Source organism: Aricia agestis, chromosome 16, assembly GCF_905147365.1.
Source record: "Aricia agestis chromosome 16, ilAriAges1.1, whole genome shotgun sequence".
NCBI classification, from domain to species: domain Eukaryota; kingdom Metazoa; phylum Arthropoda; class Insecta; order Lepidoptera; family Lycaenidae; genus Aricia; species Aricia agestis.
The window spans coordinates 1,067,723-1,211,901 of record NC_056421.1 but is presented as its reverse complement, the minus strand read 5'-3'; the positions used below and the strand labels follow the sequence as shown (position 1 = coordinate 1,211,901).

Here is a 144,179-nt window from a genome sequence, read left to right as displayed (position 1 = left end):
CATCAATGAAGCGGCACCCGGCTGTCGCATAACTATTATATTATAAATCTATTGTGTCTGCGATTCCCATGATCGAGGTAATAATAATTATTATTTACGTGGACTCTCCGGGCGAGCACACCCGCGCGGCGCGCCTTGACGACGCCCAATTCGCAACGTGCAGCAGAAATCGTAATATTTTAATTTCGCCATAACATTAAAACCAAACGTCCAATTTTAATCACTCAAAGACCAAATATTATCTACATTAACTGTACTTAGTAATGAAATAATTTATTTTGATAAGAAGTAATGCCATGAGTAAAATAAAGGCATTTAAATGTAGTCCAAAAACATTTCAAGATTTTGTAATAAAAAAATGGTTATTGTGCCTCACTCAACATAGATAGGTATAGTGTGTCGCGGACTTTTTTGTAGATATTTAAAAGATCTACAATTACTTAGAACATTTTATGGTTCTATCTTTTATAGTTTAGGCAGCGTACGCGAAAAAAGTAACATTTCTGGTTGATTTTTTACACCTTGCGTCCGAAAATCCCAAATATCTTACGGAACTCTATTTTTTTCCAAAATAAAATTTAGCCTATGTTCAGCAGAATTAATGTACCTACCTGATTCCAATGGTAAAAGAATCTTTCAAATCGGTTCAGTAGTTTCGGAGCCTATTCAAGACAAACAAACAATCAAATCTTTCCTCTTTATAATAGTAGTGTAGATTACATAGATTATAATATTAGAAAACTTTTTATCAAAGGACATGCGTACAAACAATAGTTCATTGTTTGTATGAAATAGGAATATTCTCAATATCATGAATTCCCTCCCACTTTCAATAGGTGATTCTTCTCTTATTTAATACCGATCTATTGATCTCTTCAAATTCAAATGGGCCCGAATATAGGCCGACTTCACTGCTCTTTGTACGGTCGGTAAAATCGACAACATAATAAAACGCCTGTTAAAATTTATCAGCAAAGTTCGGAAATTGAAATGCTAATAGAAATAGTTAAACTTTCTAATATTATAAGTACCAACAAAAAAATATTAAAAAAAAATGTTTTTTTTTATAATGAAATAAGGGGGCAAACGAGCAAACGGGTCACCTGATGGAAAGCAACTTCCGTCGCCCATGGACACTCGCAGCATCAGAAGAGCTGTAGGTGCGTTGCCGGCCTTTTAAGAGGGAATAGGGTAATAGGGCAGGGTAGCGAAGGAAAGGGAATAGGGGAGGGTAGGGAAGGGGATTGGGCCTCCGGTAAACTCACTCGGCGAAACACAGCGCAAGCGCTGTTTCACCCCGGTTTTCTGTGAGAACGTGGTATTTCTCCGGTCGAGCCGGCCCATTCATGCCGAAGCATGGCTCTCCCACGTATTTATATATTGATTCATAGGAGGTTGACGAATCTACGTCATTTAGTAGAATTATGTCAATTCAATGTTAAAGTGCGACAAGGCTTTAAATGAGCGTAGGTGGGGGCGCTGCTGGTAAAGGAGAACTGTCAAAAATGGCGTTTTGTATGATGGCAGCGTTACTTCCTTTTCGTCACGTTCATTCGCCACGTTCATTTAAAGCCTAAGAGCTCTTATCGTTTACATAACGCAACCAAATTACATTGGTCCGCCATCTGCCTTTCAACTTCTCGGATATTACAACAAAGTGTATTTGTTTTTCTGTCTGTAATGTTTTCACATTTAATCTGCCAAACTGATTTTAGTGAAATTTGGCATGGGATGCTTTTTATGCCGGAAAAAGTACGATTCGAGCGCAACAAACTAATTTCTGCACAAACGCAGTTGCGGGCTTCATTAGTACTATTCATTTTTTCTTGTAAGTCAATATGTGCCTATCTATATCTAATATTTCTATCTTCTATCTAATGTTTTTGCAAATAAATGGTCCTTACTCTTCTGCTGTCGCTACAACAGGTTATAATCGCGTCTATTGTTCACGAGACAATATATTTATCATTTCGGCGCCATACCGAGACGTTCCCGTATTAACACCTCTTGAATCCCAATCCGTCAACAATTACTTACTACTTAAGATTGTACGAAGTGAATAACTTAAGTTACAAGTTATAACCTAGGACGAATTTCTAGCAGATGTACTATTAGAGAAGTTGATTAATAGGCAGATGGGGGACCTAGTAGTAGAGGAGGGGAGAGTGCTATTTTTGTAGTCACTCTAGCGTCATGAAGACTTAGTAGGTTCTGTACATTAGATAAAACTGATTAAAAAATAATAAGTGTTTTTTTATTTTAGTGGTGGGTTCAGAAACTGCAGCCATTTTAAAGTTTTGAAAAAGAAAATATATTCAGAAAATTGCTAATTTAAGTCAGTTATAAAATATATATTTTAGACAGCAAGGACTAAATCATTTAGTTTAGTGCAAAATAAAATATCTGCGTAAGCTTCGCAGACGTTATAGAAAATATGAAGCTTTACTTTTTTATATTTTAAACAAAATTTAAAATGTACCTACAGGCTTACCAAACCTTGGAATCGTCAGTGCTTTATATGGAAGCTTCTTTGGGGTATACTAAACATCTATTATCTTAATCTGGCAGATCCAATTACATTTCAATGTAAAAAAAAACCCACCCCACCACATGAGAAATCTGATTTCTATACCAAAATAACTAGACACATGTCGGAAGCCTATACAAGCTTAATCTGACACGCTGGAGCTACTCCCGAAATCCCCTCTTCCCCTCCCCAACTATACGAAGTTTGGTCACGTATGTTAACCTAGCCGACGGATCACAAACATTGAATTGACATGATCCGACCAAATGACGTTGGTCTGTCAACTGCCTAGGAATCAATTGTACCTAGGTTTAAAAATTTTAATGTATGGAAATCGGGCTCATTCGAACATGGAAAGAAGAATCATTTTGCATTGCAAAAAATATTACAGTACCCGGTACAGTACCCCCAGTTTTTTTGTCCTGAAGTCAGGTCATTGTAGCCCTGACGACACTTGAGGATCTATTGCGAATAAATTGAACGATGTGGTTGGGGTTGTTGCCACGAATTGCCTCTGTGGATGAGTATTCGTAGCGACCAAGGTGCTTGCTCTGAAGTAGAGCAGGACAGTCGAGACGAAGATGAATAGGTATCTCGTCCTCCTCACAGAATCCGAAAGTCGTTATGCTACTAACACCTATTCTGAAGGTGCCTGTTGAGCTTGCAGTTCCCCGTAAAACATGTAAAAATTAGTTTACAGTAGGGGTTGTAACATTTCAAAATCGATCATAAATATTGTTCACTCTCTATATTTTATGAGTAAACACATAATATTATACCCTAAAGTATTATTAATTTGTTTTGTTGTATACCAGCACCTTCCGAAAAAGTGCGAGAAGTAAAATATTATATTGGCTGAATAAATAGTACATGTCATGACTTATGAGTTATAAATAATAGTTTTATACGTGGGAGAGCCATGCTTCGGCACGAATGGGCCGGCTCGACCGGAGAAATACCACGTTCTCACAGAAAACCGGCGTGAAACAGCGCTTGCGCTGTGTTTCGCCGAGTGAGTGAGTTTACCGGAGGCCCAATCCCCTACCCCATTCCCTTCCCTACCCTCCCCTATTCCCTTCCCTTCCCATCCCTACCCTCCCTATTACCCTATTCCCTCTTAAAAGGCCGGCAACGCACCTGCAGCTCTTCTGATGCTGCGAGTGTCCATGGGCGACGGAAGTTGCTTTCCATCAGGTGACCCGTTTGCTCGTTTGCCCCCTTATTTCATTAAAAAAAATAATATATAACATAATGATGATTAAACTTTCGACGCATTTAATTGCAATGACAATTAAAAAAGTTGTGGATTCAAATAAGACTTGTATACTCTTTGCTCGTACTTAAAATATTATAGTAGAGGCATATTATTATAATGATATATCTCTATGTACATCGACTTTACAACGACAGAGTAAAATATAAAACCACATTCGAAAACATCGTCTTTAAGAGAAATTCCCGAGATAGAATGTATAAATTGTATGTTTGTTTGTACATTATTCCGTAAACCACTTGTACAATGTAACCCTTTTAGCTTCCATATTTCTTGGTTTAAAATCTTTTTACTTGAAGATGGATAGAAATGATTAGTTCCTTTCAGTCGGTTCTGGAGAGAAATGAAGATTCCAGCGAGTCGTTGATCGACGAGTGTACTTATAGAATGAATCGCCTTTTAAAAGCTGGCTTTTCAATTTTTGTCGGTTTTAAACGAAGTAGAAGTATCTATAGTTTAATAGAAGTATATAATATAGACATGGCTGGCTTCCATCCAAACGGACCTACACACCTTTTTTGGAGTGTCAACCGGCCAATTAGTTGGAAGTTTGGAACTTGGATGGACATAATATATTATGTTCATTTTAGGGTTCCGTACCCAAAGGGTAAAAACGGGACCCTATTACTAAGACTTCGATTTCTGTCCGTCTGTCTGTCTGTCGGTCTGTCTATCTGTCTGTCTTTTTTTTTTTATGAAATCAGGGGGCAAACGAGCAAACGGGTCACCTGATGGAAAGCAACTTCCGTCGCCCATGGACACTCGCAGCATTAGAAGAGCGCCAAGTGCGTTGCCGGCCTTTAAAGAATAGGGTAATAGGGGAGCGTAGGGATGGGAAGGGAAGGGAAGGAATAGGGGAGGGTAGGGAAGGGAATAGGGTAGGGGATTGGGCCTCCGGTAAACTCACTCACTCGGCGAAACACAGCGCAAGTGCTGTTTCACGCCGGTTTTCTGTGAGAACGTGGTATTTCTCCGGTCGAGCCGGCCCATTCTTGCCGAAGCATGGCTCTCCCACGTTCAATACCTCGCGTACATTACGTAACGTAGCTAAGACAAAATGTGTGTCCAGATAAGAGTGAAGTGACTAATACACAAAATATATTTAAATAAACACGAATGAATGATTCGGCTAATTTTGGTCTTGTTTAGGTCTTCGTTGAAGTCCAGGGAAGGTTTAACCCATCAATCCCCTGAAAGACATACTATCTGTATGTCTTCAGGCCGTAACTCTAGAACGGTAATAGCTAGAGAGTTGAAATTTTCACAGATTATGTATTTCTGTTGCCGCTATAATAACAAATACTAAAAACGAAATAAATTAAATAATTAAGAGGGGCTGCCATACAACAAACGAGATTTTTCTAACATTTTTTGCTCGGTATCAATGACGACAACAGCTTGCCACTTGCAATGGTCATCATGGCATTGATTGTATTTATATTTCAATAATAATAAAATTTAAATAAAATTAATAATTAGGGGGGCTCCTGTACAAAAATCACATTTTTTTTTACTATTTTTGCTCTATATCGGTACGGAATCCTTCGTGCGCGAGTCCGACTCGCAGTTGGCCGATTTTACGCGATTAGCGTCCAGATTCGAAGTGACTGACGGACACAGTTCGTTCAGAAGTACAAGTATGGTAATTGGTACCAATTACCATACTTATACACATAGGCGCTCGGTTTCACATTTCATTTCATCACTATGAAATTAAATGTGAAACCGAGCGCCTTATGTGGAGACTTATATAGACCCGCTAAACTTCGTATCACTTCCCTAATGTTGCACTTCCATCGTGGCTATCGCAGACACAATGGATTTTAATTGTTATGCGGCAGCCGCTTGGGGATTGATGGGTTAAATCTTCCCTGGACTTCAACGAAGACCTAAACAAGACCAAAATTAGCCGAATCATTCATTCGTGTTTATTTAAATATATTTTGTGTATTAGTCACTTCACTCTAATCTGGACACACATTTTGTCTTAGCTACGTTACCTGTGTGTACGCGAGGCGTACTTTATCAAGCTCTGAGACTCTACTTTTTTACCGGTCTCTTAATTAACGTATCGTGTGTGTGTGTGTGTGTGTGTGTGTGTGTGTGTGTGTGTGTGTGTGTGTGTGTGTGTGTGTGTGTGTGTGTGTGTGTGTGTGTGTGTGTGTGTGTGTGTGTGTGTGTGTGTGTGTGTGTGTGTGTGTGTGTGTGTGTGTGTGTGTGTGTGTGTGTGTGTGTGTGTGTGTGTGTGTGTGTGTGTGTGTGTGTGTGTGTGTGTGTGTGTGTGTGTGTGTGTGTGTGTGTGTGTGTGTGTGTGTGTGTGTGTGTGTGTGTGTGTGTGTGTGTGTGTGTGTGTGTGTGTGTGTGTGTGTGTGTGTGTGTGTGTGTGTGTGTGTGTGTGTGTGTGTGTGTGTGTGTGTGTGTGTGTGTGTGTGTGTGTGTGTGTGTGTGTGTGTGTGTGTGTGTGTGTGTGTGTGCGTGCGTGCGTGCGTGCGTGCGTGCGTGCGTGCGTGCGTGCGTGCGTGTGTGTGTGTGTGTGTGTGTGTGTGTGTGTGTGTGTGTGTGTGTGTGTGTGTGTGTGTGTGTGTGTGTGTGTGTGTGTGTGTGTGTGTGTGTGTGTGTGCTTACACAAGGCGTACTTACCAAGCTCTTTGTCTCCACTTTTTGACCGGTCTCTGTACATGCAGCACAAAGGAAGCCTGCATCAGCGTCTGATTTCCCGGTGGGCCGGCTTAATGAAATATCGCTTAACGACCACCGCTCCCGATAATACGTCTGTTTAAAGCCTTTTAAACCCTGGACGCCATTATTTCTGTTGTTTTCAGAATTGCACGTCGCAGCGCATCCAGTGTCATCAAATTCATTTTTAAAATACGTTGTTTTACATTGCTAAGTATGTATCAATACTTTACGAGAAAGTCTATCTGTTTAACTCATAAAGTTAATATACCTAGCGGGATAGAGAAACAAAGGCCTGAGCAAGAGAGATGTCACTATAACACTGCGTGGTAAAAAGAGACGTGTGATACAAGACAGCAGCACTCTTTTTCCGACGTCCAGTCGGCACGTGTCGCACGTTGACAATTTAATCTCATAGAATTCATGTTCAATCATGCTTGTGTAAGTGTATACGTACACATAATATTTTTCACACAGATGAAAACCAATTTCGGTTTCGTTTGACAGCTCGAGATTGTTGCTCTATTCCTCTAGGTATATTAACTGTATGGTTTAACTCTACACTAAATGATGAATCGATTTTGATGTATCTAAATTGTAAGTTTTGTTTCCGAAGCAGAGAGCAAAGGATATCTAAGGATTATTTTTATCAGGACAAAAATAACAGTCGCGGCAATATCGGTTTGCGCTAAATTAAGTATATACAATAATTATTATTTATGAATTTGGGAAAACTCGGGGAACTGGGGAAAATTATGAATTTCGTCTATTTATATTACAAGAGGTTTTTGTTATCTTCGGGATTTCAGGTATTTCTGTATTGAGTGGAGCGGAAACAACATAGAATAAACAATGAAAGCAATAAAACAAAGCAATAAGATTTTCCAAAGCTGATATTCTTTGCTGGGAAAACTAATTTAAAATTGGAACGTGTCAGAACGAACCAATGAGGATACAGATGCTGAAACTTGTATTGCAAATTGCAATCTACTACATTTTTTACCCGACTAGTACAACAAAGCTAATAGAAATGTGTGTTTTGTTTGAGCCGAGTGAGATTATTTGAAAAATATGTACAAAACTTTACCGTTCATGCAGTTAGATTATGGAATTCCCTTCCCCACACCATTCGTGATAGTCCCACAATCACTGTCTTTAAAAGACGCTTGAAGGAACACTATCTCAATACTGAATCCAGTTAAGATTATTATTAAATATACATATAGTATACAGTACCCATATTGTTAGCGCCATCTGTATTCCGCTATTATGTCTTATACATTTTAATTCAAATTGAGCGATATTCCCCATCCTTTTCCACTGACGCCGTATGCACGCTACTGATTGGTCAAGACAAGTGGCGTGATCTGCAAGCTCCTGCGCTGACGAATCAACCCCCGAGGAGAATGCATTATGCATTGACTCTTGAAAATCGTCGCTAGCCGCGTCCGCTCGCTCCTCGGGCGATATATCCGCTAATAACTTTAATCCTGTGCTTTTATCCGCATCGAGCGCGCTCGCTAATAACTATAAACTATAGATGAGTGATAGTGATTTGTGAAGTGCAGCAAAACCACATCCGAAGACAATTGAAGAAGAGACGAGGTCGGCGTCATCAACTCTCAGGTAGCGTGCTTTCTCCTTTTCCTTCTTCCAGCAATATCGCTCATATTAAGGGCTGGCGATTACCAGTTCTCCTTCGAAATACAGTCCACCTAAACCCTAAATTAATTATTTGCTTAATAAAGTAAAGACATTTCCGCAAATCGCCAGACACGGCCATATTAAAATCGGCCATCTTATCCCGACCGCACCATTTGGTAACGTCATTCTCACACATAATTTTGGTCCATTACGAGCCGGACATCCATAATATTAATTCAACATTATAGTGTCGCTAGCAAATTCCGTATTTCAAGCGCTTCATTTAAACCGCCTAAAGTGTTGCCTTTTATAATTAATAAATTACAATTACCGCATACCGCATACCTATCGCATTACGCATTACCGCAATTTACTTTAAATATTTCCCCGCATCTATTATTTTTCCGCATTATCTTTTCCCGCATTTAAAGTCACAGGATTATATTATACCCCGCACCGCATCGCGTACCTTACTTCCATACAAGTAGGTACTTAATATTTTACCGCCAAATTGCTCGCTGTAATTTGTACGTATTTACAAACCGCATAATATTTGTTTATACTCCCGCAATCTCAAGTATTTAATCTTTTCGCACATTTAAATAAATACTTAGGTACTTAAATACTTAGATTTTGTTTCACAAGGTCGTTAATAGAATATTAACATTTAAAAATGTCGAAAGTGTCGAAACAAGACAAACAGTCTGTTTTGAATAACAAAGAGTTAGCGATGTTATTAGCTAAGCGTAACGTTTTATTTGAGCGCATTCAAAACATTTACGATCGCTCGAAAACCGCTGAGTCATGCGAAGCTGATAAGGAATTATTTCTCAGTTCTTGCATGACGATAGAGGAAATTAGAACTAATTTTCATAAATTGTTGGACGACTATAACGCCGAATTACTTTCTTTAAATCCTGATTCCCAACTAGACTATCAAGCATACATGTCATTTGAAGAACTGTATTGCGTTATTAAACGCGTACAATCACGTTTGGAATGTAACTACGCTAAGCCCAGCGACGCGGCACGCATCGATACAGTACGTATGCAGCCGAGGCTGCCTGCGATCGAGCTCGTGTCATTCGACGGTGATATATGCAATTGGCCGCTTTTTTATGCAAGTTTTAAATCTACTGTGCACGATAATGGCTCTCTGACCGACGCTGACAGATTGTACTATTTATTAGGTAAACTGTCGCCGAAGGCGCGGACCGTGTTCGCAGGAGTTACACCAAATGCTGAGAATTATCAAATAATATTCCAATCGCTTCTTGATAGGTATCAGGATACTCGCATCCTCGCATCTACGTACTTAGATCAAGCTTTAAATCTTAAATTGTCTGGACCCGCGTCAGTTTCTGGTTTCCAATTATTTATGAATAACTTTGTCACTGCAGTAAACTCTTTAAAAAACTTAAAATTAGACGACCTTTCAGATTTCATATTGCTACAACTCGCTTTGAAAAAGTTCGACCGAGACACTATACGTGCGTTCGAAATGACGGAGCGTAATAACAAAATACCTACACTCGATAGTTTCATTTCTTTTATAAGAGATCAGTCTCGAATATTTCTTAATACACAAAATATTTCATATAATATTTCATCTCGTAATATCGGTAAACATAGTTCGAATAAACTACGAGGCGGTAATTCCGCTCCAAATCCGCAGTCGTACGTAACATGTTCAGAATCTATCAATAATAATAATAGTTTACTTAAATGTATGTGCAACAACATTGTGCACGATCACTTTTTTAAATGTCCCGCTTTTAATAACTTGACTCCGACCGCTCGATTTAAATATGTTAAGGATAATGAAGCTTGTGTTAATTGTTTAAGTTTAAAACATAAGATAAGCAATTGTTCAAGCACATCCAAGTGTCGTGTGTGTAACCAGCGTCACCATACGTTACTGCATTTTAATAAAAATTCGCCGCGCAACATAAATAACAATCCAGTTTCTAGCGGTCAAGGTCATCGCGATAACGCTGCACCCGGTCGCACTGCGCCTAGTGATAGAAATTCCCAGCCGGAAGTATCTTTGTGTAGCACATTCGTCGCGCTGCCGGCGCGCACGCACGTGACCGCGCGGCAGACCACAAACAGTACTATACTTCTAGCCACCGCGCAAGCTATTGTTTACGATACGAGTGGATCACCGATAATCGTGCGTTGTTTACTAGATAGCGCGTCGCAAAGTAGTTTTATTACTTCCCATTGTTTCCGACGTCTCGGACTATGGAATAAAATGAAAAATTGTAATTTAATAGTTACAGGAATCGGTGGCTCGGAAAAACCGTGTAAGGGTTCCGTAGATATTAGAATATATTCGCGCCTTAACAATAATATTAATTTTAATGTTTCCTCGCTTATAGTGGATAGTATTACGGACATGTTGCCGAACGCTCATGTGGACGTATCCGCACTTACTCATCTCGAGAAATTGCCTCTCGCAGATTTAGATTTTGCGCTTCCGGGTAATATCGATATTTTGATCGGAGCTGCAGTATTCCCGCACTTACTGCTACCTAACATAGTACGCAGTGAGCAAGATAATTTACCTCCCGCTATTGAGACGGTTTTCGGTTATGTGATTATGGGCGCCGTGCCTACGTCACATAGTTCTCGTTATACTACGTCTTGCTGTTCTGTTCTTCAAGAAAATAACATTAATTCTCTCGTAAAGCGATTTTGGGAGCTTGAAGAGATTTCCGCGCCGCCCTCGATGAGTCATAAGGACCTCGAGTGTGAAGAACATTTCCGCGCTACTACTGTTCGCGATAACAGTGGTAGGTATATAGTCGCGTTACCATTTTGTGGTGACCCTTATTCGCTAGGCGATTCGTACGCCGTCGCTCTCAGACGTTTTCATTGTTTAGAACGAAAACTGAATTCGTCACCTAACTTACGCCGCGCTTATAATGACGTTATTCGTGACTACATCGATAAATATTTTTTGAGCCCAGTTGTGAGTGATAACGCTGACTGCGTTCCCGCATATTATATTCCGCATCACGGTGTAGTTCGCGAAGATAAAATTTCCACTAAACTCCGCGTAGTTTTAGACGCTAGCTGTCGGACTACATCGGGCCAGTCTATCAATGATATTTTGCATACTGGACCGAATCTACAGGGTGATTTATTTAACATAATAATAAATTTTCGTCTTTTCAAAATTGCTTTGTCAGCTGATTGTCGACAAATGTTTCTTAATATAGGCGTTCACGAATCTGACCGTAGATTCCAGCGTATATTTTACCGCTTTAGTAATGATGAACCTATAACGGTTTACCAATTTAACCGCGTTTGTTTCGGACTTAGGTCCAGTCCATATCACGCCTTACGAGTTGTGCGTCAACTGATTGCTGATGAAGGCGATGATTTTCCCGCTGCTGCGTTAGCAGCTTCTAAGTCTTTATTTATGGACGATATCGTTTGTAGCGTTATAGACACTCCGCGCGCAATTTCGCTTTGTGAAGAGCTTATTCAGCTTTTCAAGCGAGGCCAATTTGATCTTGTCAAATGGACGAGTAATTCAAAGGAGGTTCTCGCACACTTATCTGATTCTCATAAGGCTTCACCGGACCTTGAGTTCGATAAGTCCATTCCGCATAAGGTCCTCGGCTTGCGCTGGGACAGATCGCAAGATAGTTTTCGCTTTGACGTCGCACTGCCTGATGCGAAGTGTACCAAACGCATAATGCTGTCCACAATAGCTCGACTTTGGGACATAATGGGTTTTGTGGCTCCCACCATTTTGTACGCCAAGCTCTTGATAAAAGAGCTTTGGTTGGCAAAGTGTGAGTGGGATGACGCACCTCCTAAACATATAGTCGCAGCCTGGAAGCAGTTTTGCAGCGAGCTTCCCAAGCTCAATCAAATTACTATACCGCGTCACTTAGGATTAGTGGATGGATGCAGTGTTAATTTAATAGGTTTCGCTGACGCTAGCGAAAGCGCTTACGGCGGAGTAGTGTATATGCAAGTCCGCAATGGCTGTAACTATTCTGTGCAATTAGTTTGTGCCAAGTCTAAAGTCTCGCCAGTCAAAACCATTTCGATTGCAAGACTTGAATTGTGTGCAGCCCTTCTGCTGTCACAATTGCTTCGCAAGGTCAAGGACACAGTTTCGGCCCACTACCCCATTAATAATATTTTCGCTTTCACTGACTCCAAGATAGTACTTGCTTGGATTTATTCTTCTCCGCATCGCTGGCAGACTTTTGTCGCCAATCGCATTACCAAACTTATAGAGTTTGTTCCCCCCACTTGTTTTAATCACGTCCCGGGTATTGAAAACCCCGCTGACTGCCTGTCTCGAGGAATCCCTCCAATGGCCCTTCTCGATCATCCCTTATGGAAACGTGGTCCACCCTGGATTAGCCATGATCCGTCAGAGTGGCCCATTGAACCCTATAGAGAGAATACAGAAGTTGAGGACGTACCCGAGCAAAAAATTGTCTCTCATCCCGTGGTCGTTGATGTTGCGCATTCCCCGTTTTATACACTCGCACAGCGCATATCATCTTGGTCTAAGTTGTTACGCGTCATCGTTTATGTCTGCAGGTTTCTTAGGAAACTACCTAAAGGAACTTTTGTTTCAATATCCGATCTGGAATACGCAGAACGCAAATTATTATTATCCGTACAGGCTGTTCATTTTAATAATGATATTCAAAGTTTAAAAAATAACTTACATGTTTCCCCCGCTCTTCTTAAACTTAAACCGTTTCTCGATGAGAACGGTATAATACGCGTCGGTGGTCGTTTGTCAAATTCAGACGAGCCTTATAACTATAAGCATCCGTGCATTCTTCCGCGTCATGATCATGTAGTCGATCTTCTTGTAGAATTTTATCACAAAAGGCATCTTCATGCCGGTCCAGAGCTACTTATGTCCTTACTCAGGCAAAAGTACTGGATTTTAGCTGCTCGGCGAACCATTCGCCAGATAATACATAAATGTAACACGTGTTTTAGATTTCGTCCGCGTCCAACTTATCCTCTTATGGCAGACCTTCCTAGCCAACGCGTGAACCAGGTAGATAAGGCGTTCACATTTACCGGTTGCGATTATGCTGGACCTCTACAGTACACTCCGATACGTGGTCGAGGTGTTAAAGGTCGTAAGGCTTGGTTATGCATATTCACATGCCTAACAACGCGCGCTACGCATATTGAGATTGCGACGGATTTGAGCACGGTGTCTTTTCTAGCCGCACTAAAACGTTTTCTTTCGCGCCGCGGCCCTATACAGTGCTTGTACTCTGATAACGGCACTTGTTTCGTGGGCGCTAATTCGTACTTACGCGATTTATATAAATTTCTAAATGAAGAATACCGCACACGTCTTCAAGACGAACTTTTGACCAATCACATTGATTGGAAATTTATTCCGCCTGCCTCTCCACATTTCGGGGGATGCTGGGAGAGCATGGTTAAGGTAATAAAAACGCACCTCTTTAAGGTTATAGGTCAACAAATTCTTTCTTACGAGGAACTTTTAACTGTCCTCGCTCAAGTCGAGGCATTGATAAACTCGCGTCCGCTTACTACGTTGAGCAGCGATCCCGCTGAGCCTTCTGCTTTGACTCCTGCGCACTTCCTAAACACAGTGCCATTGTCGTCACTACCCGCTCCTGAAGCACATTCATCTAACATGCTTCAAAGACATACACTGCTCGACAAGCTCGTGCAGTCATTTTGGCGGCGCTGGCGTTTAGAGTACTTACATAAGCTGCAGACTAGATACAAGTGGAGTAGTCCTGCTTCGCCTATACGGGAAGGAACGTTAGTTATTATCATTAATGACAATTCACCACCGCTTTCGTGGCCACTAGGTGTCATCGAAAGGTTACATACCGCTAAAGATGGTACAACTCGCGTTGTGACTGTTAAGACCGCGAAGGGAAGCTACGTGCGCCCTGTTGTACGTCTCTGTCCATTACCTACCCAGTGAGATCTAGTTGTAACCTAGATCTCCTTCCTTTAGTTTGTAGGTTAGTTATAATTCAGTAAATTGACGGTAATGCGATAGTTTACTTACTTAAGAAATATACTACTATTTTTCAGTCTTTTTTAAAGGTAACCCTTTAAGGCCGGGGGAATGTTAGCGCCATCTGTATTCCGCTATTATGTCTTATACATTTTAATTCAAATTGAGCGATATTCCCCATCCTTTTCCACTGACGCCGTATGCACGCTACTGATTGGTCAAGACAAGTGGCGTGATCTGCAAGCTCCTGCGCTGACGAATCAACCCCCGAGGAGAATGCATTATGCATTGACTCTTGAAAATCGTCGCTAGCCGCGTCCGCTCGCTCCTCGGGCGATATATCCGCTAATAACTTTAATCCTGTGCTTTTATCCGCATCGAGCGCGCTCGCTAATAACTATAAACTATAGATGAGTGATAGTGATTTGTGAAGTGCAGCAAAACCACATCCGAAGACAATTGAAGAAGAGACGAGGTCGGCGTCATCAACTCTCAGGTAGCGTGCTTTCTCCTTTTCCTTCTTCCAGCAATATCGCTCATATTAAGGGCTGGCGATTACCAGTTCTCCTTCGAAATACAGTCCACCTAAACCCTAAATTAATTATTTGCTTAATAAAGTAAAGACATTTCCGCAAATCGCCAGACACGGCCATATTAAAATCGGCCATCTTATCCCGACCGCACCATTTGGTAACGTCATTCTCACACACATATAATGTTTAAATATTTATAATTGGTATATAATATTATGTCGATATAGTATGTAATAAATTATAGAATAGTATTATTAGTATCTAAGTATTGTAGTATAATAGTATAGTATAATTATTGTATTTTAAAATGTTACATTAATTTAACTTGTTCATCAATATTAATTATTATCTGTGCACGCCCTATCTGATGTTTCTGTTCAAATTTCTCTAGTTAGGACTGCTGGAAGAAATTTCTTTTAGAGATAAGCAGTACCTGTTGTGTCGTCTTTCTAATATTATGTTACTTTTTAATGGTTTTGTGTGCAATAAAGTGTAAATAAATAAAATAAAAAATAAAACTTCAAAATAGAGCATAATATTTTATATTATAACTAGCTATTTGACCGAGCTTTGCTCGGTATTCGATAAAACACGAATAAAATGACATTTTCTAAAAATGATCCCTAGCTAGATCGATTTATCGCCCCCGAAACCCCCTATATACTAATTTTCTTAAAAATCGTTGGGCCGATTCCGAGATTCCAATTATATATTACTAGCTGTTGCCCGCGACTTCGTCCGCGTGGACTTCAGTTTATAGCGCGCGATGTCAACAAAATTGGTGTCAAAAGCTTTTATAAAAAAAACCCTGGTACCCCTTAAATCAAAACAGCTGTGCAGTGTGCACATAATATTTCATTTTTTTAAATTAAACTTTATATTTTACGCCAAATTTTAAAGCTTATTTAGCCCCCCATTTACACAACTTTACCCATAAACTATTTATCATTGATAGTTTTAAGTTTACGCAATGTATATAATATAAAGTGCTACCTTATTAACTAACAAAAAAAAGAAATAACAATTGAAAAAGTCGTATTCATACGAACGATGATACCACCTCTTATAGAAAGATGATGGGCAAGCATTAGCGCGATGTAAGAGACGCACGGCGCCATCTAGTATGAATTTTTGGAACTACACCCCCTTACAACCCTTTTTTCCAGTAAAAAAGTAGCCTATGTCCTTTCTCAGGCTTTAGACTATCTGTATACAAAATTTCATTACAATCGGTTCGGTAGTTTTGGCGTGAAAGCGAGACAGACAGACAGACAGAGATACTTTCGCATTTATAATATTAGTATAGATATACAAGAATTGCTCGTTTAAAGATATAAGATATTACTTATGTATCAGACGCCTCCGTGGTCTAGTGGTATAGAGCGCGGCTCTTGACTCGGAGGTCGATTCCCGCGTTGGAAACATGTTATTTCCAAGTTTGGTTAGGACAATGCAGGCTGATCACCAGATTGTCTGACAAGTAAGATGATCCATGCGTCGGATGGGCATGTAAAAAGTCGGTCCTGCGCCTGATCTCTCGCCAGTCGTGTCGGTCTTCCGTCCCACTGGGTTATGAGAGTAAAGGAATAGAGAGTGCTCTTGTGTACTGCGCACACACTTGGGCACTATAAAATTGCTCCTGCGTAGCTGGCCTGGTTTCAATGAAACCGGCCACCGTCACCGAAACCGGTGTGGGAGCTATTATTATTACTTATGTATGTAGAATTAGAGTTAAGTAGTTCTAGCTTGACTATTTTCGTACATCCATACTAATATTATAAATGCGAAAGTGTGTCTGTCTGTATGTCACCTCTCACAAGCCGCGCCGCGCCGAGCCAGCTAAATACGAGCGAGCACGAGCCACCCCTTCTCACGGCGCGTGATATCACAAGCCGCGCCACGCCGACAAACATTCAAGTAAAATTAAACTTTATTAACACGATAATAGATATCATTTTGCTCTAAGTCACTACGTTAAATAAGTAAATTTTAATGAAATGCAACTTTATTCACTAGGCAACTAGGTTGCATTACAATCTATGGCGCTAATTTTAACATGCTAATACCCCTTTCGATCCACAAATTTGCAGAAACAAGCGTCGTATACCAAATATACTCCCCACAGTTAATTTTCGCACAACACTTGCAAGGCGACAACGAGCATATCTTTCAACTTTTCTCTACAATAAAATTAACAAAAAATTAAACTTCTATCCCCTTTCTCTTCGCGAATGTAAATCAATTATCAAGACCTGGCTCTTGACATTAAACTATTGTGAGACAGAAGATCTTTTTAACTAATGTAATAATTAATATACTCGTAAATATTGGCTGTGTGTAGGTAGTAGGTACTTGTGAACTTAATAGTATTATTTATTTTTTGAACATCTATATTTATTTATTTATTTATTAATGTATTATAATATATAAATCCTATATTTACTTACTTATTTTAGTGATATGTTTTTAACTTCTTTATTTTTTGTTTAAAAATTGGGAGAAGCCGCTGACTCCTGAGATACGGGCGTTAGCCTAGTTTAGGTGTCAGAGTCTTCATAGGATTGTTGTAGCGATTAAGTCAATAAAGAATTTATTATTATTATTATTATTATTATATTAAGTTTAATTCTTTTATTTTGATAACAGATGCCGCTGCTTGGCGGCTACATCGCGCTATAGCTAGCACGAAGATATTAATTTGTTATAGGTATACCGTATAAGGTGATTCACTAGTGTGAAACTAGTTCCATTCACACTCACTCTTGGTGTTGTAGAATTATCATGCCAGAGCGATTTAAGTCCCAGGGTAGCCGTACAGTCTACAGACAGACGGATTTCGTGATGTTGTGCTCGAACAGAAGCGTCATTCTTCCACCACTACGAGTGGAAACATAATAATTATTATTATTGTGAATTATAAAATCTGGGATCTGGGAAGGTTTTGAGCAATTAAGTATTATTGTTCGGAATCGTACATCCTGCAAGCTTTCGTCATCATTCCACGCGAAAACATACCATCATCAATCCTCATCACCTTGGTGAGTGGCAGTCTTCCACAATCCACCGTGCATTTTTTGAGTAACATCCTGCCATGCACTGTAAAACTCAGGAATGAACTGCCACCAGTATTTGAGGACCAATACATGCCGTAGGAATTTAGTCCCAGCCCCCAGGGTATCCCACCCTGGGACTTAAATCCCTCTGGCGTGATAATTCTACAACACCAACAATGAGTGTAAGTGAAAAGAGTTTCAAATTAGTTAATCACCTTAAAAATCTTCGTGCTAGCTATAGCGCGATGCAGCCGCCAAGCAGCGGCATCTGTTATCAAACAAATAAATTACACTTAACTTAATAAAATTAGCGGCATAGATTGAAATGCAACCTAGTTGCCTAGTGAATAAAGTTGCATTTCATTAAAATTTACTTATTTAACGAAGTGACTTAGAGCAAAATGATATCTATGCTCGTGTTAATAAAGTTTCATTTTACTTGAATTTTTGTCGGCGTGGCGCGGCTTGTGATATCACGCGCCGTGAGAAGGGGTGGCTCGTGCTCGCCTGTTTGCTCAAGCCGCGCCTTTGAAGTTACCGACTTTAATCGGATCGGGACGCGCCTGCACGACGTTCACACGGCGCGTGGCTCGAGCGGGCGCGGCGCGGCTCGTGGTAGCACGCGCCGTGAGAACGCAACCACGCCACCACTTCCTTAGGGCGCGTGGCTCGAGCTGGCGCGTGATATTAAACGCGCCTGCTCGAGCCAGCCCGAGCCACCCCTTCACACGGCGCGTGGCTCGAGCGGGCGCGGCGTGGCTTGCGATAATACGCGCCGTGAGAAGGCACCATAAGCAGATCGATCGTCAGAAGTGATCCGTTTTTGCTGTTTGATACGGAGATTCTTCGAATCCCGAGAAAGGACATAGAATATTTTTTATTTCCAAAAAATGTACGGTTCCCACGCGATTAAATTTTTTAATCGCAACGGAGTTGGAAAAAACTGTCACCAGCAGTATTTACGGACCTGTATGACCTGCAAACCTTCAAGAAAAGAGCGTATTCCCTCTTAAAAGGCCGGCAACGCACCTGCAGCTCTTCTGATGTTGCGAGTTTCCATGGGCGACGATAGTTGCTTTCCATCAGGCGACCCGTTTGCTCGTTTGCCCCCTTATTTCATAAAAAAAAAGTTGCGGGCGTCATCTAGTAATATTATATTATTATGTATTATTGAATTTATTTTATTTTGTTCTTAATTTTTAGCAGGAATGCATCTACAGTATATTTACACTTCCATCATAACCAAACCATCTAAACCATCTGGAAGCATCTTTATCAGTACAAAGAACTCAACAAATTCATCAAGAGAGTTTCGGGAACAATTTAATTTACAAAACACATTTATCATACCGAGGTAGAGAATTACGAATATTGTGTGCTTCACACTGATCTAATTTAATTATCTCGATACGAAACGAAGTTTTGAAGCAGAATTCTTGTTTTGAAAGTAAGGATAAACACCTATAGTCTATCATATAAGGGCCCTAGCACACATCTATACATATTATAAAACAAAGTCGCTTTTTTCCCTCATGTCCCTTTGTTCCCTTTAACCTGTAAAACTACGCAACGGATGCTGATGATTCTTTCAGTGTTAGATAGCCCATTTATCGAGGAAGGCTATTATTACGCTAAGACTAATAGGAGCGAAGAAATAGAGGAAAATGTGGAAAAAACGGGGAAAATTATTTGAAAGGGCTAACTTGAACTCACTAATCTCAGGAACTACTGGTCCGATTTGAATAATTCTTTCAGTGTTAGACAGCCCATTTATTGAGGAAGGCTATAGGCTATATTTTATGACGCTAAGACTAATAGAAGAATGTAGAAAAAACGGGTGAAATTATTTGAAAGGGCTTATCTCGCGAACTACTGGAATAATTTTCATATTTGGCACAGATAAGAAGTAGACAACGTGAAGGATCATAGGCTATCGATTTAAATCATTTATTCAGTGGCTATACAGTGTGTAACAAAAACTAGTGATAATACTTTAGGGTGTGTACATGTTCCTTGTAGAAAGTTCACTGTGAAAGTAGCAGCTCTGAAAGACGAACATTTTTTCCACTTTTGTATGGGCAAGGGCCCGAGCGTCACGAGTTTCCCCATACAAAAGTGAAAAAAAATGTTGGTCTTTCAGCGCTGCTACTTTCACAGTGAACTCTCTACAAGGAACACGTACACACCCAAAAGTATTATCACTTGTTATTGTTACTCCCTGTATATTTTATACCCGTGCGACGCCGAGGAGGGTCGCTAGTATTATTATAAATGCGAAAAGTGTGTCTGTCTGTCGCCTCTTCACACCCGATCCGATTTGTAAAAATTTGGTACGCAGATACTTTGAGTCCCCGGAACGGGCAATGGACTTAATATAAGGATACTGTTAATTGCAGAAAAATGTTGCAGAAAAAAGCAACTGAGTTGCGAGCGTTATCTAGCAACATTATTATGTCCTTTGAGGTGATATTCAAAATGAAAAAATATTTTGTTATTGTTTATGACATAAGACATTTTTTTTAGCTTTCAGTTTTGTAATCTGCCACTTATCTGCCATTATTCTTTTAGGAATGTCATAAATCATAACAATGAGACTGCTTCACATCTATTTTATAAGTCTTTATTTTTGTTACAATATTATATTTTCATATCAGCACGTGAACGAAAAACATGAACATTCGAACAGAATTGATGCTGAAAGGTTTCAAAGCAAGAAACATAGGCGACTTAGATCATATAGAAAAGATGAGCCTCGGGTTCAGATAGATTTAGCGAGTTTCGTCCAGACTCCTGATAATGATGATATTAATCGGCTAGATTATGATCAGACTTCGCAGGAGAAAAGGTGAGACAAGGAGTAGATACAACTAAAACAAGCATTTTGAGTAAGACCCATAAAGTTAATATACCTAGTGGAATATATTAACTTTATGGTAAGACCTAAAAGAGGCTTAAATTGTACAAAATAATAAATTACAACAATTGTGGAGAAAAAGGTTTATGTGAGCTATAAATTTAAAGAGAGAGTAGGTAGGAGAGTAGTACTTAGTTGCTTACGAAATTATATTTATTTAATAAAGTAAGTGATGTATTTATGTTTGACTTTAGTGATTTCAATGAAAACAATGAAATAATGAAGTTAATAGATACATTTTTAAAGAAAAACTCGGACATACAAGATGAGGCTACGAATGTAGATGCAGAAAATAGTGTTGCAAATGTTGATAACGCGAATAAAAACTACAAAATTGAAGACGAAATGAAAAGAAAAACCGTAGATAACAATTATTTCAATAAATTAAAAATGAGACAGGTACCTGAGAGTAAAATGTGAGTAGCAAAGTTACAAAATATAATAATAATGTAACATGTAATGAAACTTACCCTAAACCTTTACAGGGAAATGAAATTCCCATTCTCTGCTTTCAAAAACAAGTATCATTCGAAGAAGAGTAGGAACAAGAGATTATTCGGATTTAACTTTAACAGGAAACCAGATTGTGGGACCACAAAGACGTATACGACAAATAGTATTGCATCCACAAGAAATCCTTGCATAGCTACAGGAATTCCCTATAACAGTTTTGTTACTAGTAAAGCAACAAAAATGCCTAAAATGGTATGCAAATTCAAAAGATCTTATATTGAACGATTGTGTCCATCGTGTGGAAGAAAGTTTCTAGTAGCAAATTTTAAAAATAACATAGAAAATGAACAGCATTATGGCTCTTAATCTAAAGCTGTCAAGAATAATAATATTGGTAATATTAAAAGTAATAAATAGTGTACAAAACTGGAAACTATAAATGCAATAATTAAAACGTTTACTATAAAGTGCAGCAATAAAAATTTCAATACTCACAAAATATTATGGTAAGTAGTTCGATTTAACTATAAGTCCATAAAATACATTTTAAAATAAAATTCGTTATTTATAGGTCTCTTAGTAAATATTAAAATATTGGTTTTATTAATCTTTGTATTTAATATTGTTATTTAAATGACTAGAGAATTTTGTTACGATTTATACTATAGAGCTTGAAATTGATGGAAGGCAAGGTAGAATTATTGTGTTTTTAAGAAAACTACTTATTTTTACGTGTTATTTTATAATATTAAAGTAATTCAATGTTTTTTTCGTTTGACTATAGTAGCTTTTGCAATCTATCCATGCACTTACGGCCATTCCCAATATTCAATCTATCTCTGGTTTGACATACGACCGATCGCAGCTAACATTGAATTGACATAAAATATAAGTCTCTAATGTCTAATGTGAGCTATTCCTATCTCTAGTAGGGCAAAACCAGAGATAGATCAAATATTGGGAACGGCCGTTAGAGAAGTTGACTCAATAGGCAGATAGCGATAAGTTATTTGGTTGTGTGATGTCAAACCGACAGAAACAACATAGTCTTGACGTAATCCTACCAAATAATGTGGGTCCGCCATATCCCTATGAACCGATTTCCCTGATAGTATTGATCATCGAAGATATTCATAGGCAGATGGCGGACTTACGCACGACCTACGTTATTTGTTCGGGCAATAGCCCGAACTGATAACGTAGCCCCAGCTGATAGATCAAGAATCATTGAATTGACAATAGTCAATTCAATGATTCTTGATCTATCAGCTGGACGGTGGACCGACTATTACTCAAGCAAATCTATGAATTTCTCTGGTAATCTCTCCCTCTCTCATCTGAGGGTTTACGACAAAACACTAGATAAATTATGCAGCCCGCTGCGTTGGCACTTCGCTCCGTAATCAGTAAAATTTAAAATCCTCCGGCCTGGTTTCGCACGCCAAGCCTATTTTCTCCACGGTGTAGGGCCCATCTGAAATATTATAGCTGTTTTATGTAAGATGTCAACGTTTTCGTTGTATCGGAATATTTACGACCTCGAGTGAAGAAAAAAGAAAAAAAAATATGAATTGATAAATATAATATAATAAATAAGTCTGTCTGAATTATTAAGACATCTTGCTTCAATATATCAATTGCTGTAATAATATGCCTGCAACTTTGTTCATGTCATTTTACCGTGATAAAAACTATCTTAGGTCTACGTAAGAAGTATAAGCCGCTCCACGACAGCCAATTTGGATGTTTAGTAATACCTAGATCGCAAAATCTTTATTGCAGCAAAATAGCATAACGAAGTTTCGGACAACATCTAGTAATGGGCATTTAAATGAGAGAAGAGCCAACCATATTGTAAAAACTTTACCTATTTGGAACCATTTTGTGGATGACAATCCAGACTCAGATCTAGCTGATACCATGGCTTCTCTCATCGCTAATGGCACCACGACCGCCATGCAGGTAGCAGGTTCAGCGGTAGCTGAAATAAATGTATTTATTGTAGGGATTAAGCTTCTTAAAATTAATAGGTCACGATTTTTTTTCTCTTCCGTCTCGGCCCGTTCAGAATTTAAAAGCATTTAGGTACTTTTAAATTGTGAAAATTCCCTTGATCCATTTGACTTACCTTTTGAACCCAAAATAATATCTTGACTGAAAGATCCTTTTCGGAAATAGACTCGAAAGTCTTGAGGTATGTCTCTGGCTTGTGGCACCCAGTAGGTCCATGTGCTATCTGTTACTATTTCTCCTGATTCCTTGTATACTATGTTTTCAGTCGTCCAATATCCGAGACCCTGAATGAAAGCTCCTTCGATCTAAAAGAGTTTAGTATTTAGTCCTGAGGATTTGAAAATGCGTACTTAAACAACAAATGAAGTTAAAATTAAAAGAGATTTATATGCGAAGCGTAAAAATATTAACAAGAAAAGTCCAGATTAAAAAAAAATGTTTTCCTATATTAAAAGACACTTACTTGTCCAATATCTATTTCAGGACTGACGCTGAGTCCTACGTCTTCCAATAAGTCTAGGCGTAGAATTTCCCACTGTCCTGTCAGTACATCTATCTCCACCTCTGCCAATGTAACTCCATATACCTTGTAGTCAAATATTTCATTCGGACTTACATAAGAAGTCACTTGTAAGCTCATGCCCGATTTGAAGGCACTGTAGATTAATTCTTCCCAAGTAGGATTATTCATTTTTAGCCGTAACGGCGCTAATTCTGCTAACAGCTTCTCGCAACATCTCTGCACACCTAAAGCCACATTCTGAGATGTAACACTAGCGGCAGTGTGTAAATTGTTTGGTGAAGTATGCGTGTTGTTAGGAATAATTTTTATTTTGCTAGTTGGGATGCCGAGAAAATAAGCGCATACTTGTATCGCTTTCGTGTTTATTCCTTGTCCTAATTCTATTCCACCGTGCGATATGGTGACTGTACCATCGGTGTAGTAGACAGATAGTATTATATTTAAATTAGACGGTCCTTGGCCACTCCATGTCATTATTGTGAATCTTAAGCCCCGTTTCTTCCATCTATTCTCTTTGTTATATTTACTAACTTCTTGTTTTCTTGTATCGTAGTTAGCTCTCGTTTTTACCGTGTTAACCATTCCCTTAATCACACTAGCGTGTTCAGGATCTAGGTTAGCTAACCGAACGTCTAAATGGTCTAAATCTAGTTCGTAGGCTATTCTTTCCATTATCATTTCATCTGTTGTGATTGTTTCCAACGTACCTAAATTGGAAAAAAAAGATTTGAAATTAAATATTTCAAAAGCTTTTTATTGGAGAATCTAGAAAATGATCAAAGTGTTATAATTTGCTGAAAGAAATTCACAAAACGAGCATACTTTCAGGTTTAATTTTTTAAGAGCGAAAATAAATTGGGTTCCAGCCAAACATTTACAACTCACATGTCGCATTTCATTTATGTCTTTATGAAGAAAATTGAAACGAGACCAGTCGTCGCAGTAATGCGCCATTATATTCGCCTCAGAGAGCGTGTGATTCTTAATTTTCTGCTCCATATTCATATATTAAGCTGAATAAACTTTATGACTACGTATAATCGTTATTAAATATTTACAAATTGGGTTACTTATATTATAACAACATTTTGATGGTTTAAATCTATTTTCCTGCTTTGCCAGGTCTATACTTTGAATATCAGTCAAGCTTATACCGCTTAATCGATTTTAATGAAAGTGGAGGTACTTTGAGTTTCGGAAAAGGACATCATGTACGGTTTCCGTGTGATAACCTAATTTTAGCGTTATTTGGGTTCTAGGAAAAGCCATACAGAAGGTTTAGTTTAGTTTGTATAACAAAAAAATCGGTTCCCAAACTATGATACCAATTTTGGCATAAAGAACTACTGCTGCTTTTAGAAGTATAATAGTTACCAGGTGCTCTGAACCAAGTATTTGAAGGAGTGTCGGTGATGGCATTATACGAAGTGTAGTTCCATCTCCTTTTGTCGTAGCAGTTGTAGTAGGTATCCGTCGCCAAGTTGATGAGCAGCTCGTTAACAATACACCCGTTGTCTTCGAAAATGTCATAGTTTATGTATTGTATCATTCCGTCCTGGTTAACGCCTACCTGGAAAAGTGAGTACGATAGAGAAAGAACTATCGACATTCTATCTAAAAATTAATTTTCTATTGAATCTGGGTAAGTAGGATAAACATGTTAATAAAGTAAGGCGAAAACAAACAAGGCTTACTTGATTATCTGTCTAGGCTGGTGTCATTCGTATGTTATTTATTTATTTAAATCAGGCTACGTAGGCCCATACAATATATACTAATATGACTAACATACATAAAAATTATATAAAATTAACAACTACACATTATCACGAATTAACGACGACGTGACGCGCGCTTCATTCCGGAGTCTCCCCCGGAACCTTCGGTAAACCACATCAGTCGGCCAGAATTCCTCCGCTTCAAAGGTCGGGAGAAGATGCGTCGGTACTCTCACCACAAAGGAACTGAAGTTGACCTTGCGGCGAGACTGCAGACGCTCGACCTTCAAGTGGAGGGATGTCTTCTTACTGATGTAGTCCACGACGTCTTCGACCTCCATGGACCAGTGTTAGTTATTGTATATGTGTGTGAGCTAGTGGCATGTGGACCAATTTTGATCTAGTTTATTTAACAAAGATCACCTCATAATTAGTAGAGGACTGCATACGTTTCCCTATGGCTCTCATCTGAACCTGTATGGGGGTGATGAACCGACAGGGCCTGTTGAGCTTGTGGGCCACCAGGTTTGACATCGTCGACAGCATGCCCGTCCTCGATAGCTTGTAGCCGTACGCGCCACCCGCTCGTCGCGTCTTGCAGAAAAATCTGAAGTATTATAAAGATGCATATTAATATTATAACAAAATAAATTAATCCAAACAAAAGTGTGTTTGTATGTCTATTTTCATTTCGGGTACGGAAGCCCTAGAATATTTTTTTTTATTACTATCAAGCTAATTTTTTTGTGAGTAGCTTCATTTTGATAAGGCGAACAACATTTTTATTTGCGAAAAATCTAGAAAGTGGTAGCTAACATATAGAAAGGATTGCATACTTTGAATTGATGGTCCTAAAATATGGACTGTTTTATTTGTAGGAGTTAGGGTTCCGTTATAGGAGTCTGTAATCAACAAAACTTGGTTAACTACTGAACCCTAAAGTTTATAATTATCTAAAAGTTATAGATTAACATTGTCCAACAAATAAAACAATCCATATTTTAGGGCCATCAAGTTTTGACTTGATGGTCCTAAAATATAGATATCTTGAAATCCTTTCTATTTCTGTTAGCTACCACTTTCAAGATTTTTCGCAGATAAAAATGTTGTTCGTGTTATTAAAATGAAGCTACTTACAAAAATATTTTGCTTGATAGTAATAAAAAAAAATTGTTCTAGGGCTCCCGTCCTATACTGCTTCAATAATTTTGAGAGCGAAGTTAGGAATCGAAAGTTTTTGCTTTCAAAGGTAACGAACGCAGCGGTAGAAACTTACGTGTTTTGAGGTAGCGCCAGAACTTTTGAAGCAGTATACTGAATGTTCGATAGAAATTGTGTCGTCGCGCTGGTTATTAACACTTGATCACTCGGCCAAGATATGGCTGCCAAGTTTTCCAAGCAGAAGTGGTATTGGTTGAAAATCGACTGTGATCCCTTTATTATTTTAGAAACATCGTTCAAAGTTTCTGTCGGTTTGATATTTAGGTAGAAGTTATACATGCTAGGAATCGTTTTAGCGACTCTTACGTCGGTAATCGGTTGTCTGACGTTGGAATAAGTGACGTCCACCATTAGAGCAGCTTTGTTTGCGATGTAGGTTGTCTCAGCCACAATAACACCTAGAGGTTGGTTAAAGTAAGCGACTTTCCCATCGCAAAGTACTTTTTCATCGGCCGAAGCATTGACTATATCTGGAACAGTGAAAGTGTTCAATCCAGGAATGTCTTTAGCTGAGTAGAATGCGATCACTCCCGGTTCTCGCTGTAACATAAAATGTAATTATTATTATAGAGAGACTGCGACAACTAGGCGTAAACTTGTCAAGATCAATTTTTGGGTCGCTGAGCAATTCTAGTAAGCAAGTAAGTAAGAATTAAGGTTAGCTAAATACCCGTGAAATTATTCGATTGAAATATATACCATGTCGTAGAAATAGTCTTTAATTTTTTTTTTTTTTTTATGAAATAAGGGGGGCAAACGAGCAAACGGGTCACCTGATGGAAAGCAACTTCCGTCGCCCATGGACACTCGCAGCATCTGAAGAGCTGCAGGTGCGTTGCCGGCATTTTTAGGGGTAATAGGGGAGGGTAGGGAAGGGAATAGCCAATAGGGGAGGCTACAGAAGGAAATATGGGAGGGTACGGAAGGGAATAGGGGAGGGTAGGGAAGGGAAGAGGGTAGGGGATTGGGCCTCCGGTAAACTCACTCACTCGGCGAAACACAGCGGAAGCGCTGTTTCACGCCGGTTTCCTGTGGGGACGTGGTATTTCTCCGGTCGAGCCGGCCCATTCGTGCCGAAGCATGGCTCTCCCACGTCCATTATCAAAATATTATGTAAGGAAATGAAGGTAAGCTACTGTTTCGGGTACCTTAGCGGACTGTACCTCCTCATCAGCCTATCTCACAGACAATTAGGTATTAACACAATATACTTAATTACTTACTGTATAGACAACATATTACAACATGGTATAATATATTTTTATGTTTAAACCATGAGAGTACTTCGCATGTCTGGCGCTAGCCAGGGATCTCACCCTAATATTTTTTTCTCAATTCTGTTGATGTCAGCCCTACAGCCTACGCTTACCTATACTTTGGAATATTGATTTTCTTATTATATTTTTATAGTTAATTAAGCCGAACCCATAAAATTTTATCTCCCATCCGCTCTCCAAGATAAATGACAGCTATTACCCCTCGAGTATCAAAATTAACATTGTACGCGTAAGAAAACCGTCACAAAGTACACACAACCAGATATTAAATTATTTTGTTAATAAATTACAGAGAAGTCCAATTTAAAGTTTGTTCTGAAGCAAGATCACCCATCAAGTTCAGCTATAAATTTTTAATGGCCATACTTATGTGCCCGCGATGAAAGTAGTAAAAACTTCTAACTTCATTTATCTTCGTTTTTTTTTTTTTTTTTTTTTTTTTTTATGAAATATGGGGGCAAACGAGCAAACGGGTCACCTGATGGAAAGCAACTTCCGTCGCCCATGGACACTTGCAGCATCAGAAGAGCTGCAAGTGCGTTGCCGACCTTTTAAGAGGGAATAGGGTAATAGGGGAGGGTAGGGAAGGGAAGGGAAGGGAATAGTTGAGGGTAGGGAAGGGAATAGGGTAGGGGTTAGAGGATTGGGCCTCCGGTAAACTCTATTGGCCTCCGGTATATTCTATTAAGATTCGAAAAGTTTATGTCACATTTCACAGGCTGCGCCAAAATTGGGTAGGAAAAAGGTAGCGTCAGTGGTGCATAGAGTTCGGGAGAGCCGGAATGGGGTCCTGAAGATGATAGCGGAGAGAATAATTGACTCTCCACTCCTTCGCAGACTCACTGAGCTACATGTCAGGGTAGCAAGATGAGCTGCATCTTTATTATTTATTACTTTATAATTTCTTATAAATTTATTTTAAATACTTAATATGAACTTTGTTGTCTGATTATTTTTTTTAATTACTTGGACAGAAGTGGTCCTGTCCAGGACATTAACCGTTTTAGATGAACATAATATACTAAATGACCATGGGAACTTCGTATCACTTTCCTCCTAAGATACCTTCCGTGGGATTCCACGAATGTTTCAAGACTCAACTCAGATAAATCAGTTCAGCCATTCTCGGGTTTTAGCGAGAGTGAAAATCATTTTTATTAAATAGATTTATAGAAGTTTTGGGAAAACTAGGAATTGTGTAAATCTTACCAGTGCCCTTGAAGGGTCTATGTGCCCTATGTTTCCTGATCCCACTGTCGTGAGCACAAAGGCTGCGAAGACCTCATATGGTATTTTAGACATGTCCTCCGTGTACATAGCCTCTCCTGAACATTGAATCTGAAATTGAGATGATCTAAAATCAAAGAAATCCAGCAGCGGATAGAGACCTACGTAATTTGATCGGGTTATGTTACGTTGACAAAGTATCATGACATTGACTTGTTTAATGCAACTTTTAGAGAGTGAATCTAAAGATATGTGGCTTCGTTTTTAAAGGTGAAAGTGATTACCATCTCATTTATCAAATTAAATTTTTAATTTAATTTTAATGTAACGTAATTTTAAACGTGTAAAACAAACTTACCAATCCCTCAACCTTTGGTATTGGTTGGTTCAACGGCCATATCTTTGGGTTCGTTTCAAATATCTGCAGACCCTCCGAGACTGGCCTCGTTTGGTGTATTTTTATGGCTCCAGACTGATATCTGGGTGCTAAAATATTTTTAGGGCACAGAGCCAATAAGCCCTAAAACAGTTAATAATATTATTATTCTAATAAAATATGACCTTAGGCATTAACCTCTGAAACTATGAGAATTTTAACGATTAATTATTATTCTAGCAATAAATAAGTTGGTATTTTGGTTTTATCTGCAGTAAGCTAATTATAACATTGATATAATTCTAAATTTAGATTTAAATATCATCATCATAATATTATAATGTTATATTTAAATAATGTTAAACGTTAATTGGTCGCTGTTAAGCATTAGTGTCCTAACCCACAATTTTTTTTGTTGATAAATTTTGAATGCAGTCTTGTTCTAAATCATTTATAGAACATAACTGCATTCATAACTCAATACGTAATTTTTATGTGGGTTGGTACACGAATGCTTAACAGCCTCCATTATTATATCCTTAAATAACAAATAATTTTGCTATTGAACTTTACCTTATAAAGTAAATTGAGTGCCACTCTACGTTTGTATTCCACATTAAATTCCTCTGGTTCTCTGGTCACTATTATTTCATTTGCCAAAATTTTTACTGCTCCTTGCAAGGTTGCGTTGTTAAAAAGCTCTTTATTAATTAAGTGGCTTTCAGTTTTAAAAGCTCTTATGAATACAGACGACAGTCCACCGTACACAATTCTACATTCTTTGACTCGTGCATGCGCATCAAGTTTGTAAAGAAAACCTGCGTTAACTATCGCATGGGCATTCTGTGCTCTAGGAGCTACCTGAAAAATATAATAAGAGTAAATCAGAATATTGTCAGTACGTTTTTAATACAATTAAGGTGTCTTATTTAAGTTTTATGAATTTTAGCCTGAGAGGTGTCGTTAGATTGCCACTGTATATCTGAAAGCAGTTTTAGTTTTGAAAATAACAATTTTTTAAAATCCCTATTGGTGTTTTAAGAAACTCATAAAAAAGCGACACGTTTAAAAGTGAGATTAGATAACTATTGGGTGACCGAATCAAATGTGCTCTTGTTTTTTTCTCCTTTCACTACAACATGCAACAAGTAAGAGGCTGCCGTTACCTTCTCCGTGTAGATCCTATAACTGTAGTTTCGAGGTGGCAACATCACGCTAACTATAACTGTACCTTTCATGTCTTCGTTGAGAAATTGTTGCAGTGAAATTATTTTTGGAGCAGCTGCCATATAATTCTCTGAAACGCAAAGTAAGAAGCTGTTAGTAGAAACATTTCATGTATTACTGCATCATACAATATGATTTTCGGATCTTACGTATTTTTAGTTTAGCTCCAACAGTTTCAAATAGAAGAAACACATCAGATGCGAAATCACGATGCATGTGTTTTATCATCAAATTGCCAGCAATTGTGCCAATCTGAAACAAAATGTTTACTTTCTTTTAGTGTCCTTCAAAAAGCACCATAAGTTGTTTCATAGATTCTCCAAGGCTTCAATAACCATAAATGGCATGGGGTTCCAGTAATTCTAATGACTTCCCTTCTTCTTTCATTTTAAAGATTGACAACGAAAGATTTACTAGAACTAACCTCTGACACTGCTATACATTACTAGTCATCTACCATTTAATTAAATCCACCTCCATACTTACATTTCTCACAGGTATGTGAGCAACCTCTCTCAAATGCCCGATCAATACAAGCAGGTATTTGAAGTCGTCATCATTCGAAACATCCTGGAATATACTGATCAGTTCAGTCAGAGTCGTCGCAGCTCCGACCACCAGATTCTGGTCAATCATGTAACTTTTTAGTATTGGCACACCTGTTATGTCTATTAGTATTCTGGGATATTCAATTATGGGGTAAGCTCCTGTAAATTAAATTATTTCTATGAGATAAAAAAAAATATATATTTTTGGCTTATATGCCAATGTTATCGTGCTTTATGTTTTGTGTCCTTTACCGTAATGTACTGCAGCAGTCTCACCACGAAGGAGTACGCTACTACTAGCTACTAATGGTACTCAAGCTAATTATCCAACATTACTATTTTTTATACCTATCCATTACCTTTTGCAGTATTACCACCAACTAACATGTAGTTATCAACACCGTATGTTCTAAAAATGTTGAATATTTCGCACAATTCTTGTACTCTAAACCAGATTCTTCCATCGTTCAAATAAATAGTTATAGTAGCCATCACATCGTCTTGGGACACCATGCACCATTCTGATTCTTCACAATTCTTCTTTATACACATTTCGCCAGTCTTCTTACACATTACATCTAGGTCTTCAATATCTACAATTTTAGTAGGTTTTGGAGAGTCGCTGCCAAATGTTTTGAAGGCATCCAATATTGGTCTGTAGCCGGTACATCTGCAAATGTTGCTTGCTAGGGAGTTCTCTATTTCTAGCATTGTTACGTTTGGCTTTGCTTTCAGGAGGCTGAAAATTAAATGTACTTATTTTTTATATTAGACTTTTTTTTGTATACTGAATCTAAAGTAAGTACCTACATAACCTATTTCTGAGACGTCTCATAATTTCTATCCATAGGAATATTGTAAACGTGAAAGTGTATCTGTCCGTTCTTTATCTCTATCAAAACGTGTCAAACTTGAGAGAAAAAAAGAAAGCCATATGAGCTCAATAAGTAATCCCTTGTACGTACCTATACATAGCCATGACCCATCCTGGGCTACAGTAGCCGCACTGCGAGCCGTTGTAATCCGCCAGGGTGGTCTGCAAAGGATGGTAGCCTTGCACCCTGTTCCCCACGCGCTCTATCGTGGTAATGTCCCAGTTGTGACATGACGTTATTGATACTAGACACTGAAAACAAAGTAATCCTCAATTAAATAATACTTAGAAGATGTCACAAACTTTCAAAGTAATCTTAAACTATCGTTGTATTATCAGTATTACTGTAAAGAAACCTAACCTTTCGAAAATATTAGCTGCCAGACAGATGCATTCTTGGGCATATTTATACTAAGGAGCTCAACTTAATTTTGCTGGTTAAAAGGCGGTATACCAAATATAGAACGTACATCATAGAGTAAGCATTGGTCTCGCTTCGCTTCTACTAGCGGTAGACGAACCATTAAAATCTATGACGTAAATCTTATAATAATTGTTACGCCTTGCTTACTACATTCACTTTACTTTCTGATTCACTTTGTTGCTGGTCTCAAGACTGATTTAAAATATGTCGCGGGAATATACAAGATTTAGAGTTTTTGCGAGTAATCACTATTGTCGATCCTGCCTCGCTGAGTTGCATTTGGGGAAAGTGCAGTTGACCAACGTTTGTAGAATATTATCCCTTTGCTATTGCCATAACAAAGGAAACAGCAGAAGGGACCGCGTTTTCCTCACACCTACATCCACATTACAGACTAACCGAGTTGACAGACAGCGACATTGACGATCCAGCCTATTGCAATGATAAGAATACGTGGTGGACGAATGTTCGTCAGATAATGCCTTTGTTACTGCTACATGCAAACTACATACGGCAGAGGCCTTTTCATCAGATACTCACCGAATTAACAGACATCGTGATGCCGTCCCTGACCACGGTGACGATGCAGGCGCCGCAGCCACCCTGCCGGCACATGTACTTGGTGCCGCGCAGCTCCAGCCGCTGCCGGATGTAGTCCAGCAGACTCGTAGTGGAAGCCACATCCTCACCGACTGTATGGGAAATATTTGGTGAGTCTGGACCCACATATATGGGGAAACTGATCGTTCTAGTCGGACTGATCTTAGAATAATAGCAGATAAAAAAGAAGAAGACCGAAACGATCGACGTTTTGGCATTGAAGGTTTTAGAAATTTTACCGCTGGTCCGCCTATCTTTGTTTCCGATTTTTTCATTTCACACCATAACTACCACAGAAATAATAACGATTACTTTATAATTGATACCGGTTCAGTGAATTTTGGGGCTCTGCTAATTAAGACACTAAAAACATACCTGAACATTGTTTTCCGTTCACATGAAAAGGTATGCTCATGTCGGGCCACTACTTGGAACTGCCAATTTTCGTTATAAATATTGCATTCACAAGACTGCAGTAGCAACAAGAAATAAAGTGATAATGTGGTGATAATATTATGCTAATTAGTTTTTATGGCCCATTTGTAAATGTCTTCAATTTTAAATTAGGTTTTACGTAAAATTCTAAATATAGTAACACTTAACTGCTACTAGACGCTGCCCGCTACCTCGCTGAAATTATTTGGTCGCTCGAGATTTGTACATAAAAAGTATCCTAATTTTTTAGGATACTTTTAGGTTAAAAAGTATCCTAATTTTTTTATGAGATAAGGGGGCAAACGAGCAAACGGGCCACCTGATGGAAAGCAACTTCCGACGCCCATAGACACTCGCAGTATCAGAAGAGCTGCAAGTGCGTTGCCGGCCTTTTAAGAGGGAATAGGGTAATAGGGGAGGGTAGGGAAGGGAATAGGGTAGGGGATTGGGCCTCCGGTAAACTCACTCACTCGGCGAAACACAGCGCAAACGCTGTTTCACGCCGGACTTCTGTGAGAACGTGGTATTTATATATGGATAAGTATCGTATGTCCTTTCCTGGGACATAAACTACCTCTCATCAAAATTGGTCAACGGTTTTAGCTTGAAGAGGTAATAGACAGACTGAAACTTTCGTATATTTTATAACATTAGTATGTACCTATATTAGTATAATTTTATTAGGTACTTACCTCATAGTGCCATTTTCAAATAATTTAATTCTATTGTACGATAAATTAAACAGTTTTCCTGTATTCGTTGCATTTTAATATCACTAATTGTTATTACATCCAATTTAGATTTAAAACACAGCAATTTTAGTACAGACGGGAATGTGTGGATAAAATCTAGGCCTGTTGCTGAGTTTACTAGTTTTTAAACGGTCTATTAATCTCTCACATAGCAATTAACATTGCAATTATTTTTTAAACCATCAGTCATGTCATCATCATCATCATCATTATCATCCTCATCATCATTATCATCCTCATCATTTATATCATCTGTATCATGATCAACATTATCACTACCAACAAGTTCTAAAAATACTATCTTGGTATCCCATAAGTGTAATTACACTATATTCATTAGAAAGTTGTCTTAAATACCTGGTCAGTCACAAAATTTCATAAGCGATTTAATATATGCATACAAAATAATAATATACTACTGTCCATCTGTCTGTCACCTTTTCGCTTGAACAAATCTTCGCAACAAGGTTGCAGGCAACATCTAGTTAAATTTAAAGTTCTGTGACTCGCTACGTGGTTTTAAGCTTGGTTTTACATTTTAAAACTTACACAATATACGGAGTCTTTTTTTAATTAAAACCCTCTTATTATAATCATCATTATTAAACCTTCATCCACCAATGCGCCGAAGGTCTCAGTTTCATGGGCAACCTACATTTTACATGTTTTATGTCGTTACTACGATCTCGTTAAATTTCAACCACCATCATCATTATCATCACCAACCACCAACAATAAAGAGATATCCCGGTTTTGCGTACTAAATCTAGATCTTAAAGTTATACTTAGATCTCAAAGTTTAAGTGCTTACCACGATATAAGTTGTCGTTAATTTTAAAGGTGACTGACATGACTGACAATCACACTCGTCCACCACTCACTGCGATACGTTGGTTGGTGAAGTTGCCAATCACACTTCCTAGCTGCTACGTGCTAGTGCCACAGAATATAGAGAGTGCAGACGATAAGATTCTCACATTCCGTTTCAAACATTTATACGTGTATACTTAACGTTTTTCAATAATTTATCTGGCTGAAATTATAATGATATCTAAGTTATTCGGGTTAATATTACAAAAAAATAACTCTCATATTTTTATTGACCTTTTCGTTAACTATATATGCATTGTATTTTTAATCAGTTAGTTTTAAAATTGTGGTTATTTTAATAAAATAAATAAATAGATTAAGCATTGGTCTCGCTTCGCTTCGATGGAGTGTCAGTGAATAGTGATAGACTTATAAACTTGCGGCTTCATACTTAATTAAAATCAATTTTGTTTTAGGAGTTGCAGTGGAATACAGCTGCAGTAATAATAAATACACTGTCATTAGCTTCACCAAATATACGCTCTATCACCTACGAAAAGGCGTAGTTTCGTTACATAATTATTATGTACTAGAGATCGCCCAATGGTCGAAACTCGACCTTAGTTTCAACGACATTAGGACTACTACCTATATTTTGTAAAAAATATTGACTTTACCATTTTTTTTCTCCTCTTGTATCTGGGACTTAGCTGATCTCAGACTGGCCGTGCCGTGTAAGCATTGTCTAATAGTATTAGATTCAATAAAAAAACTATAATCCATTTTCAATTTGTCAACTTGTTGTCAACAGACTTCAACCATAAATAAAAGAGTATAATTCGTATGTATAGGCTTGTCACTCAAAAATCTGTCATTTCTCATGTGTGTGTGTAATGTTTTATTTGTTAAAAAAACGTATGTTAAAGCATAATTTTAAAATAATATTAGTTCGATGCACTCCTTCACCATAATATAAACTATAACTGTGCACTTACGTTTCCCCATTTTTCGTAAAAAGGGTTACAAAGTTTTTCGTTCGCGTACCTATTAATATTATGATGATGCGTGGACTATGTGTGATTTAATTTTAAGGTGTATTTTTCTGGTATTATTTTGTCACTAGCGGTGCCGTTTCACACTATTTCTTACTCTTGTATTTGGTGTGAATGCTGCCAAACTCTAATATGTCGAGCAACGTATTGTAACAACGTAACTTGCTTTCTATATCTCTTTATTCTGTGATAAGCGCAGTTATCCATTTTACTAATTAGACTGTCTATCAACAATGTTTTATGCCGAATAGGAAATATATTATATCGCAGTTCGCACGCATGCGAATCTTACGAATAAATTGTACGACAGGAAAAAAGGTGCTGCCCCCAATAATAATTTGATTCCAGCACTGATAATCCTGAATATGAAACGCTGGAAATAATTTAGATTACTCAAAATAGAATCCTAGGTGCTCTCACAGACACAGTATAGCAATGTGACATATGCTATACTGTGTCACAGACGTGCGGCACTTGTCGGAGGCACGCAGCCGTCGACAAGTTGACAAGTGCCTTTTTTGCGTAGCAAGTTCCTCTGTAAGAAGCCTAAGATAGTACAATAAAGCTAAAAATCGAACACTTAAAAAGGGAAAAATGAGGAATTGCCCATATTACGTTATAAAATGTTATCAGACTTAGCAAAATAAGTAAATCTTTTAAAGGTCAATGTATACGCCTTTACAATAAAATCCCGGAAAACGTTCAAAATCTATCAATTAATAAATTTAAAAAAGTAATTAAAGAACGTTTGTGTGCCAAAGCCTACTATACGGTCAAAGATTTCCTAAACGATAGCACATCTTGGGAGTAGGATATCTGCTTGCAAGGCTGCTTCTACATTTATTATATGTGACTTACAATTGTGTATTCATATTGTATAGATTAAGTTATTTACATTGTAAATTTTATTTTTTTAAAAGACAAATTTTCCACTTTTTTACTAAAAAGTGGCCCCGTGCGAGTTTCTTACGCCGGTTCTTCTCGCCGGGTTAGTTCCCGAACCGATGGTAGGCAACATGTAGTTCAACATTCTGAAAATATTTGATTCAAATTTATTCAGAAATAAAACATTTTTTTTTTTTATTTATCCACTTTATTCACTTACGTCTTTAATTTATATGCTGCTTAACTCATTCCTCGTGTAGACAACGAGTGCAGTGTATGTAAATTAAACGACTTAATTAATAATTACACGGCAATTAATTTTAGGAGCGCGTGTTTAGCTGTTGGATATTTACATACAACATTGATGATAGTTGTTAAGTCATTTACCGCACTTAAGTTAGTACTTAATAATAATAAGTTTATTTCTCCCAAAAATTAAATTAAGTTGCTATTGAGTAGTTATTATTTGACTGCATAAAATGTAAAATTATGTGAAGATAATAGATCTGTACAGCTGTAAGGGTGGATTGCACCAGAGGCGTAATTATAGATAAGGTTAAGGTTATAGTCAAATATGGCATCCATTATGGACTTTTACTGGGGATTTGACTTGAAAGTTAAGTATAGTTAAAGTAAGTTGGTGCACCCTTATATTTTGCAACATTAATATACGTCATACTTGCCTCAGGCTGGCTTTACAGAACCGACATTGTCATTCATTCTTACAGATCGATCTTAGAAAATCATAATTAGAAAAAAATCGATTGCGTAGTGTGATGCATCCTGGTGTTTTATGGTCTTCCGGACATTCGGAACGCGCGGAATTCGTCCTGTTCGGAAAAAAGCGAACGGGTGCGCCAGTTAATGTATCTTTTGATGACGAAAGCGGGGGAAAATTGCAGCCAAAGTCCTCACAACTGTGTCTCTCCCCCGATGTATTTACCATATTTAAGCCGCAAGTCTTGTTACTTATCCTAACCGAATCTTGTGATTGGCTCTGTGTGCCGTTTTCACTTCCGACACGTGACGAGAATAAAATAAGCTATTTAGCCGAATTTTGAGAGCACGAAAAGTGACGCTAATTTTGAGGCTTTTCTTCGTTTGTATAAAATCAATATAAAATCAATTATACGTGGGAGAGCCATGCTTTAGCACGAATGGGCCGGCTCGACCGGAGAAATACCACGTTCTCACAGAAAACCGACGTGAAACAGCGCTTGCGCTGTGTTTCGCCGAGTGAGTGAGTTTACCAAAGGCCCAATCCCCTACCCTTTTCCCTTCCCTTTCCATCCCTATCCTCCCCTATTACCCTATTCCCTCTCAAAAGGCCGGCAACGCACCTGCAGCTCTTCTGATGCTGCGAGTGTACATGGGCGACGGAAGTTGTTTGCCATCAGGTGACCCGTTTGATCGTTTGTCTCTTATTTCATTAAAAAATTATTTCCCTGGTATAAGTTAAACAGTTTCCATAATCAATTCTTCTTATGATCGATCAGCACACTTTAAACTGAACTCTTGTTGTCCTAATCATTGAGATTGTTAGTTTAATGGCTCATTAACAATGTAATAAACAACTGAGTAATATATTTATTTTTGTATCATAAACATATTGTTCAAATTAATTTGAAATCTTCCTTTCTTGTCCCCGCAGCCATGCAAATTTTTTCAACGGTGTATGGGCCATCTGAAAATTAGATAAATAAATTGGTTTTCGTTTGGAGGTAATGCAGCTAAAATTAAGATTTTAGGCTACCACCTACCACATAATAGTTTTATTTTACGTCACAAAAATAAAATGTATTTATGGAATCAAAAGATCCTAATTTGGTTTCATCAAATTTTATAAGATTGCTGATAAAATGAAGTAGAACCAACGAGAGTATTCACGTATTTAAAGGTATTTGACAACTTTCATATTAAACCGCTAGAGGCACAATGAGCAAATGACAAATACTGTACTGTACCTAGTTCAAACCACTGATTTCTAGGTAGACCGACTTCTGATCTGGCTGCAACTATCGCCTCTCTCAGAGCGAATGCCACGGCGACCCCCATGCACGTGGCTGGCTCACCCGTCGCTGAAAAAGATCATCGTTTAGGCCGAGGGTAAAAAAATCTTAAAGTAAAGGCGTGATAGCCAAAATTACCGTAAATATAGGTCTTAATCATTGCTGTCTTTAGGGTAAAATATTGGCGTATTTAAATTAAAAAAGTCGAGTAAAAGATGTATTTTAATTTCTTTGTCCTCTTAGCGTTTGTATCTACCTCACTATATCTGCATCAACCTAAGGTTTGGCTGGAAGATAAAGCCACGAGGCATTAAGCCCACCTTTGTACAACAACGTGCAAAAAGTTTTAAATATTTTTTTTATTTGCCCCAGGGTGCCCCCTGGTTACCTAGCTACGCCACTGGTTGTAGGTCTGCTGGCAGAGATCTCTTCTAGAGATAAGCACACCTATGTTCATACTCTATTAATGTATAGTGTATATTAAGCTAGTTTTAAAAATTGTACATAAAGAATAAATAAATAAAAATAAATAAATAAATAAATAAAAGAAGCTACGCTATTTTCTTAATACGGCAGAAATAAAGAGCAAAAATTTTAACGCAAAAAACCTGTAACTCTTCAACATCGTCCCTAAAATTCTAAACACATCCAACCCAAATTCGTACCTCAAACGCGCGAAATCAGTCGAACATTATTCAAATAATTCGCAATATAAATTAAATTATTTTTCTAGTTCAGCACAAAAGGAGAGGAGCATGCGTGGCTGCCTTCGCGGATCTTCGCCAGACCACTGGGCCGTGAAAAAAGATTCACAAAGACTTTGTGAAGTACGGTGATTCGAGAACACGTCGTGGATTGGATAATGATAAATTATATTCATCCGGCAACCAATTTTTTAATATCTCTCTTTCTTGGATCGTAAATTTTATTTATGAACGGGTAAGGAGCTTATGTTTTTGCGGTTTAACTTATCTCGAGTTGTTTTTACTCGAGATTGAGATGCAGCTTAAAACTAGGGGGGTGTTACAAGGAAATGCCGGTTGTTTGCTTAAGTAATACATTAATTGTATATTTTTGCGATCTTTACTTAAATAGCTTTTAATCGCATTTTATGCTGGCGCTGGCGCGAACCATACATTTTTCCGGGATAAAAAGTAACCTATGTCCTTTCCTGGGACTCAAAGTATCTCTCTACCCAGCAAAATCGGTTTAGCGGTTTGGTGCTTTTAGAGGGTTACCTCTTCACGCCCAAACCGCTGACTGACAGACGCACTTTGGCATTTAATATAATATTATTAGTTCGGATATAGATATATAACTAACTCTTATCACATTTACCTTTAGCTCCAAATAGGATGTCATTGGTGAACGACCGTTTCCTAAAGTACACCCTGAAGTCCTGGGGGATGTCTCTCGCCTGCGGAACCCAGTACTCCCATGTGCGGTTGGTCAGCAGCTCACCAGTGGTAGGGTCATACACCAGATTCTCCGACGTCCAATACCCTGCGCCCATGATGAATGCTCCTTCCACCTGATTGTGAAAATTGAACCGATCAAACTGAGTTGCTAACGAGCTTTTACTAAATCATTAAAAAAGCAAATTTGTTTAGCACTCAGTGGGCTGATGATGATGAAAATATTAAAATGCATGTTGCACAAAAAACTAGATAAATATCAGTCCCCCCGTTTGGATGCTACGTTGCCACGAACAGACATATAGACAGACAGACCGATAGACAAGTCAAACTAATAATACCCCGCCCATTTTCGTCGGGAGTTAAAAACTAAGTACCACATAATATGACGATATATGCCTATAACAAGTTGATATTTAACCCACACCATTTTCCAATCATCTTTTTACGATAAAAGTTTCGTTATCCAATCCAATCTTTAAACTATCCACATGCACCCAAGCGAGCGAGATCACGTCCACATAATAAAGCTTTCATCAAGAAACATTTAATCCAGCAATTACCTGTCCAATATCGATTTCGGGATTAACACTGCGTCCCACATCCTCTAGGAGATCGACCCTGATAATCTCCGATTCGCCCGTTAGCACGTCTATTTCCACCTCAACCGACGTCACTCCGTAAATATGATAGTTCTGTACATCGTTCATGTTGATGAAGCCGTGAGTTTGCAGGTCTATGTCTCGCGAGTGAGCAGTTTTGATCAGGACTTCCCAAGTTGGATTGTTGAGCTCCGTGCGTAGAGACGCAAGTCTACTCAGTAGCTGTTCGCAGCATTTTTGAACGCCAATGGCCACGTTTTGAGATGTCAAGCTGCCTCCTGATGCGAAATTGTTCGGTGATATAGTCGTGTCGTTGGGTTTGATTTGAATTTTTTCTACAGGTATGTTCAATAGATACGCACAAACTTGTATAGCTCTGGTGTTTACACCCTGTCCCATTTCAATACCTCCGTGGGTAATAGCTACTGTTCCATCGTCGTGGTAAACGCTCATGGTTATATCCAAATACAAACTACCGGCTGGTGTCCATCTCAGGAACGAAAATCTTAAGCCGCGTTTTCTCCATCTGTTTTCTGAATTGAATTTATTAACTGCTTTTCTTCTATTATCGTAATCGGAGTTCATCTTTAAAGTTTGGACCATCTCCCTAAGGTCCCCGTGAGTAGCATTATCCAAGTTATTTAGTCTGACGTCGACTGGATCAAGACCCAATTCATACGATATTCTTTCCATGAAAAATTCTGCCATTGCAATGTTTTCTAATGTTCCTAAAAATGTGAAATTATAAACAAGCATGAGAAAATTTTTAGTCTAAATCAATAATAACAAGTTGTGGGGACTAATATTTTATTCTAAGAAATATAGTCATAAATTAAAAGAGACAATTCATAAAGGTAGTACCTGGAGACCGACACCAAGTATTAGAAGCAGTGTCTGTCAAAGTGTTGAAGGCCTTGTAGTTCCACCTGGTCTTGTCATAGCAGTTGTTGTAGACGTCTAACCCGAGGTTTATGAGAGGTTCGTTAACGATATAGCCGTTGTCACTGTATGAACTAAAATTATTGTATTGGATTACACCCTTTGCATCTACCGCCATCTGGAAAATGTTGATTTATGTTAAAAATACACCCACACTAAATGTTCCGCGCGGCTTCGCCCGCGTAAATATATTTTATATTTTCACAGAAAAATTAGTCTACAAAAAAAGCCTATGATCCTTCACGTGGTCTACTTATTTTCTGATCCAATTAACAGAAAAAATGCTCTAGTAGTTCGTGAGAATAATGTCCCTCGTTTTTTACACATTTTCCTCTATTTCTTCGCTCCTATTAGTCTTAGCGTGATAAAATATAGCCTATAGCCTTTCTCGATAACTAGGCTATCTGAAACCGAAAGAAATTTTCAAATCAGACCAGTATTTCCTGACAGTAGCGCGTTAAAATAAGCCTTTTCAAATATTTTTCCTCGTTTTTTCCACATTTTCCTCTATTTCTTCGCCCCTATAAGTCTTAATGTGATAAAATATAGCCTTTAGCCTTTCTCAATAACAGGGCTTACACTAAAAGAATTTTTCAAATCGGATCAGTAGTTCCTGAGATTAGCGAGTTCAAATAAGCCCTTTCAAATAATTTCCCCCCGTTTTTTCCACATTTTCCTCTATTTCTTCGCTCCTATTAGTCTTAGCGTAATAAAATATAGCCTTCCTCGATAAATGGACTATCTCACACTGAAATAATTTTTCAAATCGGTCTAGTAGTTCCTGAGATTAGCGCGTTCAAACAAACAAACAAACTAACAAACTCTTCCGGTTTATAATATTAAGTATAGATAATATATATTTGTAGAACAGACTGGGGTAAGAGGTCAAATGCAAAGGCATCACAGTGGTTGACGCAACTAATGATCAAAAGGAACGTTAAACTAAAAACTAATCAATAGGTATTCTTTTAATTTGACCAGCTGATGCTTTGTATAAGAACCATAAAACATTATATTTTACCTCGAAGTTGACAGAACAGGGGAGTCGTTTGCCGATTGCCCGCATATTGTTGGTCAGCGACTGTATGAATCGGCAGGGTCTGTTTAGCTTATAGGCCACTAAATTGCAAGCTACAGCTATCTGTGTCGCGCGAGAGATCTTGTAGCCGTAACCTCCGCCTAAGCGACGAACTTGCACATCAATTCTGAAATGAAAGCGGCTCTTAGTGTGAGGCAAGCTTTGTGCATTACCTACAATTTGGCTTATTGTCACTGTCTACATCACAGTATAGCAATATGACATATAGCAATATGACATATAGCAATATGACATATCCCTACAGTAGTGAAACGAATGTACTTGCGCAGAGCAACGGAGGGGTACCCGCGGGGAAGCGGGCGGCGAGGGCCCGCGTACACTAACTCGCGGAGTTTGTATACCTGCGCCCACAGGGGTGACGTTGGCGCGTTGTCTACGGATTTTTTTTGTTGTAAAACGATAACTTATCTTATAAACAATGGGATATTATAATAAATGTTCATTGTACGCATGTAAATCTGATTCAAAAAACAAAAAGGATTTAAATTTTCATAAATATCGGCTCACAGTTTACACTAATATTGTGTTGGCCTTATCGGCATGTATTTGCATCTCTGTTTTATTGTTTACGTTGTAAGAAGTGTAACAAGGAGAGAAACAATATAGAATAAATTAAAAATCTGTCAAATACCCTGTTACATACTAATTAGTACCTACCTACCCAGGTACACATATCAAGTGTAACATACCGCGCCCTTACCGCGCACGTAATAAGAGTTTTGAAGTGCATCTGTTACACCTGACGTGTGATAATTATTGGATATTTTATATATTCGAAATTTCGAATGCGTCTTCATTATTTTAATCCTTCGATCGTGATTCGTGGATCCTTGGAAATCTATTGTTATTCTATTGTGTCTCGCTCACCGGTGAGCTTATGGGGCTTGATAACTCATCAAGCTCCATAAGCTCACCGGTTTATTATTAATTTTTTAAATAGAGAACTAAAATCATCTAAAAATAAAGTTTCACGTAAATATCTGGCAGTACGACATAATATGTACGATTCATCTACCGGCTCAAAAATTTCCTAATTCCTTTCCACTCCGGTCAAGACCTTGCTGGTCCATTCCCTTATCTTTCCTATAATTAACTATGGTGACCTGTGCTGTTCAGATCTTAATGCCGACAAACTCGATAAACTCGATCGATTGTTTAATAATTGCCTCCGATTCATATTCAACCTTCGAAAATACGACTATGTTTTTTTTTTTTTTTTTTTAACTAAATAAGGGGCAAACGAGCAAACGGGTCACCTGATGGTAAGCAACTACCGTCGCCCATGGACACTCGCAGCATCAGAAGAGCTGCAGGTGCGTTGCCGGCCTTTGAGGAGGGAATACGCTCTTTTCTTGAAGGTTTGCAGGTCGTATCGGTCTGGAAATACTGCTGGTGACAGTTCATTCCAGAGTTTTACAGTGCGCGGCAGAAAATTGTTTCATCGTATCGCTCCAAGTACACTGGTTACCAGTACGTCAGCGCCGCTCTGTGCAGGCACTCTGTGTGCTAAATTCACAGCTGCATCATCCCCATACTCCCGAATATCACGCCCCTTACTTTCAATACCGTTGCAGCAGGCACGATAAAAACCTCCGATCCACTTCAAATCAGCTTTTAAGTTGCCCTTCTTACAAGTCAAGTTCCGTCCACTCTTCTTTTAATATCCAGGGTATTCTCCTCTGGAACGCTCTTCCTCCGGAAATCAGGATCTCAAAAGCCAGAGACACTTTTAAGCGCAGGGTACGTGAGTTTTACTTGAAACAGTTGGCAGACTCTTAGTTTTCATAATTTATGGCATAAATTAATATTTATAATATTTTTAGCATCATCATTGATCAACTATATATTATTATAATATAGTTATTATTTAATAATATATTACGTATGGTTATTGGTTTTATTTATATATAATTTTATGTGTGATAATATGTATAATATAAGTATAGTATAATATTATACAATATATATTTTATAAGTATAATATATATTTATTATTTTTTTCTGTCTTTTTCTTTTTCAACTCGACTGGCACCTATACAACATTGTCCTTGTATCGCCCAAAGGTTCTCTGGTAGATAATGTCATACGGCATTAAGTCCACCTTTGTACCTATATGTGCATAAAGTTTTTAAAATAAATAAATATGTAAATATAACACGCTGATTAAACAGATTAAATAATAACATTTGCATTGCAAGCACAATATTTTATTTCCCGTTCCGTGGCAACCCTGGCATATCTGCTCGGTACCTGTCATCGGTGGCGGCATCGTGCGACGTCAAAGGCGTTTCGTTACTGTAGGGACTAATATTGCTAATATTGCTATACTGTGGTCTACATAGTTAACATAAAAATGTTAATTATTGTTTTAAGAATTGATAGATTTTCTAAGATCTAGCATCTTGGATGGGTAATTGTATCTACCTGTTTTGTTCAATTTGCAATGTCCTTGACGTCATCTGCTGTACTATATCTGTCCATTGAGTTGCAGCATACACTTTCAATCCTTCTTCAATTGGATGGCTTACAGTCACGAGAGTTTCCATACAGAAATGATACTGGCCATAAATAGTATTTTCTCCTGTGATCACTTTTGTGACATCGTTACCTCTGCCAGTCGCATCGATTGAAGTTACCATAGAATTTTTGGTTGGATCATTTTTGGCAATTTTTATATCCACCACGGGTTTTCTTACGTTACTGTAGGTGACTGACACTAATTTTGCAGCCCTATTGGCTATGGCGTAGGATTTTCCAACTATAATACCTATGGGCTGATTGTAAAACTTTACTTCCCCATTACATAATAATTCTTCGTTGGTTAAATTGAATGTTCTTCCTGCTGGTGTATAGCTGTTTGGTCCGGGAATATCTGATGCTGTGTAGAATGCAATCACACCGGGATATTTCTAAAATTATCATAATTAATCATTATTATCATCTTGAGCGGTGCTTCAATAGCAACAGATAAGTTAGCAAATGATTGATCAAAGCATTTTTATCATGGTAAATTGTGTTTCATCACAATTTTTATTTTTAGTCTTACCAAAGCTCTACTGGCATCGACCCTTTCAATCTTCGCCAATGACACTGTGCTTAAAACAAAGGCAGCAAACACTTCTCGTGGAAGAGTCGGTACATCCTCTGTATATTGTGCTTCTCCTGCACATTGAATCTAAAACAGAAAATATAATACAGAAAACATATGAGTGATACTATTTAACCCCCGACAAAAAAGAGGGGTGTTATAAGTTTGACGTGTCTGTCTGTCGGTCTGTCCGTCGGTCTGTCTGTCTGTCTGTCTGTCTGTCTGTCTGTCTGTGGCATCGTAGCATCCAAACGGATGGACCGATTTTGATCTAGTTTTTTTTTTGTTTGAAAGCTGACTTAATTGAGAGTGTTCTTAGCTATAGTTCATCATCATCAGCCTGCTCCGTGCTGAAAAATCGCGGATCATCTGGTTCGTGAAGGACCGATTAGCAACTTGCAGTCGTTTGATGGGCTTTATTGCATTCTAGTTCATAAATGTCACGCATTTATGAATATTTACATATTAATGGAAAGTTGACCTGGTGCTGCAGCATCACCTGGTAATCAATAGGATACCCAAATCCTCACCAACTTAGAGCAATGGTTTCGTGTTTAGGCCAATTTAATTGCGACAACTAGTAAGACGTAGATAACCAATAAATTTTTGCATGCTGCTGCTGCAACATCACCTGGATTCTATAGGAGCCGAGCTCCATATGAACCTAAAGTGGAGGTTTCATGTTTGGACTCATATTGACGGCCTCATCCAAAAAGATATTCCTAGACGGTGTTCATTGGGATATAATATTATGATCCTGTTCTATCAACAGAACATAATTATTCTGCACTATAACCAACATAAGTTAAAAAAAGCATGAAATAAAATTAAATTAAGAAATTTAAAAAAAGCCCCGCCAAACTACTTTAAAAAGTAATGAAATAATATTATATTTTACTGACTTTAAGTTTAAATAATTCCTAAGTGTAAAGTGATATTTTAGTCCATAATTGTTGTCAAGGTGTGTCGGGGGACCGCTAATGTAGATGTTTGATTTCACATAACATTATAGTTTAGGGGTCAGTTTTCAGCGAACCAAATCGAGACAATCAGTGACATGGCGATACAAAATGCAAAAGACACTGTTGGCGGTCCCCCGACACACCGTGACAACAATTATGGACTAAAATATCACTTTACACTTAGGAATTATTCAAACTTAAAGTCAGTAAAATATAATATTATTTCATTACTTTTTAAAGTTGTTTGGCGGGGTTTTTTTTAAATTTCTTAATTTAATTTTATTTACAAGTAGTTGTTGCAGAGTTGTTATCAATCTATACAATATTACTAATTTACTAGCTAAAACCCGAGCTTTGTGAGGGCTCGCGTCGTCACACCTTGTCTGACTGATGATAACACAACTACATACAATTAAAAATTACTATGTTAAAGCACAAATCAACGGGCCTGATCGTTTTTCCGTAAAGTGTACGGAAAGTGTGTGTTGTGAGATATACTAGATCCCGCTTCGGTTGCACTGAGTATGACGTATAAAATTTTAAAGGATGTTTTGTAGCTATCAAGGCTGTCAAGCTACTTTTATAACTTATGGGATGAAGACAAAACACTGTGTTTGTGTTAAGACTTGACGTGTCACAGTCCTCTACTATATCGCTAGTTTGTGTCATCGTGCCACGTTGTTTTTATTGTTTTGGAAAAATTTTGTTTGAATGTTAAAATGTAATAAATAAAACTTCTGTTTATTACAGTGTTAACATTTTCAGCTCAAGGGCTTAAAATCTACTTGTTACTGCAGTTGGCATGTTACATTTGCGTCGAGTAAATTGAATTGTAGATAAAGAGAGCCAATAAGCCTGTTAAAACGGGACTCGGCTGGCGTAAATCAAACTGTGTAGTGAAAATATATTTTACTTTCATAAAATCCGAAGTCATTTGTAAAATTAAAATAAACAGTAGGAGCGAACAAAGCGGCCGAAGTTTTGTAAGCGATCATGCATTTAACGTAAATCAAATAATTGGGAACATTACTCGTGGCCAGAATATAACTGGCGTTATTTGCTTTGGGACCAAACATATTATAGACTTTTATTTGGTTAATAAATGCTTACATACTTTTGACGAAATTGGCCTTAATTTCATAAAGGGCAAATCACCGTATCGTTAGCGGTCATCGTATTTTTCTTAGGTTTTTATTAGAAAATACTAGGAATGACGTGCGTATTTTTCGTGGGAGAGCCATGCTTCGGCACGAATGGGCCGGCTCGACTAGAGAAATACCACGTTCTCACAGAAAACCGGCGTGAAACAGCGCTTGCGCTGTGTTTCGCCGTGTGAGTGAGTGTACCGGAGGCCCAATCCCTACCCTATTCCTTTCCCTACCCTCCCCTATTCCCTTCCCTTCCCATCCTTACCCTCCCCTATTACCCTGATCCGTTTTAAAAGGCCGGCAACGCACTTGCAGCTCTTCTGATGCTGCGAGTGTCCATGGGCGACGGAAGTTGCTTTCCATCAGGTGACCCGTTTGCTCGTTTGGCCCCTTATTTCATAAAAAAAATGACAATAATTATTATTAGGACTTTCTGTAGTAAGGACTCATAGAGTGCCAATAATAATAATTATGTGTTTAACTTGAATTACGGTAGTGTTATTTTCTTATACCACCTTCTATGTTTTCAGATGCTTTAGTTATATATTTCGCCTTTCAAGCGCCTTTAATACAAAAGTAAATACAAAACATTGTTTAACTACTATTCTGTATGAACAGCGTGTCCTTTTATCATAATATTTTTAGTTTACATAATTACATGTTTGGCGAAGAATAAAAAATAATTAAGTTGCCCGCAAATATTCGGTAAGCTGCAAGCAGATAACGAGATAGCATAAAAAGATAATATGATTGTTTGCGAAGCTGCTTAAGAGGCGTCCACACCGCCCTTTTTTCCATACAAACGTTGTCCCCTGTTTCCTCCCTGGATAATGCTAGTAGAGCTATAATTTTTTTCCTGGATATCTACGGCCACTAATACAATGTCCCTATGTTTTCTTTTATTTCATAATTTAATTATTAAATAAGATATGAACGTTCAAAAAACCAAAAATATGGCCAGATTTTCCGCTGTGTTCAAACATCCAGAAACCCGATTTGGCTAGATTATACAAAAACAATAAAACATAGAATCACAGCTGAAGCCTTTTTTTTTAATTTTTAATGAAAAAAGTACTTAAATCGGTTAAGTTTAGGAAAAGGAATCAGGAGGCAACGAATCGTTGATTTTCTGCAGTTGTCTCTATCGCGTTCTGCGGTATAGGCTTGAGGTTAAAGGGAGACAGCTATAGATATTACACGTACTTTTTTTCATCATTAATATTATAATTTTGTTTTATAATATTTGTAGTTTTGGATAATGATGGAGGATCGACTCACGGCGCCCCTCTTACCTTGCCGCGGCGCACACTCTGGAAACCTCTGCCCTATTCCTCTTATGAGGTTCAGTAATATTTTGTAACCAGTAACAGGTTTTATGAACCTACCAGACCATCAATCTTCGGCATCGGTTTGTTCAAAGGCCACAACGTTGGATTCGTGTCAAAGATCTGCCTTCCGTCAGACAGTGGGCGAGCTTCGTGGATCTTGCCCGCACCGCTCCGAGCTCGCGAGTTGGTGGTCGCGGACTTTGGACTTAGTGACAGCAGACCCTGAAAATTGATAGAGTGATTGATGATTTAAATCTGAACAGTTTCACAGAAAATGTAAGGAGTCTTTGTCAAAGTCTTCATTAAATTAAAGTTATATTTTAATAATTACTAGAGATCGCCCAATGGTCGAAATTCGACCTTAATTAACTTCTTCTTTTAGCTCCCCGTTTAAAGTATTGACTATTTCAGATTTAATAAAAAAACAAAAATCCATTTTTATTTTGACAATATAGACTCTGACCATACAGTATAATTCGTATGTATTGGCTTGTCATTAAAAAAGATGGTAGTGTGCACATTGTAGTGTGTGCAATGTTTTATTTGTTAAAAAAATGTATGACAAAAGCATAATTTCAAAATAATATTAGCTCGATGCACTCCTTCACCATATAAACTATAAGTGTGCAAAACGCCTACGTTTCCGCATTTTTCTGCTTAAACATATTATAAATTATAGTGATATCTCTCTGGGTGTCATGGCTATTCTTCTTTATATAATATTATCACTAGCATAACCACAGTACATTTGCGAGAGCATAGAGAAACTGACTGAATTTAAAGGCCAAAAATATTTTTTTGTCGTATTGCCTTTTCTTCCGTGGTAAAAACCCTTTCGGCTTTCTATGACGATTCTGTAGGACAGCGCTACATATTTAGCTGACATCTGATATACCACTACCACGCGCCACGCTAAAACAAAGCAAGTCGCTTTGATAAATTGCTGAATATCAAAACTTGTACGTCATGTCGCGCGTCGTCTTGAAACATTTTGTTAAATGTAACATTACCGCAACGTCGCTGCAATTACAAACATAATTCTCAAGATGATCCATAGCGTCAGTTCACACCCAGACAAGACGCAACGCTGCATTTTTAAGATAGCGATTTCAAACATTTCATGTACTACACAAGTTTTTGGGAGAAGGGGAGAAGAAGAATAACCTCCTCGTTTTTGAAAGTCGGTTAATAATTTTGGGATATAATATAGAGTTACGCAACGTGGTTACTGCTTGTAAAAATGCAGTAGGGCGGGGGCTGATTTTGAAGCTACAAAGATTCTAATATTTTGGATACAATAAAAAACTAAATGTTTAAGCACACTAAATATTTTTACATCGAAATTAGGTAAGGCAATAGTTACTCAGTTTTGTCACAACAACTACAAACTGGCACTCCATAATTCAAGATGTTTCGCTTACAATCACTTACATTAGATAAAATCGCAAACGCGTGTCTAAGTGTGTTACAACCCCAACACAAAATTGAATCTGTACTCACTTTGTAGAACAACGCTAACGCGAGTTGACGTCGATACTCCACGCTCGGACTCGGCGGGTTGGGAACGACCACTAGATCTCTCTCCAACACCGTCAACGCGCCTTGCAAAGTTTCATCGGAAAATAGCTGCTTTCCCGTCAGATAATTCTCCGTGGCTTTAGCTCTTATGAAACTATCTGATAGGCCGGAGTAGACCAGCCTGCAGGATACCACTCGGTTGTTCGGGTTGAGAGTGTAGTGGAAACCGGAGTTGACGATCGCGTGAGCGTTTTGTGCTCGGGGCATTATCTGAGAAGATAATAGGTTTAATCAGAAAGCAATACCTAGTGAAAGATTAGTGGTTACAAAAGCTAAGAGTAAACTTAACGATTAGGAAAATTACAGAAGATAATATTATAGCAAGTAAAATACAGTGTAACATTATTATGATCAAAATTGTAAATTTTATTCTGTTTTTGCTTTACGAGGAATATTCTCCGAAACTATTGAACCGATTTTAATTAAAAATTTGTCATAGATAAAGAGTAGACAACGAGAAAGAACATGCTGAACATTTATCAAGCTTTAACATAATATTACCAGCCCTAGTAGACAAGTGGAAAGCGATTATCGTAAACGCTAACAAAATGTATGCGATTTGAAATTATTAAGCCATCGCTTCGCTAGCGAATACTAATGTTAAATCCCATAAATCCTATATACATTTTTGTGGCATTGGCGTTGGCGTTTACAATAATTACTTGCCGCTTGTCTAGGCGAGTCATTACCTTGAATGTAACGATTTTATGATTGTCACTCAACGGCGGAATGAGCACGCTACATACTACTTTTCCTCTCATATCTTCTTTTAGGAAATCTTTCATCTTTAAGATTTTCTTCGTTAAAGAAGTCGCTAAAAATATAAATCTGTTATCATCTGATATCATTTTTAAATTAAGAAATGGACTATTATAATAATTAACGACAAGATTAAAGGAATCTATAAATCCACATTTGATGTGGATTTTTTTGACGACCTCTGTGGCTCAGTGGTGAGCGCGTTGGTAGCTCAAGCCGGGGGTCGCGGGTTCGAATCCCGCGGACGGAACAAAAAGTTTTCAATGTTCCCGGGTCTGGATGTGTACCTATTAAATATGTGTATGATATAATAAAAATCTTAAATATATATATGGTATAAAAGTATTAAATATATTTCCGTTGTCTGGTACCTGTAACACAAGTCCTTTAGGTACTTAGCACGGGGCCAGACTGAGGTGGTGTGAAGCGTCCATAGATATTATAATTATATTATTATTTATAGATTCCTTTAATCTTAGACAATTTCTCGAATTCGGTAATGAACGTTTATAATTATGTTTTGGTTACATTGATACGCTTTTAGTCAACATAACTGTGGTATTACTAGTTAGTTATTACTCTATGGTGTAATGCTGCATGCAAATTTTCAGATTTACAGATGCGACGCGATCGCTGGTCAGTGGTCACTGTACAGGACTACAGGTGCAGTGCAAATTTCTCCAAAATAAATTGAAAAAAATCTGTTTTTATACCTACACGATATAATTATTGTTGCTAGTTAATTTTCATATAGTACCTAAAATAGCAATAGTTTGACTAACCTACAGTTATCTGAGCACCGATAGTCTCTAGCAGCAGGAACACGTCGGAGGGAAATGAAGGATAGTGGTGTTTTATCATCAGGTTGCCAGCAATTGTACCTAGCTGCAACAAAAAATTTGGATAAAAATCAAATACTAGATTCCTGCGTAGGCAAAATGAATAGTGTTAATTTTTTTATGAAATAAGGGGGCAAACGAGCAAACGGGTCACCTGATGGAAAGCAACTTCAGTCACCCATGGACACTCGCAGCATCATAAGAGCTGCAGGTGCGTTGCCAGCCTTTTAAGAGGGTAATAGGGAAGGGTAGGGAAGGTAATAAAGGTTTTTTGTGAGCTCGTGGTGTTTCTCCGGTCGAGCCGGCCCATTCGTGCCGAAGCATGACTCCCCCACGTATTAGGCCATTACAATAATTTATTGACGCCTCATTTGTTTGATCAGTAGCTTAGGCGCTAAGGTGGGACAAACATACATAACATACAAACAATTTATACCGTACGATATGGTCGTGTAGTAGTGTAGATGCACTTTTTTACCCAACTATTGTTTAAAAGTGTTTTCAAAGCCACTATATTTTGAGCTATATAATTTCATAGTCAGTCGCAAGAGGAACACCGGGTGCGTTGAAGCAGCAGCAAAGTTATAGTTTCTTTAATATAAGTATTAAAGATACTACAATTTTATAGTAATAGTTTCTTTAATGAACAACTGAGATAAGTTCGTAAACGTGATATTAAAACATCAACTTACGTTCCTCACAGGAATATGCGCGACCAACTTCAGATGGTCAAGGAGCACCTTCAGATACTGAAAGTATTGCACTTTGGACACCGTCTCCAGTATCGTCATGAACTCCGTGAGGGTGTTCAGAGCTCCCACCACCAGGTTCTGGTCGAAGAGGTAGTTCTTCAGCTCTGATACTTCAGACACATCGATCAGTAGTCTTGGATACTCCTCGATTGGGTAGACTCCTGGAAGAATAATAGTTTAGTTGAAGGACGTAGGTTACGGTATGACTAAAGCTATAAAATACACTGTATTTAAAATTATTATATTATCTTATATCTATAATTAGGTAACGGTTTTTTTACGACAGTTAGGGCCTGTTTCACCACTTCCTGATAAGTGAAGAATAGGCTATCCACCAATTAACTTGACAGATCAAGTATCAGGAGAATCTGTCAAAAAAGTTGTGAATAGCCTATTCGACACTTTATCAGAAAGTGGTGAAACAGGCCCTTAAACTCCCGTGAAGAAACTCATAAATCGGGTTTCACTAACATAGAGGTAATAACAATAATTGAGGGATATAATATGGGTAATTTATGGCAAGAACCGAAGTATTTTCACAAAGGGTTTTCTGTTACTTAATTCAACCCAAAAGATAAATATTACTTATGCACTAACAACCCGATTATTTTAAAATTTAAATTATTAAGTTCCTGTTCTAAACCCGGGTTCCACTGTCGAATGAAATAAATAAAAATACCCGAAAACTAGAAGCTAAAAATTCAGACAGAAAGCAATAATTTAAGTCATATTTGATGGATTCTACAAAGAAACAAAGTACAGAGATAACATCCAGTTGAAAGTGGATTGATGATTTTAAAAGCTTTGATTCAGGTGGTCTACTCCGAAGTGCACAATTTTTAGCCCAATGATCGGGCCGTTTTCTACTCCGAAACACTTTCGTGTGAATGTTCGGGGCTCGTTAGGCTCGATTGATATGCGTCCTCGTGAACGACCAATTTACCGTTATATCACGAAATCACAAGCAATAATTATATGCAACGATTTAGATAAATAGCGGCGCAACTATTTACATACAATTGTTTGTGATTTGCTGATAATTCTAAGCTTTGATCGACTTTCGGTCGGATCCGAAGATTTAAATGCACGGTTTTGGAGTACGCCTCCAGGTCATGCAATAAACCGGTTCTTCAAATTGAAAAGGTTATTGTGTGAATGCACAGGCTCCACATTCACAAAACATCTTTTATCGTTTTATCTGAAATAGACGTGAAAGCCGAAATGAAACGGACAAAAAACGTTGGAAGTTAGAAACAGGCTCTTAATATACAGGCTGTAACAAAACTAAATGATAATACGCGCACAGTAGCTTGTAGTTTTTGAGTACCTTGTACAGAGTTCACTGTAAAAGTAATAGCACTGAAAGAGTAACTTTTTTATGGGAAAATTCATGCCACTGAGGTGCTTGCCCATACAAAGGACAAAAAAAATGTTCTTTCAGCGCTGATATTTTCAGTGAACTCGATAGAATAAGACACATACAAACCCTGTTTACTGGGAAATCGAATATTTTCCGAGATAAAACTACCAATGCTTTAAATGTCTATGATAAACGCCATCTTTTCCAAAATTCTTTCACTGGATTTTGATGCCACCTGCGCAAAGTTCATATTTGCGTGTAAAATCAAGGTGGGCAATGTTGGCTACAAGTCCAGGTAACTTTACCCGGCATGAAAATCAATCATAAATTGAATTAAATGAACAGAAGTAATGTTTTTGACATTCCTACACCTGCATATGTACGAGTAGCCTTCTAGTTGCAGAGGGCAAAAAAAACTTACACTTCTATACATATATATACACGTGGGAGAGCCATGCTTCGGCACGAATGGGCCGGCTTGACCGGATAAATACCACGTCCTCACAGAAAACCGTCGTGAAACAGCGCTTGCGCTGTGTTTCGCTGAGTGAGTGAGTTTACCGGAGGCCCAATTCCCTTTCCTATCCTCCCCTATTCCTTTCCCTTCCCATCCCTGCCCTCCCCTATTACCCTATTCCCTCTTAAAAGGCCGGCAACGCACCTGCAGCTCTTCTGATGCTGCGAGTGTCCATAGGCGACGGAAGTTGCTTTCCATCAGGTGACCCGTTTGCTCGTTTGCCCCCTTATTTCATAAAAAAAAAAATTTACAAGAATTAAAATTATTCGATAAAAGCTGGCAAAGTTGGCATGTTTCGCTTATATTGTGTCCTCAATCGGGACTAAAGTCTCTATGATAAAATTTTATTTAAAGCTAGGTCAAACTGACAACATTAAAATATTATAGATATCGTAATAAAACATTTTGTGGAGTCTTAAGACTGATTAAAAGTAATTGCTGCCAAAAAGAGGAATTTGAAGAGAATTTTGCCCCTGTCATCCACTTATTCAAGTGAAAAGTTAGTTATTCTGAACAGCGTAGACGTTATTTAACGCCAGATACAATGAGACCTTGGCATCGATGCATTTAGTGAGTAGGCCCAAAGGCATATAACTTTCCACTGGTTAAACATTTGGGTGATTGTCTGCCCACAAGGAAACAAGTTTTAAATTCACTCGTGGCTTGTCAGCGCGGGGAAATCCCAATTTTAATGGCTACGGTTTTTATAAAACAAAAAGGCCATCAGAAATAAAACGTATTTTAAATATCATTTCGTAGAATCTACGAAACATTTATATGAGAATATCGAGCGAATAAATACGAGGTAATTAAAAATCAACAACACACACAAGTCAACACCCAATTATTAATTATTCTAATAGTCAAAATAAGAATTAAGTTTTTATAGCATATTAAGTCATACTAGAGATGGTCGAAATTCGACCTTATTTTCAACGACACTACGACTAAAAATATTGACTTCACTATAATATTTTTTTCAACTCTTGTCTCTGGGACTCAGCTGATCTCAGACTGGCTGTGAAAGCATTGTCTAATACTGCTAATAGTATCTAAGATTCAAAACTATAATATAATTCAATTTGTCACCTTGTTGTCAACAGACTTCAGCAATAAATAAAAGAGTATAATTCGTATCGTATGTATAGGCTTGTCACTCAAAAATCTGTCATTTTTCCTAGTGTGTGTGTTGTTGTGTGTGTAATGTTTTATTTGTTAAATTTTTTTATGATAAAAGCATAATTTCAAAATAATATTAGCTCGATGCACTCCTTCACCATATAAACTATAACTGTGCAAAATTTCATTCATCTACGTTTCCCCATTTTTCGTCAAAAGGGATACAAAGTTTTTGTCTCACGTATTAATATATAGATTATTATACCGTCTATTTCATAATTGAGGGCTTGATAGAACTAGAATAATGAAAAAATGACTAAACATCCTTAGTTAATTGTAAGTTCAGATCATATTGTAAAATCACGAGGCCTTTCAAATTTGGCAGCTATAGACACTTCTTGTGTTGTAAATAAAGTTCAGTTTTACATTCATCAACTAAAAATATCGCACCGCTGCGTCATGTCACGATGTGAACTGACCCTAAATGATGCACCAGTAACTGAAACTAATATTAACCTCCTTTTAGAAAGTCGGTTAAAAAGGTACTAACCTTTGGCAGTATTCCCCGCAACGAGCATATAAGAATCCGTGCCGCGTTCCGCCCAAATTCTGAATATATCGAAAACGGTTTCCACTCTATACCAGTCTCTATTATCTTGCAGTCGAATATACTTCAATATATTGCCAACCTCCTCCTTATCTATGAAGCACCATTCGTCTCTGTCGGAACACGAATTGCAATCTTCCTTTTTGCATATTTTCAAGTCTTCGATGTCTAATATTTTGTCGGGCGAGTCTTTGCCGAATTTCTTGAACGCTTCCAAAATTGGGCGATATCCTGTGCATCTACAGACGTTGCTACCGAGTGACTGTTCTATTTCCATCATAGTTGGGCTCTTGTTCTTGAGGAGACTGAAAATTATGATTAAGTATGTTAAAATTACTCTTAGTGCCCAATTTAGTGCCCATTTCACCAACACGTGTATGTGATAGCGTAAAACAAATATTATTTACCTTATTCTACATATGAATGACTCAGAAGGCAAGATGTTTGAACCAATGGCTAACTCTATTGAAAATTGAATAAGCATAGGTGGTCGTGAAATTGGCATTTATATGCACGAAAAGATCATCATCATCTTGAACATTTTCTCTTTCATCATTCCTACAATTACCGCCCTCGCCGTCACAACCACTACCATCATCATTATCAATACCTCTATCACCATAATCATCATCATCACTATCATTATTATCGCCACTATCACCATCCTCACCTGTACATAGACATGACCCATCCCGGGCTGCAGTACCCGCACTGGGACCCGTTGTGCTCAGCCAGCGTTTTCTGAATAGGGTGGTAGCCCTTCAGTCGGTTCCCAATGCCTTCTATGGTGGTGATCTCCCAGTTTTTGCATGATGTAATCGATACTAGGCACTGGGTAGAAAATTTTGTTTTAAATAAAAAAATATTTACTTCTGAATCAATTCAAAATAAATGTAATCGCCCTACTCGTTAAACTGTTTCGGGAATCGTATGGGTCCTGTTTTTACTGAAAACTGGAAAATTGATCTTTAATTTTAATATAGAATTTTACATTCTAAACTAACTAGCTGTGCTGCGGTGTTACCCGTGGTTTATTAGGAAAAGTTGTGCTAATATTTTCCAGTAACAAAAAAGTAGCATATAATATATTATTACTTAATGCAGGGTAACTCCATACCAAATAATTAAAATTGCTCCAGCTGTTTAGACGTGAAGAAGTAACAAACATACAAACTCACAAACATTCGCCTTAATAATATTAATGTAGCAAGCAAAAATAAAAACAATTTATTTCAGGTATTTGTTTGTTAACGTGTACGTAAACTGTAGGTAAAGCACTCAAGTTAGGTAGTTAATGTCACGAAAAGACATTATTTAAATTAATATCGCAGATATGTGCAAGTAATGTTAATTTACAAAATCTTCGCATAACATTATAGAAGTGTGGAAGTCTGGAGAATGCATATTTTTAAGTAATTGCAGTCGGTGGCATATTTCTTTTATGCGAACTCGGACATTGTGCGAACTTTAATAAGCAACAAAAATTTTCATATAAATTTTCCTAACATTCCATTGTCTTCGGCATCTTTCGTTGAAAAACTAAAAGTTTCAGCTTATAATACGCTTTTGTGTGGGACTATGAGGGTGCACAATGGTTAATCTTTATTTGATTTTAAGGTTTTAGATGTATTAAATATATTCGGATATTGATATTTAATTTGTTGGGGATCCGTACCCAAAGGGTAAAAACGGGCCCCTATTACTAAGACTTCGATGTCTGTCTGTCCGTCGCGTCTGTCTGTCCGACTTTCCGTCCGTCCGTCTGTCTCCAGGCTGTATCTCAATAACCGCTTTAGCTACACTTATGATTTTTTCACAGATTGTGTATATCTGTTGCCGCTATAACAAATAAAATTAATATTTAAGGGGGGCTCCCATACAAAAAACAATTTTTGGTCTATTTTTGCTCTATAACGGTACGGAACCCTTCGTGAGCGAGTCCGATTGGCACTTGGCTGATTATTTTTTACTATCTGAGAAAATATTGACTCAAGTCAAATCAAAAGTTAAGTAAACAGCCAAGATCAGCCAGACAAGACAATATTCTAAATATTGGATGGGCACTAAAGAGTCGGTCCTGCGCGGGCTGCGCCTAATTTTTGAGTCGATTGTTTCCTCGTCGATTGTTCTACTAGGTTTTGACTTATGAGTTACTAGCTGTTGCCCGCGACTTCGTCCGCGTGTTCTTCAGTTTATAGCGCGCGATGTCAATAAAATTGGTGTCAAAAGCTTTTATAAAAAAACCCTGGTACCCCTTAAATCAAAACAGCTGTGCAGTGTGCACATAATATAAACTTTATATTTTATGCCAAATTTTAAAGCTTATTTAGCCCCCCAATTCCACAACTTTACCCATAAACTATTTATCATTGATAGGTTTAAGGTTACGTCACTGTATATAATAATATAAAGTACTGACTTATTAAATAACGTAAAGAAGAAATAACAATCGAAAAAATCGAGAGTCGGATGTAAGATGATACCACCTCTTATAGAAAGATGTTGGGCAAGCGTTAGCGCGATGTAAGAGACGCACGGCGCCACCTAGTATGAATTTTTGGAACTAACTTAATTTGAACAAATTTTCGTATTTTCACCCCCTTACAACCCTTTTTTCCAGTAAAAAAGTAGCCTATGTCCTTTCTCAGGCTTTAGACTATCTGTATATAAAATTTAATTACAATCGGTTCGGTAGTTTTGGCGTGAAAGCGAGACAGACAGATATACTTTCGCATTTATAATATTATTATAGATATTATAGATGACTTAAGAGAGCAAGGAAAGGGAAAGTGTTGTGTACTGCACATATTTGGGTATTTTAAAAATACTCCTACGTAGCTGGCCTGGTTTCATAAACCGGAGTCATTACGTATCCTGCAACCTACGCCAGCAGTGCAACACGAGTTTGACAGCAGAATGGTGTACAATGCGTGTTGTATTGCTGTCGCAAGATACGTAATCATTAATCACCCTGTCAATTTCTATGAAACCAGATTAGATTCACAATGCGCAATTCGACTCCAATTCTGAAAAGTTATCGCGCGACATCGAATAAACTAGGCAACGACCATACGGTAAAATTTCCGAATCCGAGGTGTTTCGTTCCGACATGACTCCCGCATTTGAACTAGCTAAAAGCCGAGCTTTGTGAGGGCTCGCGTCGTTTTTCTGCGTGTTATCTTAAAGGCAGTTTTTTATTATTTTGACAGTAACCAGACCTGACCGATGCTAAATCATCTATAAAATAACTAAACAAAATTTACTATGTTAGAGCGCAAGTCAAATAGGCGTGATAGCTTTTTTTTAAAGTGTACCACAATTAAATAGTGCTAAGGTTGTGGGATATACTAGGGCTCGCTTCGCTCCTCCTGATCATGTTTTCTCTCTCACCGCGTTGACGCTCTGCGGCGTGTCCCCTGGACATTTAGCGGCGCTGACTATGCAGGCACCGCAGCCGCCCTCTCGGCACATGTACTTGGTGCCGCGCAGCTCGAGATTCTGGCGAAGGTAGTCTAGCAGCGTCACCGTGGAGTCCACCTCGCAGCCCACTGGAATTGGAGACTGGGGTGAGATATGATTAGCAGTGACGTAACACACTGTATTACATGTCTCGCTAGAATTTTAGTTTAAAGCTTGTGACGGGGCACGCATTTTTCATGCAAGTTTTACGACCAAGTATACAGGGTGTAACAAAAATAAGTGACAATACTTAAAGTAGCAGCGCTGAAAGACCAAAATTTTTTTTCACTTTTGTATGGGGAATCTCGTGACGCTCGGGCGCTTGCCCATACAAAAGTGAAAAATTTTTTTCGTCTTTCAGCGCTGCTACTTTCACAGTGAACTCTCTACAAGGAATACGTACACACCCTAAAGTATTATCACTTATTTTTGTTACACCCTGTATATTATATAAAAACAGTACATTTATACGGCATAAAAATATCATTCTCCAGAACACAGAGTAAGTATACTTAATCGATTAAGCTGAAATTTGGTATGGTGTGAAATAAAAATGAAATAGAAATTGTTTTATTTCTGAATAAATTTGAAACAAAATATGTTCTCAGAAAGTCTACATGGTGCCTACCACCGATAGATACGGTTCAGCAGTTTTGGCAGAAAGAGATAACAGACCGACCTAAGACACACTTCGCATTCTTATTATTATTATATTCAAATTATTATGTAGTCTGACGTGTGATGTCGTCACACTTAGCTTAAAAAGATTCAACACAAACATTTTTCAACAGGATAGTTGATGTGCCTATTAATTTTCGATGAAGAAGTTTGTCTAGACACTGCAGGCTACAGAATCACTAAAATTAATTTCTTGAAGAAATTATTCTTAAACAAGTTACTCTCAATCTTTATGTTTAAAGTCACATTATAAAACGTGATCACAATCTTGTACAAGATGGAGTTTTAATGTGCACAATTATTTTTTAAATTAAGTGTGTGTTAAGAAATAATCCATTTGAAATGTCTGATATTATCAGCACCAATTCATACAGATTGACACATTATTATTTTGCTCTATTATTTTGCAACTTATTTCATGCAAAAATTTGTCTATCGCGCTGGTACATCTCGCTGTCACAATACTAAATGCCGCACTCAGAGTGGAACATTATTAATTAATTACTTAAATGTAATTATTTCAAAATTTTGACATAAGCCTTTGTCAAACTCTTCATTAAATCGAAGGTTAATCATAATTAAATGTCTCTGAGTGACATCTCTTTTCCATTTAGGGTGTGTTGTACCAGAGGCGTAGTTATAGTTAAGGTTATGGTTATAGTTAAATATGGTGTCCATTATGGACTTTTACTAGGGATTTGACAGTTCATTTGACATTTTGTTATGGTTAAAGTTAAAGTAAGTTGATGCAACCCACCCTTAGATTGTTTCAGGGGTTTATCGTCATTGTCTGTTACCTCTTCATGCCCAAACCGCTGAACCGATTTTGCTGAAATTTGGTATGGAGACACTAATTGGAGTCCGGAGAAAGGTGATAGGAGACTTTAAAAAGTCTCCTATCACCTATTATCCCGGAAGAATGTACGGTTCCTGCGTTATAAACGAATTTTGGCGCAATAAAGTTGCGGGCGTCATCTAGTCTAGTATAAAATCTGTATATATAAAAATGGATTTTCAATTGTGTTAGTAACGCTGAAACTCGAAAACGGCTGAACGGATTGGGCTAATTTAAGTCTTAAAATATTCGTAGAAGTCCAGGGAAGGTTTTAAAGTGACACGAAGTTCACCGGGACAGCTAGTAACAATATATTAATATATTCTATTAACGTGTCCATGTCTGATACGATACGATAGTCGCTTGAGAATCCCGAGCTAAGAGTAACATTCAATGCTTTTTCATTCAAATTACTTTTTATAGAGGCCTAATGAGATTTTTTAAAACTAGCTGTCCCGGAAAATATTGTTTTGCCATAAAATGATTTTCCCTGTTTTCCTGCTTTTCTCTTGAAGTTTTTTCTGATTTTTTTTTCTATAGACCTCACGGAGCCCGAGAACTTTCCAACGAATGCAAAACGGTAAAAATCGGTTCATGCGTTCTGGAGTTATAGCGTCAGGAAGGAAAACCCGACTTATTTTTACATATTAGATTTCTGAGCAAGTTGCTCAGATATCTAATTGAATGAAAAACGGCCTGTTTTAACTCAATCGTAAAAATTAATATGATTGCAACTTCTTCTTTAATATTTTACTTTTTAATTAATATCTGAAAGCCATTAAGTATTCTCCAAAATGTATAAAAGCGACTTACCCATATATGGACAAAACTCGCTCTCACATTTTATAAAAAAAGTTTTTTTTTTTAAATAACAAACCTGAGCACTGCTCTCCATTCACCGTGAAATCCACTCTATCCATGTCCGCGGGTGTGTCACTACTGAGACATAATATCAAATCTTAGCGAACTGGTTTTGTATGCTGTGCCACAGCACAGTGGAAGCGATGATATAGTCTGATTTCATATGCGTCCGCGCAAACAAGCGGCTTGACTGCTGCATTGCAAGCAACATTTTTAATTTTCATGATTTCCAAAGGAGTGAAAGAAATGGCGATAATTTGCATAAAAATAGGGCGAGATAGTTGTATACCTACTTATATCTCCCTCTCAGCTTCTGTTCGCTTCGCCACTTTGCAGAGTTCACTTTAAAAACATTAATCTGCCGCATTCAGAGGCGTATGTTAATTAGTCAGTGACATAATAATAGTTGGGGAGGGGAAGAGGGGATTTCGGGAGAAGCTCGAGCGTGTCAGATTAAGCTTGCATAGGCTTCCGACATGTGTCTAGTTATCATGGTATAGAAATCAGATTTCTCCGGTGGTAATTAATTTTTTTTTTTTAATTTTGAAATGTCGTCTGATTTGTCAGATTAAGATAGGGGATGTTTAGTATACCCCAAAGAAGCTTCCATATAAAGCACTGACGATTCAAAGGTTAGGTAAGCCTGTAGGGACATTTTAAAATATTAAAAAAATAAAGCTTCACATTTTCTTAACTAAGCTTTGCAGATATTTTTAACCGACTTCCAAAAAACGAGGAGATTATATATTCGGCTGTGGATATATATTTTTTTGTTATTTTGCTCTACACTAAATGATTTAGTCGTAAAATATTTTTATAATTTACCTAGATAAGCAATTTTCTGAATATATTTTCTATTTCGAAACTTTAAAATGGCTGCAGTTTCTGAATCCACCGCTAAAATAAAAAACGCTCTTGTTAATTTTTTATCAGCTTTACCCAATGTACAAAACCCTAGGCCTCCATAACGCTCGAGTGACTACAAAAATAGCACCCTCCCCTCCTCTACTATACTGTATGTTTATTATAACATTTTAAACTTTCGCGTTGCATTATAATTAAACTTTTTAATCGGGACTTAACGCGACTTATTTAAGTAGTAATGCTACTACGAGTACATACTTTTTCTCGACGTTTCGGCCGTGTTGCAACGGCCGTGGTCACGAGGGGACTGCAGGAGCGCGACGTCTTCGTCTGCACCGGGAGGTCTGTTCTACGACTACCCTCGAGTTGTCCAATATTTGTGTTCCAATACACTGAAAGTCAGTAGGTTCACAGTGTTGTGTGTCGCAGTGAACCTACTGACTTTCAGTGTATTTCAGACTTGCAGCGCTCCTGCAGTCCCCTCGTGACCACGGCCGTTGCAACACGGCCGAAACATCGAGAAAAAGTATGTACTCGTAGTAGCATTACTACTTAAATAAGTCGCGTTAAGTCCCGATTAAAAAGTTTAATGTATGTTTATTATCTGTCAAACTCTTCATTAAATAGAAATTAATTCATGATTAAAATATTATGTCTCTACTCTCTGAGTGTGACAGAAAGTATAGCATATATTATTATCGCTGTATCAGTAGCCGCTGGCTCTGCCTTAACAAACGACACCTTTTTACTCAGTGAGTGTAACGGTTTTTAATACTTTTCAGTATTATTATATAATATAACGTGTAGCGTGTGTTATGTACAATAATAAATGTCTTTATATAGCACAAACGAAATCGCTTTCGCTGGTTACTGGTACTTATAGTTTCGTTGTTTTTGTTTTTCAGGTATTTTTGAACGATTTCGGGATGCTACGCAGTCGTCTAAGCGATAAGTTGAGAATGGCGAAATATAGAGATAAGGGTCATAAAAATACGTGCGATAGCTCATTAGATTCGAGAAGACGTCTAGAAAAATGTATCGGAAGCGTGTATTAGCACACAAAAAATTGCAAAAGTTATAAGAAAATTAGGTTGCCAAAAAAAGGTATTACGTTTTTGTTAAAAACTCCGAAACTATTAACATTTAATAAGTTTAAAAAAAATATTCTTAAAAAGGAGGAAATTTCCATAAGAAAACTCTAACTCCCGGAATTCTATCTCTATTATTTATAATTATAAATTAACGCTGAAAGTAAGCCTCCGCGCGGCATTTTTAGTTAGCGCGCGCGGCTTCAAAACCGAGCACGTCACACTGATTATTTTTTTAAAGGTATTAAATATTAATTTAAAAATTTCAAAAACTTATGGTGTATACCGAACACTTCAAAGAATTTGCTCCCGTTGGAAATTTAACTTCAAGTTAATTTTTCTACAAATTAGACAAATGTTAACTAACGAAATGTTTTCGAACTTCCGTCCTCATTATACTTTAAATAAAATCTTAAATAATTTTCGTAAAAATGTTTCACTTCGTGGAGCCCTTGATATAAACATACTTAACAAGATCACGCCATAAAAGTTAAAAAAAATAATACTTTGTTTATCATATTTTATTAACTTGAAAAAAAAACTAGAAATCCAAGAATATTGTCAAAAAAAATTTTGTTTCATTTATTATCACGTAATTGTTTTCATATCAATGAAGGACATGTATTAACTAAAAAAATTTTTTTCTCCGCCATTTGCTAATAAAAAATTTATAAACCAATGGACTATTTCGATGCTTTTAAAAAAAATTTTTTCTTACCTTTATTCTCTTGAAAATATTATGATTTTTAGTTACAATTTTTTTTCTTAATAACAATATTTTATTGTTTATAATCGTTTTTTTAATATTTCAATTGTTTAAATTATTAGCTTAGAAAAAAATTTCCTCTTAAAAATTATGATTGATCGTCCTCAATATGGTTATTGTTTTTTTAAAAATTTTTTTTGATTGAATGTATTCAATCAATCAAATCAGCCTATACAGGTTGTTAGGGTGAACACCGTAATCCTTAAAACCATCAAATGAGCCCGTCAAAATGAACAACTTTTTCTATGATACGACGTTCCCAGCATTTTTCTCATAGAAAAAGTTGTTCATTTTGACGGGCTCATTTGATGGTTTTAAGGATTACGGTGTTCACCCGCACAACCTCTATATATTTGTCCACTGCTGGACATAGACCAGCGTTGCCAGACTTCCCGATTTTGGCGGGACGTCCCGATTTTTTCATCAAAATTAAATGTCCCGCGCGGGACAGGGTCAGTCCCGCTTTTCGGGGACAGCCCGAACGTACGTGCAGCGTGCTGAGATAGAAAGGTGCGTAATGAAGATAAGAGTGTGGGAGGTAGAGGGGTGGATTTTCTTTGGCTACTTTTGCTATCTATTGTCACGTAAACTTTATTTTAACGCAATTAAAAAGATAAAAATTGAAAAAACTTTTGACTTTAGGTATACTTTGTTTTACTTTGCCCCGCTTTTGACTGCAGAATCCCGCTTTTTCACTCAAAAGCGGGATTCTTCATCGGGATTTTTTTATGTGCCATGTCGTGACATTGGAATTTTTCACTCAAAAAGTTCCAATGTCCCGACTGGGCACATAAAAAATCTGGCAACGCTGACATAGACCTCTCTCAATGAACGCCAAGATGGCCGATGTCCCGCTACTCGCATCCAACATTGGCCCGCAACTAAACGGAGATCGTCGTCTCACCTAGTTGAAGGTCGACCTTACACCCCGTTTACCCAGCCTCGTATTCAGGCGGGTCCGTGGACGTTGTTAAGCATATTTGTGTATCATCCCACAAAAAATTACGTATCGAGACTGCATTCAATACTCAACAAAAACATTTTTTGTGGTTTATAGACAGCTTAACAGCGACCATGTAATATCATGTTTCCATCACTTTATTTGTTTTCAGTTATTATCTTATCTCAGTCATACTCAAAAAATTTCTTTAGCGCGATGCAACCCTGCAGGGTTCGACTTTTGACGCTAAACAGAGGCATATAACAGAGGCTTCGCAAATGACATGTCACTAATGTCCCCTATCAAATTTTTGATTAGATTGAACTTCAACAGCGAAATTAAACAAAACATCCAGATTAAGCGCCCAGAGTCCGGGCAGGTGAGACAAGTGATTCAAGAGAAAGTTTAAATATGTCCTAGTTTGCAAATAAATTAGTGTACACAAAATGGAAGCAATAATTTATTTCATTGACTTCTTTACAACAATAATAATTTTGTAATGTAGAGTTTGTCCAAACTCTTTTCGTAACTTAAAATTTCAATCAAACAATATTGTGTCATTCCCAAAATTCTAACCGCCGTACCTACTCAGAGACATTTAATTATGAGTTTGACCTTCAATTTAATTAAGAGTTTGACAGATAATTTATGTGGCTTATGTCAACATTTTAAATTAAATTAATTACATTTTAGTAATAAATGTTCCACTCTGAGTGCGGCAGTAAGACATTTAACTCCTAAACAGCTCCCATGCACCTATTAGCCATTAATGGGCATTGTCCAAAAAAATCACATGTAAAGTACATGTGATTTTTTTGGTTTTGATTTTTTTTTATATATTTTTTTCGTTAAAATAGGGTACTTTAAGAATTTAAATTAAATAATTTTGAAAATCATTGGCTAGTTTTTTCTCAATAAATTTTTAAAGTTTCGCTCTGACGTCATCATCGGCGGCTAATTGACCTCTGCAGTATGTTTTAAACCTTTCAATCTTATTTATAATGGCTGGTTCGTCAAATGCAAGTTCTCATTATGTGAAAGTTGATACGAGAAGCGAAAAGTTCGAAACGTAATGTTGGTCGAATTTATTGCTAATTTAACGCCATTGAAGGTCAAACAAAGGTTAAACATATTTGTTCAAAAATATAAGTGACTAATGGGTATTTTTTTCGTTTAAGTATATACAAAAAAACGATCACTGACCTTATTCCTCGAAATGTTTTTGTAAAGAGCAAAATTAAAAAATAATGGACATTCCTATTTATTTTATCGTTATTTTGTATTGTTACTAGGTTTATACCTTGAAGCTAATAATTTGTTTTAGCTTCGTGGTCTATACCTACAACAAATCTAACAATGGACAATATCCTCCCTTAGCAGTCGGATAAAAATATCAAAAGATTCTCTGTTTCGGTTAACTTTAGCTTGTTCGATACTTCGAGCGATAAACTTTAACAAGTGTCCGATTAGATCACAACAACTGAACAACTTTTTTAAACTTTATTCCTTTCTGATTTCGTTTCCGCTTCTATTTTATATCTCCCTGTTGGTACTTCCGTTAAGTGTTGAAATTACGGAAGTTGCAGTTAAAAACTCTTCAAAATTAGAACAGGTTATAATGAAATGTTTGTACGGTTTCCTTTGCATTTTCACAAAATATCAGCTTTCACAAATAATCAGCTAATGTCCAGAAAAATGAGTAATGACAAAAAAACGACCTACGCTGTGTAACAAAATTACAGTCCGTGCAATCCATGAAGACGCGCCCCACCAATTTTTGGGTGAGCATCTTTCTCTTCTCTATTTATTGTAGTGTGCGCGTGCACTCATAGGTAATTAGTGTGTACCGATATCACTCAAACATTGGCGAAAGCTTGCACACATAATATTATACTGAGACACACAATAGATAATAGAGAGTTTTACCAGAAAATAAAACTTACCTATTATCTTTTCATCAATATCCGGAATCCATCTTGAGTGATTTATTTGTTATCACCCTGGTGCTGTATGCTGTAAGCTACAGACGCTATAATGTGTTAGGAATTAGGATAGAAATGAATAATTTAGGATTATAGAGAAACCCCAGAAATATCACGAAATATTAATTTTATTACTATTACACAAGTAAATAATACAATATAACAATTATATTATATTAATCAATTTAATTTACAGGATCAAAATAATTAGATAATGAAACTGACTGATTTGCATTATTACAATCAATTATTTCCTTTTGGTAATAATTTTTAAAAGTGTGAGCACATCTCCAATTACCAGTTTTAAGAATTTGATCTATAGGGAATTGTTCCACAAAATTAAGGGAAGCCACAGCCGACCTTACAGAGCCAGGGGTGGCCTGAATTCCAGCTTCAGACAGCAGAGACTTAACCCAATTCCCTATAACTGTCCTGGAGACAGGTTTAACATCACCTCTGGTGGTAATAAATAGTTTTGTTAAATCCTATGTAGGAATACACTGGTCAGCCATGCGTAAGTTTCTTGGATGTTTTCCGTAAAAGCCTTGTTGAAAAACGCCATCATCTGTGATGAAACCTGCGCCCTCTTGAGTGCGGCCGAGAGGTTTAGCCACAAGGTTACGGAGGCTATATTATGAAGTCTTCATCCCTGAGGAAAATACTCTTTTATGTTCCTTCACGTTTTGCAAAGATATCTATTATTTTTGTGCGCTATAATCGCAATGCAAATGGTGACAGAGAGTAGAGACAATATTGTCGTATTGCTTCATTGCAGCTGTAAACTACGTGGTAGAGCCACGCTTCAGCACGGGCCGGAGAAATACTACGGGCTCACAGAAAACCGGCGTGAAACAGCGCTTGTGAGTTTACCGGAGGCCCAATTCCCTACCCTTCCCTTCTCCATTCCCTTCCTTACCTCCCCTGTAATCCAATTCCCTCTTAAAAGGCCGGCAACGCACCTGCAGCTCTTCTGATGTTGCGTGTGTCCATGGGCGACGGAAGTTGCTTTCCATCAGGTGACCCGTTTGCTCGTTTGCCATGTTTTGTTTTTTCATTTAAAAAAAAACTTCAGGAAAATTGTGAATTAGGTAAACCACAAAATTGTTTACCACCTTATCTTCTATTTACTGAGAGATCAAACGACTTGTGAACTAATTGCTTTGACCTTCACATACCTAAGGGCCGGGACACAAAAACACGTGACGTCGTACGACATCGTATCGTGTTTTTGTGTCCCGGCCCTAAGGCTCTGCGCAGATGAGACTTCGTAAGGATTTGTGCAGAGTTCTGGGGCCATACCATACGCTGTTATAGCAACATGTACATGCATACCTACTTAATGCATGTATTCGGTACACAATTTTGTGTAAATATTGAAGTGACAATTAATATCAACGGCTCTATTTTGTAAATTTGAGTGTTAGTGTTTCCTTGCTATTGCCATATTTATGGGAGTATGGGAGTTACGTTTCCTTAGTTTTTATTATTCGTAAGTGAAGAATATGACCATAAATATAAAACACAAAATTATGATCGTAATCGCTTGTATTGATTCATCAAAAGCCACTCTAGACAGAAAAAAAATCACCTCTTTTTTTATGATATAAGGGGGCAAACGAGCAAACGGGTCACCTGATGGAAAGCAACTTCCGTCGCCCATAGACACTCGCAGCATCAGAAGAGCTGCAGGTGCGTTTCCGGCCTTTTAATAGGGAATAGGGAAATATGAGAGGGTAGGGAAGGGAAGGGAATAGGGGAGGGTATGGAAGGGAATAGGGTAGGGGATTGGGCCTCCGGTAAACTCACTCACTCGGCGAAACACAGCGCAAGCGCTGTTTCATGCCAGTTTTCTGTGAGGACGTGGTATTTCTCCGGTCGAGCCGGCCCATTCGTGCCGAAGCATGGCTCTCCCACGTACAAAATCCTCATCGTTACTATAGCGTGTCTGTCTGTCTGTAACTTCTTCACGCTATAACGGCTGAAGCGAATTTGTTGAAGTTTGGTAAGGAGATACATCAAGAGACGGAAAATTGCGATAGTTTTTGTTGCCGAATAAAGTACGGTTCCCGCGCGATATACGAGTTTTGGCTCAAAGGAGTTGCGGGCGATATCTGGTTATATTATATAAATACGGCCAAGTGCGAGTCGGACTCGCGCACGAAGGATTCCGTACCGTTATAGAGCAAAAATAGAGCAAAAATTGTATTTTTTGTATAGGAGCCCCCCTTAAAATTTTATTTTATTTAAATATTATTATTAATTATTAAAGTACACATTATATTTAAGGCCTTTGTGATAATTTGAAGTGCCCACCTGTTGCCATTATTGTTACCGAGTAAAAAGGCCAAAAACGTGATTTGTTGTACGTTTTTACCCTTTGGGTACGAAACCCTAAAAACTGACACAACACCTCCTCCTTTTTTAAAGTCGGTTAAAATTGTAGCTGTGTTATTCTGATGTATAAGCTATATTATTGTAAATTTTCATTAAAATACATTTAGTAGTTTTTGCGTGAAAGAGTAACAAACATCCATACATCCAGACATCCATATACAAACTTTCGCCTTTATAATATTATGGGATTATGGGGTAGGATATATGTAAATATTGAACTCATCACACAGTACAGTTTTTAATATATTTTTAGTTGCTGCTGAGTATTTCAAATACAAATCTCTAGAGTCTGCGTCGAGATAATGAGAAACACCCTAAAGAGTAAGACAGCATCAGCATTAAAAACAATGTTCTTACAAGATTATTTCGTTGCTATTTTCGTATTGTTATAAAAGTTTATTACTCATTTTCTTATTATTACAATGTACTAACACTGTAATAAGAATTTTATTAAACATTTTACATATAATAAGATTTTACCCAAAGTAATAATATAGTAAATATAGTCATAATAACCTGTTCGGTCCGCAAGATGTAAATAGGTGTGCAAAAAATTGGGTAAAAAAGTAAACTGGTTTTGTTCTAGGTGTAATTAAGGTGACTTTGAAGATTTGATTTTTTTAAAGCTTTCTTTTATAGAGGGGGGTTAATATTAACATAATAATTTTGTTATCTACCGTAATTAACCAGTGCCGTAAATAGCCTTTCTTGCGCCCTGTGCGAGCTTATATAACTGCACCTTTGTATTTTAACCGACTTCCAAAAAGGAGAAGGTTGTATGTTCGGCTGTGGATTTTTTTTTACTACATTGGGAAACATTTCTGGGGCGCAGCGGGAAGTACTTTATCGGGAGCAATTCAAAAAAATAAGAGTTGCCTGTTATGGCCATTCTTGCGCCCCCCAGAGTCTACGCCCTTTGCCCGGGCACCGGTGGCACCGCCCTATTTACGGCACTGTAACGACTGGTAGCGGCTGCCCTTGGCAATTGGGACCCTTGCGTGAAATAGTATTCCTATTTCAGGCATACTTTTCATCCAATTTTGAACGTCACGGTAAAATTTTCAGTATAGTTGTTAAGCGGTTTTCTCCCAGGATAAAAATATACTATGTCCTTTCCCCTATTTATTGGGCCTAGCTAGGTAGATTTTGATTGGTGAAATAATTAATTTAAATATCGATTCAATAGATTCAGAGATTACCCCCTAAAATTATCTAGAATTTATTTATTAAGTATAGAAAAAAATAATATCTGATGATTCACTCGAATGAATGCTTCACTTATATTATGTCTTCTGTTTTTTTAAATGGTGACGAAGTACTTTTCTCTGCTAGTAATAATTAAAATATACTTAATTATACACATGTTCGTAAGAGGAAGCAGGTTTTTAAGACAGATCGTTTTCCTCAAAGTTTTTAGTTACGTTTAGTTTTGTTCTTTGTTTTAGTACGTAACTTGATTCACTACAACTTACGAGTACATTAGTAGCCCGATGATAGTCTAAGCGTAATATTCTTAGATTACATACATATTACAAACGCCGTATAGCAATATCGCTGCGGCAATCTACCGCAACGCAAGCAACGTGGCCTCTCTCTTATGTTTACCAAAATGCCTAAGGTTTACGTTTTAAATAAATTCCGCCCCGAGGCAAATTACGGAGGTGCGATAGGATGTAACTCTTGTTTGCTTTCCCGAAAGGGAAACAGGATTAAAATGACAGATAAGGAAATGTAAAGCTCGCTTACACGTTTATGTACAGGGGCTCACACACGCTAGAACAACTAATATTATGTATTCTGCGGCTAGACAACCTCGGCAAGACAGATTGGTGAGTAAGAGACTCGTAGGAAAAATTAAACCGGCTAGCTATCACGATTCTTGAAATAGTAAATACCGTACAGCTTGGTGACAGACAGACGAGCAGACGGACTTACTATCAGTCAGATAGCGACCTCCGTTTTGTAGTAATAGTAGTAGTAGTAACAGGGTCTCGTTTTTACCCTTTGGATAATGAAACCAAAAATCATTCGCTTGGCTTACTGTTTGCCTGCCATAACAATAAAACACTTTTGATAATGAGCAGAGTTTATTTTTTATGCAGGCGTTGCAAAGAAAAATGTCTGTAGAAAGTAACATTTATTAACCAACAAGCTTAATTATTATTGCTTTAAATGCATTTTTTCTCATATTATAACAAAACAAGTAACAACGTCCAAGTATTAAGCTCGTCACAGACAGAGCAGGTAATGTATATTAATGTACATTACATCCCGGTATGTATATCTTTTCATTATATTAATGTATCACACACACAACAGGTAATGTAATGTATCCTTCCCTACATTTCAAAGCTAAACGCCCCGCTTGACGCACATTTCAGCTGCTAAAGTGTTATACAGGTTGTTCTTATTTTTAATGTTGTAATACTATGACCTTTCGAGTTACTAGCACTAGATAGATAGATTAGATTCACTAGATAGTTCATCAGAAGATGATTCGGATTGTAATTTTGTTTGTGCCAAAAACAGAACGATGTGGATTGAAGATATTTGATTGAAAATATAGGCTCTGGGGAACAGACTGCCTGCAGTACCCTGCTGTGAAGTGCTGTGCCAAGGTGGCAAGTGGCAACACTGTGTGTATCTGTCTATCATACACATATAATCACAGACATTTTTGAACACCCTATGAAGAGAAGAGATGTATCGTAAAATACAGAAATATATTGAGATGTAATAATAAATTTAATAATAAATTTATTTATTCACAAAAAATACAGCTTTACAAAAACATTGGTGGAGATTTCTATTAAGTAGAGACTTGTGCCAGAAATCTCCGCGAATTATCAAAATATAAATGTATATTTTCATATAGCTCGGTATCTTAAGATACGAAGATGTAAAAATATACATTATAGCTGCTGTTCGTGGTCTCCTGACGATTTCTATAGAAAGATGTATTGAGATGTATCGTGCTATAATATACATCTTTACATTACCTGCTCTGTGTGTGACAAGCTTAATAATATTATATCAGTATTAAAATAATTTTAATATAATAATATTCAGGTTAGTAACACAGTACATTACCTTAATATAATGAAAACATTATTTACAAGCCCAATAACACCTTGGTTAAGTTTAGTAAGGTACACCATATTTTGTAAATTTTTAGTAAAATTTGAAATCTTCTTTCTTGGTTCCACAGTTGCACATCACTTTTTCGACAGTGTACGGACCATCTAAAAAGATAAAAGAAGAGTCAATTTTCTTATTAGACTAATTTATAAAACACATTTGTTACTTTCTTTGTGTTTCGATTCCCACGTTGGCAAATTGTAACTTTGGGCAATTTGACCTTCATGCGTCGAATGAGCATGTAAAAAGTTGCTGATAAACTTGCCTGATATCTAGCCAGTTGTGTAAGTCATCGTTTGCCTCGTCGTGAGCCAGACGTTAAAAACGTACTGGCTTATGCCCGGTTATTTTTTAACTAGCGCTTTCGATTGGTTAACGTTAAAGTATTAACCAATCACTGGTGAATACATAAACTCATATAAAAACACTACAGAAACTAAGGACCGGCAGAAAGGGTAATTTACCTATATTGAACCAGACGTTGGAGGGAATCCCTGACTCCGCTCGGGCGGCCACCATGGCCGCTCTCAACGCGAGGGGTATTCCCACCCCGAGGCACGTAGCGGGCTCACCGGTTGCTGAGAAAGCAGTCATTGTAATACCGAAATGTGTTAACGATATAATTCAAATTGTTTATACCTAGGTATTCAGAAATGAGTACTCGGGGCGGTGATGTGGGGACACCGCCGCCCATTGCACCGAGTCCTACAGAGAGCCGTGATGAGCAAGGTGTTCCTGCGCATCACGGCCCCCTGAGTAGCGGGGTGGTGTCGGGTCTGCAAAATGTGGATGATCGCTGGTAGAGTTACGGTAGGTTCTATGGTACCCGCAACTCTGCCGTGGAGCACCATGGGGTTTTAGTGGGTAGACCACGCAGGAGTTCCACATACCCCGGCCGATGTCCCCAATTTGCCGGGGATGCGTAAAGCATTACCCCATGTTAAAAAAAAGTTATTCAGAAATGAAATTTCGGCTAATATCCAGATTTTATTCTGCACTAGATGACTAACTTCATCGCGCCAAAATTCTATTTTTACCATACATGAATTTGAACCGTACATATTTCTGGGGTAAAAAGTATCCTATGTCCTTTCCCGGGACTCAAATGATCTCCATACCCATGTCTATTGACGCAACGGAGTTGCAGACGTCATCTAGGTTAGTATAAAACATACCTTTAGCCCCAAGAATCAACTCAGTGCTGTAGGATCTTTTCCTAAAGTATACCCTGAAGTCCTGGGGTATATCCTTGGCCTGCGGCACCCAGTACTCCCAGCTCCTGTCGGAGAGTAGTTCTCCGGAGTCCTTGTCGTATATCAGCTCCTCGCTCGTCCAGTATCCCACACCCATTATGTAGGCACCTTCCACCTATAATGCCAAATTGGTGAACAATTAACCTTTTATTTTGGCGTTGTTCCAACCAGATAAAAGATAGACACATATTTAATAAATGGATATAATATAAAAATTAAGTTTATGAGTTTGTATACTTGTTATTTCTTCACGTCTAAACGGCTGGAGCAATTTTAATAAAATTTGCTATGGAATAAGTTGATACCTTGGATTAACATATAGGCTACTTTTCACTGTGATAAAATATCACAATTAATTTTCCCTAATAAACCGCGGGAAACATACCATTTATGCAACATGAATTTAGATGTAAGCAGATGCAAGTAGAAAAAAATTGCTAATCCATTAATTTATTATAATTGATTTTAAGCTGACGTTGACATGCAGCTGCAACCTGTTTGAGCCGTAGTTGCCTAATATTTCCTTTCTCTCGTCCAGAGCATGTAATTAGATTTATGCAAGATAAAAGTAACTGTAGTCTGTCGATATGATTTTCGAAAGATATTATGATGTTAACTCACCTGACCAATGTCAATAGCTGGATTGATACTTTTACCACAATCTTCTATTAGGTCCACTCTTATGATTTCGTATTCACCAGTCAAAACGTCTATCTCCACTTCATTCAAACCTATACCGTAGATGTGGTATGCTTGGACATCTGCTATGTTTACAAAACCATGCGCTTGTAGATCTATATCCATTGAGTGTGCTTTCTTGACTAATTCGGGCCATGTAGGATTGTCCATCTCCTTTCGTATAGGCTCCAGTCTTTTCAACATTTCCTCGCAGCATCTTCTTACACCAATACCGACATTTTGCGATGCTGTAGCTCCACCGGAGACGAAGCTATTGGGCGTTGTAGTCGTATCGTTGGCTTTAATTTGGATTTTGTCTACAGGTATTTTGAGATAATACGCACAAATTTGAATGGCCTTAGTATTCATACCCTGACCCATTTCTACTCCTCCATGGGTAATAACGACAGTTCCATCTTCGTGGTATACATTTAGATTCACGTCAAAGTATTGGAAAGCTGCTGGAGTCCATCGTATAAATGAAAATCTTAGCCCGCGTTTCTTCCATCTATTTTTACTGTTAAATTCATCAACCAGTGCTTTTCTGTTCGCGTAATCTCCATTAGTTTTGAGAGTTTCGAACATTTCTACCAATTCACCGAACTGTTCCCTGTCTAGATTTGCTAGACGTACATCAACTGGATCTAAATTCATTTCGTAAGCTATATGCTCCATCATAAGTTCACACATGGCTATATTTTCAACAGTTACTGAAATTAAAATGAAACATAATAACATTGTCGCTGCTATTTTAATGTAACCTATTTTCATTTCGTATAAATAAAACATAATAATGATATTTATTTTTATTATGTTTTATTTAAATTACAGCTACATTTAGAAGGTCATACATAAAATTTAAAAAATAATGCCCTAAGATTTTATCACAAAATGTATTAACACAAAATTTAATACTCTATAGAGGCTTTTATTTAGGACAAAGGATGTCGACGAAAGAAAGTCGTTGCACGTTCATTATGAAAATTAAAGTAAAAATTCACGATGTACATTTTAGACTTTTACCTCACTGTCGGCTACTTGTTTCGTTATTAATATAACGTTTTAAGCATAAGACTAGGTGTTAAGATATTTTTTTCCAACAACTTCTTTCATTTTCCTACATACGGAATCTGTGCATTTTTTGTGGAATTATCCACGAAAAATTTTAACTCTTTTTATTAAAAAAGGGGTTTTAACGCGTTTTATTAAAAAAGCGTTAAAACTTTTGTCCCGAATATAAAGTTATCATTTAATAAACAAAATTGTTTACAGCGGATAACTCATACAAGATTTCCTTCCAAAGAAAGGATTCCTTTCAAAAGAAGAAGGCAAACCTGATTCTTGGAAAAAAAGACAATAATAATTATAGACACTGTTTAAATATATACAACTAGCTGTTGCCCGCGACTTCATCCGCGTGGACTTCAGTTTATAGCGCGCGATGTCAACAAAATTGGTGTCAAAAGCTTTGATAAAAAAACCTGGTACCCCTTAACTCAAAACAGCTGTGCAGTGTGCACATAATATTTAATTTTTAAAATTAAACTTTATATTTTATGCCAAATTTTAAAGCTCATTTAGCCCCCCAATTACACAACTTTACCCTTAATTTATTTATTTTGATATGTTTAAGGTTACGTCACTGTATTTAATATAAACTTTATATTATATACACGTTATTTAATAAGTCAGTAATAAAGAAATTACAATCGAAAAAATCAAAACTTGATTGTATGATGATACCACGTCTTATAGAAAGATGTTGGGCAAGCGTTAGCGCGATGTAAAAGACGCACGGCGCCATCTAGTATAAATTTTTGGAACTAACTTAATTTGAACAAATTTTTGTATTTTCACCCCCTTACAACCCTTTTTCCAGTAAAAAAGTAGCCTATGTCCTTTCTCAGGCTTTAGACTATCTGTATACAAAATTTCATTAGAATCGGTTCGGTAGTTTTGGCGTGAAAGCGAGACAGACAGACAGACAGAGATACCTTCGCATTTATAATATTAGTATAGATACATTAACTAGGTTACTCACTGGGAGATCTACACCAGGTGTTAGAAGGCGTATCGGTGAGCGTGTTATACGAGGTGTACTTCCAAGGCTCTTTCTTGTAGCAGTTGTGATACTCTCCCAGCCCAATCGGTTGGAGATCCTCCGCTCGCACATAGCCATTGTCTGAGTACATCTCGCATTTGGCGTATTGTATCACTCCTTTTTCATTTACACCCATCTGAAATAATATCAACATTACTTTATAGGTAAAGGGCTACTGTAAACGCTCAAACCGAAAATAATAGAAAATAATACTTAATAGTATATTAAAAAGATAAAACCAACATCAAGTTATACGTAATTAAGAATTAAAATTCCCGATGTCAAAAACTACTGAACCCATTTTAATAAGACTTGCAGTATTCCCTAAGTTGAATAAAAGTATTGTTCAGCAACAACAATTCAATATATTAAGTACTTACAACAAAAAAATAATCACTTAAATCGGACTTGTAGTTCCATACATTCACTTTTAATTTGGCACATTTGTTCAGAAGCTGCTATAGATTAACATAATAAACAAAAACTGGACAGTTCAGGAAATATTACATACATACGCGTCGAATTGATAACCTCCTTTTTTTGAAGTCGGTTAAAAAAATATAGACAGATGAACATAATATTATAACCTTTTTGGAAGTCGGTTTAAAACTACTTGGAATTTGAGTAGGAATTAAATTGCTTAAACACTGGGACATAGAAAAGCGCAGACACCAGATAGAGGCTAGGGTCCGTAGTGGGCAGGATATTAAAATAACTTAAATAATTGGGAATTTCGTGAAAACTTATTTTTCTTACTTCCCTCGGCCTGGGCTGGTTTTCAAATTATTGTACGAATTTTTAATGTATTTTAAGAAATTTGCTTAAGCCCTACACTAGAATTATACTTACCTCGAAGCCGAGGTAAGCCGGTAGTCTTTTCCCCACAGCTTTCATGTTTGTTTTCAAGGGCTGTATGAATCTGCAGGGTCGATTCAACTTATATACGACCAGGTTACATGCAATAGCGACTTGAGTGGATCGGGAAATTTTATACCCATAAGCACCTCCGACGCGACGACAAGACACATCGATCCTAAAAATAAATGAAATAAGACTAGTTGCGTATAGCGTTCCATTTCAACGTGGTAGAGCCATGTTTCGGCACGAATGGGCTGGCTCGACCGGAGAAATACCACGGGCTCACAGAAAACCGGCGTGAAACAGCGCTTGCGCTGTGTTTCCCTACCCTTCCCTATTCCCTTCCTTACCCTCCCCTATTTCCTCTTAAAAGGCCGGCAACGCACCTGCAGTTCTTCTGATGTTGCGAGTGTCCATGGGCGACGGAAGTTGCTTTCCTTCAGGTCCCCTTATTTCATAAAAAAAGCGTAACGTAATACTATAATTCCTTGAATCATATTTTTCTTTCATAGATCCAGAAATGTTTTAGTAAAACTACTCACCTATTAACATCCATTTTTAGAGCTTTAGCAGTCATTTGCTGAACAACATCCACCCACTGCGTAGCTGTATAGACTTGTATACCTTCTTCAGTTGGATGAGATACACATACCAACGTTTCCATGCAAAAATGATATTGTCCATATATCGTGTTATCTCCTTTTATTACTTTCTTCACGTCATTCCCTATTTTGGTTGGTTCCATACTTATGAATTGGGTATTTCTAGACGATTCTTTTATTGCATCTTTAACATCTATCACAGGTTTTTTGACGTTACTGTAAGTGACTGATACGAGTTTAGTCGCTCTTTCTGCTAAAGACTGAGTTTCAGCGACCACTACTGCAACAGGTTGATTGTAATATTTTACGTCTCCACTACAAAGAACCTCTTCGTTATCTACGTGCAATATTCTTCCTTTTGGTATGAAACTGTTCACGCCAGGTATATCTGATGCTGTATAGACAGCGATGACACCCGGACATGCCTGAGAAAAGTAAAAACTGTTCTATTCGATTTTTCAACACTATCATTTGAGGTAAAATTTATATAGCTGTCGATTATTATGAAATGAGCCACAAAAACTTAAAAAATTGATTATTTAATTTTAAATTATTTAAAAATAAATAACGTTATACAATGCAATAACTACCTATGGCTAGATCTTATAATATTTTTGTTTCCCAATGTTCCTCATGTTACTGAAGCATCATTTTCTCTTAATTTACCAAATTTTCCTTCTCCCTAGAAAGATGCATGTTCTTCGGTCGGCTTTGTTATTATGTATGTTCTAAATTTTTCGTTTCTTGCCAACCGGTGGTCGGATCTGGACTATGGGGTCTTACTAGACTCGCGGAAGCGTGTTCCAGTTGAAAGAGCTGGCTAATGTTACAGGAACCATTTGGCAGCACTTTCGACGAAATTATGTTTTTGTTCAGCTATTTATTATATTGAAAGATTTTTTTTCTTACCAAAGCGCTGGTCGGATCGATTCTAGCGATCTTGCCGAGCCCGACGGTGCTCAGCACGAAGGCGGCGTACACCTCGTTCTGCAGCGTCGGCACGTCCTCCGCGTATTTCGCCTCGCCCGAGCACTGCAGCTGAAGTGGGATTCAACATTTAATCTGCATGTAAATTATATAAGCGTTGGGTGTAATATCGTTGGATGTATTTGAGTTCCTTTCGGGTGCAAGCATGAAGATAAAATCAGGCCAAATTTTTTTTTTCAATTGGCGGTTTTCGGAATTGATTGAGGTTTTATTGGAAAAGCCTTGCTTTAGTTTTCCAGTTCAGGATTGAGGATACTCAGGGTCCATTACAGATAGAGAGTCATAATATATTAAATTGGAACTAAAATGATATTAAAACATTGCTTACAATTTTGTAAGTTGCAAAATCAATTATTACCGAAGTTTTTACAAAGTAATTTCCTAACTTAAAAGAAATGCAATAATTTCATTCGTGCACTATTATAAAGCCTTCTATTGTGATTATTTTCAGTAGCAGTTTGGCACGTTTGGACAAGTGTGTTGTAAGTGTAATAATATTATGAACATACTAATCCATCCAATTTGGGTATAGCCTGGTTGACGGGCCAGTCCTTGGTGTCAGTGTCGAATGTTTGCCGGCCACTCGACACCGGCCGCGCTTTGTGCACCTTGATGGCGCCTGAAGCGTACTTCGGCCGGAGAATGTTCGCAGGGCATATCGTTAGCAGGCCCTGAAAACATTATCAGTTTTCTAGTCAAAAATTGCTGTAATGAATAAGTCGCTTAGGCCTGTCGCCGCTTTTTTTTATGAAATAAGGGGGCAAACGAGCAAACGGGTCGCCTGATGGAAAGCAACTACCGTTGCCCATGGACACTCGCAACATCAGAAGAGCTGCAGCTGCGTTGCCGGCCTTTCAAGAGGGAATACGCTCTTTTCTTGAAGGTTACGTCTACCCCATTCAGAGACCTTCTCGCTTTAGGTGACATAGCCTAATTGACAATTTTTTATCATGATTGCAAAGCAGTCTATAGCGCACCCAAGTGATGTCTGTAATGGAGTTTCATAAACAAATAAGCCGGTCTACATGATAGGAACCTCCTATCATGGCCCTATGTGCAAAGGCCGTATGAGAGTAATTATGTCATAATGTGCATTGAATAAGATCCCTAAGCATTACCTAACTGAAATTAAGTCCAAGACCTCATGACAACAAGAAAGTATCAGACATCTTATGAGATATTAAGGCTGGCCTCACACAGCCGGAATTTCATAATCGGAAATTCATATTCTTACAGATCGATCTATGAAATTCATAATCTGAAAAAATCAGAATGTATGGTGAGCGTACTGATATTGTATGGTATTCCGGTCTTTCTGAATTAAGAATATGAATTTCCGATTATGAAATTCCATCTGTGTGAGGCCAGCCTAATATTATTGTTACAAAAACTCCGTCACACCAGATCTGTAACGTCACGCTGTGAGTAATGGAGTCGGCGTGACGCCGGAGTGATGAGTGACAGTATTTATCTGGAACACGCAGACTCATCTCACTATAGCCAGAAGCAGGTTATATACGTATTGAGCAATAAGCATGCAGCGTGCAACAATGATAAGTATAGGTACTATCAGAGAAGTTGATTCCTAGGCAGATGGCGGCGTAATTTGGTCGCGTTTTAGACAAACCCACCCGACCATCATCCGATCAGCTACATTGAATGACACAAGCCGACCACATGACGTAGGTTCGTCAACATCCTAGAAATCAATTTACTCGATGGTACAATGTTAAATTGCACCTTCCATCTTAATGGCACAATATTTAAAAAATAATAAATTAAAGGGCGGATGAGCGGAAGTAAACGATGTGAAAGGTATATTATTGTATGAAAAAGGGAGATCGCAGACGACAGACTTTTTGTGCGATCGAGTCTGCGGCGCCCATACATTCGGCATGGCCGCGCCATGCCTATTGTATGGGCGCCGCAGACTCGATCGCACAAAAGTCTGTCGTCTGCGATCTCCTAAAAAACATTTCCATAAGGCGCATCTCAGACGAAAGACTATCCATGACGCACTTTTTAGTTCGTGGAGAACGTATGCAATTATTATATGCAGTAACACACACGTCTGCGCTGTGCGTCGTGTGCGTTACTGCATATACGTTTTATTTCCACGAACTTAAAAGTGCGTCACGGATAGTCTGTCGTCTGCGCTGCGCCTAACAAAGTCAGGACTCAGGATAACTATGCCTATGGGCGTTTATGCAGTTGAGGATTACCGCTAGTGATGCGTCGCGTTGTATAAATTTCATTTTTCATTATGATTTATGGATAGTTTGATGTTTAGGCTCATAAAACATTGTTGCAGAAAATTCAATATTATGGTAAATCCAGTTAATTCTTTTAATTTCGAAAAATATTTTATTCAAGCAGCAAAAATATATTCCGCATTTTTATAATGTAATATTTACGCTAGGTGCCTGGTAGCGCCACTTTTAATTAAGGCTTGCACTTTTTACGAGGGTTCATTACAGACTGTAATTAGATCAAAGCGGAGACTTAACATTCACTAGCTCCTACACTTTTTATATCCTGAAAATTAATGTGTCCTTTCACAGTTTCCGTTATATTTTAAGCTGTTGCATAGCTTTTACCGCGGACTCACGAAATTCCGTAACGAAAAAACCTAACACCCCCACTCCGACCGGTACAGTGTTGGTCGGTGCGGCGTTGTTAGGCACGGTGTTTGTGTGCGTGCGACTATATATGCAAATTTAATTGCATAAATTAATAAAAAAATGCTATGCAATAGCTTTATCGCGGCAGTCTCCGAGTGCCACACGAATTTTTTATATATTTTTTGTTTTTAAATCTTAAGACTCATCAAACGACCGGAGATAATATAATAATATAGATACGGATCTAAACTTTCTTTGGCTTACACTGAAAAAAAAATCGAACTTTCTATGAAAATTCATTTAAAGTTATGATGTTAAATTTTGTTGTCAGTTGTTAATAGTCTAATGGTTTGTATCTACAGATGCGGCTTGCTAAGTTTTATAGCGTACTTTCGGCGTTAATAATTATTATTTGGGCGTTAAGCCTCAAATATTTTTGTATAATATAATAAGTAATATTATATTTTATGCATATTTATTCCTTATTTATTTGCAAGTCTATAATATATTAAAGAAATATTGTATTAGTTTTAATTATTATGTTAATTTCTAATGTTAACCGTACCATAAACCTAAACAACTAAATCAGTATACAGTGTGTAACAAAAATAATTGATAATACTTTAGGGTGTGAACGTGTTGCTTGTAGAGAGTTCACTGTGAAAGTAGCAGCGCTGAAAGACGATTTTTTTTTTTACTTTTGTATGGGCAAGGGCCCGAGCATCTCGAGTTTCCCCTAAAATTTTGGTCTTTCAGCGCTGCTACTTTCACAGTGAACTCCCTACAAGGAACGCGTACACACCCTAAAGTATTATCACTTATTTTTGTTACATATTTATTACATATAATGTACATATTTTAAGAAGTCCATTTTTGACTTATATTATTTTTATCCTGCTATCTATTTGTGAACTCTCCTGTCTCGCAGGGTTGCTTAGAAGAGATCGCTTATAGCGATAAGGCCGCTCTTGCTATCTTAGTTTTTAAATTCCATGGGAGAGCCATGCTTCGGCACGAATGGGCTGGCTCGACCGGAGAAATACCACGGGCTCACAGAAAACCGGCGTGAAACAGCGCTTACGCTGTGATTCGCCGAGTGAGTGAGTTTACCGAAGGCCCAATCCGCTACCCTCTCCTATTCCTTCCCCACCCTCCCCTATTCCCTACCTCCCGTATTACCCTATTCCCTCTTAAAATTGGGGCACGATGGGCGATGGAAGTTGCGTTCCATCAGGTGGCCCGATTGCTTGTTTGCCCCCTTATTTCATTAAAAAAAAAGTATTTAAAGTCTGTTTGTATACCCATTTATATGTGAGCAATAAAGTGTTTATCTATCTATCTATTTACCTTATAAAACAGAGACAACGCCTCCTGCCTCCGATACTCCACTGAGGGTTCTGGAAGCTTCAGGGTCACCACCATCTCAGCATCAAGCACCTTCAACGCGCCCTGGAGGGTCTCGTTCGTGAATAAAGGCTTGCCTATCAGGAATTTCTCCGTTTTGAACGCCCTGAGGAAGTTCTCCGAGAGACCGCTATAGATGATCCTGCATCGTCTGACGATGTTTTGCTGGTCCAGCTGGTAAAGGTAGCCGCTGTGTAGCATAGCGTGAGCGTTCTGTGATCTAGGCATAATCTAGAACATGAAAAAATACTTATAGTGAGCAGAAACAGTATGTCAAATTCAAAGTAACATTAAACACTGAGGTATAATTTTTACATTATTTTTTAAGTCTTTCGCTCTGTTATTCCTTTACGTTTAAACCCAAATAAAGTAATTTTTTAGTGCCCAAAAATATATTTGCAGCTAAGCAAAAAAAAAAATTACATCTAGTAAGTAATAAGTATTGGACAAATACCTTGAAAGTTACGACTCTATTTTCGTAACTATTCAGTGGAGGCAGCATCACGTTCAATATAATTTTTCCTTTCATATCCTCCTTCAAGAATGATCTCATTGACATTGATTTCTTCACTCCGGGGCCAGTTACTGAAATATTGTGAAAAATATATTAAAAAAAATATTACCTACACCCAAAAAAATATGCAGACATCTTAGGTCTTTGATGAACTAGTTTTTATATGGTATTACGGTTAAAAGTCCTTTTTTGTTATATTTTTTTAGCTTGCTGTTTTATCTTAACTTACCAATTGTTATTTGTGCTCCGACAGTTGCTAGCATAACGAATATATCCGACTTAAATGTTTTGTTTTGGCTTTTCAACATCAGATTACCAGCTATTGTACCAATCTGAAAAATAAAGTTCCTTTGAAGTTTAATTTCAAATTCCTCACAGATTTTTCAGTTCTTATTGGGAAGCAAGTCTATGTTGTTATCTTTTCATTTCTTTTTATGCTTATATAAATGGCTGCTAGTCAAGTTATTTTACTAGCTAATGATTGCTGCTTACGTTTTTCACTGGAATGTGTGCGACCAGACTGAGATGATCATTCAACACTTGCAAGTATTTAAAATTATTATCGTTAGCACTCAACTGCTGAAAAATCTGTGCGAGCTCCGATAAGGTGGTTCCGCCTCCAATCACTAAGTTCTGATCAAAATAGTAACCTCTCAGTTCGGGAATATCTGCTATATCTATTAGTATTCTTGGGTATTCTTCAATTGGGTATACACCTAGAAGAATTGCAAAATGCGAATGATTAACGGAAACGTTAACTATACTTTACTCTTGTCTCTATTGATTAGAAGGTCGTTGGATTGATCTTATACCCATTAGGGTTTTTAACTACACAAGTAATGAAGCAATATACCAGCGTTCATATTCACACTTAGATCGAGTAATGTTCGGTCCGGACGCACGAAAGTTTAGTTTCTCACAACAATTAATGTGATAAGAACTTACAGTTGTTCCACTTTACCTTTGCCAGTATTTCCTGCAACAAGCATGTAGGAGTCTATTCCTCTTTCTTGGAACACGCTGAATATGTCGTTAATAGTGTCAATTTTGTACCAGAATCTTCCATCCTGTAGCTTTATGTTAATCAGTCTATTACCAACATCTTCTTTGTTTATTAGACACCAGTCGAACTCTTCACAGTTTGATTTCGAGCATGCCTCTCCTGTTTTTTTGCAAATTTTCAGATCCTCTATGTCCATTATGTCGATAGAATCATAGGAATCAGACGCGAATTTCTTGAATGCTTCCAAAATCGGTCTGTAGCCAGTACATCTGCAGACGTTGCTACCCAGAGATTGTTCGATTTCTAGTCTTGTCATTCTTTTGTTTTTCAGTAAACTGAAATTATTATAATAACAATAAGTTACTTGTGCACATGTTTTTATATATGGAGTTATTTTGGTCTTTTAGGCTTTTTTTCTACTAAAGTGTAGCTCTAAGTGGAGGTTTCAATATCTTTGATTTTGTAAAGTCTACAAGTCATTGTTAAATCAGTGTAATTTATTTATTTATTCAGTCAATCTTGTCTACACTTAAAATGTTCTAAGTAATTGTAGAACTTATAAATATGTATATTTATTAGTTTGGGGAAAAGTTTCTTCGCATTTTATATGAAAATTCAAAAAGTTTTTGTATAAAGTTTATTTACAATTAACTAAATCATTTTCAAATTAAATCATTTAAATTCAGAAGGGGTGTGGTTCACCATTATGGTGAATTCTTCTGTTGATTAATTCCGGCCGCTCTCTCTCAACTTATTGCTTTAATCTCATCAGTTTCAGGCAAATTAGTTTAACAGGCAAGGCAGGCAGTTCATTCTGAACTGTACTGCGAACGCAGTACAGTTCAGAATCGATGGTCCTGCCTGGCGGTAACAGCTCAAAATGAATAATGCCCTTCCAATACCACCACACACACAGCATCACCTTGTTGCGAGTTAACCCGGGTTTCGCCACAGTCTATGAAGCCTGACCGGCCTTTGACCACGATCTTTTTCGCCCGCTCTTGTCGTTCGTTTTTCCTATTTTTCCTCTATAGTGGTACGGAACCCTTAGTGCGCGAGTCCAACTCGCACCTGCCCGATTTTTTAATCGAGTTCTCTCTAAAACCACATTAATGTAATTTTCTTTTTTCCTTTATGCAGTACTTAATAAAACACTCCAATAAAACCCATTATGATCAGAACTGATTGGAGTTTTTACGACTGTCGACTTTTAATTTTATTCATTTTGTATTCAAATTAGACGATTGAGAAAATATTTGACCATTACTATTTGCTCAATTTGTTCATTACCATTAATTTACAATTCAAACTCCACAATAATAGTACACTGTACATCTGATAAATCAGCTGGGGGGTATTTTGGATAAATTCGCAATAGGCTACAGGGCTACAGGGCTCCGAAAGTAATCGGTAATTTTAGCGTCAGTCTTGAGCCTTGACATAAGGCATCGTCAATGACATAGTGATGCCTGTTAAACTAATTTGGAAATTAGACCAATTTTACTAAGAGAATCTGCCCCAACCAATCAATCCCAAGCGACAGCCGGCTGCCGCATAACAATTGAAAATCTTTTGTGTCTGCGATACCCACGATGGAGGTGTAGTTACGACATAGATCCAAGCCAAATCCAAGTGAAAAACATCATCATTATTAGCAATTTACCGCCAGTTATAGTTTTGATAATTTACTAAAATTATAATAATCATTACTTATCCGATATTTCGGATATCAATCAGTAGAAGAGGAAATGGAAAGATAAACAATAGAAATCGTGTAATACAAAACCGCGCGAGATGGCTTCAGAACACAATGGGAAATAAAATGTCGGAAATTCAGAACAGGTCTGAAATCTGATAGATATTAAAAGGTTGGATTTCTCCGGCTTTACTGAGAGTCGCCCAAATTAATTTATTATCTAAGGGTGGGTTGCACCAGAGGCGTAGTTATCGTTAAGGTTAAGGTTATCGTCAAATATGGCGTCCATTATGGACTTTAACTAGGGATATGACAGTTCATTTGACATTTTGTTACGGTTAAAGTTAAAGTTATAGTTCAAGTAAGTTGGTGCAACCCACCCTAAGAGGCAATCATAATAATTTGTAAATTGTGAACTTGGCTTTACAATATTTCATTGGTTTATTTGCTTGCTTCAAAACTACTTGTTGTGTTTAGTGAGATTGATTATTATTCTTTATTAAACGTTTAAAACATGTTATTACTTTAATAAGTATTAACACGTTGACAACTGTAATAAGAAAACAAAAATGTTGGTTTATAGTCTTATGGTCAATATATTATTTTAATTTGGAAAATTTGATTTATAATTTAAAACATAATATAATTACATATAATATTAAATCATCTCTTCTCTTATAAATATGATTACTTGCACAAAGTTTACCCTATTGCTAGTAAGCTTATGAATATTCCACGTTTGATAACGTCTTTTTGCGACTGTTATTAAGCAATTTGCGGCTATTACATTGCAATCTTTTTGTGGAGATAATATTATAAAGTGTTGTGTAATATAATAATATGAATGTGTGAAATCGGCATAAAAAAGTCAAGACAGTAAGTAACCATAATTTGTACAAGTTTGTTACTACTTATAATTTTTAACCGACTTCCAAAAGGAAGGAGGTTATATTATGTTCGTCTGTGGGTATATTTTTTTATTATAAACCCCCCCCCCAATACTATAACATTTATATTATAGTTTATATAAATGTTACTGAAGAACTGCAACCAGTTTTCCGATGATCAAAAAGGTGGTACCTTCTATTCTACTTCTTATCTAGTAGACAGAAGACGAATAAGGAAGCAAAAAGAAAATTTAAAGAAAGAAAATGTGATGGTCCATGTAAACCGTCTTTATTTCTAGATATCGGCCAACTTAGCGCAATTTTTAATAAACTCTACACATATAATTTGACAAAACTATGAACACATGCTATACAATATACATGCATCACCTCTTTTATCATCATCCTCAGCACCCTCACCTGTACATAGCCATCACCCATCCCGGGCTGCAGTACCCACACTGGGTCCCGTTGTTCTCAGCCAGCACCGTCTGCACCGGGTGGTAGCCAATCAGCTTGTTCCCGATGCCCTCCACGGTGGTCACATCCCAGTTGTGACAAGAGGTCACTGATACTAGACACTGGAAGAGATGGTTAATATTACCTGACTATATTAAGAGGATTATTGTAATGCATGGATTGTATATTGTAAATGCAAAAATGTGTATCTCTGTTTGTCTGTTACCTTCACGCCCAAACCGCTAAAACCGATTTTGCTGTTTAGTATGGAGATACGTTGAGTCCCGGAAAAGGACATAGGATAAATTTTATTCCGTCAAAATGATCTATAATTTAAATTAGAGATATACATTTGTCTTGGTTGAACAAGCACCTCGTAAAGAGGGGTCATGAATTCATGATGGAAAACTATGATTGCCACCATGATATAAAGCTGTCTTGATGCGCAATCGACGACGATTACGAAAAAGCTTAGAAGATTCGTTTCTCTACGTTCGTCATCGGTTGTCGTCGTTGAGACCTCCTTACTCCATAGTCAATCGAGATACCACATTATAAAACCTTCGGTACTAAAATAGATTTTAACAAATAAAATATTTTACTTAGTACTCACGTGATTTGAAGTTGGGGCTATCATCAACATACAAAAACTATCAATTTATTACAATAATATATTCCAACCATGAGATTTCTCAATGACCTATGGCTTTTATCATAATATTGGTCACGATTTTAACACGCCTTTTTATTGATATGATACAAAAACTATTCTCATAAACATTGTTATTCTGATTATAATAATATGACGATTTGTTTAGAAACTCCTCTGAAGTCAGAGGTCTAAATGTCAGAGGTTCCTGTGGACAATATTTTGTCACTTTCATTTGTATTTTTACCGTTGCCTAACACTGTAATATAATCAGCTGATCAGAGTTTTATTGGTGCTATAGTCTAAGTCAAAAGTAACTTCTTTATCGCTGCTATTTCCACAGCAAAATGGTACACACGTACTACCTTTTTATTATCACTTGGTTTGTTACACCCCTTAGAAATTTGTTGATTGCAAGTTCTTTCCATATTAATTATTACTATATCAATTAGTAGTATAAAAATAACGATGAAAAGCTAAAAGTAAACCACTACTTCGTAAATTATAACGAAAATCACCAAAAATATAATTTCACAGAAACAGAAAAATTCACAAATTTTAACGAAAAACGACAGGAGTATTAAGTACATAGCTACGATGCAACAAAATGCACATAACCTCTGCCATTATCTTCATTCCTAACCCACTAACTTAATCGGATATAAGCCTTGCCCATTCTTCTCCCAAACAATATAACTTTAAACCTGTCGCCCCGAGGCAGCTTGTCTCCTAATTCGGGCGATTCTAAAAGCACAATAATTTATCCGTTATCCGGCCGTATATACGGGGGCTGGCGGATTGAACTACGTGCTAAAGTCCGGCAATAAAACCGGACCGGAGAATTCGATATTTAAAGGGAGTTTAACCGAAGTTAAACGTTATTAGGTTAATGATTTCGTATTTCGCTAACTCGGTATGAAGTGGATATTCGTTGTAAGTATCGAGCGAACGTAGATTCGAGGGATTTTATGAAGTAATAAATAAGTTTTTGTGACTGCAAAAGGAAATACCGGGTCCGTACATTTTGAGATGATTGAAATTAAATGATGTGCTGTGTGATGACGTAGACTCGACTTTGAGCATTACATAGCAAGTTGAGTTCACTGTCACATAGCGTTGATGTTACAAGTTGTATCAAGATATTACACATCGTATTACTGCTCGGTTCTCCTCCCTCACTGATGTAATGCTCGACTCTGTAAAGTTACATTACAAGACGACCTCTGTGGCTCAGTGGTGAGCGCGTTGGTAGCTCAAGCCGGGGGTCGCGGGTTCGAATCCCGCCGACGGAACAAAAAGTTTTCAATGTTCCCAGGTCTGGATGTATATTAAATATGTGTATGATATAATAAAAATCTTAAATATATGTATAGTATAAAAGTATTAAATATATTTCCGTTGTCTGGTACCTGTAACACAAGTCCTTTAGGTACTTAGCACGGGGCCAGACTGACGTGGTGTGAAGCGTCCATAGATAAAAAAAAGCGAATGCTCCCGGTGAGGGAGCACCTTAATAAGTTTCTTAATTAATTAAAACTTCTCCAGTATTAATGTCCATGGGCAGCGACAATCGCTTGCTCACGATTTGTTTGCTCATATCTCTTCTCTCATGACACTTCTTACTTCTCACTTCCCGCTAAACTCTTAACTCTTACTCTTCCTATACTCACCGAATTGACACTCTCAGGTTTCCCATCTCGGCCCTTAGTGATGGTGACGACGCAGGCGCCGCAGCCACCCTCCCTGCACATGTACTTGGTACCGCGCAGACCCAGGGTCTTCCGGAGGTAGTCCAGGAGGGTCACCGTGGAGTCCACCTCGCTGCCCACTGAAGGGAAATACAGGACAGTGAGACCAACCGACCGTAAGATTGAGTAAAAATGGTTATCGCTTTTCCATGAAAATTTACATGTCACGATGTTTGAGAGAGTCAATGCCACGAAATGTTTACCATCGAGGAAATTGATTCCTAGGCTGCAGTTGACAGACCAACGTCATTTGGTCGGATCATGTCAATTCAATGTTAATTGTGATCGGTTCCGTGTCGGCTGGGTTGACGTAACTCGACTCGACGGTCCCTCATCTGCTTAGGAATCAACTTCTCTGATAGTACCAGCTGTTACTAAAAACAATGACATGTCGTACAGAATACAATATTCAGTCCCCTATTATTATATTTAAAGAGTTGCATGACTGACAATAGCTATAATTATAAAGTTTTCTTCCCTGAATCTTTACAAGTAGTGCGGTTAAGTACCGAAGTAAAACTGTAAAGACAGATAATGTTAGCTTTTTATAAATTAAAAATTCTCCTAGATGTATTAACGTTATCATCACTAACGATTAAGTCTTTTTAACTGTGAAAATTCATTCCATTTTCTAGAAACTCCATTTCATACATTAATCTTATTCGTCTCTACTAAACTCCGGCAAATCGAAGCAAGTCATAAGAAAAAGAAAATCGGAAACCGAGCCTCAGATTATGGGATAAAACTATTTCCTCCACCGAATGAGCTCTGTACGAGCGATTGCATTTGATCGTTACAATTTTGTTCGCTATTACTTAAGCTTTATACCAGTTATATACTATGACGTCGCCTTAGGAAAAATTAAAGTTGGAATCGTCTATTTTCGATGAAGAGTGAATTCTGAAAAATATTTTCTCTGTCTTTTACTAGTATTTTGGCACGTTTGAGGGTATCCAAATGGAATAGAATTGGAAGAATATCGTGAGCGTTGTACTTTCACAGAAATTTATTCATAGAAGGATGACAGACCTGTTTTTAATACAATTTTGACTCGTCTTTTGCCGACAAACTATCAAGCTTGGCAATGTTTTAAAAACTATTTAATTTATTAAAAAAATTATGTTCTGAAGAGACCCATCTAAATAGAACAAGTGTATTTCCGTTGTCTGTTACCCGTAACACATTACACAAGTCCTTCAGGTACTTAGCACGGGGCCAGCCGCCAGAGCCCAGAACGACGTGGTGTGAAGCTTCCATAGATATTATATTATTATTATATTTCTATAATAATATAATATCTATGGACTATTGACGCCTCCGTGGTCTAGTGGTAAAGAGCGCGGCTCTTGACTTGACTTGACAGCGAGGTCGTGGGTTCGATTCCCGCGTTGGAAACATGTTATTTCCAAGTTTGGTTACGACAATGCAGGCTGATCACCTGATTGTCTAACAAGTAAGATGATCCATGCGTCGGATGGGCATGTAAAAAGTCGGTCTTGCTCCTGATCTCTTGCCGGTCGTGTCGGTCTTCCGCCCACTGAGTTATGAGAATAAAGGAATAGAGAGTGCTCTTGTGTACTGCGCACACACTTGGGCACTATAAAATTTCAATGAAACCGGCCACCGTCACCGAAACCGGTGTGGGATAGCTATTATTATTATTATTATTTAAAGAAGAGTAGTCTCGGCTGTTTGCTGGAGAAGATGACTCAGGTACGGGCATGAGCTAAGTATCCTGGTTCATGTTAAAGATGTGTTATGATTGGGGTGTAGAGAAAGATGAGGATGGGTTTAGAAAACGGCAAACTAATGAGCACGTATCGATTATGATGGATTTCTGCATTTTAATTTATGTATTTTTATGAAGATCTAGAGTTTTCAGAGAAGTGGCGAGGGTTTTTGGTATTACTCCGGTAGAAGAGATGATGATGGGGATAATCTTGACAGCTTCTTGGTGCCACATTTGTTTAATTTCAATGGCCAATGGAATATATTTTTGGATATTTTCATTGTGTTTTTGTTTTAGATTGTTGGTATTGGGGATGGCGATATCTATGAGGTAGGTTGATTTTTCATGTTTTATTGATATTGTTATTATTATTATCTGGGGACACGGGAGTGCCCCCGCCAAGATGAGCCAAGCGAAGCGCGCAAGGGCACTACCTACCTTTTCTCGAAACGTTTCGTCGTATTTTTGAACCCTCGTAACTTTGGTTTGAATAATGCCAGATAGTTGAAATTTTTAAGATAAAGTGACATGGGTATAGTTATTAAATGCACAAAGTTTGAATATCGTAGCTATTATACTTTAGATTTTATAGGTGTCCAAAAATCCACAATTTGGTCACTGACTCACCGATCATCAAAACTGTTAGGGTACTTCCTGAAGTCTTAGAAAGCTGAAATTTGGTATGTAACATGATATTAGTACTAAAACAACAAAAAAATTATCAAACCCAACTTAACCCCTATCCGTATTCGTCAGGGCTTTGAACTTAATAATATACCGTAACTACTAACTAATGATAAATGGCCAGGCCACCGATTTTAACTAATGTGTAGAGTTTTTAGATTCTTCTCGTGCGGCTGACACATTATAATATTAGTATCAAATATTTTGCCGCGCTTTAATGTAAAATTAAGGTTTTTAGATTTAGGGCTGAGTATGTAAGGTTAGAAACTTGGCTCTACATGAGATCTCACTACTTTTTGACACGACGAACTATAATATTATTATGTTCTCATCTTGGCAACATTTTTACATGAAAATGTTTTTGGTGGGATTATTATATTACTGAAAGCTCACACAACATACTCGTAGTTTAGTGGCAAGTAGATAGTGTACCTTTTGACTAATTACGAATATATAATGATTTTATTATTCATAGCCAAATTGAGTAACGTTTTTATGGTAATCTATCAATGTTCTCTCTAGGAAGTCAGATGAAACTAATTTTTTATGTGACAATAGTCATTTTATTTTCGTTTATGTTGAGTAGTGTTCTCTTTAGTAAATTAAATTAAGAAAATTAAAAAAACCCCGCCAAACAACTTTAAAAAGTAATGAAATAATATATTTTACTGACTTTAAGTTTAAATAATTCCTAAGTGTAAAGTGATATTTTAGTCCATAATTGTTGTCACGGTGTGTCGGAGGACCACCAAGTGTCTTTTGCATTTTGTATCGCCATGTGACTGCCACTGATTGTCTCGATACTATAATGTTTTGTGAAATCAAACAACTACATTAGCGGTCCCCCGACACACCTTGACAACAATTATGGACTAAAATATCACTTTACACTTAGGAATTATTTAAAGTCAGTAAAATATATTATTTCATTATTTTTAAAGTTGTTTGGCGGGGTTTTTTTTTAGTTTCTTAATTTAATTTTATTTCATGCTTTTTAAACTTGTGTTGGTTATAGTGCAGAATAATTCCTATCAACATGATCATATTATATCCCAATGAATACCATCTAGGAATGTCCTTTTGGATGGGGCCGTCACGCGTCATATGGAGCTCGGTTTCTATAGAATCCAGGCGAAGCTGCAGCAGCAGCATGCAATTGGTTATCTACGTCTTACTAGTTGTCGCAATTAAAATGAGCCCAAACACGAAACCATTGCTCTAAGTTGGTGAGGATTTGGGTATCCTATTGATTACCAGGTGATGCTGCAGCACCCGGTCAACTTTCCATTAATGTGTAAATATGAATGAATGTCACGACCTAGAATGCAATAAAGCCCACCAATCGACTGCAAGTTGCTAATCGGCCCTTCACGAACCAAATGAACCCCGATTTTTCAGCACGGAGCAGGCTGATGATGATGAACTATAGTTCATCATGTTTTTGTTTGAAAGCTGACTTAATTGAGAGTGTTCTTAGCTATAGCTAAGAACACTCTCAATTAAGTCAGCTTTCAAACAAAAAAAAACTAGATCAAAATCGGTCCACCCGTTTGCCACAGACAGACAGACAGACAGACAGACCGACAGACAGACCGACAGACAGACACGTCAAACTTATAACATCCCTCTTTTTTGTCGGGGGTTAAAAAGTAAAAGTGTACCTTGCTCTTGATGAAAATAAAACCATAATAATATTATAGTCGTGATTTGGTTTACACTTAGATACGAAATATAAGAGAGTGATGCACAAATCTTTTTTTTAATGAAATAAGGGGGCAAACGATCAAACGGGTCACCTGATGGAAAGCAACTTCCTTCGCCCATGGACACACGCAACATCAGAAGAGCTGCAGGTGCGTTGCCGGCCTTTTAAGTAGGAATAGGATTACAGGGGAGGTAAGGAAGGGAATAGGGAAGGGAAGGGTAGGGAATTGGCCCTCCGGTAAACTCACTCACTCGGCGGAACACAGCGCAAGCGCTGTTTCACGCCGGTTTTCTGTGAGCCCGTGGTATTTCTCCGGTCGAGCCGGCTCATTCGTGCCGAAGCATGGCTCTACCACGTAATAAATCTTGCATAAAGACAGAATTACACAAATTACTGTTACATAATTAAGATATTTTAAGCAAAAATAAAAAGTAAAAGGTAACGTAGATAAAGTTTAATATACACCCATCGATCGTGGAATAACGAGACACAATAGCTTATCTATTGTTATCTATGCTTCGTGAATTAAAATACGAAATGGTAGTTGGAAATACAAATCAGATAATTTATCTGATTTCAAAGTAGCCACTCTAAACATTATGTAAGTATAATAATCTTTTTATGGAGTTGACCTGAGGTAACCCAACATTGTTTTTAAATAGCAAACAACAATTATATAAATCAAATTTTGTTTTGCCAAATAAAATAAAAATATATTTTTTTCTGAGAACTACAGTCAATAACCTGTAATAAACGAAACAATTGGTAAGCAGTTTGATACAAGAATGCGCCAAAAATGCCCTCAAAATCTCATCCATCAGGTTATCCACTAGCTAAAAGCCAGAAAAACGTTTTCTGCGTGGTTTTTTTATATTTTATTAGTAACTAGATGTCCCGCGCGGCTTCGCCCGCGTAGATTAGGAATTTTACAGAAACCGTACATTTTCCCATAAAAAATATTTTCCCCGTTTTTCCCGCATTTTCCTGAGTTTCTTTGGTCGTATTAGTCTTAGCGTGATAATATATTATATAATATAGCCTATAGTCAAACTATTTTTAGAAATAAAATAAAGATTTTTTTTAATTATCGCTTGACAAACTCGAGTCTCGATCTAAAAGACTATGAAATGGTATAATATGGTAGTGATGATGATGATGATGATGAATGTAATTTGCATAGTAGCATATGGTTCCTGTTCTTAAAACAACGCCGAAACTCCCAAACTTGTATCTATAAAGAATCAGGAGTTCTCTCAGCACCTTCCGAACCACGGTATACCAGGTATACCTCGGTGCAAAATCTTACTTGTTGGTAGCATATGCTTAGAATACTTCTCACGAAACCGAAGTCACCACACGTTTCCCTATAAGTTTTGAGGAGTTCCCTCGATTACTTATGGATCCTTCATCAGATCACCACTTTTGTGGATATAAAAATCGGGTAACATACGGCGGAGTAATCGTTGAATATAAGAAAACGAACATAACACCTCCCCCATTTTGAAAGTCGGTTAAAATTGTAGCCTATGTGTTATTCTGATGTATAAGCTATAGTACTGTAAAGTTTCATTAAAATCCGTTCAGTAGTTTTTGCGTGAAAGAGTAACAAACATCCATACATCCACACATCCATACATCCAAACAAACTTTCGCCTTTATAATATTAGTAGGATATAGCCTATAATATATTATCACGCTAAGACCAATAGAAGCGGAGCACCAATGAAGAATGTTTCAAAATCGGGTGATTTTTCCTATTGTGCTGCGTAAACGATAAAAGTTTCGCAAAAATTGACAGAATTTTCTTTATTTACCCATGAATTAGTTACTCTCTCGGGTCTGTGGCTGTTTGGTTGTTCGTTTTGTTCGGTGTTGCTATGTGTCTGTGCGGATGATTTTCTTGCTCTCTGTATTCGATGCCTATCCCTATCCTGGATGAGGCGAGCCTCATGCTCTACAGATGATTCTCTTTCTCTCTGTATTCGATTTCTATCACTATTCTGGCTGAGGCGAGCCTCACGCTCTACAGACGATTCTCTTTCTCTCTGTATTCGATTTCTATCACTATTCTGGCTGAGGCGAGCCTCACGCTCTACAGACGATTCTCTTTCTCTCTGTATCCGAATTCTATCATTTTTCCGACTGAGGCGAGCCTCACGCTCTTCAGACGATTCTCTTTCTCTCTGTATCCGATTTCTATCACTATTATGGCTGAGGCGAGTCTCACGTTCCGTTGACGATTCTTCATCTCTTGCTGAACGTGCTCTTTTGGTATTCACTGTACTACGACCTATGTTCGAACGACGACGTCTTCCAGGCATGATCGTATAGTAATACCCACAAAGCAACAAATAACCCAATCGCAAAGCAAAAACAAAAGTCCGTTTTTCTAACCAAGTCAAATATATTTTTATCGACAATTCAGAAACCAAAGAACCAGAAACAATGAATATTTGAAAGAAAGCGCTGTGGTTGCTCCTCTGCGTTACCGTCTGCACAACCACACAATGACGAAATACACTATCTACTACAATAACATAAGCCCGAAGCTTATGAGAGTCCCCGGCCGGTTCCGCCGTAACCGCTATGTCCCTCGGCCGCCGCCGCGCGACATATTTTTTGATTCCGCGTAAGTTTATACGTTTGAAAACTTCTAAAGTATTGATCGAAATTGTATAGTGTAAAAGACAAATATAATCTACATTTAATGTCTTAGCTTACAAACATGTTTATTTGGATAAGGGTTAATGTTGTAAATTGTTAAAATCGCTTCGTAAATAAGCCATTATTTTTCGTAAAAAGTAAAGAACAAAAATGGCTATTGTGAGTTATCCCTAAGAAATAGACATATACCATCGCGGACTTTTTTGTTTACCTTATTAAGGTGTACAATACTGTAGTACATTATTTTGATCTATCTCGTAGGGTTTAGCCAGCGTTTGCAATATAAACGCAAAAAAATGTATTTATTTACGACATAACATTAGAAACCTCTAAAATTATCAGTGTTTCTCTACCATATTATGCATATGTTATACATATAAACCTTCCTATTGAAACACTCAATCTATTAAAAAAAACTGCATTAAAATCCGTTGAGTAGTTTTAAAGATCTAAGCATACATACACACATACATACAGACAGCGGAAAGCGACTTTGTTTTATACTATTTAGAGACTAAGCCTCGACTGACAGTTGCTAACACATCTAAGTACATATAAAAATAAAAATCGGCCAAGTGCGAGTCGCACTCGCGCACAAAGGGTTCCGTACCGTTTGTAGAGCAAAAATAGGCCAAAAATTGTGTTTTTTGTATAGGAGCCCGCCTTAAATTTTTATTTTATTCAAATATTATAAATAATAATTATTAAAATACACATATATTTAAAGCCTATATGAAAATTTCAAGTGCCTACCTGTTGCCATTATTGATATAGAGCAAAAAAGGCCAAAAAATCACGTTTGTTGTATGGGAGCTCCCCTTAAATATTTATTTTACTTCGTTTTTAGTATTTGTTGTTATAGAGGCAACAGATATATACACAATCGGTGAAAATTTCAGAATTCTAGCTATAGCGGTTACTGAGATACAGCCTGGAGACATACAGACAGACGGACAGACGGACAGACATCGAAGTCTCAGTAATAGGGTCCCGTCTTTACCCTTTGGGTACGGAACCCTAAAAATTACTATGTTAAAGCACAAGTCAATAGGAGTAATAGTTTTCCGTAAATGAACCACAATAGTGCTCAGGTTGAGGGATCGCTTCGCTCGCCCTGATAAGCTCATTATCCAAAAACTCACCGGAACACGGAACCCCGTTAACTCTAAGCTGTATCCTGTCCATGTTTGACACTGACCACGACTGTGACACCGCCGGCGATCACAACACATCCCCACCATGATTGCCGAATCGTCACACCCGAGAGCTTGACCTTTCAGAGTGTTAAAAATTACATTCGATTTAGCGCGCACATTATGACGAGGCGCAGCGGGGAGCGCCGCATTTTTCATACAAGTTTTGTGACTTATCGCGCACTCGGTCATTGAAATTATTTAGAAAGAAAAACATTAAAAATAATAAATATCAGAAAGAATTGAGAGTTAGTGCGAAGTATAGGAATACCGTTTGTGGAAGTAATAGTAAAATGAACCACGGCCGCTGAAAAGCAGCCGAAACTTCGGGACCAAGAAAAGTACTCCGCGACAATAAATTCATAAGTAAACGTAAACATTATGTAAAAAGTAGGTTATATAATAATCATAAATCATAATATTATTATCGTATACTTATAAAAACGAAATCACATTTATATTTTAATTTTTTTTCGAATGGTATGAAAGCTACTTTCGAAAATTTTTAAATTGTAATTTGTATGATACTGATTTTATGTATCACGGTATGTCTTACGACAGTATATATTATGTCTATGGTATGTCTTATTACTTGACATTGTGATGACAATGACTATCAATCATCCTCTTAAGTCTTATTAAATTACAGAAGAATACTTTATATTACTGATGATAACATTATTTTAAAAGAGTTTTATTTAATACTAGTTAGTTGACGCTCGCAACTCCGTTGCGCCATACTAGAGCCTGTCCAGATGAGACGTTTTACGCGCGTATCCGAGATACAATGAGCTATATCTATCGCGTCCAGATGCCTACGCGCGTTTTCTTACTCGCGAGTCGCGCGTAAAACGCTTGCAATAAGCGGGACTCTCGACTCGCCCGTAAAACGCGCGAGCGACGCGCGAGTCGAGATACTTGGCGTGCAATGGGCATTGTCCAAAAAAAATTACATGTACTTTTTTTTTTTTTTCATTAAAATAGGGTATTTTAAGAATATAAATTAAATAATTTTGAAATTCGTTGGCTAGTTTTTTCTTAATAAATTTTTAAAGTTTCGCTCTGACGTCATCATCGGCCGCAATTGACCTCTGTAGTATGTTTTAAATGTCCTTTCAATCTTCTTTATAATGGCTGGTTCGTCAAATACAAGTTCTCATTATGTGAAAGCTGATACGAGAAGCTTACCAAAAGTTCGAAACGTAATCTTGGTCGAATGTTGGTCAATGGCGTTAAATTAGCAATAAGCTAATTTAACGCCATTGAAGGTCAAACAAAGGTTAAACATATTTGTGCAAAAATATAAGTAACTAATGGGTATTTTTTTCGTTTATATACAGAAAAACGATCACTGACCTTATTCCTCGAAATGTTTTTGTAATGAGCAAAATTAAAAAAAAATGGACAATCCCCATTGCAGCGTCGGGCGTCTAGAACTACGCGCGAGTCCGTTGCGTATAGACGTGTATTTGATTGGAGTCGAGTGGAGTCGAGCGTGATAACTTCGAGTCAATTTTTGTAGCGTAAAATCGCACGTCAAACGCGGTATCTGGATGCAATAAAAATAGAAACGCGCGTATAGACTTCGCGCGTAAAACGCCTCATCTGGACAGGCACTTAATTTGGTTATTGCGCGGGAATCGTGCATGTTTTTTTGGGATGAAAGTATCCTGTTTCCCGAGACCTAAAGTATTCTAGAGGTACCATCGAGAAAATTGATTCCTACAGGCAGTTGACAGATCTACGTCGTTTGGTCGGCTTATTATTGTCAATTCAATGTTAGGCTCTGTGATCGGTCGGATGAGTTTGACGTAACGTGACCAAATACTTACTTAGGTCCGCCATCTGCTTTTCTGATAGTAGATATAACCAAATTTCAGCAAAATCGGTTCAGCGGTTTGGGCGTGAGTACTGAATAGGTAACAGACAGAATATAGACACAATTTCGCATTATACAATATTAATATGGATTTAACATAATATTACTTTACAAACTAAACAATGTAACAAAAACAAACATTTGGCAGTTAACAAGACGCTATTTATTTATGGTGTTCCTTTTACGGATTGCAGGCTCGGCCAAGCGTGAAAACGGTGAAACGATTACCTCGAAACATATTATTCACTAGCTGCTGCCCGCGACTTCGTCCACGTTAGCATAGTAGATCACTTATTGTACAAAAATATTCAATGTACAGAATTGACTTTCCTACGATTTTATTATATATAGATGTTCCGCGCGGCTTTGCTTGCGTGCTTTGTTTCACGCAACCGTACATTTTTCCGCAAAAAATAGCCTTTGTCCCTTCACGTGGTCTATTCTTCATGTTTGCCAAATAATATAAAAATTGCTCCAGTAGTTCTTAAGATGATAAGCAATTTCAAATAATTTCACTCCGGTTTTTTCACATTTTTCCTCTATTTCTGTGCTCTTATTAGTCTTAGCGTGATAGCCTATCCTATCCTTCCTCGATAAATGGGCTATCTAACACTGAAAGAATTTTTCAAATCGGACCAGTAGTTCCTGAGATTAAATTTAAATTTAAAATTTATTTATTTCAGACAATCACAGTCCATATTTGTTAGTGAGTAGCATAAAACTTATCCTATGTTAGTTAAGATTTTAAATAAAAAGGAAAACAAAAAGACCAGAGACGACTCAGGTGAGTCAAGTCACCCAGTTGCACCTCTCACATGCAACTCAGTGAAACGACCCAAAACTGCTGAGTCCAGCCTCCCTGCTATCATTTCCAGGATGATGTTGCAACTACCCCTTAACCTTTGTACTACAGAACATGTTTTCTTCCTCATGATAGCATAAAAATCATCAATGTGAGCATCTGCAAACATGCCTGAGGCACTACAGTATCGGGGTAATCGCACCAGCGCCCTGAAAATGTTATTATATTGCACTCTGAGTGCATTATAGGTTCTCTGTGTATAGTTGACCCATAGACCACTCGTGTAAAAGCTTTGACAATATGCTTTAAACAATGTGAGCTTAACATTCAATGTACAGCGAGCGAATGTATGAGCCAGCATGTTCCCACGAGTTGACAATGCCCTCCTTTCCCTCTGTATATCCTGATCATCAGTCAAAGTGTCAGTCACAATATGTCCAAGATACTTAAACTGATCAACACGATTCAACTGTACCTTATTTAAAAAGACGGGGGGGATTAGCGCGTTCAAACAAACAAACAATCAAACTCTGCAGAATTATAATATTATAATATTATATATAGTATAGATTATTCGTATACTCCACTCGGGCTAACTTGTCGCTAGCGGTCATTGACTCCCTGTCAAAAACTAGTCATTTTACATATAAACCGCGATTGACAATGAACTGTCAGATATTGTCAATCGTGGTTTTATATGGAAAATGACAAGTTTTTGATAGGGAGTCAATGACCGCTAGCGACAAGTTAGCCCGAGTGGAGTATAGGTAAGTATATAATTTTGGCAGCGGTGTTTTCTTTAACCGCAGCAACCCTGTGCAGTGTGCTAATCCAAAAATATTTCGAAAATATTTTTGGATATTTTTGTTTATGTTTGTTTTTTTAGTTTATAATAACTATCCATACTAATATTTATAATGGATATACTTTGACATCCGGGAAAGAACATGGGATACCTTTCATCCCGGAAAAATGTACGATTCCCGTGTGATACATTTATAATATTTTGTATACAAATAATAAATTATAATTTGTATACTGTAGCATGTACGGTTCTTGTGGGATTCATGTCTAATTCATAAGTTGCGACTTGCGTCACACGTGAAAAGTAATTGCAGATTTTCTGGTAATTTTGCTAACGAGATGTAATGTGTGTATGGTTAATGAGATTTTAATAACGAAATGATTTTTGTGGTCTCACAAAATTGCGTGGGAATGGTTTCGGGCCTACTTTGCATAATATTAACCATACAATGATATTACTTACTTACTTAGGTATTTTCTTGCTGAACATATTATGGTTAGGTAAATGAAGTTAAAACATTGAAGTGAATCATTGATTCGTAGTCTTGGTCTACTAATTTGGTCGGACTTGGGTTTTAATATGGTGAAATGCTTTGCGCATCTCTGATCGGCCGGGGTATGTGGGACTTACCTAGTCTACTTAGTTTAGCTAGTCTACCCACTAAAACCCCATGGTGCTCCACTCCCCGCTTAGGCATAGTTCCGGGCACTGTCAGCCCCCTGCAACTCTACCAGCGGTTGTCCGCGTCTCGCAAGCGCAACAGCTATTATCAGCCTATAAAAATTATCTGATGATGACAATTTGTGTATGTAAGCAGAAGCAATGAGACTGTCATGTAATAAACCTTCAAGAAAAGAGCGTATTCCCTCTTAAAAGGCCGGCTACGCACCTGCAGCTCTTCTGATGTTGCGAGTGTCCATGGGCGACGGTAGTTGCTTACCATCAGGTGACCCGTTTGCTCGTTTGCCCCCTTATTTAATAAAAAAAAAATTAAAATAGTCCGCTGCACAAATTGGACCAACATTGGACCAACGCATTGAGTCAGCGCATTGGGCCAATGTGTAGAGTACGGAATGTCGCACCCAACTTGTGGCCAACTAGGCCTACGTCGGCTAACAAAGTATTGTTATACATCTATAACTAATTAACTATAACACTTGTAGTAGGGGAGGGGAAGGTGCTATTTTTGTAGTCACTCGAGCGTCATGGAGACCTAGTAGGTTTTTTTACATTAGATAAAACTGATAAAAAAAATAAGAGCGTTTTTTATTTTAGCGGTGGGTTCAGAAACTGCAGCCATTTTAAAGTTATGAAAAAGAAAATATATTCCGAAAATTGCTTATTTAGGTAAATTATACATATATTTTAGACCACAATGACTAAATCATTTAGTTTAGTGCAAAATAAAATATCTGCGAAGCTTAGTTAAGAACATATGAAGCTTTATTTTTTTATATTTTAAAATGCCCCTACAGGCTTACCTGACCTTTGAATCGTCAGTGCTTTATATGGAAGCTTCTTTGGGGCATACTAAACATATCTTAATCTGACAGATACGATGTCATTTCAATATTTAAAAAAAAAATTACCCACCACATGAGAAATCTGATTTCTATACCATGATAACTAGACACATGCCGGAAGCCTATACAAGCTTAATCTGACACGCTCGAGCTTATCCCGAAATCCCCTCTTCCCCTCCCCAACTATTGAGCGTATTTGTGACTATCGACTTTTAATTTTGAAGTCAAATGAAATAAAAAAAAACTCCTACACTAATACAACTAGCAAATTGTTATCATTTTTGCTGTTATTATTTTACAGGAGATTAACAATATATCAAATTATCGATATTGTATATTGACTATTGTATTGTATTCACTAAAATAAAAATACGAATTTATAATAATATTATATTGACGACGATGACGAATCCCGCCGACCAAACAAAAAAAGTCTAAACTGGTAGAACGCCTAAGAAAATATTCTATTTTGTATTGGTCAGACAGTTAGCAAATTAAAATAAAAGTAATTATCTTTGTTCATTTTTACCATCATACAACAGTTGTAACATGGAAAATTTGGAATTCAACCATTGTTTGACATTAAATGTTAATCTCGCTCATGTTCGCATCAATCGTCAGATTGATCTTCAGAAGTTCTGGATCTCCTAAAGAAACCGCTACCGAAACTCCATAGTTGCTGGTCATTCTTACCTCCATAGGGGGTCATGAAACTTTCACCTTTTATAAAAAGTCTAGCTGTCATTGGCTTAATGGCTGGCTTGGATTAATGGTAAAGTGCCTAGCCATTATATCTTTACTAATCCTTACGAAAGTCTGTCTGTCGGTCTCTCTACCTTTTTGTTGCCTATTCACTTTTAAAACGGCTACCGATTGAGACGAAATTTGGTATGAAGATACATTGAGAGACGGAAAAAATCATATGATAATTTTTGTTTCGGAAGAAAGTATGGTTCCTGCGCTATAAACGTATTTTCGCGCAACGGAGATGTGATCGTCGTTACGGATTTTAATGAAATTGGGCGTGGATAGACCATAAAGTTAATATACCTAGCGGAATAGAGAAACAAAGGCCTGAGCAAGAGAGATGTCACTATCAGTAACACTGCGAGGTAAAAAGAGACGTGTGATACATGACAGCAGCATTCTTTTGCGTGCCGCACGTTGACAATAATTTAATCTCATAGAATTCATGTTCACTCATGCTTGTGTAAGTGTACTTTAATACCACAGAGTACTTTATTATTTACTGGAATATACTGTATACGTACACATATTTTTCACACAGACGAAAACCAATTTCGGTTTCGTTTGACAGCTCGAGATTGTTGCTAGCGGAATAATTCCGCTAGGTATATTAACTTTATGGGACAGACTATGAGTCCCGAGAAAGGAAAAAAAATAGATTCCGCCTTCAATCGCGGATTCTTGGAAATCTATTGTTCTCGCGGTCACATGCGGCCGCTTGGGAGTTGAAGCGGTGTCTGTCTGTAACCTCTCCACGCCCAAACCGCTGAACCGATTTTGCTGAAATTTGGCATGGAGATACTTTTAGTCCCGGGAAAGGACATAGGATACTTTTAATCCCGAAAAAATTTACGGTTCCAGCGCGATAAATAAATTTTGGCGCAACGGAGTTGCGGGCATCATATAGTGTGTACATAAATAAACAGAATATAATATGTTTCAGCGCCAGCATAATATACAAGTATATAGCAGCACGATACGAAGCAATTGGGCGTGAAATTAGCTTCGTTTTTACTTAATTAATAACAAAGCAGGATATACCTGATGAGGAAATTGGGTTGAAGCGTAAGACTGTTATTAATAATTGTCAGGCTTTCAACATTTTATAATTAAAATCGTGTGTACTAGCAGCTTGATGTGGATTGATTCTTTGCCAAGTGGAAGATAAGAACGGTTGAAGAAAAAGTGCTATTAAAATTTCTTCCACGAGTTGGTTCTTTACGGAGAGTGAACGCCCAGTAGTGATAGCAAATTAAAAAGAGAGTGATATTGATAGAATTAAATTATTAGAAAATTTAACAATTAACTTTTGAGCAATCAGCGAAAAGTGATATCCTAAGTAATATTAAAATAGTATAATATGTATCCTGTAGATTACGTAATTCATCAATAGTAAAAAGTACAGTGTTTTCATGGGATTCTGTATTCACGCAGGTAAATGGAATGAAGAAGGGGAAAAGCAGATGAAGTATTAGACCCCTTTCTCATGCAAGAAGGATTATTGTTGCAGACCGTATTTGTTTACAATTGTAACACGTATATCAATAAGTACACAAATCACGAGACCGTGACGAGACTCGCAATACAGATGTAGTGCTTGCTTCGCGCCTGTGAAGATGGATCGAGTGACTTTTACTATAAACGGAGTGAAACATTCAGGTAAAAAATATCATCTTAATTTGCATGGAAATGAAGCAGGAAATATGACAAGCGATTGACATTGCTCATGGACACTTGTAAGAACCGAAAAGTTTTAAGAAGTTATTAAGAGTTGAGCACTTACGTTCTTGGTACTTAAGTACTTAAAATTCCCGGTCATGTTGGTCCATTTGTGTCGAAGAATGGCTCTCTCACTCTTAAAGTGCATTTTAAAAATATTTCAGTTGGAAATGAGGTATCTTCAACCACAACTCTCCTGGACTACATCCGTAAGGTGGCGAATTTACGTGGAACTAAGTACATGTGCAAGGAAGCCGGCTGTGGAGCCTGTATAGTGAGTTACTCCAGACCATCTGATGATGCAGCTTTTGGGAGACACATTGTACAAGGAGTGAATTCTGTAAGTCTTAATTTATATTATGGAATAGTAACATGTTTCATATTATCTTCACTTATGTTTCATATGTTCTCTTAAAATTTTCAGTGTATGGTGTCTATAACTTCGTGCCAAGACTGGGAGATCAGCACGATTGAGGGCATCGGGAACCGGCTGAAAGGATACCACCCGCTGCAGGTCACCCTCGCCAAAGACAACGGCACGCAGTGCGGCTACTGCAGTCCTGGCTGGGTCATGGCTATGTACAGGTAAATGTGGAATACGATAGAATAAGAATTATACCACCAGTTCATGTCTTGATTAAAAATTTACCAACAGCTTACTAAAAACAAAACCTCGGACGATGCTGGATGTTGAAAGAGATCTTTCTAGCAATACCTGTAGATGTACAGGTTACAGACCTATTTTAGAAGCATTTAAAAAATTTGCTTCGGACGCTCCACCTAATAAGCTGATTGATATAGAAGATTTAAGACTCTGCCACAAAGACAATGAGCTAAGAAAATGTGAAAGAAAAATTGACAACACTGATTGGTATTTGGTATCTGCAAAAGAAGTACCAAATAAAATGATACGCCTGGAACTACACGATCATAGAACTTGGTATAGGGTTGAAATGATAAACGACATTTTCAATATATTTATAACAGAAGGAACTGATTCTTACATGTTGATTAATGGAAATACTGGAAAAGGTAAGATATTTTTCTTAAATTAAAATTCAGATCGAAGTTATACTTAATTATAATAACATGAAGTCACACGTTTTTTAAGTTTAAGATTTTAGGTTGATAATGACGAGAAACTTACAAACTGTTTTAGGGGTAGTACCCATTCTTGAGTATCCAAGATTGCTCATAGACATCTCTTGTGTATGGGAACTTCAAGGTCATTATTTAGACCAGAATCTGGTAATTGGTGCTGGCACAACGCTGACTAAGGTTATGGAAATTTTTGAAGATATTAGTGAAGATGAATATTTTTCGTACCTAAAAGTGCTGAAGGCGCACTTGGACGTTGTTGCTCATATACCTGTTAAAAACGTAAGTTTTAGGAATTAACTGTGTTGAATTGAGTTTATAAATGTAGATGTTTAGTTTCTACTAATTAATGTTTTACCTAACAATTTTATTAAAATTCTATTGTTAGCTAATTTAATCTTTTCAAGACACAAGATTGAGTGCCCTACACATATTTTCAGGTAGGAACAATAGCTGGCAATTTGATGGTGAAACACCGTCACCCTGAATTTCAATCTGATGTATTTTTGTTATTGACAACTGTGGGAGCAGAACTAACTATATGTGAGTATTTAATAAGAGCCTTTGTGAACTAAGCGTTAGGTATTTATAATAAATAATATCCAAGTCTAGCTATAAAAGTACTTAAAAAAATATTATGTTATCTTCAGTGTATGCACCCGGACTTACGGAAGTGGTACCCATGCATAAGTTTCTCCAGTTGGATATGACAGGCAAAATATTATTAAACGTCCTATTCCCACCACTGAATAGTCAATATAAAATTTGGACACATAAGGTATAATTAATTAAGTTTGGTAACATAACAACAATTATTACAATTTTTAAACCTTTTGCTTACTCTGTTGCAGATAATGCCTCGATCACAAAACTCACACGCTTACGTAAACTGTGGATTTTTATATAAGCTTGATAAAGTAACAAAAGAGGTGTTAGAATGTCGAATTGCCTACGGTGGTCTATCTCCTAAATTCACAAGAGCAGCCAGAACAGAAAGTTTTGTTGTTGGTCGACGACTTTTTAGCAATGAAACATTACAAGGAGCATTATCTGTTTTGGACCAAGAACTGACCCTCTTTGTTGTTCCAATGCCACCAAACCCATCGGTTGAATATCGAAAAGATGTTGCTTTAGCACTATTTTATAAAGTAAGTTTTATAAATTATCATAATATCGTAATATTAATTTGCCAAAATTCGAATTTGAATTGAAAAATTATTAATAATATAATATTACATTTAATTTTATACAAGGGCATTCTAGCATTAGCTCCAAAAAATGAAATCAGTCCCTATTATGCAACTGGAGCAATAAAAATACACGAATCAAGGCCAGTTTCAAAGGCACAGCAAGATTTTGATACCGACCCAGCGACATATCCATTAAATAAACCAATACCTAAATTGGAGGGCCTGGTAAGTTGTAAAATAAAATATTGAGGGTAAATCTATATTATAGTAAAGCAACATTTTATGAATGTATTTTTTTTAATTAGCTTCAGTGTGCTGGTGAAGCGAAGTATACGGATGACGTACCTACATTGCCCGGAGAAGTATACGCATGTTTCGTTTTAACTACAGTTCCATTAGGTAAAATAGTCAAAATAGACCCCAGCAAAGCATTGGTATGTAATAAAATATTATTTCAGTTTAATTTTATGTCAATATTTTCTATTGTAAAATAAAACGAAATAACGATCAATCCATTTCATGTGCATTATACAGGAAAGACCAGGAGTGATTGCATTTTACTCTGCAGCTGATATACCTGGGATTAACAGTTTTATTCCCGTTAATCCAAAATACATAGTACTCGTACAAAGGGATGAAGAACTACTTTGTGATGGAAATGTTAAGTATTTCAACCAACCTCTAGGTATCATTGTCGCAGAAACGGAGAAATTGGCTGAAATCGCCTCTAAATTAGTACATGTTACTTACACCGATGTAAAAAAACCTGTGTTGGATATAAAGATTGCCAAGAGAGATCCTGCAAGAAATACTTTAACTTTGAATATACCAGCTACCAGAGTAGGTCCAAATGTTAACCGCATTATAACTGGTGAGAGAACAATATATTCCCAGTATCATTTTTGTATGGAAACATTGGCTTGTGTTTCTCATCCAACAGAAGAAGGAATTAAGGTTTACGCTACTACCCAGTGGATAGATGGAATTCAAGGCATGACGTCAAGAGCATTAAAAATGGATACAGGCAGGTAAAGATAAAATTTAAATTAGAAAATTAGTATCATAATATAATAATCAATCTCTAAATATAAAATATAATATTCTAATCTTCTTTTCATACTTTACTAGGATTGATGTAAGTGTTCGAAGGCTCGGAGGTGGTTTTGGGTTGAAAATTACTCGACCAACACAACAGGCTGTGGCATGCAATCTCGTGGTTTCTAAGCTAAATAGGCCTTGCCGGTTTATTCAGTCTATGAGAACAAACATGAGAGCTGTTGGTAAAAGACTACCAAATTCTGTTGACTTTGAGGTAAATTATAGTGTAGCTATTGCTAGCACAAATAAATTATTTTTATAATATTATTCATTAACGTCTGTCATTAAAATTTAACCCTACAGTCCCCAAGCGGCACCCGGGTGCCACATAACAATTGAAAAGTAACAATTGAATATTGTGTCTGCGATTTCCACGATCGAGGAACACGAATACTGAATTAATACAATATTAAATTGATAATGAAAGGGATATTGAATGGTATTTTTATGCCGAAAGTCCAGCGTTCTTGGCTTGTTGCCGAATACTGTATTTAGCAGCAACATTATATTTTTCTTTATAATATTCAGGCATCTGTCAGTGATACAGGAGTTATTCAATATATTAAGTATTCTATTTACTCTGACAATGGCTATATATTCAATGAAAATTTCACGTCATTGGGAATGGACTTGTACTACAATTGCTACGACCGAGGGCCTTGGAACTATACTTCGTACAATACTGTTACAGATACAGCCTCCAATACGTGGTGTCGCTCTCCTGGTTAGCATAATATTAAAATTATTAATTTAAGTTATAGATGAGTTAAATTGTTGCTATAAACTTTAGAATTTCACACGCTCGCACGCACATTTATTCTAAAATTGTTAAAAGTAATCTTTATCTTTTTCAATGTTTATTCTAAAACGGTTACAATTATTTCAGGAGCCTTAGAAAATGTTACATCTACTGAAATGATTATGGAACAAATAGCATATGAATTAGGATTAGATCCATTGAACGTACGACTTGCTAACTTAGACAGAGTGAGACATAACGCTATCCAAGAAATGACTGACTCCATAATGGCTAAAGCAGAATATAGAGAAAGAAGAAACAACGTGGAAAGATTCAACAAAGAAAATAGATGGAAAAAACGAGGACTAAGATTCACCTTCTTGAAGTGGTCTCCATTTGGAACCCAGTACTATGATGTCAATTTGAGTGTATTTCATGACGACGGTGCAGTTATTATATCGCATGGAGGAGTGGAAATGGGACAGGGCGTAAATACTAAAGCAGTGCAAATATGCGCGTACTATTTGAAAATTCCAGTTGAAAAAATTCAAATTAAACCAAACGATACATTGACCACACCAAATGGTTTTGCAACTGGCGGTAGTCTTACTTCCCAGAATGTAGGAATTGGCGTTCAAAAATGTTGTGAGGCACTATTACAAATATTGGCTCCAGTGAGAGAAAAGTTGGAAAATCCTACATGGGAACAACTTATTCAAGCTGCCTTTGCCGCTGATTTGGATTTACAGACACATGCCCTAGTTAATGCAAGTGATCAAGAATATTCTGATGTGTATGGAGTAACATTATCTGAAGTAGAAATTGATGTTTTGACTGGAGAGCATGAAATCAAAAGAGTTGACTTAATTGAAGACACTGGGCGAAGTTTGAATCCTGATATTGATGTTGGGCAGGTTGGTACTTTTTTTTTAATTTAAAGGGTGACTTTTTGTTCAATCAAAAAATATTTTATGGTTTTTAGGTTGAAGGAGCATTTATCATGGGAGTTGGTTACTGGACTTGCGAAGAAATGGTATATGATCCCCCAACAGGAGAGGTTCTCACTGACCGTACTTGGGACTATCATGTTCCACAAGCTAGAGATATCCCGGAGGACTTTAGAGTGTATTTCAGAAAAGGATCGTTTGGTACTCCGAAGGCACTTGGAGCTAAAGGTTTGTTTATTTGAATATTGACTTATCGATATTTCGTGTAAGATCTGTTCTGTTCTTTTGACACTGTTTTATTTCATTTTCAGTCGTAGGCGAGCCAGCTACGTGTATGGGCGTCGGTATCGCTTTAGCTCTGAGAGAAGCTATCACTGCAGCTAGGACTGACTCTGGCATATCCAGTAGAGTGTGGTATGATATTGGTATGTACACCCAATCAAAATCCTTTGCTAATTTAGTTTTGACATATAAAATATAACTTTTGTATTACTTTCAGATGGTCCTTACACCGTGGAAAAGATATATTTGAACAGTGCTACAAAAAGAGAACAATTCAAATTAAACTAAATACCCTGTTAAGTAAATAACAGTTTTATTAAAACCATATTTTTTTTAATAATAAATAAAATAAATCTTTATTTCTCAATAAAATCACATACTTACAATATTATTATGAGGCATCCCCATTAAGTAAATAATTACTTGTGTTGGGGATGTCTCGCTCATTCCCTCAGTTACTTAACAAAATTGAGAAACAATAACATAAGAACTTACATAATATATACTATGTACTAATTTTAATAACAAAAATATAATGACCAGATTCATCATGCATAAAATCCGTTTTGTAAAATATACATTACATATTATGTTTTTGTTTATATTAATTTATACTAAGCTCTCTTCCTGTATGTGTGTACAGTGTATGTGCGTGTTTATGTGTATGTGTACGTGTGTGTGTATGTATGAATGTTTGTTCCTTTATAGTCAAACTACTCTTTTAAGCAAATTCTCTAGGTCATCATATGTGATAGTTTTTATCCACTCATTTAACGACACTTTACACTCATGCAGAGTATGCGGAAAGATATTTAGCTTACGATTTATTAAATTATAAAGGTAAGATGATTGAGCAAGATATTGACGTCTAGCGAATTCGGTACGTACTGGACAAACAGGAATAACATTAGCACTCCGTCTTCTATTACTAGTGGTAGTCGTGGGTCGGTCTTTATGCAGGCTTAGAATTACATTAAATACGTATAATTTTCTAACCGTGAGGAGGTCGCTAAGAGAGTAGAGGGTGTGAGTACTAAATCTATAGGGCTTGAAATACATGACCTTAATTAGTGATCTTTGAGCTTTTTCAAGGTCAAGGAATCTAGTCTTTGTCGCACCACCCCATATTGGTATGCAGTATGTAATAACCGATTGCACCAGAGAAACATAAATTTTATTTAGAAGTTTACTAGACATAACAGTTCTTAGATTTCTAAATATCCAAATAAACTTTCTAATTCTTGAAATTGTAGTGTCTATATGCTCGTGCCATGACAGTCTTTGATCTATAATAACACCGAGATATCTGGTAGATGTTACTTTTTTGATCTGATTACAATTACAGTTTATATTATCATAGATACCACAAGAATGGATTCGAAGTCTGAAGTCAGAAGTGGGTTGGGATCTAGAGCTCGGGGTGAAGCAAATAAAATTACTTTTGTCAGTATTTAGCGTAAGTAAGCTCTCCTTCAACCATTTAGCAATTCGGGCGAGTCCCTCCTCAGCTATCTTTTTTACTGATTCCCATGAAGTTCCAAAGAAAACTATAGCCGTGTCGTCTGCGTAACAAAAGATTTTTCCGTTTCGGATGTAAATCCTACACATACTGTCAATATAAATCAAAAACAGAGTCGGCCCGATAACGCTTCCTTGAGGAACGCCAAACGTTACATCCTCTTCAGAACCGACAATGTTATCAATCTTGACAGCCTGTTTTCGTTCGCTGAGGTAGCTTATTAAAAGAGATAGTGGTAAACCTCGTAGACCAATAAATTCAAGTCTTTTTATAAGAGTTGGGATGGACACTGTATCAAAGGCTTTTTTTAAGTCCAAAAATACAGTCAAACATTTATATCCCTTATCCACTTTCTCAATAATAAGAGATGACAGTGCTTTGATCGCATCTTGAGTTGAAAGTCCTTTCCTAAAGCCGAATTGGAAATCGGAGAGAATGTTATTTCTATCTAGAAAGCTTATTAGTCGGTTATTCAAAAGTTTCTCTAGGATTTTGGAGAAAGCTGGTAATACTGAAATAGGCCTATAGTTTGCAACATCGTGTGTGTCACCATTTTTGTAAACAGGAGTAATAATAGAGCGTTTAAACACAGAAGGAAAAGTTCCTGTACTGAAACAGAGATTAATTAAATCTGTGAGCAAAGGGACGCAAAAATCTTTTGTTCTTTTAAAAAAGCTGGTAGGAATGCTGTCCCATCCAGGAGCACTACTGGAAGAGATGCTTCCAAGAACGGAGGCCACTTCCTGGGAATCAGTATCAAGCAAGGCAAAAGATGAAGGGTGAGGATATATGGCACCACAACAGTCATTAAATTGATGTACCGATGTGTAGTCAATAGCTTTAGCCAGACTTTTTCCTATGTTTACGAAGTATTGATTCACATAATTAATAGAGTCGAGTGGTTCTGATTTTATATATAGCAAATTAGTGTTACTAGACTTTTGACCTTTGAATTGCGTAATCTCATTAATAGCATTATATAATTTTTTTGAATCTTTTACACAGTCAAGAATTTTCCTACCGTTATATTGCCTTTTGAGTTTTCTTACTTGGTCCGTGCAGAAATTACGAAAACGTTTGTATGTTATTTTTAATATAGAATTTTCTGGATCGTTTCTTAATTTTAGTTGCATCTTATTCCTTAGGCGAATGCATCGAAGCGCTCCTTTTGTGATCCATGGCTTAATGATACGTTTGCTGCTGCTATTCACCCTTGTCTTGGTATTTAGATCAATAGCCGTCTGAACCATTTTAACAAAGGCTTCGGCAAAATCATTGGGATCATTAAATATGCCAAATTGGGATATATCTGTTGCAATTAATAATTTGTAAGCACCCTCATAATCCACATGTTTAATATATTTCTGGTTTTTAACTTTTAATTTAATATTTGATATTTTTAGGAAAGTCATTAAATGGTCTGTAATTGTCGTGTTAAGCACGGCTACGAGTGGGGAATATACTTGCATATCTGTTTTTATAAAAATATGGTCCAGGCAATTTTCTTCCCTTGTTGGTAGAGTATGACCCGGTAAAAACCCATGCATGTGCAAAAGGCTTAAATAGCTTAGTCTATTTTGTCGATCAAGGGACTTTTCGCATGATCTTGGTAGGAGGTTAATATTAATATCACCTGTAATTATTATATTTTTCTTAGACCTATTTTTTTGAAGGTAAGCTTCAAGGGAATTAATAAATAGTTCCGCGTTGTTTTGAGATGGCGATCTATATATTCCAAGGATAGTAAAATTTGAAGCAACTATTTGTATCGCAGAAGCATGGTTTAATTTTATCTCTTCTACTCTAACATCAATATTATTTTTTATGTAAGTCACCACACCGTCGTTTTGATTAAACTGCCTGAGAGTTTGATAAGCGGTATAGTTTCTTAATAATGGCAAATTCTTATTTATATTTAATCTACACTCTGTAAAAATAATAACATCAACATCAAAGTTCAATTTTGAAAGAGTGACTTGAAAATCATCAAAATTTCTATAAACACTTCTAATGTTTTGCGTTAAAATTGTAAAATCTGAACTACTATTGTAGTCATTAAGATCTTCTATGTTGCAAGAAAATGCTTTGAACGAATTTAAGTCATCTACTTCTTGCAGAACACTAAGCTGATTATTATCCATTGATAAATCCAAAATCAGCTAGTGGTCGCAGATATCCAAAACTAATTAACAAATTAATGATAGATATTTTAAAATGCAAAACCGTTTTGACAAATCTCGTGTTAATAATATATGAAATTTTAATAAAATATGCAACATAAATCCTCATTATATGTGTAAGAAAATGTAACGTGCCGTAATCTAATATTCCATGTATTTTAATGTATATCTGTATAATATAATGAAATTTAATTGCGAGTTTATAAAATTTTTGTTTAGTTAAATATTTTGTCACGAACGCAATATTATTATGATAGTATTTAGTTGTGCTTTGTAGTTTCATGTGTTTTTGTATTTTGTTTGTCACAAAGTTAGAAATGAGAGTTAGGAATGAACAGTTGGAATTCATGATACAGTATTTAAAAGCTAATTTCTTAGTATCTATGGAAACATAATATAGCATTTGTAGAACATGCAGTACTATAATAATTAAGGAGCTCAATCTTATATTAAAAATTAAAATGTTTAAGTTGACAATGCAATACTGAACGCGAACATGCAATATTAATACGAGTATACTTAAACTAACATAAGTAGCAAAAAATAAGGATTTTAAGCTTTTATAATTTAAAGCATAAACTAGTCACTCATTCTGCATTAATTTTTGCACTTGGGCTTCACTGATAATATTAATAATACGCGAAGACTCTTCTTTCCTGACGAAAACCTTTCCAAAACTGGTCCAGCAAAATTTATAATTCTTTGTTTTCATAAGATCTCGAGCCAGAAAATAGAGACGGGCGCTTTTTGGGGTAAGTTGTTCAGAAACATACACCGGTGACTCTGTGGTAGAGGTGAAACCCAGTTGCTTACATTGGAGTTTGCTCTTGTTTTTTTTATTAAATGTTTTTACTTTTTTTAGAAGTTCATTTTTCAGGATAGTCGATCTTAATTCTAAAACAATTGGCGGAGTTCTTCCACTATCTTGCTTAACTCTTTGCCTATATATATCATTTATGTCTTGAGGCTCAATGTTCAAGTCAATTGATTTGCCTAAACATGTTATCATATTAATTAGGTCATCGCGGGCCTCATTTATTTTTCGGGGAACGTTCTTAATCTCTATGAAGTTTTTACGAAGTGAACGTTGTACATCCTCAATCTTGTCCTCTAGAAAAAGTATATACTCTCGATTTTTAGAGATGTCATTTTCAATTTTTTTAATTTTTTTGTTGAACTCCTCATATTGATTTGACAGCAAAGAAACCGAAGTTTCGATGTTTAAGTTAGTTTGTTGAATATTATTGAGATTAGTTACAATATTTTTCATTTGACAATCTTGAGACGTAATAAATTTGTTGATAATTTCTTTTATTTCTTCCTTGAAATTTTCAAATTCCATGGGTAAGTTCTCCTCTCTCGCCCTTTTACCGCGTTTAGAGGCAGGATTTTGAGGGGTTCCTTCAGTGTCCAAGGTGTTAGCTAAGTCCGATGTTGACTGTGACTTATTCATTGTATAATAATGAAATAATTTTTTGTGGGGTAGTTTAAAATAAAAATAGTAGGAGTGGCCTAGTAACAGCCAATGTCTTCTCGGGGGTGTAGCTCTAGGCGGGGTACTTGTTCGACGGAAAGATGGCCGACAATGCTCCTGCGCAGATTGGTGGGCTTCTTCGGAGCGGCGTACCAGGAGCGCATAGATTCAAGAAGTCACCCGTGCGTTGATATGTTAGAGATGTAGAAAGGAATTGCTACTCACAAGCTTGGCGCAAGTGTTGTCGGGATATCTCTTCTGCGTTTATGGTCTCCTATTATTTTACTTGTAATTAAATTCACTATTTGATTATTTAAATGTTTAAATAAAAGAAAATATAAGGTTTTGGTAACACAACTGCACTGGTCGGCGGTCCGGGGGGAAGAGGATAGATATTTTTACATCTGCGTTTTATTTTATAGTAACAACAAAACGTTCTAAATGTCATATTTTGTTTTTTCTAGAAACTAGATTCTGGTCTGGTGGATGGCTTAATATTATAAGCATTTAATTTTTATGTCTGGTAGAACATTTTTAATACATCGACCGTGGGAATTGCAGACACAATACATTTTCAATTACTATGCGGCAGCCGGGTGCCGCTTGGGGATTGATGGGTAAAAACACTATAATACCTTACAATTAATTGGACTCAATTACAGGCACATTCTTATGCAACTTGCATTAGCTATGAAAATAGATCCATTTTCCCTAATTACGCCTGAAGTTACTTTCACCTATAGCGTATCGATATGTAAAGTGTAAACTATATCCAATTTGCTCACTGCTCAGTGTTCCCGACCGTGCGATACTCGTAATATATACTAAGTGGCTCTGTGAGTGAAAATGGACAGAGTGACTTTTACTCTCAATGGCGTGAAGCATTCAGGTAAAATGTTACTAATTTTGATATTAATCAGAATTCCTTATTAGATCTTTTAGGATGTAAAAGAATTAAAACTAAATTACTACATAATATTATGAGGTACTCCTTAAGCAGATATTTTAAATAATACTAGATGACCCGATGAAATTTGTACTACTTTCCATATGAGCCTTCCCTGGACTTTCACGAATATTTCAAGACTAAAATTAGACAAATCAGTTCAAAGAGAGTAGCATTTTTTATGTTTATACATGTTATTATTACAAGCCTTATCTATCCCACTGTAGGGCAAAAGTCTCCCCTGTAGTTCTCTCTCCTGTGCCACCGATGGAGCTGAATTTATTAATAAGTAGCTGTCCCGGCAAAGACGCTGTTTTGCCATATAAAGTATTTCGCCCATTTCGTCAAAATAGATTGAATAGTTTAAGCGAAAATCATTAAAGTTTATTGTGTGGGAACCGTACATTTTCCGGGACAAAAAGTATCCCTTGTCCTTTCCCGAGAAGTGAAGTATCTCAATACCAAACTTCATCAAAATCAAGTGAATAGTTTACGCGCAAATCATAAAAGTATATTGTGCAGTAACCGTACATTTTCCCGGACAAAATATGTTCGTCTTCGGGACTCAAAGTATTTCTATGCCAAATTTCAGCAAAATTGGCCCAGCCGTTTACGCGTGATGTCGTGACCACGCGAAAATGGATTTATTTTTATACTAGCTGTTGCCCGCGACTTCGTCCGCGTGGACTTCAGTTTATAGCGCGCGATGTCAACAAAATTGGTGTCAAAAGCTTTTATAAAAAAACCCTGGTACCCCTTAAATCAATACAGCTGTGCAGTGTGCAAACAATAAGTACTTCATTTTTGTATGTTAAACTTTATATATTATGCCAAATTTTAAAGCTTATTTAGCCCCCCAATTACACAACTTTACCCATAAACTATTTATCATTGATAGGTTTAGCCCCAATTTCACCAACGTCTGTTAGTGTTAACAGCTTGTTAAAATATCCTGTCTTCTCTTTCATTCATATGAAAAACAAAACAGCTAACGTGATACTAATTCGAGCATTAACTTTAACAGTCGTTGGTGAAATTTGGTCTTAAGGTTACGTCACTGCCTGCACAGATAAAGTACTGAGTTATTTAATACCGTAGAATAGATATAACAATCTAAAAAATCGAGACTTAAATGTAGGATGATACCACCTCTTATAGAAAGACTTTTGAGCAAGCGTCAGCGCGATGTAGAAGACGCACGGCGCCATCTATTATGAATTTTTTGAACAAATTTACGACCCTTACAACCCTTTTTTCCAGTAAAAAAGTAGCCTATGTCCTTTCTCAGGCTTTAGACTATCAGTATACAAAATTTCATTACAATCGGTTCGGTAGTTTTGGCGTTTGGCGTGAAAGCGAGACTGACAGACAGACAGACAGACAGAGATACTTTCGCATTCATAATATTAGTACAGATTATGTGCACACTGCACAGCTGTTTTTGGGTATTTTGATTAAGGGCCGCGCTACACTGGAATGGCAGCGGCGAGGCAAGCACTTTCAGCGCTGCCATTCCGGTGTAGCGCGGCCCTAAGAGGGGTACCACTTACCAGGGTTTTAAAAAGTTTTTAAATTTGACACAAATTTTGTTGACACCGCGCGCTATTAACTAAAGTCCACGCGGACGAAGTCGCGGGCAACAGCTAGTTATGAATAAAAACAATAATATATAATAAAGTAGGTACCGTATGATTAGTTCTGTTATAATAATGAAGTAAAAAATAAAGCGCCATCTGTTTTCATATATTAGAATTAAAATGTTTTCATATATTAGAATTAAATTGATATATTTTCTGGATGGAATATAGGCCACAACACAACACACTCGAACTCCTTAGAAATGCAGTAGGAGTTCTATAAGATAAGATAGATTGATTATTATTATAGCAAGTGATAATATTATTAAACATAATATTCTAACGTATTAAAAACTATAAACAAAAACATAATAACTAATAAGTATGATTAGTTTTATGTTCCAACGAAGTAAAAAAAAGCGCCATCTGTTGAATCGTATTAGAACTAAAATGTTCATTGCATCGCGTCGATATATTTCTGGATTTTTTATAATATTATACATAAAATATATTTAAGATTTTTGAAATATTATTTTAATACACATCCAAGACCCAGGAACATTGAAAACTTTTTGTTCCGCCTGCGGGACTCGAACCCAGGACCCCCGGGATGAGCGCTGGCCATGCGCAATGCGAATTCATTTTCATCGATATTTTCATGGAAATAAGATATTTTCCCACATCAAAATGTAGCCTATGTCCTTTCTCAGACTCTAGAATAACTGTGTACAAAATTTCATTGCAATCGGTTCAGTAGTTTTGGCGTGAAAGCGAGACAGACAGACAGAGATACTTTCGCATTTATAATATTAGTTTTTGGCGTGAAAGTGAGACAGACAGACAGACAGAGATACTTTCGCATTTATAATTTTAGTATGGATTAGTATAGAAGTATAGATACATAAAATATATTTAAGTAAAAAATAAAACGCCATCTGTTGAATCGTATTAGAACTAAAATAAAATAAAACGCCATCTGTTGAATCGTATTAGAACTAAATTGCGTCGATATATTTCTGGATTTTTTATAATATTATACATAAAATATATTTAAGATTTTTGAAATATTATTTTAATACACATCCAAGACCCAGGAACATTGAAAACTTGTTCCGCCTGCGGGACTCGAACCCAGGACCCCCGGGATGAGCGCTGGCCTGCGCAATGCGAATAAATTTTCATCGATATTTTCATGGAAATAAGATATTTTCCCACATCAAAATGTAGCCTATGTCCTTTCTCAGACTCTAGAATAACTGTGTACAAAATTTCATTGCAATCGGTTCAGTAGTTTTGGCGTGAAAGCGAGACAGACAGACAGACAGACAGACAGAGATACTTTCGCATTTATAATATTAGTATAGATATACTTACTAGCTGTCCCGGCAAACGTTGTTTTTTTATATATATATATATATATATATATATATATATATATATATATATATATATATATATATATATATATATATATATATATATATATATATATATATATATATATATATATATATATATATATATATATATATATATATATATATATATATATGTTGGCCGATTCTCAGACCTACTCAACATACTCACAAAATTTCATGAGAATCGGTCAAGCCGTTTCGGAGGAGTATGGCAACGAAAACTGTGACACGAGAATTTTATATATTAGATAAAAAAAATTTATAAAAAAGGTTGAGTAATATAATTTAGTTAATGGAATCAGGCGTTACTTTGCGGAAATCCATAGTTAATGACCAAACTTGCTTGACTACGTCACCGCTTATTAATATGTTCGGGGGTACTAGTGAGAGTAGTGGGGGTAGTGGGGATAGTAGCGGGGCTCGATAGTGTATAAAAGGCGGTGTTTTGGCCGTTGGCGGCACTTAACGGACGTTGTTCGTAGAGTCCACATCCTGAGGATGCTCCGGTGTTGGGGCGAAACGCGCGTCGAGGTTTTCAACCTGCATGGTGGTGAGGGGCCTTGCACGGATTTGCCAACATTATTGCTTGTGTGGTGGTGGTGTTTGCAAGTTCTTGCATGCGAGTGTACGCATAGGCAGTGTGGGAGGAGGGAGGTGCTGTACGCATGTCTATGCGTACACTCACTCATTTACTTAAAGGTGGAAGTTGTTTTCGCGGAATATTGCTAAAAATAATAACAAACTAAATTCTATAGTTCAATTCAACTTGTGCGCCGTTGGGTCTGCTATAACGTTATTTAGAGATGAAAACGATTTTGATCAATTCTTAAATCTACCAAGAGCATAAAATTGGAAAAAAATGGTCTAGACTCTAGCTAATAGCCATTTTCGTCTAAAGTCTAGCAACAAACACCGTTAAACGAGTTTTCTTAAGTACTCTATAATTATATCCAAATATCCGAGTCACTTAGTATAATTTACAATCCATACTACATAGTTATATACCTTTAATATAATATTATAAATGCGAACTTTCGCATACTTACTTGTATCTTACTTGTATCTGTCTGTCTGTTACCTCTTCACGCCCAAACAGCAGAACTGATTTTGCTGAAAGGTATGGAAATACTTGGAGTCCCAGGAAAGGACATCGGATACTTTTTATTCCGAAAAATGTACGGTTCCAGCGCGATACACGAATTTTGGGGCAACGAAGTTGCGGGCGTCATGTAGTAAAATAATAAAAGATGTCAATAATTCATAGTTGGAAATGAAGTTTCGTCCACAACCACCCTTCTGGATTACATCAGGAAGGTCGCAGAGCTGCGAGGTACCAAGTACATGTGTAAAGAGGCTGGCTGTGGAGCCTGTATAGTGAGTTATTCGAGACCATCAGATGACGCGGCTTTCGGGAGGCACATTGTGCAAGGAGTCAATGCTGTAAGTCAAATTTTTGGGTACGATTTTTTATGAGTTAAACGTCGATCAAAACTACGAGATCAGTTTTAACAAAAAAAAAAAAACGACTTCAAACAGTTTTTCCTTATCATGGAACCACTTGTGAAGTATTCTTTCCTACGAAAAAGGAATCGTCTAAATTGTATCTAAATTGGCTAAGTGGCTTAAGTGTGAACAAATAATAGCGGGTTTACTTTATTTCGACCAGTGATCTCTCTAGCGTTGGATTTGATCACTGGATTGGAATAACAGACATACACATAGAGTTTACCTGCCTAATTTAAAATATAAGCATGGATTTCTTTTAGTGTATGGTGTCGATAACTTCGTGTCAAGACTGGGAGATCAGCACCATAGAGCACATTGGCAACAGGCTGCAGGGATACCACCCACTGCAGGTCACCCTTGCCAGAGACAACGGCACGCAGTGTGGCTACTGTAGTCCTGGCTGGGTAATGGCTATGTACAGGTAACCTTGAAAACACCAATCAACTAGCTATGAAGATATGGTATGAAAATATTATTATTCTTACTTAAGAAATTTATTATGTTGCTCAACAGTTTACTAAGCACCAGACCTCGCACCATTTTTGAAATAGAAAACGATCTATCTAGTAATATATGCAGGTGTACTGGTTATAGACCTATATTAGATGCATTTAAGAAATTTGGCAGCGATGCACCAATTAACAGTTTAATTGATATAGAAGATCTGAAACTATGTGATAAAATTATTCATAAAAAGAAATGCCCAGATAATAATAAGAAAGATCTAAACGAAGATTGGTATGTCATAACTAAAGAAGAAGTATCAAGTAAAGTAATACATTTAAAACTACATGATGACAGAATTTGGTACAGAGTTGAAATGGTCAATGATATTTTTAACATTTTTATGGAAGAAGGAACCGACTCTTATATGTTAATTAATGGAAACACTGGGAAAGGTATGGAAAGGCAACACGCATATTATAATAATCTTAAATAGTAAAAACATATTATAAACAGAAGTATTTTTTATTAGGAGTCGTAAATATACTGGAGTATCCGAGACTTCTAATAGACATCTCTAATGTTTGGGAGCTACAAGGTCATTATATAGACCAGAACCTGGTGATTGGTGCTGGCACAACATTAACCAAAGTTATGCAAATATTTCAAGACGTCAGTGAGGATGAATATTTTGCATACTTGAGAGTGCTAAGTGAACATTTGGAATTGGTAGCTCATATACCCGTAAGAAATGTAAGTTATGTTAGTGTTTACTGATATTTTTGTTGTGATGCTTTGTCTATTTACTTTATAAAAGCCCTGGTTCATAAAATGATGAAAAACGAAAAAAAAGTAAGGTGCGACAAATGGTAAACTATCTATAATTTACGATTTGAATTTGAATTACTTATTATGAATAGGACATTTTTTGAAACGGTCCTATTATGCTCCTGAATGAAATAATCATGCAATCACATTGTCAAAACTCTTCCAATAAGTAAGTAAGAGACAATTATTATAATCACCCTTAAAGCCATAAGAACAATGCTTTTAGATTAATACGCTGGTGAGAGTTGTTATTACCTGTTAAAATTAATACTTTCAGATAGGAACTGTGGCTGGTAATCTGATGGTAAAACACCGATATCCAGAATTCCAAAGTGATATATTTTTGTTGTTGTCTACTGTAGGAGCAGAGCTAACTATCTGTAAGTATCGAAAACCTTTCATTGAAACAAAAAAGCTATAAATATTTATTATTTTACTTCCTATTCTATAAATTATTACATAGATATTAAAAATAAAGTTCACTTTATTGTTGTAATAAAATGATAATAATTATTATGTAATAATTATTATCATTTTATTATTTTCAGTGCATGGACCGGGTCTAACAGAGATAGTACCAATGGAGCATTTTCTTCAGTTTGATATGACGGGAAAAGTAATATTAAATATTCTCTTCCCACCATTAAATAATCAATATAAGCTTTGGACGCATAAGGTATCTACCATTTAATGAAAAAGATCTAAACATCATGCATTACGTTTTATTATTATTCAAGCTTTTATAATGAGTATTATGTCTTACAACACATTAAAAAAATTCTCAGATAATGCCACGAGCACAAAATGCTCACGCCTATGTTAATTGTGGATTTTTATACAAGCTTGAAAGTACAACAAACAAAGTATTAGAATGCAGAATTGCCTATGGCGGGCTTTCTCCTTTCTTCACGAGAGCATTATTGACTGAGAGTCACATTGTTGGCAAATCACTTTTTCTGAATGAAACGTTACAAGAAGTTCTGAGTGTTTTGGATGAAGAATTAGATGGCGCTGTTGTTCCAATGCCACCTAATCCATCGGTACAATATCGGAAACAAGTTGCTTTAGCGCTTTTTTATAAAGTGAGTTCTATTTTTAATTAATTTTTAAAAGAATTTTATTACTTTCTTCATAGACTCTGCTGATTGTGTATTTAAAATGTTTCCGTAGGGCCTCCTAGCTTTGGCACCGCAAAATCTAGTGAGTCCTCATTACGTCACTGGAGCTATAAAAGAGCATGCAACCAGACCATTGTCAAGCGGACAGCAGGAGTTTGACACAGACCCCAAAGTATATCCCTTAAATAAGCCTATACCTAAACTCGAGGGAATAGTAAGTTAAATATATCTATTTGTACCTATCAGTCTTACAAAATGTATGTTTTTATTGGGTTAAACACTTAAAAATAATAATAATATTTTTTATACTTAAATAGATTCAGTGCGCTGGTGAAGCAAAATACACTGAAGACATACCTACTTTACCGGGAGAAGTATATGCATGTTTTGTTCTAACAACAGTGCCTCGGGGTAGAATCGTCAATATTGACCCTAGTAGAGCATTAGTAAGTAAAACTTTTAATATTATAATAAATGCGGTCTTAAGGCAAATTTAAAGTTTTTCTTTACTCGTCTATCAGGAGAGACCAGGAGTGATTGCCTTCTATTCAGCAAAAGATATACCCGGTGTTAATAGTTTCATCCCCGTTGTAACCAAATATCGTAAACTCATACGAGAAAACGAGGAATTATTATGTGATGGAGATGTTAAATATTTTAATCAACCTCTGGGTATAGTTGTCGCAGAAACAGAAATCTTGGCTGAACTTGCAGCAACATTAGTACATGTAACGTATACGGATGTTAAAGAACCTGTGATAGATATAAAAGTTGCAAAAAGAGATATGTCGAGAAACATTTTTTTTGTAAATATACCAGCCACCAAAGTAAGTCCTGATATACATCAAATAATAAGCGGCGAAATAACTATTTACACACAGTACCACTTTTCTATGGAAACTTTGTGTTGTGTTTCACGCCCAACAGAAGAAGGAATCAAAACTTATGCTTCTACACAGTGGATAGATGCTGTTCAGGACATGACTTCAAGAGCTTTAAAAATAGACGCAGGCAGGTAAATAAGAGCCGAGTTGTGTAATGTTCATAATCTTGTAATGTTGCAGGAAAAAAACATCAAAATATAGTATCACCATTTTATAAAAAAAAACTTATACTTATAATTGAAATGAATACACAATATTTGGATACAATAATTTTAGGATTGATGTGAGTGTTCGAAGACTTGGTGGTGCTTATGGAATAAAAATTTCTCGCAACACCCAACAGGCCGTAGCATGCAATCTCGTGGTTTATAAACTAAATAGGCCTTGTAGGTTTATACAATCTTTGAGAACAAATATGAGAGCTGTTGGAAAAAGATTACCGTGTTCCGTTGACTTTGAGGTAAACATTAAAGCTTATGTTGCAATAATTAAAATGTATCATACAATATGTACATCGAAATTTAAATGATTTTCTAATTATTACTTATACCTATATCAATTATTTTTGGTTACAGGCTGGCGTTAATAAAGAAGGAGTAATCCAATTTATAAACTTTGTGCTTTACTCCGACAATGGGTACATATACAATGAAAATTTATCTGACTTGGGAAAGGATGTGTACTACAATTGCTACGATCAGGCACCTTGGAACTACACTTGCTTCAATACTTTAACCGACACTGCATCTAACACTTGGTGCCGTGCGCCTGGTAAATATTTTTTATTATATAGTACATTAAATTAAGAAGTGTAATCTCATAAAATAAATATTCGTTAATTATCAGGAACCTTAGAAAATATTATATCAGCTGAAATGGTAATGGAACAAATAGCTTACGAATTAGGATTGGACCCATTGCAGGTCCGGCTTGCTAACTTAGATAGAGCTAAACATAATGCTATTCAAGAAATGACTGACACTATCATGGTTAAATCAAACTACAAAGAAAGAAGGAAGCATGTAGATAACTTTAATGAAGAAAATCGATGGAAAAAACGAGGCTTTAGATTTACATTGATGAAATGGTCACCGTATGGCACATTTTACTATGAAGTAAATTTATCTGTTTTTCATCAAGATGGCTCAGTTATTATCTCTCACGGAGGAGTGGAAATGGGGCAAGGTATAAATACTAAGGCGATACAAATTTGTGCATACTATTTTGGAATTCCAGTGGACATGATTCAAGTAAAACGTAATGATACAGTGACTACTCCCAACGGTTTTACAACTGCAGGTAGTCTTACTTCACAAAATATAGGAATTGGTGTGCAAAAATGTTGCGAAGAGCTCCTACGAAGACTAGCACCTATAAGGGCAAGACTAGGAAATCCTACGTGGGTGGAACTTATAAGGGCTGCTTTTGATGCCGATCTCAGCTTACAAACTCATGGACTTTTGAATGCTAGTGATGAAGAAAATATTGACGTTTATGGTGTAACATTAGCCGAAGTAGAAATAGATGTTTTAACAGGGGAACATGAAATAATAAGAGTCGATTTAATTGAAGATACAGGGCGGAGTTTAAATCCTGTTATTGACGTAGGCCAGGTACGAGCTTGTTTGGTTTTTAGATTAAGTAAATGCAACCTTTTTTGCGAAGATAATAATTACTTATTTAAGGTTGAAGGAGCTTTTATCATGGGACTCGGTTATTGGACATGCGAGAGAATGGTTTATGACCCTCAAACTGGGGAAGTGCTAAGTGACCATACCTGGGAGTACCATGTACCACAAGCTAGGGATATCCCACAGGACTTCAGGGTATATTTTCGGAAAGGGTCATTTAGTACTCCGAGAGCTCTAGGTGCTAAAGGTATGACAGTTAAGGTTAATGAAATATAAATAATGTTAGTTAACTTTTTTGTATTTTATAATTCAATGTTTGTAGTTGTTGGAGAACCTGCTACTTGCATGGCTGTGAGTGTTCCATTAGCTTTGAGAGAAGCAATTACTTCTGCTAGAACTGACTCTGGCATACCGAGCACCGTTTGGTATGAGATTGGTTGGTATACCAAAATGATTATTTGTAAATATTTTAAATTTTAAATAAGTACTTCTACAAAGTTTTTAATATATTTTCAGATGGCCCGTACTCAGTTGAAAATATTTATTTAAATTGCGCTACAATAAAGGAACAATTCAAATTTTACTAATAATTTAAAATGTATGCTTAATTGAATGCAATAAATTTTGATTAAAAGTGGACTTTTTGTTTAAGTAATTTGATTTCAATAAAAAAGAAAAATAATATTTCTCGTGTTTTGTTTTATTTCTTCATTAATTATTATTATAGTAGACAGCATTCTAAAATTCATGTTAAGCATGCTGCAGACCCAATGTGAATGTGAGAGTCACAAAAGAAGGTGGGTAAGATTTTTAAATAAAACACAAAGGCGGAAAGTATGTTTTAATTCTATCGTAGCTTTCAAGTATGAAAAGTATAATTTGAAAGTGTTATAATATTATAATGATAGTAATTGTCTATACATATAAATAAAATTGGAGTGTCTGTTTGTAATATTCAAAGAACCGTTTTTTACTACATGCATTTTTTTTTGCGTTGCCGGCCTTTTAAGAGGGAATAGGTTAATATAGTAAGGAAGGGAAGGGAATAGGGGAGGGAAGAGAGGGGAATAGGGTAGGGGATTGGGCCTCCGGTAAACTCACTCACTCGACGAAACACAGCGCAAGTGCTGTTTCACGCCGGTTTTCTGTGAGAACGTGGTATTTCTCCGGTCGAGCCGGCCCATTCGTGCCGAAGCATGTATATGTGCTACATACACCAAAACAACATTTTTTACAATTTTTGTCTGTATGTCTGTCTGTCTGTCTGTTTGTTCCGGCTAATCTCCGAAATGGCTGGAGCGATTTTGACGAGACTTTTTTTGGCAGATAGCTGATGTAGTAAGGAATAACTAAGGCTACTTTTTAACCGACTTCCGAAAAGGAGGATGATATATTTTACATTTTTTGTATGCAGTTTACGCGGATGAAGTCGCGGGCAACAGCTAGTGGTCAATAAAAATAAATATCTATCTCTGTGCATACTTTTACGTCCTGGAATAGTAACGATAAAACCGCAAACAAACGCAAAACAAAACACATTCTCCCTTTTGGCAAAGTAACTTTTACCTATAGCAAACAAACACGTAAAGTATAAACTCGATCCACTTTCCATGTACCTATATTATCTGGCTCCGACAAAGCCCGGAAAACCCAAAAACTTTCAAAACTTACACATATCTTTTGTTTACAAAGTGATCGAGTCGATGATCGTCCACATAGATGTGATATTTTGTATTCGAATATTATAGAAATGGTACTCAATATGACTTTTTGAATTTTTTATGGCATTTAATGAAATAACATGGTATTTTATGCCAAATTTCTCTAAAAGAGCCGGAATGATTAGTAAATTGTAATCTGTCGGTTGGGTTTGACATAACTCAACCAAACTACGTAGGTCGCCATCTGCCTATGAATCAACTTCTCTGATACTACAATTACATTATAAGTAATAATATTTTCCACACGATATTTTATTTATACGTCATGTTATAGTACAACATATTTTCTACAGAATAAAAAAATAAGTTATAGCATCAAATATTATGTCATTCGTAGCACATCTATAAAAATATATCGTTGGCGAGAGTCGGAGTCTCACAACTCAGGCAGTCGCTGGAATACTAATAACACCTGAAAGCCCAACTTTAGGGCTTCTTGCACTTCGAAATGGAAAAATTACTTTCCCAGTTAAATATTTTATAGCTGAATTTTTCCAATTTCACTGCGCCAGTTGAGTGATTGTAAGAAATTTTAGATTGAAACGCGTTTAAAGTTAAAAATATACCTTTATTTAATTAGCTTAAAAGTGCAATGCTGTGAATCCATGCATTAAGTATTGGCCTGGATGAAAACCGACTTCAGAATTGTACGTACCTAATTGAGAATTAATCAAATAAAATCATTTATTTCGGGCATCAGAACCCTATAATATAACAAATACCTTAAATCTAACATACAGATTAATTATATTTAAAATTACCTATCTCGAAAACTACTAAACCGAGTTTGATGAAACTTGCAGTATTCTGAATTCCCTAAGTTGAGCCATAACTAGTACAACAAAAAATAATTACTCAATTCGGACTTGTAGCTCCGGAGATATGCGAACACAAACATGAAAACATACATGTATACATACAATATACATACATTCATACATTTTTGTATTTTGGCACATTTGTTCAGACGCTGATAATATACACTAACATATACAACAATACGAAAACTGGGCAGTTCTGCAAATATTACATACATACGCGTCGACTTCATAACCTCTTTTTTTGAAGTCGATTAAAAATAAAAAAGTAATAAACTTTAAAAAAATTATAAAGACTACAAAGGAAACATGAATCAGGAATTAAAATTACTTATTTTTGTGGACTTGTTGCAGTTTCTATTGACTAATTATGTATAATATGAACAACGTACGGTGCGCATGCGCATGCGGACCTTGCTCTAGTATTTGCCACTAATAAAAAGAGTTAATGAAAGTGGATAAAAACATCCAAGAAACAACGCAATATAATGCTTGCAATACAAAATATATTATTTATTTTAAGTAGACGATATGATCACAATTATTTGTTTTAAATAAATTTAAACCAATAAGCAAGATATGCATGTACGTACAAACATATTATAGACACGCCTATATTGTCTATGTTGACGGTATTTCACTGATGCAATGCTAAATGCAGCCGTCGGGTAATATTTTGCATACTTGAATAGATATATTGAAAGTGGCGTGCAATACAAGGTGAAGTTTTTCCTCGACCAGTCCATCGAAAATGGACAGAGTTACTTTTAAAATAAACGGCGTAAAACATTCAGGTAAGAATTACTTTCAAAGTTTTTAAATCGGGATTTAACGCGTTAAGTCCCGATTAAAAAGTTTTAATTATAATGCAACGCGAAAGTTTAAAATGTTATACTTACAAAGTCCTCAAAAAAAATTTGCAACAATTTTTGAAATTTTTGAAATTTTTTTCACTACGCAATTTTATGCAATGCAAAATGTGTGCAGCTATATATTATATAGCTGTATGTGAGCAGCTGTGCTGCACACTTAATCTTTTAAATAAAATAATATTAACATCTGCACAAAAAAGTCCATACTTCAAAATGAACTCTTTCTTTATTCATGTTATTTAATATATTATGTTAGAAGTAATATTTGTACCTGTGTGAAGTACCTGTGCAAGAAGTAATATTTTGTAACGCCTTCAATATATTTAGTTGGTCATGAAGTGTCTTCAACTACGACTCTTCTGGATTATATCCGGAAAGTCGCAGAGCTGCGTGGTACCAAGTACATGTGCAAGGAAGCCGGCTGTGGAGCCTGTATAGTGAGTTACTCCAGACCATCTGATGATGCAGCTTTTGGGAGACATATTGTGCAAGGCGTGAACTCTGTAAGTTATAATAAAACTGTTACGTTATTTCTAAACTGGTTGGCAAACCTTTCGTTCAGAAACTGATAAAGATTTTGCGTAAAAAACTCGCACCCGTGAACACTTTTTAGCAAAAGATAAAGAAATAACAAAATATAACTTTAATAACTTTGATTTAAGTACAATCACTTATTTCTCCCAGTGTATGGTGTCAATTACTTCCTGCCAAGACTGGGAGATCACCACCATTGAGGGCATTGGAAACCGGCTGAAAGGATACCACCCGCTGCAGGTCACCCTTGCCAAAGACAATGGCACACAGTGCGGCTACTGCAGCCCTGGCTGGGTCATGGCTATGTACAGGTAATACATAACAGCGAAACAAAACTAAAGGAGATTATATCAATATAATCTAATTATAAATTATTTTATTTTATCAGCTTACTGAAGACAAAACCTCGTACTATGTTAGAAATCGAAAAAGATCTATCGAGCAACATATGTAGATGTACTGGCTATAGACCTATCATGGACGCTTTTAAGAAATTTGGAACAGACGCTCCACCTAACGTCATGATAGATATTGAAGATCTAAAAATTTGTGAAAAAACAAATAAAATAAGCAAATGCAATAGACCAACTAATAGCAAATTAGATAAAGAATGGTATCTTGTATCCAAAGATGAAGTACCTAATAAAATCATACAAATAGAGCTGCACGACCACAGACTTTGGTACAGAGTGGAGTTACTGATTGATATTTTTAATATTTTCATGGAACAAGGAACGAATTCCTATATGTTGATTAACGGAAACACTGGAAAAGGTAAATCAATCATAATATTATTAAAAAATGATAATTTATGATTACTTACAATATTTTTAGCTAATGAAACTGGAACACTTTTATCTTTATTTATCTTAAAATAATGATTTTCATCTAGGTGTTGTTCCTCTACTGGAGTATCCAAGATTACTTATAGATATCTCTTGTGTGTGGGAGCTTCAAGGTTATTACATAGACCAAAACCTGGTGGTCGGTGCCGGCACGACACTCACTAAAGTTATGGAAATATTCGACAAAGTCAGTGAAGACGAATATTTTGCTTACTTGAGGGTGCTAAATGAACATTTGGAATTGGTTGCTCACATCCCTGTGAAAAACGTAAGCTGCTTGTGACTATGTGGTGTAGCATAGTTCTAATCTTTATTCAAAAAGTTTTCAGTTTTAATGTATTTTCTTACAGATAGGAACCTTAGCAGGTAATCTGATGGTAAAACACCATCATCCTGAATTTCAGTCTGACATATTTTTGTTATTGTCAACTGTAGGAGCAGAGCTCACTATATGTAAGTAATATCATTTCTTATTCTGGTGTAAGTTGTATGTTCCATACCGGTACTCGAATATTTTAGTATTTTTAAACTTTTCAGTGCAAGGACCAGGTCTCATGGAAGTAGTACCTATGCATCAATTTCTACAAACTGATATGACGGGAAAAGTATTATTGAATGTTTTATTTCCACCTTTAAATAGTCAGTATAAAATTTGGACAGATAAGGTACAAAAATTTGATAGGTATTTCTCTGATTTACTTATAATTGTAATAAAAAAAAATGCATTCTTAACTAATTTTCAAATATTTTACGCATTTAATTTTTCAGATTATGCCTCGGGCACAAAACTCACATGCCTACGTAAATTGTGGCTTTTTATATAAATTGGATAGAAAAAATAAAGAAGTTTTTGAATGTAGAATTGCCTATGGTGGCCTATCTCCTACTTTCACTAGAGCAGTAAGAACAGAAAGCTATATTGTTGGACGAGAACTTTTCACAAATGAAACATTACAAGGAGCACTAGAAGTTTTAAGTAAGGAATTAGATCTTTTCGTGGTTCCGATGCCACCAAACCCTTCAGTAGAGTATAGAAAACAATTGTCTTTAGCACTTTTTTATAAAGTAAGTTTAATTTCAATTTCGATATTCTTATTAAAATTATTGATTTATTAAATTTATTTAAAAAATAAATGTTTAATTATTTTTTTTTACAAAGGGTCTTCTAGCCTTAGCTCCAAAACATAAAGTAAATTCTTACTATGCAAGTGGAGCTATAAAACTTCACGAATCAAGGGGCTTGTCTAGAGGTCAACAGGATTTTGAAACCGATCCAACTACATATCCCGTGAATCAACCAATACCAAAATTAGAGGGTGTGGTAAGTAGTAGAAGTAAAAAGTTTTGTTTTATTATCTTTTATTATTATAGATATGTGTGTTTTGAACTCTAAGCATCTAACAATACATTTGCAGCTTCAGTGTGCTGGAGAAGCAAAATATTCAGAAGACGTGCCTACTCTACCAGGAGAAGTTTACGCATGTTTTGTACTTACGACTGTCCCGTTGGGTAAAATAGTTAAAATAGATCCTAGTAAAGCATTGGTAAGTGAACCATCTGTATCTATAACTCTTATTTATTTGAAAAATTTCAAACTTTATGTTTATAATACATTAAAATTAACAGGAACGTCCAGGCGTTATCGCATTTTACTCCGCTGCTGACATTCCTGGCTTAAATAGTTTTACGCCAGTTGATGAGAAATACATAACGCTCTTCAAACTAAACGAAGAAGTTCTGTGTAATGGTGATGTTAAATATTACAACCAGCCTTTGGGAATTGTTGTCGCAGAAACCGAAAGATTAGCACAAATCGCGTCTAAATTAGTACACGTTACTTATACTGATGTTAAAAAGCCTGTGATAGATATAAAAGAAGCTAAAAAGATTCCATCAAGAAACACCCTGACTCTAAACATACCACCCACGAGAGTGGGTCCAAATGTGCAACGTGTCATTACTGGAGAGAAGACTGTCTATTCTCAATACCACTTTTGTATGGAAACATTAGTTTGTGTTTCACATCCAACAGAAGAAGGAATACGAGCTTATTCCTCTACGCAGTGGATAGATTCCGTTCAAAATATGACATCTCAATCTTTGAAAATGGACATGAGCAAGTTAGTAAATAATTATTAAAAATATACAAATAAGTAAAACGTTTAAGACAACTTTGCAGCTATAATATGATATTAATATAGAAAAAAATCTTACTACTTTTATAATCAAACGCCCTTCTTTTGTTTTGAAGGATTGACGTAATAATAAGAAGGCTTGGAGGTGCGTATGGATTGAAAATTACAAGGGCCACTCAACAAGCTGTGGCGTGCAATCTCGTAGTGTATAAGCTCAACAGGCCATGTAGGTTTATACAGTCAATGCGGACAAACATGAGAGCCGTTGGTAAAAGATTACCAAATTCGACAGATTTTGAGGTATGTAACATCACTCTTTCTTCTAGTAGTAATGTGCAAAATTACTTTAACTTTTACGAAACCAAAATTCTCGTGCTTATTTTGGCCTAATAAGACAAAAAGTGTTTCTTGGATTTATCAGTTAACAATTTTTGAATAGTTTATGTTGTAACGAGATTTGTTTATGTGTAACTGGTTACTATTAAGCATTTGTGTCACTAACCCCCAAAAAATTAAGCGTTGAGTTAGTTATAAATGCAGTATTATTCTAAATTATCTAATTAATAATAAGACTGCATTCATGACTTATAATACCAATGTTTTCCCATATCAGTGAACTTTGTATAAATGTATTCGTTCCTTGCATTGTAAAAAATTGTAACAGAATTGAACAATAAAAAATTATCTTATCTTATCTATCTTAATACGTAATTTTTTGTGGGATAATAGACAAATGTTTAACAACGTCCAACTATATTTTAGGTAGGCGTGAACGATCAGGGTGTAATCCAGTATATAAATTTTTCTATATATGCGGACAATGGATACATATACAATGAAAATTTCACTTACTATGGCATGGACGCGTATTACAATTGCTACGATCGAGGACCTTGGAACTATACTTCATACAATACCGTTACAGATACAGCCTCCAATACTTGGTGTCGCTCTCCCGGTATGTATAATATATTTTAGAGTTAGTATTTCTAATAAAGTTTAATTGACAAAGCTCAATCCATAGAAATTATATCACTTTTTGTACGACATTTAATATGTTATATGTATTATTATTACTTAGGTACATTGGAAAATGTCGTTGCCACTGAAATGATACTGGAACAAATAGCTTACGAATTGGGTTTGGATCCTCTGAATGTTCGACTAGCTAATTTAGACAGAGCGAGAAGTAGCGCCGTTCAAGAAATGACAGACATTATTATAGAAAGATCTAACTACAGAGAAAGGAGAGAAAGTGTAGAAAAGTTTAACAAGGAGAATCGATGGAAAAAACGTGGGCTTAGATTCACTTTTCTAAGATGGTCACCAGTTGGGAATCAGTACTACGACGTTAATCTTTGTGTGTACCATGAGGATGGAACAGTATGTATATCTCATGGTGGTGTAGAAATGGGACAAGGCATTAATACTAAAGCAGCGCAAATATGCGCTTATTATTTTAAAATACCAATAGAGAAGATTCAGGTAAAACCTAATGACACGGTAATAACTCCTAACTGCTTTACTACTGGAGGTAGCTTAACGACTCAAAACACTGGCATAGGAGTTCAAAAATGTTGTGAGCAGATTCTCCTTAGATTGGCTCCCTTAAGAGCAAGAATGGGTGATGTTTCTTGGGAAGTGCTAGTAAGAGCTGCCTTTACTGCAGATATCGATTTACAAGCACATGCAATCGTCAATGCTTTAGACACAGAAAATATAGATGTTTATGGAGTAACATTATCTGAAGTTGAAATAGACGTACTGACAGGAGAGCATGAAATAAAAAGAGTCGATTTGATGGAAGACACTGGTCGCAGTACGAACCCTGATATAGACATTGGTCAAGTAGGTGTTATCATATTATTCTATAATGAAATTTATAGAAACAAATGACTAACTATTAAATTATTATTTAAGATTGAAGGAGCGTTTATTATGGGAGTCGGTTACTGGACTTGCGAGGAAATGGTCTACGATCCTCCAACTGGAGAGGTGCTTACTGACCGTACTTGGGAGTATCATGTTCCACAAGCTAGAGATATTCCGCAGGACTTTAGAGTATCTTTTCGTAAAGGTTCTTATAGCACGCCCAGATTATTTGGTGCAAAAGGCAAGTTATATCCATACTTCCATACAAATGTTATAAATGCGAAAGTGTGTCTGTCTCTCTGTCTGTCTGTAACCTCTGCATGCCCAAACCGCTGAAATTTGCTTGAATTTTGCTGATGGTTTGGGTAATATTGACGTCATTTTCAAATCTCGCGGCCACTCACCAAACCGGCATATTATGAAAGAGCATATCAAGGGGAGTAAACTTTATAATGGGAGACATACAGCTAAACTATATCGGAGCCGAGATATAAGGCTTTTTAAGTTCGTATTTTCAACTAAACGTAAATTCGATCATAACCTGAATATTCAGGAAAATAAAAAATAAAAACGGCGTTATTTATTAGCTTAAAGTCTTCCTCGATAAATGGGCTATCCAACACAAAAATATTTTTTCAAATCGAACAAGCAGTTCCTGAGATTAGCACTTTCAAACACACAAACACTTCAGCTTCATAATATTAGTATGCAGGGTATAACAATACTAAGTGATAATACTTTAGGGTGTGTACTGTGTATGAGTCCTGTGTATAGAGTTTACTGTAAAAGTAGTAGCGCTGAAAGAGAACATATTTTTTTTCACTTTCGTATGGGGAAACTCTTTACGCCAGGGCGCTTGCCCATGCAGAAAGGAACACGGTCGGGTTTTAGTGGGTAGAGCCAATTTCCCGACCCAAAAAAAATGCAAATCACAAAAAAAAATTCAGAGTGAACTCTATACAACGGACACATAATATTATATACTTACCCTAACTACAGTATTATCACTTATGTTACAACCTGTAGATATATCAAGAAAAATTAATTATTCATTTCATCATTTATTTTTAATTTTAGTTATTTGTACATTTTAGAGAATGACTTAACCATTTAACATACAATGAAATTTTTAACTATTTATTTTGCTTTTGCAAAAAAATGCAAATCCATTTTTTCTCGAATTTCTTAAAGAGGGCCGTTTTGATTTTTTTACTTTTTAGTTCATAAACCCCCAAACTTGTATCTATAAGGAATTCGGAGTTCTCTTAGTATCTTCGGAACCATAGTATACCTTGGTGCAAAATCTTGCGTTTTGGTAGCATATGCTTAGGATGCTTCTCATAAAACCAAAATCACCATATGTTTCCATAGAAATTTTGAGGAGTTCCCTCGATTACTCATGGATCCCATCATCAGATCACCACTTTTGTGAAAATGGGACCAAATTGGAGTGAAACCTAATATAACACAACAAAAATTTTGAAAATTGGTTCACAAACGGCGGAGTAGTGGTTGAACATACAAAAATAAAAAAAAATAAAAAAATATCCACAGCCAAATACTTAACCTCCTCGTTTTAAGGAAGTCGGTTAAAAATTATTCATATTTACGCGGATGAAGTCGTGGGCAATAGTTAGTGAGAAATATATATCCAACAGATTAATATACCCTTTCTACGCCTGTTTGTTGAGGATAGCTCCATAAAGTAACGTTAATTACTATTGATTTTGTGAACATAAGGTGCAAAAATAAATATACTAAAGTAATCGTAGCTCAGCTCCGATATTACTTAGAACAATTTTTATTACTAATATATGTTTCTCTAATGTAGTGCTACAAAATAGTTATGGTTTTATCCCTGGCCGCTGGAAAAAAAAATTACACCACAGGTCCATACAAAGTTACCCAATGCCCTTTGGCATGGAGATACTTTAAGTCCTGGGAAAGGACTAGGATACTTTTTGTTCCGAAAAAATGTACGGTCCCCACGCGATAAATGAGTTTTGGCACGATAAACGGAGTTGCCGGCATCATCTAGTATTTTATAAATTGGACAAAATATAGTAGTATTGATTGTTTTTTTAGGGTTCCGTACCCAAAGAGTAAAAACGGAACCCTATTACTAAGACTTTATTGTCTGTCCGTCTTTCCGTCTGTCTGTCTGTCTGTCGCCAGGCTGTATCTCAAGAACCGCTATAGCTAGACTTCCGAAATATTCAAAGATAGTGTATATCTGTTGCCGCTATGACAAACACTAAAAACAAAATAATATTAATATTTAAGGAGGGCTCCCATACAATACACAAACATGATTTTTTTAGCCTTTTTTTGCTCGATGTCAATAATGGCAACAGATAGGCTCTTAAAATTTTCACAAAGGTCTTAAATATAATATTATGTTTACTTTAATAATTATTAATAATATTTAAATAAAATAAATATTTAATAGGGGCTTCGACACAAAAAACACAATTTTTGGCCTATTTTTGCTCTATAATGGTACGAAACCCTTCGTGCGCGAGTCCGACTGATACTTGGCCGATTTTTATTAATTATTTTAATAATTGTCTTCTTTTTAATTCTTCTAGTCGTAGGAGAGCCAGCTACGTGTATGGGTGTCGGTATCGCTTTAGCTTTAAGAGAAGCTATCACTGCAGCTAGGACTGACTCTGGCATATCAAGTAGAATTTGGTATGAAATTGGTAAGTTGCTAAAGGTTACATCGATCGATTCATATAAATCGTTTACAGTCAGAATAATTTTGAATTAATTTTTCAGATGGCCCATATACTGTGGAAAAAATCTACTTAAACTGTGCTACAAAGAAGGAACAGTTTAAGTTTTACTAAGAGTTTATAAGTAAAAAAAATCAAAAGTAAGTATTTAATTTGTAAAAATATATGTATTGTTACATCTGTAACTGTAATAAAACTTTTCGTAATAAAATAAAAATGATTGCAATGTCATAAATATACTAATAAGCCATTCCGAAATCGTTCTTTTTTTCCTCCTCCATTCTTAGATGGTTCTACGACTTACGAATCTTTCATAAATAAATTGATTTGATTAAATTCATATGAATTTATAAAGTGGTAAATTCTGAATAGATAAAGACGTGATAAATTCTGAACAAAAAAATTGTACTGACTCAAATAATATTTAAGTCGGTACAATTTTTTTTTCAGAATTTATCACTTTATCTATTGATAAGTATGATAATATAAGTTAAGGCCTTAACTTGGACGAACGACGATGGAAGGCGGAAATTGAGTCGTGTATTTATTTGGTTTCCTACTTACCACTCGGTAGTATGAGCTGCTGCTGAACTAAGAGGTTTATTGAGATTAAAATTTCCAGAAAATTGCATTTCGCATTACTCAAAATGTACGAAAAATTAATCTGTGAAGATGACTCCGAAGAAAATATTTTATATGAATAAATTTTGCAAAATAACGCAAAAAATATGTGGACTGTAGGTATTTCTATAATATGATATCGAGATTATATTTAAACCAAGGTTCAAAATAAACATAAAAATAATTAAAATAAATATTCATTAAAATTAATAACCGAGTAAATGAGCGGAATAAGTAAAATTAAAATTCCGCCCCAACGCAATTCAACAAATTAAAAAGCGACAAATTAAGCAGGCAATTAGCATAGAAAAATGTCAGTCCAATAGTATTTTGCGATGCAGATTTCATTATTCAACGATCACAGATGTAGGCGACTGGATGTGAATTACACTTTGTTGAAATTACATTCAAAAGTTTATCCTGCAGTTGTAATATATTTGCTTTTTTTCAGGCTTTGTTTCGGACATACTGTAATAATTATGATTTTTGCAGAATGAATTATTTGTTTAACTTATCACTGCATATCTTACTTAGATGATGCAGTAAGAGTCCACAAATGAATACAATGTTAACAGGTTGTTTTTTTTTAAAAACTTTTTTGTGGTGTTTATAATTTTTGCGTCGTTTTAAATCTAATATAGAATTTTAATAATTTAATTTTCTTGTTATTAAGGGAACATCCAGTATTTTAAATCCTCGTCCAACAACATGGTGTGTCGAGAACATTTTAACTCAACGCTTGCAATACGTGAATAATTTAGCAGTTATTTTTCTTCGTTTAGCCTAAATGCCTCCACAGTGTCGCCGGCTGCTGGAACATTATGTAGCTTATCTCCTTAACGTTGTTTATTATGTTCAACATGGCTCTCGGAATTTATGGCTCTCGTCGATATCGTGAGAAAAGTTTTACAAGTTCTTCGTGTTGTTTCCAATGATTTTAGCGTTAGCGAAAAGTATCATATTATTATTATGATCAGGGGATATGGATTTGTCATTATAGCTTATTTATTATTTACCTTTGAAGGATAATATAGGGATCAAAGAGAAAAATTAATAACATTATTATGTGTCAGTGTCACACAATAATAAATATCGATTCAATAAACTTATCATCAATATGAAAACTTACTATATCTACAAGTGTGAACGCTACGTGCTGATGAAAAGAATAATGATCTGAAGTACAGCACCAAATAATGAACACAATAATAAAGTAAATAGTAAAGTATAAAGTGATGTCAAAATTGGAGAACCTATTTTCGTACACAATGCGGCCCAGCGGGGGTCCCAAATGACAATATTTCTTTTAAAGCCACCGTTTTCACGAGTCACGCGTCTATTGAAGAATTTATTCACCCCCACTTGCCTTTATATAATAATTTCCTTCGTTCCATAGCGCCATTGTGTGCGAAATTTGAGTCAAAACTGTTAATGAGACCAGAATTCGGCCACTATTTTTGGACGCTGCTAAAGGTACAATACAATACAATTATAAACAGTTGATTGAATTTCGCCGGTAAAGCTCAGGTCCGTCAGTTCACAAAAACTATTGAAAACCCCTTAGATATTATTGTAAGTACATGAAATAATTTTACTTTTCATTTGTTGTAATCATGTAAACCACTAGAGCTAATATTGAAGCACGGTGGTATAATTTACTTATGGTGATGTCCAAAATAATTGCAGACCCACAGAATTCCCACAAAATTGGTTCTATATTCTATTTGAAGGTACAAAGCTGACCTTTGATTCCCATTTCTCGGCTAAATACGAAATTAATTTTACAATTTACGTCGTCCTTGAGTGGCGGTCAATGAGGCTGAATGGAATCTAATTTGGCCTGTGGAGCTCAGTCCCCAAATTAAATAATGTTTATTATAGAATAAAGATACCGTTGTATATTTTACTTTTCGACAAATAGACAGGACTTTTGATTTTAAAAGAGTTTTTAATAAGACGTTTTTATTAGGTCAATATTTCAAAATAATAATGGTTCACACCACGTTCGTCTAGCCCCGTTCTAAGTACAGTTGCGAGTCCTTCAGTAAGGACTCGTGTTGTACCAGACTAAGTACATAATATATTGAAAAATACCTTTTCGCATTAGGTCATGATCATACAATACCACCATGATTGTGAAGCTATAGCCTGGAAAAACGTTTTCAATCATGAACAATCATAGATGAATATTATGCCACTCTTGACTCTACACGTCCGTCATTGCTTGAACAAATCCAACAAGAATCCAAGTAAAGTATAGTATATTTTAAATTTAAAAAGCATTTAATATAACAACAAAAGTTCCATAACGTTTACAAGAAGTAAAGTAATTCAGTAATTATTTTATGCATCTGCAAGCAACAGTTGCGGCGAAGTGGCTCAGTTTCCCGGCTAATACATGCACAATGTTTGCTCCGGAACTTCGAACAATGCCACACAATATTAAAGGATTTTCGGTTTGTTCGGAAACTACTATGATACTGCTGCAATTTATTTGTTTATGCATTGGCTTTTGTCGGCCATTTTGCTTTTGCAATCAGTTCTTAAAGATATATTGACATTGATATATTCGATAAAACACGAATAAAATGACATTTTCTAAAAATGAATTTATCGCCCCAGAAACCCCCTTTAAACAAAATTTCATGAAAATCGTTGGAGCCGATTCCAAGATTTCAATTATATATATGTATATAATTGAAATCTTGGCTGTATATATATATATATATATATATATATATATATATATATATATATAATTGATCGGGCTTTCACACTAATCCAGAACTGCTCTTGTAAATATCCTATGAAGATAAAAAAGGTCTCGTTTGATAGCTAAATTTGTGGAATACGCTTTTTTTCTCCAACTTTTGAAAAAAAAAAATTCTTGTATGTATGTATATATATACATACATACAAGAATTGCTCGTTTAAATATAAATAATATTTTTCTAGAACTTACCACCGTATCTAAAACATTATTCTGTTTAAAATCTTTTTAAAGTATTAACTTACCTGTCTCTATGAACTCTCATAATATTAGTCCCATTGCCGTCCACACAGAGGAAAATTTCGTTCTTTTCAAATACTTTTAATTTAAACAGGCGCTCATTTCTTTGTGTTCTTTGACGTCAAACACTTTTTAATTACTATTCTGTTAGAATTTAGTTTCATTGAATTTTTATTTCAACACATTTTAGGAATATAAGTTCTTTCAGTCTCTCTAAGACGAGTTTAACTTTTTGTTTAGAACCAGATTGTGTTTTTGTTTTATTTTTGCTTAAGCTTATAATAGTTATTATTATCAATAATAACACATTAAAAAATGATTGCCTCTTTTTTAGGGTCGTCCTTTCATAGATCGTTTTCCTATCAAACCACTACATTTTATTCTTAGCAATCCAAGAATAAGAATTGTTGAACTTGGCAAGGTGAGTTTAGTATAAATGGTGTTCTCTACGGGAAAGCACTTTGCTAAGACAAATACTTTCAGTTGAACGCGAAGTTTCAAGTTTCCAACGCTTTATAGAAGGTATTGTACTGTTTCAGTGTACACAGGTACATCAGCACTATGGTACAGTATAAAATTATACGCACACACATTACACATTACACAATATAGTACGGTAAAGTAGCTTAACTTTGTAATGCTTATCATAACAAGGTAGAAGTAAGTTAACCCAGAGTTCTCTTTTACAGGGTTTAAGTAAGTTGATGGGGTTTTAGTGAGTTAAAATCTTCTGTCCATGTTTGCCAGGTCTGAACCGGTAAACTGTTTTTAATGAAATTTACTATGAATATCTCTTTAGTATCTGGAAAAGGACTTAAATATTTTATCACGTATTATTAAATTTGTCAAAAGAGATAACAGAAGGACAGGCATTTCAACCCACTAAACCAATAAATGCAACTGAAATTCTAAATCGTACACATAATTATTATGCACGTAATAATTGTTACCACAAACGAATAATCATTATTTAGTAATCAGCTTGTTGTATTAATTAGTGTAATTAAATAGTGCGTGTGTTGTAGAGGATACGTAACTTTCGTGTTTCAATGCTAGTAGTTATTC

At 36.5% G+C, this 144,179-nt stretch overlaps 7 protein-coding genes across 7 annotated transcripts; 4 read left to right on the top strand and 3 right to left on the bottom strand.

Annotated features, from left to right (window-relative positions):
* Positions 1–10,480: 10,480 nt before the first annotated feature.
* LOC121734996 lies at positions 10,481–13,162 on the top strand. Its single transcript, XM_042125663.1, has 2 exons — positions 10,481–11,926; positions 13,107–13,162. Exons 1-2 carry the CDS (start codon positions 10,519–10,521, stop codon positions 13,160–13,162), a joined length of 1,464 nt encoding a protein of 487 aa, XP_041981597.1. The 5' UTR covers positions 10,481–10,518.
* Positions 13,163–22,351: 9,189 nt separating this feature from the next.
* LOC121734713 (xanthine dehydrogenase/oxidase-like) lies at positions 22,352–35,160 on the bottom strand. The gene is made up of 17 exons (XM_042125312.1): positions 35,101–35,160; positions 33,043–33,194; positions 32,170–32,330; positions 31,564–31,943; positions 31,143–31,363; positions 30,806–30,908; positions 30,596–30,726; positions 30,003–30,290; positions 29,412–29,573; positions 29,036–29,164; positions 26,605–27,089; positions 25,752–25,935; positions 24,985–25,180; positions 23,551–24,317; positions 23,203–23,392; positions 22,942–23,055; positions 22,352–22,548 (listed from the first exon to the last, which is right to left on the bottom strand). Exons 1-17 carry the CDS (start codon positions 35,138–35,140, stop codon positions 22,478–22,480), a joined length of 3,774 nt encoding a protein of 1,257 aa, XP_041981246.1. The 5' UTR covers positions 35,141–35,160; the 3' UTR covers positions 22,352–22,477.
* A 3,443-nt stretch (positions 35,161–38,603) lies between these two features.
* Positions 38,604–63,096, bottom strand: LOC121734709 (xanthine dehydrogenase-like). Its single transcript, XM_042125308.1, has 17 exons — positions 63,007–63,096; positions 60,548–60,705; positions 57,828–57,988; positions 57,101–57,462; positions 53,495–53,715; positions 52,746–52,848; positions 51,894–52,018; positions 51,127–51,414; positions 49,684–49,848; positions 46,147–46,275; positions 45,525–46,009; positions 43,023–43,206; positions 41,924–42,119; positions 41,024–41,790; positions 40,384–40,576; positions 39,001–39,114; positions 38,604–38,720 (listed from the first exon to the last, which is right to left on the bottom strand). Exons 1-17 carry the CDS (start codon positions 63,047–63,049, stop codon positions 38,650–38,652), a joined length of 3,765 nt encoding a protein of 1,254 aa, XP_041981242.1. The 5' UTR covers positions 63,050–63,096; the 3' UTR covers positions 38,604–38,649.
* An 11,077-nt stretch (positions 63,097–74,173) lies between these two features.
* Positions 74,174–99,589, bottom strand: LOC121734711 (xanthine dehydrogenase 1-like). The gene is made up of 17 exons (XM_042125310.1): positions 99,547–99,589; positions 91,545–91,702; positions 89,187–89,347; positions 86,142–86,518; positions 85,673–85,896; positions 85,410–85,512; positions 85,121–85,251; positions 84,610–84,897; positions 81,151–81,312; positions 80,564–80,692; positions 79,595–80,079; positions 79,044–79,227; positions 78,135–78,330; positions 76,037–76,803; positions 75,338–75,530; positions 74,627–74,740; positions 74,174–74,266 (listed from the first exon to the last, which is right to left on the bottom strand). The coding sequence occupies exons 1-17, from the start codon at positions 99,587–99,589 to the stop codon at positions 74,196–74,198; spliced, it is 3,786 nt and encodes a 1,261-aa protein (XP_041981244.1). The 3' UTR covers positions 74,174–74,195.
* Positions 99,590–107,001: 7,412 nt separating this feature from the next.
* LOC121734995 (xanthine dehydrogenase/oxidase-like) lies at positions 107,002–112,714 on the top strand. Its single transcript, XM_042125662.1, has 17 exons — positions 107,002–107,012; positions 107,237–107,412; positions 107,497–107,657; positions 107,728–108,104; positions 108,232–108,452; positions 108,611–108,713; positions 108,821–108,948; positions 109,022–109,318; positions 109,424–109,585; positions 109,666–109,794; positions 109,895–110,388; positions 110,489–110,672; positions 110,987–111,182; positions 111,345–112,111; positions 112,180–112,372; positions 112,456–112,569; positions 112,644–112,714. Exons 2-17 carry the CDS (start codon positions 107,314–107,316, stop codon positions 112,712–112,714), a joined length of 3,696 nt encoding a protein of 1,231 aa, XP_041981596.1. The 5' UTR covers positions 107,002–107,012; positions 107,237–107,313.
* A 5,731-nt stretch (positions 112,715–118,445) lies between these two features.
* LOC121734712 (xanthine dehydrogenase/oxidase-like) lies at positions 118,446–128,538 on the top strand. The gene is made up of 17 exons (XM_042125311.1): positions 118,446–118,488; positions 122,805–122,980; positions 123,307–123,467; positions 123,560–123,945; positions 124,023–124,243; positions 124,596–124,698; positions 124,867–124,994; positions 125,104–125,400; positions 125,489–125,650; positions 125,754–125,882; positions 125,958–126,451; positions 126,597–126,780; positions 126,896–127,091; positions 127,167–127,933; positions 128,006–128,198; positions 128,274–128,387; positions 128,468–128,538. Exons 1-17 carry the CDS (start codon positions 118,446–118,448, stop codon positions 128,536–128,538), a joined length of 3,825 nt encoding a protein of 1,274 aa, XP_041981245.1.
* A 2,703-nt stretch (positions 128,539–131,241) lies between these two features.
* LOC121734710 (xanthine dehydrogenase-like) lies at positions 131,242–139,597 on the top strand. The gene is made up of 17 exons (XM_042125309.1): positions 131,242–131,284; positions 131,690–131,865; positions 132,047–132,207; positions 132,285–132,670; positions 132,789–133,009; positions 133,092–133,194; positions 133,279–133,406; positions 133,510–133,806; positions 133,901–134,062; positions 134,157–134,285; positions 134,368–134,861; positions 134,993–135,176; positions 135,639–135,834; positions 135,958–136,724; positions 136,797–136,989; positions 139,337–139,450; positions 139,527–139,597. The coding sequence occupies exons 1-17, from the start codon at positions 131,242–131,244 to the stop codon at positions 139,595–139,597; spliced, it is 3,825 nt and encodes a 1,274-aa protein (XP_041981243.1).
* Positions 139,598–144,179: the final 4,582 nt, after the last annotated feature.

What these genes read in the sequence shown, in the direction of transcription:
- LOC121734996 (XM_042125663.1), top strand. Translation starts at nt 10,519, where the DNA reads ATGTTGCCGAACGCTCATGTGGACGTATCCGCACTTACTCATCTCGAG. An exon ending in AGAGCTTTGGTTGGCAAAGT is followed by an intron (nt 11,927 to 13,106) that starts GTGAGTGGGATG and finishes CACGTGTTTTAG; the next exon opens with ATTTCGTCCGCGTCCAACTT.
- LOC121734713 (XM_042125312.1), bottom strand. Translation starts at nt 35,140, where the DNA reads ATGTCAGTCACCTTTAAAATTAACGACAACTTATATCGTG. An exon ending in TCACGATGTCTGTTAATTCG is followed by an intron (nt 32,331 to 33,042) that starts GTGAGTATCTGA and finishes CTTTGTTTTCAG; the next exon opens with TGTCTAGTATCAATAACGTC. An exon ending in CTCACATACCTGTGAGAAAT is followed by an intron (nt 30,909 to 31,142) that starts GTAAGTATGGAG and finishes ATTTTGTTTCAG; the next exon opens with ATTGGCACAATTGCTGGCAA.
- LOC121734709 (XM_042125308.1), bottom strand. Translation starts at nt 63,049, where the DNA reads ATGGATAGAGTGGATTTCACGGTGAATGGAGAGCAGTGCTCAG. An exon ending in CGCCGCAGAGCGTCAACGCG is followed by an intron (nt 57,989 to 60,547) that starts GTGAGAGAGAAA and finishes TTTTCTACCCAG; the next exon opens with TGCCTAGTATCGATTACATC. An exon ending in CATCCTATTTGGAGCTAAAG is followed by an intron (nt 39,115 to 40,383) that starts GTAAATGTGATA and finishes GATCTTTTTCAG; the next exon opens with CGACGGGTGAGCCAGCCACG.
- LOC121734711 (XM_042125310.1), bottom strand. Translation starts at nt 99,589, where the DNA reads ATGGACAGGATACAGCTTAGAGTTAACGGGGTTCCGTGTTCCG. An exon ending in AACCTGAGAGTGTCAATTCG is followed by an intron (nt 89,348 to 91,544) that starts GTGAGTATAGGA and finishes CATCTCTTCCAG; the next exon opens with TGTCTAGTATCAGTGACCTC. An exon ending in CAACGTCTGGTTCAATATAG is followed by an intron (nt 74,267 to 74,626) that starts GTAAATTACCCT and finishes TTATCTTTTTAG; the next exon opens with ATGGTCCGTACACTGTCGAA.
- LOC121734995 (XM_042125662.1), top strand. Translation starts at nt 107,314, where the DNA reads ATGTGCAAGGAAGCCGGCTGTGGAGCCTGTATAGTGAGTTACTCCAGA. An exon ending in TACCTAAATTGGAGGGCCTG is followed by an intron (nt 109,586 to 109,665) that starts GTAAGTTGTAAA and finishes TTTTTTAATTAG; the next exon opens with CTTCAGTGTGCTGGTGAAGC. An exon ending in TACGTGGTGTCGCTCTCCTG is followed by an intron (nt 111,183 to 111,344) that starts GTTAGCATAATA and finishes CAATTATTTCAG; the next exon opens with GAGCCTTAGAAAATGTTACA.
- LOC121734712 (XM_042125311.1), top strand. Translation starts at nt 118,446, where the DNA reads ATGGACAGAGTGACTTTTACTCTCAATGGCGTGAAGCATTCAG. An exon ending in TAATGGAAACACTGGGAAAG is followed by an intron (nt 123,946 to 124,022) that starts GTATGGAAAGGC and finishes ATTTTTTATTAG; the next exon opens with GAGTCGTAAATATACTGGAG. An exon ending in ATAAGCTTTGGACGCATAAG is followed by an intron (nt 124,995 to 125,103) that starts GTATCTACCATT and finishes AAAAATTCTCAG; the next exon opens with ATAATGCCACGAGCACAAAA.
- LOC121734710 (XM_042125309.1), top strand. Translation starts at nt 131,242, where the DNA reads ATGGACAGAGTTACTTTTAAAATAAACGGCGTAAAACATTCAG. An exon ending in TACTTGGTGTCGCTCTCCCG is followed by an intron (nt 135,835 to 135,957) that starts GTATGTATAATA and finishes ATTATTACTTAG; the next exon opens with GTACATTGGAAAATGTCGTT. An exon ending in CTGATATAGACATTGGTCAA is followed by an intron (nt 136,725 to 136,796) that starts GTAGGTGTTATC and finishes TTATTATTTAAG; the next exon opens with ATTGAAGGAGCGTTTATTAT.